General features: G+C 42.7%; 2 protein-coding genes across 3 annotated transcripts in view; one reads left to right on the top strand and one right to left on the bottom strand.

Moving 5' to 3' along the window:
• Window positions 1–14,702: 14,702 nt before the first annotated feature.
• Window positions 14,703–84,313, bottom strand: Klhl5 (kelch like family member 5). Of its 2 annotated transcripts, XM_059275903.1 has the most exons (11): window positions 84,231–84,313; window positions 47,371–47,553; window positions 45,508–45,644; window positions 43,933–44,129; window positions 39,108–39,320; window positions 31,186–31,372; window positions 25,571–25,795; window positions 22,267–22,429; window positions 20,345–20,557; window positions 18,504–18,675; window positions 14,703–15,910 (listed from the first exon to the last, which is right to left on the bottom strand). In XM_059275903.1, exons 2-11 carry the CDS (start codon window positions 47,511–47,513, stop codon window positions 15,854–15,856), a joined length of 1,707 nt encoding a protein of 568 aa, XP_059131886.1. In that variant the 5' UTR covers window positions 47,514–47,553; window positions 84,231–84,313; the 3' UTR covers window positions 14,703–15,853. The 2 variants fall into 2 exon arrangements, with proteins under 2 accessions (XP_059131886.1, XP_059131887.1); XM_059275904.1 differs by lacking the exons at window positions 14,703–15,910; window positions 18,504–18,675; window positions 20,345–20,557; ... (2 more) ...; window positions 31,186–31,372; window positions 84,231–84,313 and adding exons at window positions 35,077–35,136; window positions 57,923–58,302.
• Window positions 84,314–103,142: 18,829 nt separating this feature from the next.
• Window positions 103,143–134,853, top strand: part of Tmem156 (transmembrane protein 156) — a 36,784-nt gene continuing 5,073 nt past the window's right edge. The window contains exons 1-5 of the mRNA XM_059275070.1: window positions 103,143–103,302; window positions 120,330–120,593; window positions 123,895–124,155; window positions 125,769–125,888; window positions 129,090–129,173. Coding sequence (XP_059131053.1) covers window positions 103,215–103,302; window positions 120,330–120,593; window positions 123,895–124,155; window positions 125,769–125,888; window positions 129,090–129,173 — 817 coding nt within the window. The 5' untranslated portion in view covers window positions 103,143–103,214. The remainder of the gene's footprint in view (window positions 103,303–120,329; window positions 120,594–123,894; window positions 124,156–125,768; window positions 125,889–129,089; window positions 129,174–134,853) is intronic.

Genomic DNA, 134,853 nt, shown 5'->3' with positions numbered 1-134,853 from the left:
TCTCATGGTAAATAAACTAAGGAACAGAATTCATAATTGTGAACTATATATTAGGTATGCTCTTGTCTGTTGATCATTACTGAAAATTTGGCTCTGCTCTTTAAGTTGCTTTCTAGAATTCTATAGAAGTATAACACCTGAAATGGATTGGGTTGTTAACTTATTAAATAATGTTGCTAAGATAAACCCATAAATAATAATCTCTTACTGATAAAGAGGTTACAAAATTATTTTTCCAGTAAATAAAATACAGGTAAATTGTTTGGTCCACATTGTTAATAATTGGCAATTTACATTAATGTTACTTGGAATTTATAAAAAAGGATCCTAATTTTAACATTTTATAAAAATACTCAAGAGTATTACCTAAAGTTACCTCTTCAAATCCTATAGAGATTGTATTTAATGCTTTTATAATTGGTATATGTAAAAAGGACCATGAAAATAGAAGCTGGTGATAAAATTGCTCGATTAATATTGCTTTCCTATTTTAATTACAAAATGGCACCTATATGTAGAACTGGAGGCTTTGAAAGTATAGGAAAAAGGTGTTTTGACAAACAGTTATCAATGATAAACAGCCTAAATTAAAAATAAAATTATATGGGATTGAGATTAAAAGATTACTGGATTCTGGTGCTGGACATATCTATAACTTCACAAGAATCCTGAGATCCCAACTGGCCTCTACAAGAAGTCAGGAAAATGGCGGCTATTACAGGATCTTAGAGCTGTAAATAAAACCATGCTTCTCATGGGAGCAACACAACCTGGCTTGCCTGCTCCTGTGGCAATTCCTAAACATTGGCATTTAATTGTGATTGACTCATGGATGATATTTTATTGGCTGCTAAAGATAAAAAACTTGTTTTTGATGCCTTTTCTAAATTACAAGAAGTTCTTAGCCTGGCTAATTTACAGATTGCCCCAGAAAAGGTACAGGTATCTTTTCCCTATCATTATTTAGGTCATGAATATTTTGTTTTTCTCATTCACCTACTGGAGCGTTTTGGCAAACAGGTTCTATTCTATGGGTACATTGCCCAGCTTCTCCAGCAAAAAACATCACTCCTTATCCACAGGCTATTGCTCAGATTATATTTAAGGGAATCAAAATCAGTGTTCAAACTTTTGGTAAGGAGCCAGATATTGTAGTGACCCCATACACCCAGTCTCAAATAGCATGGTTGCAAGCTAATGATAATGATTGGACCATATTGACATGCTCCATGCAGGGTCGGTTTGATACTCACTACCCCTCCAATGATGTGTGTCATTTTTTTAAATTGCATCCTGTTATATTTCCCAAGATAGTACAGATGACTCCTATTCCTCAGGCCCGTGTAGTATTTACTGATGGCACTTCACGTGGTTTTGCTGTGGTGGTTTCTGGTAACATAGTAAAGAGAATAAAAGTCCAGGGCACTTCTGCCCAAATGGCAGAGGTACAGGCACTGTTGCTTGCTTTACAGATGTTTTCTGATGAGAGTGTAAATATTTATACTGATAGTCAATATGTGGCACATGCCATTATGCCTTTGGAGACAACAGCCTACATACCATCCATTTCTCCCATTCATGAATATTTATTGCAAGTGCAAGGACTTATATGGTCCCGCTCACATAACCTTTATGTGGGCCATATTAGAGCTCACACTCAATTGCCTGGACCTCTAAGTGAAGGTAATCAGAGGGCTGACGCCATTACTCGTATGGCTGTCACATTAATTTGCTCCACCTTTGATAAGGCTACTCAGTTGCATCAACGTTATCATCTTAATGCTGGATCTCTTCGTCATCATACAGGCATAACCCGGGAACAAGCCATCCAGATAGTTAAATCATGTCCTATTTGTGTTGAATTTTTACCTGTTCCTCATTTGGGAGTTAATCCCCGAGGACTTTTACCTAACCATGTGTGGCAGATGGACGTCACGCACGTGCCTTCCTTTGGAAAATTACAATATATCCATGTGTCTATTGATACATATTCTTCTCTAATTTTTGCTTCTGCTCATTCAGGGGAAAAGATTAAGGATGTAAAGAATCATTGCCTTAATGCTTTTGCTTACATGGGAGTGCCAAAATGCATAAAGACTGATAATGGTCCCGCCTACAACAGTACGGGATTTTCAAAATTCTGCCAAGACTTTTCTATTGTTCATAAGACTGGTATTCCTTATAATCCTCAAGGACAGGCTATAGTAGAACGCTGCCATAGTACCTTAAAAACATATATTTCTAAAGTAAAAAGGGGGGAGCTAGGGGCTCATCTCTCCTCTCCACATTCTATTCTTTCCCTTGTTTTATATATTTTAAATTTTTTATTGGTGGATTCTGCTGGAGTATCCACTGCAGATAAGCACTGGAGGGCTCCTGTTGCAAATCATCCTCTGGTGCGATGGAAGGATCTTTCTACTGGCACTTAAAGGGGACCCGATCCGGTGTTGGTGTGGGCCCGGGGATCTGTTTGTGTCTTTCCACAGGACAATGAAGTTCCTCTTAGGGTTCCTGAGCACTGTGTGCGCCCTGTGGCTGCTGCTGAATCCCGACATGGCAGAGACCTATTGGGCCTTCGTAAAAAACTCTCCCCTTCTGATGCCAATGGGGATTGAGAGCCCAATACAGCCAGCCTTGGCAAACATTATTGTAAGCCTAGGGACTGTAGCCATGTGGTTGGATTCTTCAGAAGGTAATGTATGGTAACCTTTTTTCAAAAATGTTGGGAATGTGTCACACCTTGGAGATTAAGGATAACTCTGAAGGTCAATGACCTTAATTTGTTAACAGTAGCATGCCAGCTAAGCCTTTTCACATTTTGCAACCCTCTTCAAGCTGGTGTAGTACCTACTTTTCAGGAATGGCTCTGTGCAACATCTATTGGCCTCCTGAAATTCTTCTAGCCTCTTTTGTAGACACCTTAAAATTTGTGAGCCTGAATGTAGCCATTTATGAGACCATTAGTTCTGCTCCTTGTTTGCTGTTTTTGTTTTTGTTTTCTTTATGGTTCTTAGTTGTTCTTTTGCAGACCTGCCAGCCTAAGTAGTGCTGGGATGAAGAAAAATGGGCCTTGGTGGTTCGTGTTCCTGGAGCTGCGTCCATGCCAGTGGACCTTGGCAGTTAGACACAGATGATGCTAACACGCTCCAGAAGAGACTGACATCACTGTTGCCGTTGTTGCTGTTATAGCGGTGGTGGCCACTGCTGCTACTATTTCTGGGATGGCTATTTCATAATTGGGTTCTACAGCTAGCACAATGGAGACCCTGGCAGCAAAAGTAGCTACCACAGTTAGTTAATCTTTCATTCTATTGGGCATGATAAATTTAATTCTACATTTATACATTTAAATTGGCTTTGAAAGTTGTAAAAATTATTTAAACTCAAGTTCCATTTGTTTATGGGATACCACTTTACAAGGACTCCTATTTGCAGTAAGGCTCGTTTAAGAAGGGAATGGCTCAATCGCCTTTAGCCTCCTGGCTATGGGTGGGTTAGGACTACTGTTGGTCTTTTCTGTGTCGCACAGATTGCAAGCCCAGCGCCACTTTGAGATCTTTGGCAACAGTTTACTCTACAGCTCATGTGGTTGAGCCTGTATGATAATGAGTATTCAGAGACGGGTAATGCTTGGGGGGCGCTCACCAACCTAAGACAGAGCACTTGCGGGGCCTGGGCAGGTGTCTCCATGACGGGTAAGGTGACCTGCTGACGTCCCACGCAACCTAAGTCAGAAGCTCATTTTTTAGTAAAAAGGGGGGACCTGTAGGGCCCTGGTCTCCTCCCATATTGAGTAAAGCCGTTGCCTGCTTGCTGACCTTGACCAGATGTCCTCCCTATTCTAATTCCCTGCCAGTATCCACCCTCCTGAATGCTTTAGGGAAGTTCCTTGTTTGTGTATCCTGCATATTGGGCGTTAACAGCTTAGATGCAAGAATGTAGAACATTCAGTAGCAAACTTCTGCCCTCCGGGGATCTCCCATTGTACTGTAAGCCTGTATTTAAGGTTTCCTCCCTCTTTCAATAAACGGCATTTGGCATTTGGCATTCAGCTGAGGCATGCTGACCTTCCTGATGATCAGCCTCTCCCTGAATCTGGCCTGGACTCAGGATGACATATTCTGGGCTTTCCTTCGAGCCTGGCCTGTGCCCGCTCCTGTGTTTTTAACGGATACTCTCTTTCCACAATTTCATTCCACCATCTGCAGGCTGGAGGATGAAGTTTGTTATCCTACCACCTATCAAACTTCAAGCTATCATAGCACTGATTTTATTTTCCAGTTCAAAAACAGTGCTTAAACAGTAAACCTTTTAAACCAGCCAAGAATAAGTTAGGATCCCTGTTTCAGGCATATAACAACAAAAGTCTGGCAGGGTATCCCTGGGATATGAGAGAGAATTTGAAATGTTACAATTGAATTTCATCGCCTCTATTGCTGCCCTAAATCAGACGCGTGCTCATTTGACCACCTTGGGAGAATTTACTGATTTTTTGGTCACAGCTGCATCTTATGTGAAGGAATGGGCTGGGGTGTGGGCGATGGGAACAGTGGGCTTGATTGGTCTAGTCATACTGGGTTGGATCCTCTGTAGGTTGATAAAGCGCAATCGTACAGAGCGTACACTTATGCTATGGCCGCCCTGGATGCTGGCGGTTCCCCAAGTATCTGGTTGGCCCAGCTGAGGGAACTGTAGGCTGTCCTTGCACTCGGAGGGCTCTGCCCATTGCACCCGATTAGGAAGCCTATGATACTGCTCCTGCACACGGAGAGCTCTGCTCATTGCACCCGTTTAGAGAGTATCATTGTTCCTCCTACTCAGCACTCGCCCATCGAGCAGGAAGCTCATCATGAGGAGACTCCTAGCTCTGGGTTGCCAAAAACAAAAAGGGGGAACTGCAGCAGTCCGCTGGCTCAAACGCCATTACAAGATGGCGCTGGTTTCCTGTTTATCCCGAATGCTAACGTGTCGCTCTCCCGCCCGAAGGCTGATGCAACCTTGACGTGGTATCACCCGATAGTACTGACCAATCAGCTTACCGCCCAAGCTCCGCCCCCAGAACCTGCATATAAGCCAGCTTGCCCCGGCGCCCGGGGCCCTCCTCCCGTACCAGCTCTCCCGAGAAGCCATAACCGAGCAGCGTTCAATAAACCGTGATAGAGGAAGAATCTTGGAGTCGTGTCTTGCTTCCCCGCTGGTCGGGGCGCGCCGCATGCTACCACTGCCAGACTTCTGCTATGGCTTGTTATTAGCTCTGACCCCCAGGCACTTTTATTTATTAACATACAAATAAAATCACATTTCAGCACAAATAAAATATTACCATAATCTATGACCTTACTAGCTACAGGTGATAGTCTAGGTTTACAGTACCAGGCATGATTTCCCTCCTGTTGATCAGGCCTTAAATCTAATTAGACAGCTGTTGGTTACTGACAAGATATAATGCCACTATTGCATTTGAGGGCTATGTTGCCGTGATGATCATTGTGGTGGTTCATGGTGTCAAAGCTGGGTAGGATTTTGAATGCTCTCCTCTCTTGGCCGCTTGCATAGCATTTTCTGGTTATTTTGGAAGCTGGACCTCAGGGAGAAGGCCTTTGGGTCAGATTAGCTCAATTCCTCCGAGCTCAATGTCTGACGCATGGGGTGTCTTCAGTAATGGGGATTTACCTTCAACTTCTGAGAGGCAACCAAAGGCAGCAGCAATAGCCTGTACTGTTTGGGGAGTCTCTTGGATTTCCCCAGTCAACATCTTGAAAGGAGGTTTTTTTTCATGCCTGGTTCTGAGGTTTTTGTTAGATACTCTATGGGTCTTACAGGGAATATTATGATCCCAACTGGCATAATTTCCTTTAACTTATGTACATATGTGTATATTTTATGTAATTTTAGGTAACTATAAAATAGTATGATTCCTTAGGACTTTTCAAGCATCCTTAGTATTATTTACCTCTCCTCCCTCCTCCATTTGTATTGGCCCTCATGATTAATTTTGTACAGGGTCTCATGTAGCCTAGGCTGGCCTCCACTTCTTTACATAGCAAAGGATGACCCTGAATTTCTGATCCTCTGCCTCTACCTCCCAAGTGCTGGAATTACAGGTGTGGTTCACTATATTCTGTTCACGTGGTGGTGGGGTTCCAGCCCAGGGCTTCATGCTTGCTAGGCAAAAGCTCTACCCACTGAGCTACATGGTCAGATCCAGAGTCCTGAGGTCTAATCTTGTGCTAGGCAATTTTCTCTAACTTGGGTCTTCGAAAAGGACTTGTGTAAATATTTATTCACTCGGAATTTTGTCGTACTACAGATTTAGAAATATGAATTTTAAACATATTCTGATAGTAACTTGCTGCTTTTTATTTTAGATCTTCACTGACAGACCATTTGACTCTCGGAGACTGTTTTCTTTCTCTGTAGTCTGATTGGCTTCAGTTTTGATCTGTCTGGCTCAGCCTCTCACGTGCTGGGATTACAGGCGTGTACCACCATGCCCAACTCTTTAGTTCAGCTTTTAAAGCACACTATCACGGATGGAAAAGAGAATAAACTAAATAATCAACTACAGAGAATCGTGAGTCAGTGTGATTTGTGTGTCTTCACAGTGAGGATCCATGTTCCCGGGGCTGACCCTCACCTTAGGGGTTCTAAGGCTTAGAGATTGCGGTTTTGTGTGACTGTGGCCTCCTCACCCCGGGCATGCTCTACATTCCCCTTCTCTATCCTGTTTCCTGGGAGGTCAACCAAACCAAAGAGCAAGTTTGTGAGCTTGGCAGACAATCTCGGGCAAAGCAGCTCGGGGCCCTGCCCACCATTCTAGGTCCTTCTGTCCTTTAGATTTTTATCTTCCTAATCCTCAATGTTCTGACTTCCCTTTGATGTTTTAAAGAAAACGTATTTCATGTTTTTCAGATACTTTGTTTTGTTTTGTTTTTTGAGACAGGTTTTTCTGTATAACAGCCCTGGGTTTTCTGGAATTCACTCTGTAGACCAGGCTGGCCTTGAACTCAGAGCTGTACCTGCCTCTGCCTCCTGAGTGCTGGGATTAAAGGTGTGCACCACCAGTGCCCACCTACTTTTGTTATTTTGAGTAGAACGATTCATCTAATAATCCACGAAGTCTTATCCCAAACCAGTGTCTGCTGTGAGTTCTTCCTATTTTTGAATTTTGTTTTTTACTTTAGACTGTGACAAACATCTTAAGGAGCTTTTATAAATGTGTCCTCCTTATGTATGTAAAAAATGCTGTTACTCAGGAACCCAGCGCTGTACAGGTTGTCCAGATGCTGAGTTCATGAGCTGCAATGACTGTGCCAGGCCTGGAAGACAGTGTGACAGTGTTCCTCAATACTGCCTCTGGCTTGCATATTATTATTATTATTATTATTATTATTATTATTATTACTATTATTATTTTTTGGTTTTTCGAGACAGGGTTTCTCTGTGTAGCTTTGCGCCTTTCCTAGAACTCACTTGGTAGCCCAGGCTGGCCTCGAACTCACAGAGATCCGCCTGGCTCTGCCTCCCGAGTACTGGGATTAAAGGCGTGCGCCACCACCGCCCGGCTTATTTTTTAATGTATTTATATACGTATTTATTGTGTGTGCATGCATACATGCACATATGCATGCCCCTGTGCACATGTAGAGGTGAGAGGTCAAATTCTGGGAGTTGGTCCTTTCCTTCCACAATGTGGGTCCTGGGGATCAAACTCAGGTCCTCAGGCTTGGTGGCAAGCCCCTTTACCTGCTAAGCCAGCTCACCATCCCCCTATTATACTCTTCATGTTCCCTCTTCTACAATATCCCCTGAGCCTTGGAAGGGTGCTACTAATATCCTATTTAGGACCGAGCATCCAACAGTGACTTGTTTTCAGTTACGAGTCTCTGCAGTAACCACTATCCACTGCAAAAGGAAGCTTCTCTGGCCAAAGACCAGCGAGTGAGTGAGCGAGCGAACGCAGCACTGATCTGTGAGTGTACAAATTTGCAGAAGGCAGTATGTGACAGGCACAATACCACTTAGCGAAATAACAATAGATTTCTCACCAGGGCTTAAGACATCCCCCGCCACTGGCTTCTGAGGAGGTTTATGGTACCCGGCACGGATTCCCTTTCCTGGAGCGGTCTTGAAATCCCACCAGAGAAGAGGCTGTCAGCTCCGTCGTGGCCACGGTTGCTCTCGCAGGCACACCTTGCCTGGCCTGTTAGTGGTGTGGCCTGCAGGGTCCACAGCTGGATTAAGATGGTGATTTTTCTCCCCCAGCAGCCCGCTCAGCACCTTTCACACCGTGGAAGCTAGCCAGCGGGAGGGAGGAAGCTTCCAGCTCAGCTCCAGCCTGGTTTCCCTATGTCCTGTAATGACAGTTATTCTTTTGACCCTTCCATATTCCATGTGTGACCTTCCCACCACCCAGTAGTGAGTAAAATGTCAATACACTGGAACATTTGTGAGGAAAGAAACCAGACCTCTGTTAACATTCCTGTTGAAAGGGGTTCATCTGACACTTTGTTTGTTTGTTTGTTTTTGAGACAGGGTCTCTCTGTGTAACAGCTCTGGTTATCACACCGGTTAGTTATCAACTTGGTTAGTTATCACACTGCGTTGGGTGTGAGTCAGCCCAAACATCAAACCTCCTTCATATTTATGTTCATACAAAGTGAGTGAGAGCTTATTAGAAGAAGGCACAAGGGATACATGCTAAATATAAATATATTTAAATATAAATATATGAATACGTGCTAAATAAAAATAAATATAAAACATACTCCTGTAAACTCTGAAAGAACTAATGTGGTCTTCTCCTTTGCTTTAGAATTTATTTGTGTATAAAATGTTAGCCCCCTAGCTTTTTGCTCAGTCTGTCTAAGATTTCTATTGTTGTGATGAGAACCATAACAGAAAAGCAGTCGGGGAGGAAAGGGTTTATTTGGCTTACACTTCAGCATTGCTGTTCATCACTGAAGGAAGTCAGGACAGGAACTCACACAGGGCAGGATCCTGGAGGCAGGAGCTGATGAAGAGGCCATGGAGGAGAGCTGCTTACTGGCTTGCTCAGCCCACCTTCTTATAGAACCCAGGACCAGCAGTCCAGGGATGACACCACCCACCATGGGCCAGGCCCTCCCTGATTGATTACTAAATGAGAAGATGCCTTACAGCTGGATCTCATGGAGGCATTTCCTCAGCTGAGGCTCCTTCCTCTGATGACTCTAGCATGTGTCACGCTGACACACAAAACTAGCAGCACAGAGTCCTATTGACTGGAGAGTTTCTGAGGCAAAGGGTCTCTGTGGGATTAATTCCTCCCCTTGTATCCTCTGCAGCTTTGCCACTGAGTTTCTGACACAGCATCGAGTAAGTAGGTCAGCTTCGCCAAACCTGTTGTCTGGCGTTTTTCTCTCTGACATTCTCACACGGCACAGCTATTCTTGTCGCTGCCCAGAGTCAGCTCTCTGCATGGCAGCTTCTCCCTAACCTCATCACTCCGGCTGCCTCGGAGCAAGGACGTGGCTGTCCACCAACCCGACTCCATCCACACCATTGCTGAACTCAGCTTATCGTATAGTTACAAAAATGTGTAACCTTAAACAGAGCTATTTTTACAAATTTTAGTTGAGGTCTTCATTTAAACAGTTCCTTAGTTGAATTCCCTTTTTCCCCCGAGACAGGGTTTCTCTGTGTAGCCTGGGCTGTTCTGGAACTTGCTCTGTAGACCAGGCTGGACTTGAACACAGAGATCCACCTGCCTCTGCCTCTTAGTTGAATTTTTTTTTAAGATTTATTTATTTATTTATTTATTATGAATACAGTGTTCTGCCTGCATGTATCCCTGCAGGCCAGAAGAGGGCGCCAGATCTCATGACAGATGGTTGGGAGCCACCATGTGGTTGCTGGGAATCGAACTTGGGACCTCTGGAAGAGCAGCCAGTGCTCTTAACCTCTGAGCCATCTCTCCGGCCCCTTAGTTGAATTCTTAATGCTATCTTTTTACTGTCTTGAAAAGTGGCACTTAGCAGCTGGAGATGGCACAGTTGGTACAGTACTTGCTATGTAGGCATGAGGACCTCAGTTTGAATCCCCAGGACCTACAAGAAAAGCCAGGCCCAGCAGCCAGCTGAGGTGGAGGTGGAGGCAGGAGGGTCCCCAGAGCTTTCTGGCCAGACAATCTAGACAAATGGTTGAGCTCAAGGCTCAGTGAAAGAGTACTATGGAGAGTGATTGAGGAAGACATCAGCCTTCAACCTCTGGCCTCTGTGCATGCATGGGTGCATGGGTGCACCTGCACACACACATGCACACGCACACACACACACATGCACACACACACACACACACATGCACACACACACACACGCACACATTACTGCTCTCACACAGAGCAGTAATGGATCTCTGCTGAGTAGAGTTTATCCAAAACTAGAAATACTAAACCACCCGACCTGCTTTTGAGCAGTGTACTAAGAGTAACTTCTTCATGTTATAACTGAGTAGCCTGCATGTTACGTTATGGGCACAAACTTATTCTAACAAGTAATACTAACACAATAATATAAAAACCATTTAAAACAACACAAGTATGGTTTAGTGTCCACAAAGCAAAGCAATCAAATCAAAGTATGTTTTGATTTGATGTTTCCCACATGTCCCAGTCCAGGCTGGCCTCAAACTCAGAGGTCTGCTGGGCCGCATTAGTCCAGAGGAAGTTATCAGCCTGGGGCCATGGACAGAAGGTGGGGGTCAAGTCATCATGATGCTCCCAATCAAATTTCTACCTCATTCTCTTCTTGGACTAAAGAGCTAAAGAACCTTTCTTCCTGTCAGAGTTCTAAAATTCATGTATTTAAAAACTACATTTAAAAAAGTCCTCTTTGGGATGCTTATAAATCCAGAATTTTAATCCTAGTAATTATTGTTAATGTATTGTTATGACATTTCAAAAATATATAGTATCTTTAATAAAGCCATTGATTGATTGATTGATTGATTGTTTCAGACAGAGTCTCATAGTGTATAGTCCTGGCTGTCCTAGAACTCACTATGCAGACCAGGCTGGTCTTGAACTCACAGATCCTGTGCCTCTTGAGTGCTGGGATTAATGGCATCTATGCCTGGTTCTCTAATAAAGCTTTTTAAGAACTGTGGTAAGACGTGCATAAACTTTACCACCAGTGACACTTGGTACCGTCACCATTGTGAAACGATCACCAGAAAGCAGTTGCAGATCTGTTATCCCCAAAGGAAACTCCTTACTCATCAAGCGTCCACATCCCACTGGCCCTCAGTCTCTGACCACACGTTTGCTTTCTGTGTGCTTTTGTCTATCTCAGACATTTCATCCACCGCACAGCCCCTGTGTCTGGCATCTTTCACTCAGCGCACGGCGTCAGGGTTCATCTGAGTTGTAGCGCGTGCATCAGCACTCTATTTCTCTATGGCTGAATACATCCCCTTGTATGTGTACAGTGTTCATCCAGCCACCACCTCGGGGACATACACTTGGGCCATTTCCACCTTTCGGTTGTTACGCTTACTGCTGCTGCGAGGATTTCTGTGTGCACGTTTTTATTTGAATATTTTTTGGTGTACAGCCAGGAGCGGGATTGCTGGGTCACACAGCAGGTAGCACAGCAAGCTGCCGCCGCCGCAGCTGCACCATTTAACATGTCCTCCGTGTCCTCTCCAATGCCCATTGTCTGCTTTTAGAATTACAGTCATTCTAGAGGGGGTGAAGCCGTATCTCACTGTGCTGTGGATTTGCATAATGACCAGTGATAGTAAGCGTCTTCTTAGGTGCTTGTCATTTGTACCGCTTTCTTGAAAAGGTCTACTTACGTCCTTTGCACATTTCTGATTGGATCGTCTTTTTGGTATTGAATGTCTGAATTCCTTTTATGGTCTGAATTCTAGTCCCTTACCAGATATATAATTTACAACTATTGTCTTCTGTCCTGAGTTGTCTTTTCACTTTGTGTGTGTGTAATTCTGGGCATGTCTGAGCTGGGCATTGGGTGTTTTTCTTTCTGTTCTTTTGCCTTGAGACAGGGCCTCTCACTTGACTGGAAGCTTGCTTTGTGCTCGGCTCATGGGCCAGCGGACTCCTGGGATCTGCTCCCTACTTGTGTGAAGGTTTAGACTTAACTTTACAGGCTCCATCTTAGGGAAAAGGCCACCATCTCAGACCACCTGCTGTACTCAGTTCTAGGAAGGACCTCAGGAATACGCCATGATAATTCAAACGGATACAGAGCAGTATCATCCTGCAGACATCCTGTCTGCTGTTTATCAGGAAAGGAAAGTTTAACAAGATCCTGTCTGTGGTTTATGGCCCTTGAAGATATCTAGATAATCCTGCTGAAAAGTCCAGAGTGTTATAGCTCCCCGCCCAAAGTCTAACCCAATGGTTTCAAAATGTGGTTTTGCACCCAAAGTCTGGACCAAGAGTTTCAAAAAATCACGTTGCCCCTTCTACCTAATCCCAAGTTGCCAGTTCCCAGCTTGTGGTTTTTCCCTATAAAAACCCTCTACACCTGGGCTCGTGGCCACCGCCACATTCCCTTCCATCTGCCGTGTGGTGGTCCAGGTTGAACCTGAATAAAAGGACCCTTATGTGTTTGCATCGGAAACCAGCTCCTTGGTGGTCTCTGGGGGTTTCGTGAACCCGGTACAACAGTTGCTGGGGTTACAGCCACGCCTGCTCATGAAAACGTGGTTCCTGGGGACTCAAACTCAGGTCCTGAAGCACATGAAGCACGCACTCTTAGCTTTGACTCACCGAGCCATCTCTCCAGCCCTTCACTTTCCTTCCTCGTCTGTTTTCTTAAGACAGGACAGTCTCACTCTGTAGACTAGGTAGGCCTCCAACTCAGAGATGCGCCTGCCTGTGTTGAGTTTAAAGGTGTGTACCTCCACGCCTGGCCTACCTTCACTCTCTTGATAGGTGAGTAGGTCTATAATGTCCAGCTGATTTTTATTGCTTGTGGTTTCAGTGTCCTACCCAGGAAACAGTACTTAAGTCCAAGGTCACCAAGGGTCTATCTGCCTCCTTCTCAGTACTGTGGCTTTAATTCCTAGATTTAGATTTTTGATCCACTCTGTATTAACTTTGCACATAGTCTGAAGGGCTGAACTCTATTCTTTCCATGTGGATATTTTTCCTAAATGGTTTGGCATCCTTGCCGGAAATCTGCGAGTCTAGTGCACTTTCCAAAGATACTTCCCGACTTTTTATTCCATCCTGTTGAACTGCGTGTTTACTTATGTATCAGTACCACACTGGTTTGCTTAATGTAGCTTTGCAAAAAAGAAAAAAAAGAAAAAGAAATCGGAAAATCTGAGTCCTCCCCCACGTCCCCATTACTAAAGATGTTTGTTTTATTGGTCCTTTTGGGTCTTACGGTTCCATATGCATTTTAGGATTAACTGCCTCAATCCAGCAAGAAATTCATTTGGAGTCTTGTAGGGAGTGTACCAGCTCTGTTGACGGTGGTGGGGCTGGTGTCCTCTCAACACGCTTTCCCACCTGTGAGTACAAGATGCCTTTCGGGTATTTACATCTTCTCTATTTCAGGAACGTCTGGATCATCTTCAAGTGCCACCTCCTCGGTAAACAGATTTCAAGTGCTTCATTTTCCCCCGTGTTATAAATGGCATTGCTTCTTTAATCTTTAATCACTTTTCTTTGCTTTTATAACTGGCTTTCGGAGATTTTACACACAGCGACATTTCTGAAACTTTAGTTAGCTAGGCTGTTTTTTGGTGTGGATTCTTTAGTCTTTTGAAAATGTAGGATTATACTGTCTGTTAAGATAGTTTTACTTTTTTAAAAAATCTGAATTCCCTATTTCTTTTTCTAATTTCTCTGGCTAGAACTCTAGTTCAGCGTCGGCCAGCATCTCAGAAGAGACATTTTCTCGACCCTAGAGGTGAACGCTTCATTCTCTCATTGTGTTGTTAGCTGGGGGTTTTCAGAAAAGCCTTTTAAGGGAAGGCTCTGCTTTCTAACTATTTTTTTTTTAAACCATGAAAGGCTACGTTATGTTATTAAATACTTTAAAAATCAATTAAAACAATCATCTCCCCTCCTACTCTGTAGAAGATGACATTGCTTTTCTTAAGAATTTGATTATTGATTTGAGCTCTTTACTTGTTATAGATCTGCACAGATTTTTTTCACTTCTTCAGTCAATTTTTATAATTTGTATATAACTACGAATTTATCCATCTTATCTAGGTTATATAACTTTTTGGAATTAATGCTTATTTTTAGTATATTTGTTTACAGTTCATTCAAGGTATAATGCAATTCAATATTAAGATATTTGAAATATACTTTATGCATTTACTTTCCTAAAGCAAAATGTATATACAATTCTATGAGTGATTTAAACAAACTTTTCCTTAAATATTAAGGAACTGGCTGAGCATAGATGTGCACGCCTTTAATCCCAGCACTCATGAGGCAGAGGCAAAGGCACAGGCAGAGGATCTCTGTGAGTTCAAGGCCAACTTGGTCCATGTAGTGAGTTCTAAGCCAGCCAGGGCTGCACAATGAGACCCTGTCTCAAAGAATAAAAACAAAAAACAAAGTCAGTTCAATAAAAAGGGACTGTGTTTCACTTTTTAAAGAAAGCAACTAGAATAAGGCTATCCTAATATAAAATAAGAATATATTAATCATAACATACTTTGAAAGATGGGGCTTCAGTTTACATCCATATTATATTAAGGTAATGACTTCTACCTTAAAGGAAATTTCATACAATATTACTGCCCAGGGCATTTTACAAACAATAAACAATTCACCGAGACTATTAACATTCATGTATGTAATTAGAGTTTACAAATGTACAAAATTTCGAGTAACAAACACTTTCAACTGATTTTTCAAATATTCAATTAGCACATTACCTCCCTCCCAATTTTTTGATTATAAAGAAGCACAATGAGTTCCTAACACAATGGGTCAAATGTGAGAAACAGGCAGCAGCAGACAGAATATAAGAACTGCTAAACAACTGCATCAGTATCAAAAAGGACAAACTCAAATAATCTTCTGTAATATAAAAGAGAAGAAATCCACATAATTAAATACTAGTTAGTTAGGTGGAAGAACATTAGAGAGTATATAGCGTTTATTTTCTCTACATAAACTTGCATATCTTACTGTAAAGCATCCTGCTTTAATTTCAGTCTATCACACACAGCTCTTGGTGGATCTAGATGGAATGGAATGGCTATTTCAGTAGGACCTAGAGATCCTATCAAGCTTTTATTTGGTCAGTCTTATTTTGAATGCGTTAAGTGTTTTTGTTTATTCTTGGGTTAAATCAATTTTAGTAATAAAATTCACAACTAGAGGATATTTAATATCATTGTACCTGAAAAAACTAGACAGCATAGTCTTTAGTAGATCATTAAAATAGTGGTTTGATTAAACAATAGAAAGTATGGAAGCTCATGTATGACAAATTTATAAAGTATTATTTTAGAGGCTTATATGTTTGTACGGTAATAACTCTGGACGACGTGAATAAAATGTGCCTGACTAAAAATAGATGAATTCCCAGTTAGTGCTGGATTGTTCTGGGGCAGTGCACTTGTCTTCATACGTATATCAAGAAGGTATGATCCCAGTCCGGCAGCGTATCTTTCATTTACTAAGCGATGAAGTATATCTCATCCTGGTCCATGCATTCCTTCCTCCATTGTTCCAACATCTTCATTTTGGAATGAGGCACTTTGTGCCCAGAAATGTGGCATTGCACGTTCACTAAAAATGAATCCACTGGTAGGACTGCCCTTATGTTAATAAAGGGAGAGGGCATCGTCACTTAGAGAACAAAGCATGAAGTCATATCTTCACAGTCACAACACATGCTCCAGCTCTTCCTAGACACAGCGGAGCAACCTGAAAAAGCAACGAGACACAGGTGTTGGATGGACACAGGTGTTGGACGGATCCTCTAAGTGTCCAGTGTGAAAGCTGAGCAACATGACAACCAGACAGTCAGTCGGTTTAGACAACTTGTTAAATACAATGTAACCATTTCCTGCCTTGGGACAAGACTGGCAGTGGGGTGGACAGTGGTTGTAGACTTTGTGATCCCGTTTCAGCCCCACTATAAATGTCTTTTTTATCCATTTGTTAACATACTAAAACAAAAGCAGTTGTTTTTCAGGTACTACAAGTCTAAGCTCACATTTTTTTTTATTTTTTTTTTATTTTTCGAGACAGGGTTTCTCTGTGTAGCTTTGCGCCTTTCCTGGAACTCACTTGGTAGTCCAGGCTGGCCTCGAACTCACAGAGATCTGACTGGCTCTGCCTCCCGAGTGCTGGGATTAAAGGCGTGCACCACCACCGCCCGGCTAAGCTCACATTTTTAAGTGCTTAAAACCGCAAGAGAACTGGTAGTATCTAAACAAGACAGCTCTGTGGCTACAGATTACTGACTAATAGCAAAGACGAACTAGGTTCCTTCCTGCTTATGATTACATCTCTATTTCTCAAGGTTTGGGCTGTGCCCCACCTGTCACCTTAACTACAAATAGTCCCAGGAACCGGCAATCATGCATTCGGTTCAGGAGGTTGTTATGATCACCTGGCAACTAACTAAGCCTTTGTTTCAAAGAGCTGTTATGACCAACTTGTTATGACTACCTTTCAACCCTGTTTTTGTTTCAGGAGGCTGCTGGGACTAATCTGTTGTGCTTTTGTTCTGCATCTGTAGCTCTGCCTATTTGCCTGCCAAGGCCCCCACTTGGAAACCCCCTACTCTCAAACTATAAAAACCCTTCTCTTATCTATGTTCAAAGCTGATGTCTTGAACCCTACCTTAGGGAGAGACAGCCCATGTACACAAATAAAAAAGCTTCCTTTAACTAATTTGGCCATGATTTGGGTTGTTGGTCTTTCTCCTAGCAATTGTGGGATTAACACTTACCTTTTATACCTTCCACTGAGTCATTTCATTTACTGAAGTCATATAATAGAACCTCTTATCCTATGCTATCTTTTTTTTAAACTTCAGCTCCCTTTTTATACTCTTACTGTCACCTGTCCCCAAGTTGCTTTGTGGTTAATCTTCATCGTTAATTTTACTGTATTTTAGAATCACATAGAAAACACCTCTGCACATGTCTGTGAGGGCATTTCCAGAGACTTAATTAGGAGGGAAGACCCACCCTGAATGTGGGTGGGCTCGTTCCATAGGTTTGGATCCTAGACTGAATTAAAAAGGAGAAAGGGTGGAGCACTGCTCTGCTTTGAATAAGAATGGCCCCTCATGTCTTTGCACGCACGATTCCCAGCTGAGGAACTGTTTGGAAGAATTAGGAGGCGTGGCCTTGTTGGAGCAGGTGTGGCCTTATTGGAATGGGTGTGGTCTTGGAGGAGGTGTGTCACTAGGAGTGGGCTTTGAGGTTTCAAAAGCCCACACCAGGCCCAGTCTCTCTCTCTCTCTCTCTCTGCTGCCTATGGATCAGGATGTAAAGCTCTCATCTCCAGGGCCATGCCTATCTGCATGCTACCATGCTCCCTGCCATGATGATAATGGACTAGCCCTCTGAAACTGTAAGTAAGCCCCCAGTTAAATGCTTTAGTTTATAAGTATTGCCGTGGACATGGTATCTCTTCACAGCAATAGACCACTGACTAAAATATGCATCAATATTTATTGCTCTATACTTCCTGATTGCCTCTACAATGTGACCAGCGGCTTAATGCTTCTGACACCATGCTTTTCCCAAAGGATGGGGCTTTTCCAGAATGAGATATGGTTAGCGAGAAGTCTTTTGTTAATAAGCTCACCACACTGAGTTTCTAACTTGTTAACATAATTTAGGTTTGCCATGTTTATTAGATCATAACCAGAAATTTAATATGCTTCCAAAATATTGAGTATTTAAAAATTATTACTCATGTATGAGTAAACTGTTGAAATATTTCTGACTACTAGCCTTGCTTATTTCTACAATATCCTCTTCCCTTTAGTACAGCCCTCCTGCAGTCCCGTCAGCTCTACCACTGCTAGAACATTTCTTCAATGAATGGTAGTTCATAATAATTTATCTGAATTTAATTTGTACTTCAAAGGAATTTGGATTTTGTTATAAAATCAGACAGTGCCTCATTTTTTCATATTTAGTCAAGAGGCAACTTTATTTCATTAAAAAAGATTGCTTTATTTTTATTTTATGTGTATGAGTATTTTCCTGCATGTATGTATATGTACCATGTGTGTGCAGTTCCCACAGAATCCAGAAGAGGGCATCAGATCCCCTGGAACTGGAGTTAGAGGATGTTGTGAGCCTCCTTTCGAGGGCTGGGAATCAAACTTGGGTCCTTTGCAAGAGCAACAAATGCTCTTAACAGCTGAGTCATCTCTCCAACCCCTAGATTTGTGTGATACATGTCAACGTTGGATAAAGTTGAGAGGGTCTTATCAAAAGAGTTGTTTTCACACCATGAGAGAAGTGAGATAATGAACAATGAAACGGCATACCTGGGTCCATTCATTTGTCTGGGGATCGTAAGCCTCCACGATGTTCAGGTAGGTCTGTCCATCATAACCCCCGACAGCATACAGCTTGTCACCAAGTAAACAGACCCCCACTGCATCTCTGCTGATGCTCATGGATGCCACTGCAGTCCACATGTCTGTTTTGGGATCATATCTGAAAGAAAGTTTTACAACTGGAGCTGACATTGCTCTTGAAATATTTTGTATAAAAACGTTTGTCCCTCAAGTCTGTCTTCTGCCTTATCTGTGATATAAATAAGTTGAACACATTTTAGAGGAAAAGATCAGTATTTTCCTAAAAACTTCTGACTTGCAGTGCTGTAGATTCATTTAGTAGACCTAGAACACTTAGGAACTCAACATGAATATAATAGTAAAACTGCTTCAAGGCTTCGGTGTCCCTGTTGAAAATGTGGATAAAGCAATGTGACTTCTACCCTCAATTACGGGAGCTGTCCACTGTTTTGGTCTCCTCATTCCTTTCAACTAGAACTCTTCAGTGACATCATTTAAAGGGTAGATAGTTCATGCTAACATGCCATATTGCTTCTCATGTTTCTGGTGTCAACACCCATCTTTTCCTTGGTGGAACAAATCACATGAAAGACTCCTGGATCTCCTTCCTGGATCATTACATGTTATGAGAAGAGCTGGAATCACCTTCTTTCCACTACAGATGAGATGCAGCTGTAACTTACCTGCCTTTCACATCAACACCAGCTCTGCTTGTTATCTGAGACTGTTTGGTAGTACCAGCCAGCCTGGACTCTAAGTCTGACCAGTCCTCTTGGCATTTACAGTTACTAAGTAAATAATTCTAACCTTAAAAAAAGTGGATCCGCTTGCCCTTTCTGGCACTCACTGATTTCATATTCTTCTTTAAAACTTATTTATTTATATTTGGGTATTTGTCTGCACATATGTCTGCACACCAGAAGAGAACATCGGATTGCAAGGGGTACAGTTATAGACAGTTGTGAACTGCCATGTGGTTGCTGGGAACTGAACTCAGGACCTCTGGAAGAGAAGTCAGTGCTCTTCGCCACTGAGCCCCTCATATTCCTCTTTAAAATCTAAAATTGTTACTAATGCTCCAGCTCTCTGTGTGACCCTCTCCACGCGGTCTGTCCCTGTCCTGGTACTCTCCCACCACCCTGCTCTCTGGCCACACAGCTGCCCCTCACTTCCCATGTGAACCATATTCTTTTCTGTTGGAGTGTTCACACACGAGTCTAGTGGTTCTTCCTCTAAAATGCACTCAATTCTCTCTTGTCCTTAAACTAAATGCAAACTATTATATGAAGAGGCAAGCTGCCACCCACAGCTTCACTGCTGGTAGGTTCTCTACCTGACCTAAAAGCCCAGTTTCATGGATGCCATGGTTAAGCCTTTAAGACTTATATGAGCTTTTCATTTTATCATTTTCTATTATTTCATTGTCCATCAAAATGGACCAGATATGTCCCTTTCCTTTCCACTTCTTATGTGGCTTCCAGCCCCTAACTCATTCTTTCTGAGATTCATCAAACTCCTTTACTTTTCTGGAAAGATAGAGTCCAGTACAAAAGAGCTACCCAATAAATGCTTATCTCAGTGGATGCATTATGTGCTCAACCCCAAGGTAATATGTGAGGAGACAAGAATCCATGTAGGCAGTTGGGAGGCAGGTGGAGAGGTAGCCAGAGCAGAGAATCCAGAGTTCACAGAACTGCAGAGAGACCATACTGCACAGGATGGATGCTCAGCATAGACTTATGACTTTGTCTGGAAGTGTGAGAAACTTAATTCCGTTTTTTCTTAGTTTTCCTTCACGGGGAAATTACCTTTCCACACAGTCTGAAAGTCTGGAAGTCAAGTTGGATGTGGGAGCATCGTGTCCTCCAATAGCATAGAGAAGTCCGTTCCAGGTTGTTACTCCTACACCACCTCTCCTTTTTGACATCTGGGCACATGGTGTCCATTTATTAGTGTGAGGATCAAAGCATTCTACTGACTTGAGACAAGAACTCCCATCACGACCACCAACTGCATAAAGTCTGTAAAAGGAACAAATGAAACGACAAACAGGAAAGAGTGCTGGGGTCAGACTCTCCACAGAAAGGCTATTCCAATGACAGTTCACTGAACTTGAGGTGCCATTGATGATGCGGCATGCTGAAGCTATGCGACATTAAGAAAGAAGATATATGCCAGGCATGGTGGTGGCGCACGCCTTTAATCTCAGCACTTGGGAGGCAGAGGCAAATGGATCTCTGTGAGTTCGAGGCCAGCCTGGTCTACAAAGTGAGTTCCAGGACAGCCAGGGCTGTTACACAGAGAAACTCTGTCTTGAAAAACAAATAAACAAAAAGCAAGCAAGAAAGAAAAGAAAAGAAAAGAAAGAAAGAAAGAAAGAAAGAAAGAAAGAAAGAAAGAAGATAAGCTACCAATTAGATGATATCCATCTAAAAAATGATTTCTCTGCCCACGAGGCACTTAGAACCATAACACAAAGGATTTAACAAATGAGTCCTGAGGAAATGAGAGCTTAGGCATATAGGACAATATTTGTTAATATTTTCTATTTTTTTTTCCTTTGGTATTTTGAGCCAGAGTCTCTCACTGTAGTCTTGGCTGGCCTAGAACTCATTATGCAGACCAAACGTGCCTCAACTTCAAAGTTGCCTCAAACTCCGAGTTCCGCCTCTGCCTCCTGAGTGCTGGAACTAAGGATGTACGCCACCCCGGCCATCGTCTTACTTTTCTTACATCACAACTCCACGAGTGTCTGTACGGTCTGTTTTACCCTCCCCACCTCCCTCTTTCTGTAAGTGAGAGCACAAAGCAACTAGACAAAGAATTAAAAGCCATCAGGGACTTGTCTTATGGTGGAAGACAGGGTTTAAAGGGTTTGTACTTAGTCCTCATATAACAGAGAGCTGTGAGAGCCTGTATAACTTTTTATTACAGCAGACAAACGGTAAGCAAACACCTTTTCTTAGTGCCATTCTGGGGTCACCAGTCTCCCGAGGTAAGAAAGAAGAGGCACAAAAGGAAAGATAGCGCAGTGAAAATGATGGACAGAGGTTTTTAGGGGGGCACTGAGAGATCACAGTATTTTAATTTGTAAATTTATGTATCAATCTTTCCATTTTTCATATCTGTGGCTAGGCACATTTGTATGTGTGTGTGTATGTGGGCGCCCAGGTTTGTGTGTACTCACATATGTGCATGTGGAGCCTGAGGGTGATATCAAGTATCCTCCTCCTCTGCTGCTCATCTACCTTATCCGCCCAGGCAGGTCTCTCAATCAAACCCAGAGTTCCTGGATATGGCCAGCCTTGCCTGGCAGCTTGCTCCGGTGACACCCTGTCTCTGCCTTTCCAGGCTGGAATGACAGGTGGACTGCAATCCCCCTCTGGTACCTGTATGGGTTTTAGGGACCCAATTCTGGACCTCATGCTTATTCAGCAAACACGCTAACTGCAAATATCTCCCCAGCCCACTGTGGTACTTCAAATGTATTTAAACCAGCAGATTGTTGCTGTACAATTCAATAGTGGATATTTTCATAAAACGTATGCACTCCCAACTAGAAATGCGTGGTCCCTGAACACTAGATGAAGCTCAGCTTAGCACTGAGCTATTAGGGGCTGTCATGGACAGAAGTTATTGGAAAGGTTTTGCTAGCTCGCTCGAAGCACTCCTCTGTGCAATAACGAAAGTGCTTACTGTGACTGAACTAGAACTTCAGATAGCTCCTTACTTTCCACTCAGCACGGCCACACCGACTGTGCTCCTCGGGGTGGACATAGTGGCCACGAAATTCCACTGGCGAGCCTGAGGGTCCCACCGCTCCACCGTATTCAGGTAGCTCCAGCCGTCATGCCCGCCTACTGCATACATGGGGCCTTCCAATACAGCCACGCCTGCAAGTGGACAGAGGAGAGGGAAGGGCTTGAGGTGTGTCCAAAACTCCTATTTTAATGAAAATGTAAGGAGAAGGAATCGGAAGCATGCAAACGTAACCCATCACAAACTTAGGCTACAGCTGTATTGCTTAGGCTATACGACAGGGCTCTCCTGAGGCAGATGGGGCTCTAAATTTCCTTTCTTGAAATTTAGACCGTATTTTGGGGTGCAATAGTGGTAAGTTATTTTAAAACCCTGCCGGATTGGCACACGCTGCCGTTATTAGAACATCCTTTAGTACTCAATGCTTTCATTCTTTCCCCTTCAGATCCTAGGTTTTCCTGGAGCTGTTCGATACCACAGCCTATTGGTGTCACCATCAGCAAAGAGAGCCAGAGCCGTTTGTTAATTCATTCAGCAAACACCTCTAAGTTTGAACTAAGTTCTAGGCACCCCCTAGGACATGGAGGAAAGGGCTGTGCCCCTGTGGATCAGTACCCTGTTTTAATCAGGAGACAGATATGACATAGGCATCAGGTATGTGCCGATTTAAACAATGGCGCAAAGAAAGCCGGGGTAGAGAGAGCCAAGGAGACCTGTATGATGAGACGACACACGAGCAGAAGCATGGATGAATCAGAAGGCCGTGTACAGGGAAGAGGTGCGGCATGGTGACAGAGTGTGGGAGGTCTGAGGGGTGCGGAATGTGGCTGGGGTACCCAAGTCGTCTACCTGGCTGAGCAGGTAACTGAAGGGAGAGGACAGAAGATGAGGGAGTCAGAAAGGGTGCTTCCGACCTTATCCCTCATAAGGACTTTAGATCTTATTTGGAATGTGTGGAGTGTCTGTCGGGGATGTCTTGTTTGTCTGTCCTTGTGTTTTGAGACAGGGTCTCATTATGTAAACTAGGCTGCTCTCACACTGATGACTTACCCTAAATTAGAACTGTTTCTTTCCCTGTGGTGGTGGTGGTGGTGGGATATACAAATGAGTTACAATGACCCTGGAGTTTATGGTAAACCTAATTTTACAGGTTTCATTCATTATTGAAATATATTTTCCAGGATGGAGGTATACCTCAGTTTCAGGATGCTTGCCCTAGCACGTACACATCCCTGTGTTTGATTACCAGAATGGTGGTTTATTTGTTTTTTGAACCAGGGTTTCTCTGTGCAGCCTTGACTGTCCTAGAACTTGTTCTGTAGACTGGGCTGGCCTCAAACTCACAGAGATCTGCCTGCCTCTGCCTCCCGAGTGCTGGGATTAAAGGTGTGCGCCACCACTGCCCGGTTGGAACAGTGGCTTCATAAAAAGGACCTGTGGTGGGATAAGAGCTCATCTTGTGGAACCCCTGGCCCTCTGATACTTCCCTGAACCTCCCAGCATGCCAATCTCTATTCCCAGACAGTTTTCATTTCTGGGTGCTAGCTTTGGGCACAGCCTTTACATCTATTTTTATTAGCCCCTATCAGATTCTTTATGGTAGCCATTTCAAACCTTTTCCAAGCTGTAACAAGGTGAAAATATGGTTTTTATGATTTTCACAGCATTGCCCTGCAGCTCCTCTTAGAAAGAGTGGGAATCTGGGCTTGACCGTGGCCTCTTTTGGCCGGTGAGACGTTAGCAAACTTGGTAAAGCAGAGGTATGGGCACCTGCACCGGGGTTCACCTTCCCTCACTGCTGTGGATACCCTGTGATGCTGCCACACACATGCAGACGAGACCGTCCTATACTATCCGGCCCACACAGATCGATGAAAACCAACAGAGACTATCCAAAGCACCGGAGTCCATCCACACCAGCCAGAGCCACACTGACCGGCTGAGTCATAAGCCCAGGACCTACATCAATTCACTTCTGCTTTAGGCTTCTGCGTTTGAGCCAGATGTGGCAGTACAGGCCTGCAGTTTCAGCACTGGGGAGGTGGAGGCAGGAGGATGAGTAATTGAGGCTAGCCTCAGCTACATAGTGAATTTGAGGCCAGCCTGGACTCAATGAGAACCTGTCTCAAAACAAAGCAAAACTACAACAAAAAGCTTCTGCGCTCTGGAGTGGCTCGTTTGGAGCAAAAGCTGGTGATGCATGTGCACATCAAACCCCAATTTCATTTCTGCATCCCTCTACTCTTAGCTAATAATTCTTTCTCATTTCACTAGAGAAGATAGCGTTCCCCAAATTCTCTTGTCCTGTTCATGCACCATCAGTTCCTGCAGGATAAAGAATGGGCCTTGCTTTCTTTTCATTTCCAGGGCTAGTTTGGTGGCAGCCCCGACTCTGGGGCTCCGTAGTTATAAACTGAGTACAGTACAACCTACGTGAGCTAGACTCAACCTGCTTTCACGGCTTCTTATCCATCTTCTATCAAATTATTGCAGAGGTTTCAGACCTTTTCCAGATGCGATAAGTTGACATGGCCAGAAGCTCTTTTTCATAGTGTGACCCTGCAGACCCCGTGAATTTATAGAACACAGGATGTACACTCTAGGCAACATCGTCTGCTCAGTGAGCTATCTGACAGAAGAGGGGCTGGAGAGATGGTTCAGCAGTTAGGAACACTGGCTGTTCTTCTAGAGGCCTGGGGTTTAATTCCCAGAACCCATATGGCAGCTCACAACCATTTATAATTCAAGTTCCTGGGGATCTGCCACCCTGTACTGCATACAAGTGGTGTACATATAAAAAAACCCCATAAAAAATAGACACATAAAAAAATAGAATAAAATGTCTGTACTATGTTCAATTTTGGTGTGTGTGTGAATTCACTCACTTCTGCCTAAAAAACATATATATGTATATATATACATATATACCATTTATCACTATTGTTTCTCATATGCATATGGAAATAACTCTAGTTTTAATGAGTATTTTAACGAGGTTACATAACATCAACTGCTAACACAAAGCACAAATGTAAGAGCCGGGCTTGTCATCCCATCATGCTTTGCTAACACCCTTAGACCCCGTGCTTTCTGCTGTCCCAGTTGTTGCCACATTTATGTAAGTGCTTGTGTTCCGGTTTCTGCTTCTCAGGTACGAGGGATGCTTGGCAACGGGTGCTGGCTGAGCCCATGCATCGGCCTTCTGCCTGGTACAGAGGGTAAAAACGTAGTGGCAGCCTGGCTTTCTAAGTGGGCCGGTCTGCAGATGCACTTACCAAGCCCGTGCCTGTGTGTGGACATGGGCGGCATCACACTCCAGGTTTTCGTTTTGGGGTTGTAGCACTCCACAGTGTTCAGAGTCTTCAGTCCATCGCGCCCTCCAACCACGTACAGTTTGTCGTCCAACACGGCAACACCGAACTGCAGCCTCCTCCCGTTCATGTTGGCCACGGGAGTCCACATGTTTGTACGGAGATCATACTTCTCAATGCTCGTCGCTCCTTAACAGTAACAAAGAGAGTTACGTGATGACAAGCCCCACCGTGACTATGTGACACACACACACAGAGGCAGACTTTCATCTTCTGTGTGTGGGGTCAGCGTATGTTCCTGTGTGCACACACACACCCTTGTGCACATGTGTGAGTGTGAGTCAGAGGTTGATGTGTGGTGTCTTCCTCTGTCACTCGCATCCTTGTTTGTCCGGAGGTGGCTTACTGAACCTGGGACTCAATGTTTTGGTTAGATTAGGCTGACCTGTCTCGGCCTCTCCAGCACTGGGATTACACATGTGTGCCGGCTCTGCCTGTGGCTTCTGGGGGATCTGAACTCAGGTCCTCATGCTTGCAAGGAGATGCACTTTACCAACAGAGCTGTCTCCCTAGCCCCAAAGCATACAGGTTTTTATTAGTATCGATAGCAACACTCCAGCAGTATGGCCCTGCTTACCCCCATGACCTTTTCTATCATTCTCCCAGGTATACTCCTGTGCTAAAAGGTCCAACAGGAAAGGCTCTCTGTTCAAGGAGGCTGAGAAGACACTCAGAAGTGGGAGGAAATGCAGGGAGCTTAGCATCAGGGAAGCCAGAGATACTAAGTTTACAGCAGCTAGTTCCACTAACAGTCTCAAACTTGCCAAAGGAACAAAGAAAAGGTAGAAGGCCTAGGGCTCAGCTGCATGGAGGTCACCAAGGACTTCCAGGAGCCTTCCTTGTTTGGGTGGCCGATGTGGGGAGGAAATGCAGGCCGGGAGCGCCACAGAGGATGATTCTGAGAAGTCTGGCCACTGTGAGGACAGGGATTCCTAGGCAGATGGAGGAGGGCTTTGGGTCCCTGTTGATCTGGGACTGTGGGGTTGGTTCATGGATGTAATGGGAAGGGTCTAGTTGAGATGAAGGGAACTGATGAGGATGAAGCAGTTATTATGTGACGTTCTGGGGAAGGAGGAAAGACAAGTAACAACAGAACGGGCATGCGTGGGCCTGACTCCCATACAAAGGATGGGCACCATCCCCAGCAAGGAGGAAGGACAAGGGTCATTTGGGAACTAGACTGCAGGATGTGAAGGGAGTTACTGCCCATAGGGTTTACCCTCTGGAAAATTCTACAACTCTTTGGTTCTCTTCAAGATGTGGGACCAGTGGAGATTTAGGAAAACAAATAACAGAAAACATTACCCTTCTAAAAACAAACAAAACAACCGACTCCCAATTATGTAGAGTTTGAGTCCTTTTCTCTCTTGAAGTTGCTAATTTAACAGCCAGCTCTGCCCTTATAAAGGACCTCCACCACAGTGAACACTTACTCCATGGGTTGTAGCATTAGACCATCAGAACCACTATTGCTGACGACCTCCCCGAACCAGAAACGGTTTTGTTCTACACATGGGCACTATATTTTCTTATAGTTACTGTTTACCCTATACAATTCTGAGTTATTTGAGATTGACACCAAGTCTCTTTCCATCTTTGGGTTCTTTCTTTTTTCTTTTTCTTTTTTTCTTTTTTTGGCTTTTCAAGACAGTGTTTCTCTGTGTAGCCCTGGCTATCCTGGAACTCGCTCTGTAGATCAGGCTGGTCCTCGAACTCAGAGCTACACCTGCCTCTGCCTCCCAAGTGCCGGGATTAAAGGCGTGTGTCACTGCTGCCTGGAACATCTTTGTATTCTTATGCCACCAAACAGAATGCCTTCTAAATACTAGCTGGTTAAAAATATATTTGCGGCCGGGCGGTGGTGGTGCACGCCTTTAATCCCAGCACTCGGGAGGCAGAGCCAGGCGGATCTCTGTGAGTTCGAGGCCAGCCTGGGCTACCAAGTGAGTTCCAGGAAAGGCGCAAAGCTACACAGAGAAACCCTGTCTCGAAAAACCAAAAAAAAAAAAAAAAAAAAATATATATATATATATATATATATATTTGCATAATCTTTCTTTGTAACACTTGGCAATAATTATATTTTATTCATATACTTAAATTATGAATACGCTAAATTATTAAGATTATATGCACTTGATTATTTATTCCTACTATGACCTTAAAATCTTCCCTCAAATAAGTCAAAGTAAAATAAAAATTGCCTTCTATCAAATAAAAATCTTTCTTCATTGATGAATTTTCAACCTACTTTTTCCTCTTGAATCTTATGTCTTCTTTTAGACCTAGTTTATGAAGTAGTAGGATTTTGTTATAAACTGGAAACTCAAATTTTAAACATTTAAAAATAATCAAATAAATATCTTCAAGCTTGTTGGGGTGACTGGAGAGCTGGAAAGAGCACTGGCTGCTCTTCCAGAGGACCTGGGTTCAATTCCTAGCACCCACATGGTGGCTCACAGCTGTCTGTAACTTTAGTTCAAGGGTGGGGATGGGGGTGGGAGGATCTACTGCCCTCTTCTGGCTGCCACAGGCACTGCAGGCATATGGTGCACAGCCATACACACAGGCAAAACACCCCATACACATAAAACAAATTAAAAAAAAGTGTGTGTGTGTGTGTGTGTGTGTGTGTGTGTGTGTGTGTGTGTGTGTGTTTCTGTGTACTGAACCCAGGACCTTACATGTGTTGATCAAACACTCTATCACTGATCTATACCCTTACAGACCTTACAGTCTTTCATCCATGAACCTAAAGTAAAGCAGCAATCTGGCATATAGCTCATGATTTTTGTTGTTGTTGTTGTTGTTTTGTTTTGTTTTTTGAGACAGGGTTTCTCTGTGTAGCTTTGCGCCTTTCCTGGATCTCGCTCTGTAGACCAGGCTGGCCTCGAACTCACAAAGATCCGCCGGGCTCTGCCTCCTGAGTGCTGGGATTAAAGGCGTGCGCCACCACCGCTGCCCGGCTAGCTCATGATTTTTTTTTTTTTTTTTTTTTTTTGAGACAGGGTTTCTCTGTGTAGCTTTGCGCCTTTTCCTGGAACTCACTTGGTAGCCCAGGCTGGCCTCGAACTCACAGAGATCCGCCTGGCTCTGCCTCCCGAGTGCTGGGATTAAAGGCGTGCGCCACCACCGCCCGGCTAAGCTCATGATTTTATATTCCTTAAAGTTACCACACACGGGAGAAATATTAAAACGTGATGAGTGCACCAAGAGCTTTAGTCATATAAGTAATTCAGGAGATGACAAAGGCATTTGATGAATACTTAGGGGTACTGTCTACCTGCGAAGTATTATTCCAGGCTCTATATATCAATATGAATTTTAATATATTAATATGGATGTGTTAATGAGCAAAATCCCCATGCTTTTCTACTTACTGGGGGTAGAAAGAGGTAAAGAGACCATAAATAAATGTATCAGATACTGTGAAGAAATGTAATGCAGAGTAATGAGATTAAGTGGAAAAAAGGTGGGAAAGGGTTTGAAAGTGGCAGGCAAGAGGCTGCTACCAAGAGCCATGGGAAGTCTCTGTGGCAAGCTGACATGTGAGAGGCTGTCTGAGTGAAGTGATGGGAACGTCTAACATCGCATCCTTGGTGTGTACAACTATGCTTTGGCATGTTAAATGAACAAGTTGGCCAGTGGGGTTGGAACAGGGGTGAGAGAAGGACCATGAGGAGCCAAGACTGAGAAATAGATGAAAGTCAGAGAGCGTTTGCCAGGGGCTGCAGATACTAGCTCTAGGAATATGGGCAGATATGTATGAGCTTTCAAATACACAGCAAGTTCCTATTAGCAACGATTGTTGCCAGCATGGTCCAAAGATTTGCCAGCCACCTTAACCAAGGTTCCCAAATGTTTGTGTTTAGCTTTCTTTCTTTCTTTCTTTTGTTTGTATGTATGTATGTATGTATGTATGTATGTATGCATGTATGCATGCATGCACAGATTTTTTTCTCAATTGTTTAAGAGTAAATCACAGAAATGATGACCCTGGAGCCCTAAATATTTCTTTGGAACAAGAAATTCTCTTTAAAAAACTACAATACAACCATCAACACCTGGAAATTAACATTTACAGTGCTATTATTTAGCATTTTGCCTTCAGTCTCAATCATGACCTCTGTGGCAAAACAAAACAACAACAAAACCAAGACAATATATTAGAATAGCTGATATTGTTTCCTCTATGTTCCCATAATCTGGAATCAAGTCGGATCTTTTGCTTTAGTTTTTTTTAAATTATGTATATGTGTGTATGTGTGTCTCTTTGTGTGTGCACATGCACACTTGTGTAGATGCCTTTGGAGGCCAGACAGTTTCAGATGCCCTGAAGCTTGAGTTCCAGGTTCTTGGGAGCCATCTGATGTGGGTGCTGGCAATAAATCCTGGTTCCCTGCAGTGGTACCAAGGGCTGCTTCTTAACTGTGACATCATCTTGCTGGCCTCTGAACTCTGGATTTGGAAGTATATTTTATGACATTGGCATGTTTTAATACCATAGACAAAAAAGCTACTCCGTAGGTCCCAATTTGGACCTGTGTTCTCCCCATGATTCAGGTGATGCTTTTGGCTGCTGACTTCTGGAGAGTGGTCCTATCAGAGCACTCGCTGTTTGGTCTCAGCACTGGCAACATGAGCTTTGGTCCCTTGGTTAAGTGTTAGTGTCAGTTCTCAGCATTTGTTAAGACATCATTTTATCTTTTGTAACAACTAAGCTGGGAGATAAATGTTCCAAAATCTGAAATGTTTTGAGTATTATATCTTCTCCAAGAATTTCTGAATTTCAGATTAGAGATGTTGTATTTTAGTGGTTGCCAAATGGATAATCTTTCTTTCCTTCTCTGAGTGCTTGCATGAGCATGCTTGTGTGTGTGTGTGCAAGACTGAACCAGTACATCATGCATGTGAAGTGAGTGTTCTTACTGAGCTAGATTCCTAGCCCACACTAAATACTTGTTCCTAATCCTGTCTTTTTTTCTACATCAGCTGGCGCTCCACTGAAAGAAATAGCTTTCCTTTCTTTCTTTGTGTCACCGTGAACTTGTGGAGACTTTGATTTTACATTATCTTCATTTACTACAGTTTCTTGTTTTTTTTTTTTTTTTTTTTTTTTTTTTTTTTTGTTTTTTCGAGACAGGGTCTCTCTGTGTAGCTTTGCGCCTTTCCTGGAACTCACTTGGTAGCCCAGGCTGGCCTCGAACTCATAGAGATCCGCCTGGCTCTGCCTCCCGAGTGCTGGGATTAAAGGCGTGCGCCACCACCGCCCGGCCCATTTACTACAGTTTCTTACTTGGATGCTCAAACGACTTTCAACTCAATGGAATCTCCCAACAAGATGTTTTCTCTGTCTTTTGACCTGCCCCTACCAGTCCTTGGATACTTTCTGGCACTAGACTGGTTTTCCAGGCTCATCTTGTCTCGTCTTTGTCCTGCACCAGCCATTTCTCCACAAGGGTCTCTTGGCAGTATTACATATTACCCTCCGTTCCTCTAGATCAAAGACTGTCCAGTACCTTTGGTTGAATCCATTCCTCCAACTGCAAATAACGTTCCCACAGTCGACTTCCGAGGCTTTGTCCGAGGACTCTGCAACATGGGTCGTCTCTCAGGTAATAAGTGATACTTCATTGCTTCCATAATGAGCTTCTGACACTCTATGTCATCCCGAAAAAGTGCATTGTTTTCCATGTCTGCCAGGAACTAGAGAAGAACAGGGTGTATGTACAACAAAGACATATACGATACACTTCCTAGTTCACTGCTCTGTTCTATAGACCTGCTTATCCCTAGGATTTGATTTTAGTTTTGAGACAGGGTCTTACTGTGTGGCCCCGGTTGACCTGGAATTCATGGTGTAGACCAGGCTAGTCTTGAACTCCTGATTCTCCTGTCTCAGCGTCTCACATATTGAAATTATAGGCAGGGGTCACCACGCTGCCTTACTAGTGCCTCTGCCTCCTGGGTGCAGGGATTAAAGGTGTGCATCCCCCCACACCCCACTGCCCTGTTTGTGTTGTTTCTGAGGCAGGAACTCACATAGACTGGCCTTGAACTCACTATGTAGCCCAGGCTAGCCCTGAACTCCTGGTCCTCCTGCCTCAGCCTTCCAGGTGCTGAGACTATAGGCAGGAGCTGCCACAACCAGATTATTAATGCCGTAACAGCACGTTCTGAAATCTGATATTTTCAGTCTCCCCTCATCAAGTTTCATGGTTTTCTTGGATATCTGGGGTTTAGTTTTTCATGTCAATTTAAGAGTCATCTAGCTCTTTTTTTTTATTATCTTGGTTCTTATTTTAGGGTGAACTGCACCAAGATTCTTCTATTAATTAGGGAGAATATATATTTTATATTAGGTCTTTCTGTTCAAGAGGCCTTTTCACTTGTATTATTTTCTTTACTGCCTTTGCCTTCATTTTATTCAATTTAATCTTCATATGTAATTATTTTGATTACCATTTTACTCTATTAAGCTTTAATTTTTTATGTTTTGCTGGAGAAGAAAAAAAAAATCTACTGGTTGTTATAACTTGTATTTTAGTCTGGTACTTGACCACACTCACTAAGCTCTAGCTGTTATACATCCACTCATCACTGAACAGGAATAGTATGGCATCTTTTTCTGGATGGACACCAACGATTTCAGTTTATGGGTTTATCACACTGTCCAAACCTTCAATGTAATGGTAAATAATTGGGTAAAATGGAGCCTCTCTGCTTCCGGTTGGCGTTCAGGTGGTATTAGCGTTTTCCTGTTCCAAACTGTAGATGCTACAGCGTTGTGAGGTCCATTTTTATTTAGGCTGTGTCCTTGTCTCCCTACTTCAGTGTTTCAAATTAAGAACTGTTACCAATTTTTCCTCAAATATCTTTCACCCATCTATTGATAAGATCATATAATTGATAAGATCACATAAAAGAAAGAATAATTTTTCTTTTAAGCTAGTGATGTGATGATTTCCTGATAGATTCCCTGATAATTGTCCTTTTGCTGTTGTTCTTGGAAAAAATTTCCCTGGCCACAGTGTATTACCCTTTAAAACATAGTGGAACCCTAGTCTATCAATTAGCCTGGAGGGCAGAGGGGACATTTCTTACTTAATCCAATTAGCTGACCTTTAGTAAATGCGGCAAGTGGATAGGTCTGGTCTTCCAGCTCAGGTAGATCCCTGAGTCCAGGTCCTGTGAACCACCATGCCCATCTGCCACCTCCTGTCTCAAACAATCATCTCTCCACACAGATTTGCCTTGTCTGTCTATTTCATGGAAACAAACTCACACATGCCCTCCATGTCTTGCTTCTTTTATTCAGCACATTCTCTAGGCTTGTCCATGTTGTAGCACGTATCCGTTTTGCTTCTTTGCTGCTGAATAACAGTCTACTGACTGGCTCTCTTTCACTCTACCCATCCAGCAACTGATGGACACCTAGGTTGTCTCCTGTATGGAGTGATTATAAACAAAACTGCCAAGAAAATAATGTGCACATCACTGTGTGGACGTATTTTGATTTCTCTTAGATAACTAGCTAAAATTATCCTTAACATTAAAGAAACCTCAAAACTGCTTTTCAGAGCATCTGCACCACACTCCCATCCCCACCAGCACCTTGTAAGGTTTGTTTCTGTCTCCACACACCCTCCCAACCACGCCCATTTTAGCCAGCTGGTAAATAGAAGAGTCTGTTTTATTTTGCATTTCCTGAATGGCTAACGATGCTGAGAATATGTTCAGGCTTAGATAACTGAAGAGAAATGAAATCTCCAACAGAAGTTACCATAAAAAAGCCTGTGGCACTGGGTGATGGTGGCATATGCCTTTAACCCCAGCATTTAGGAGGCAGAGGCAGGCAGATCTTTGTGAGTTCAAGGCCAGCCTGGTCTACAGAGCGAGTTCCAGGACAGCCAAGGCTACACAGAGAAACCCTATGTCAAAATACAAAACAAACAAACAAACAAACAAACAAACAACAGCAACAACAAAAAGCCTGTGGCATTCGGCAAGCATTCATCGTAAGCCAAAGACAAAATAATCTCAGTAAGACACAAGTCTCGCGACCTGGGCCAGTTTTTCCCATACACACAAAACATAAACTTAGCCCAGAAGCCATTAGTGCATATGCATTGAGTTGGCTCATTTAGATTAATGTTAGTGCTGGTTTTACTTCTGATATAATTACCTTAGTGCTCTTTAAATAAAATAAATGTGAAATCAAACATAGGAAGTAAAGTCTCAGGAGATTTTTATAGTAACTGCAATTTGAAGTAAGACATTTTTAACATGCTGATAAGTTCTGTAGTTTATTAAAACAGGATTAGTTAGTTATATTTAAGTAAAGAAGTGGGAATAGAAAAATTATAAAGCAATTTATTCAAGAACACCAAAAATCAAGTATTAATGTAGCAGGTAAGTTATTGTTCAGGAAACTATTATGACTGGCTAAACTATAAAATATTGATTCTAATACACTCTTACTTTTTTTTTTTTAATGAATGCCTGTCATAAACAATGGCAAACCATTAGAATAAAAGTCTCTGGAAAATCAAACATTTTGATGGTGTATTCTTCACTCTTGTTTTTTTTTTTCCTTTCTTTTTTTTTTTTTTTTTTTTTTTTTGAGACAGAGTTTCTCTGTAGCCCAGGCTGGCATTGAATACAGAGATCCGCTGCCTCTGCCTCCCAAATTTGGGGACTAAAGGCGTGCACCACCACCCAGCTTATCTTCATTCTTGTCTTTGTTTGTCATGATGATTTTTCTAAAACTGTCCCCTCAAAACACGTATAGAATGAGAACGGCTTTTCCACACTGCATTAAACTTGACCAGCTCTGAAGCTGGTCTTCCCTGCAGCATCAATAATTGTAGCACTTCTTCCTTCTTGAATTTGAGTCAGTTCTTAGTAGAACCCCAGGCAAGGGTAAAATACCATGGCCACAACCACTTCCTTTTTTGATCGTTCAGTTTCTTTTGAAAGCCATGTAAAATGATCCCTTGGGAGACTGGGAGATGGCTCAGTTGATAAATTGTCCGCCACACAAGCTTGGGCTTGAATTCAGAACTCCAGTTCCCACACAAAAGCTCGGTACCAGGCTATGCATCTGTAACTTCAGCATTGGGCGGGCTGGAGACAGGTGGATCCCTGGAGCTCACTGGTCAGCCAGTCTAGCCACAGTGATGAGCTCTGGATTCAGTGAGAGACCCTGTCTCAAAAAATATAGTGAGGCGTGATCAAGGAAGACACTTGGTGTCGGCCGCTGGCCTGTGCATGCACTCACATTCATGCATGTGCAAGTACAGAGACTTATGCATATATACAAACAAGTAGACATAGCATATACAAGTGTGCGCACACACATAGGCAGAAGTTTTTTTTAAAAAGATCATTTGGGGAGCTGATGAGATTGCTCAGTGAGTAAAGTCCTTGCTGTGCAAGTCTGAGGAGCTGAGTTCTAACCATGGAGCTACCTAAAGATAGGAGAGAACATGCCCCCATGAAGTTTTCCTCTGACCTCCACATGCACACTGTGGAATGTATGCCAACCCCTCCCCACTACACACACATGCACACACATACACAAATCCACATACGAATAATGAATAAAAAATTTTTAGAAAGATCATTTGAGTAGCAGGTTATAATTATACATATTATCTCTTCCATCACTTACAATATCTACTATTGGTGACACTATAATAAAATTTTAGTATTTGGAAGCTGATGATAAAATCTCATTTACTTGGTATCATTGAGAAAACACCATTTCACAAATATAAATTCTCTAGGTTACTATATCTAATCACAGTTTTTAAAATAGTCATTAATTATTCAATAGGCACTTGACAGTTTTAACAACTGCTATATTTCCCTGCCTTTTAAAGTAAAACATACAGAATCTAACTTCAGAATTCTACTTGGTAACTAATTCTGTAATTTTGGCTTTCACTTTTATCACCAAAACCCAAATCCAAACCCCCCAAACCTCACAAGTACTCAGCCCTAACCGGAAACACACACACACACACACACACACACACACAGCCCTGGAAAATCTAGCTCCCCACCCCATAACTCAAGGAACATTGTGGAAGGGGGCCAGAAAGATCATAAAAGCCAGGAGTCAGGGAGAACTGCCACAAAATAGTGAGTTCTGAACATGGCAGGGCTAACAGTGTCTGCGGTTGCCTGCATAAGACCTGTACAAGATCAAGCCCGTCAATGTTCTAGTGCGGACGGAGGAGGGGCTCACAAGGTTGTAGCCCTAGCCGGGGGGCTTTTGGCAGGTGAAAGCCACCAAGAGAGGCACAGTCAGTTGCCTACATCCATGTGGTGCATAGTAGATTGCCTATGTGCCAATGGATGGTCCTATACCCATGCACAGATGGCAGCACTAACTGTACTCAGTGGTGTGTGTGTGTGTGTGTGTGTGTGTGTGTGTGTGTGTGTGTGGTCCTTGAGGAGGTGGAAGGGGGTAATATGGTAGTGGATATGATCTAAATACATTGTGTTCCATTCATACAGGAAGTTACCAAAGATGTGTGTGTGTGTGGGGGGGGGTGAGGGCGGCAGGCAACAGAGTAACTCTTAAGTGTCCCAATACTGCAACTTAGTATTATCATTGTAGGAAAGAAAAACACAGCTCAGAGAGGTGAAATAACCGTCCACACTGTTCAGGGCACTGTAGCCGACTCAATCATATTTGCTCTTCCATTATTACCACTCATCATGGACAGGGGCTCTCAAACCTGAGTGTGCACCCAAATCAGTACAGGGCTTATCAAATCACCTCTCCAGGGCCCATCTCAAAAGTTCACAGGTGCCATTGGTCCTATACTTCAAGAACCACTTGGCTGACCCACTGAGTCCCCTCCTTATCTCTGTAGCATCTGATGACATAATGCTTCCTCCTCCTCGGTCATGGAATCAAGGTCTGGCAACGCTCCACTCACTTGGCTAGGGTGGTAATGGCCACTAAGTCTTAGTGTTTCCCAGGGTCCATCCCTACCACTTCTGCATTCTCCCTGGCCAGGATCATTCTTTTGCCTTGGGCTTCAACATGCTGGTAAGTTTTTCCATTTTTTTCCCTCTTAATTATTCTGAGGATTTAAGGTTTAAGGTGCCAAGCAACTTGGGGAAAATGATTCTCCCGTTCCCTTCCCCATGCTTCATGGTATCCCTCACTCTACATTCTTTGTCTCAAACAACATCACCGTCACTAACCTCATTCTACAAACAGGATCACGTTGGGCCCTTCTTCTAACCCAGTCATTAAGTTTGTCAGTTTCTGGTCATTTCTCTCTGGCCTGAGTGTCTTCTTCGCCTGGCCAAACTCTGACAGCCTTTCTAATGGGTTTCTAGTGTTGACCCCAATTCATTTTCTGTAGTGCATTTATAGCTGTCGCCCCCAAACAGAATTACATCATGTAATTCCTATTATAAAACCTTTCTATCCTTCCTCATGGCTTTTAAGATACAGTCCAAACTCCTTGGCATGACGAAAGTTCCTCATGATCTGGTTTAATTCCCTCTCTAACTTCACCTCTTGACATTGCCCCTCTTTATTTTGGGGCTTCAGTCAAGTAAGCGTTCTTCAAATCTCATAATGCATGCTTCACACCAGTGCACAATCTGGTCTCTTTCCTGGACATCTCCTCCACCCCCACCATGCTTCTGGTGGCTAACACAAGACGCAGATCACATGACATTCAAGGAAGTTCACTCTAGTTCTCTGCCATCTGTCATTCTCTCCATGCTGTGTTCATTCACCTCTCTTCACAGCCTCTTCTTACTACATTATAATCACACCTAGCTTGATTCTGCTTCCTCCTTCACCCAAACCCTGCAATTTCATATACGGTGTGTTTAATAGACAGAGTGGGCACAGAACCACACTTGGGTTCAAATCCTCGCTCTGGCTCTCAGGAGCCCCATGCTAATCAAGTAGTAAAGGCAGGCAGAGCCACAGTTGAGGACAGGAATGCATGGAGTCATTCTGTGGCTCTGAACATCTGGGTTGACTTGCTTTGCTGATGCTTTGCTTCTACCCCAGGTGTGGGACGTAATGATCTCCTGTCTTTCTAAGGACTCAGGGAAGTGTTCTGTCCCTAAGTTCATGGGAACAGGAGTTTTAAAGGCTGGTGAGAGGCCTGCCATGTCAGAAGTGCCCTTTAAGCTGCAGAACTGAACTACATTCCCAGGTTATGTGGTTATACAGGATCTTTCCAACATCTAGTGAGATTTCTCATACTTTATTCTCTTTCATTCAGAAAAGAATAGGAAAGAGTAGCTTCTAGGAATCAAGAAAACTTTCAGTGCCCTCTTTAAATCTGATTTCAAGAGAAATTCTTCATTATGTTATTTTTCCTGAATTGCCATCCATTCATGCAGTCCCGCTTGTAAATAGGGAGGGCTTAGCATGAGGCCTTGGCAGTGACTTTTGTTTTTTGCTAGAAAGAGTGCAAACAGTAACTTCCACTCACCATAGCCAGAAATGATGCATTATCTGCAAAATTAATACAAACAAGGAAACATTTATGGCACTTTAAATAATAAGAAAAAAAGAAAAAGAAAAGAAGGCCAAGCCTGAATCAGCAAGAGCTCTCACCTTCTCTGCGTTCAAGGCCTCCTTCTCTACTCAATGCCTGAGATAGGCAGGTTAAAAATGCTGGGGAAATACCTGTATATTCCAGTGGAAACCGTACAAAGGAGAAACTGTGTGGGTATGTGATGACATACTGTGAACACACCAGAGAGAGGCCTCTATTCTGAAACTATGGCATTATTTATAGCACATTTTGTTTCACAGAATGCACTTCTCTCATCGACATCCTGAGACAGCCAGAAAAGAGGTATCTCCACTTGATCAGAATCAATGTCGTCTCTGCTTCATACATGGGCAGGCTGTGGTATGTGAATACACCAAGTCACAAGTCAGAGCGTTTACCAGAGAACCCAGCAGCCAGTGGGTACTTAACCAACATGTGACAGTGAGTTGATCTAAAATTTCCGGCTCTTATTATCAAGTGTCCTCTCGTTAGTAGGACAGGTTTATAGTAGGGTCCAGGAAAATTGCTAACCCCAAATCAAGAGTGCTCCTTAATCAATACAACTTAGCTAGCTCGACCCTCTGAACTGCAAACAGGAGCAGCAATTTGTTGGTTGAATCTCTCTCTCTCTCTCTCTTTTTTTTCCAGACAAGGTTTCTCTATGTAGTTTTGGTGCCTGTCCTGGATCTCACTCTGTAGACCAGGCTGGCCTCGAACTCACAGAGATCCGCCTGGCTCTGCTTCTGGAGTGCTGGGATTAAAGGCGTGCACCACCACTGCCCAGCTTTTGGTTTAGTATCTTTTAACCGATACATTCAACAGGAATACACAGATAAATTACTTTGACAGACTAGCCAAAGAAAGACACCTGTAGATGAGTGTCAATTAATTACCTGCGGCGCCAGGAGAGGTAGCCTAATATAAGCCAACAGTTTACTGAGCTCTTTCCGCCTCTGCTCCAGATCGTGGCGGACCCAAGTAAGAAGCGCGTTCAGTATTGTCTCCTCATTAGGAATGTTCATGTCATCACTGGCCAAGAGCTTTGCAATTTCATTGGCTGGGAGTAATACAAATTCCTGGTTTCTGATTACTTCCATGAAATGTTCCTAGAAGGGAAAAAGGCAAATAAATGATATCATTCCATTTAGTAATCACTATTTATATGAAAGAAGCTACATTTTTTATATTAATAATATGAAATATTGTAATTTGTACTTTAGACACAATTGTATAAGGACAGAAAGCCAGGAGAAACACTACCCTGTACCTCTTGTTGAGTATGTGTGAATGGAAACAGCGTCAGCTTGCTACATTGTGAAGTGGGCCTATGACATTTATTTACTGTGTTGCTGAAGTTAGGGAGTTGTTTTGCAGAGGCTTCTGATATAAGACTGAAAAAGATGAAGTAAACACCAAGGAGGATGACTAATATCAGGCTTACTGCTGTTAAGGAATTTAGGCAGTAGTGAAGGTGCCTCTGGGCCCAGGAATTGCCTCCAGGCTGGCCAGGCTTCCTAAGATTCTGGATCAAAGTCCTCTCTCCCACCATGGAGGAACACTTGTCTTTAAGCTTATTCTACAACCAAAGCAGCCATTCACGTTTTGTTCTGATCTGTGTTGTTTTAAAGACGGGGTCTATCTACATAGCCCAGGCTGGCCTTGAACCTGAGGTTCTTTTACTTCTGGGATCATAGGTGTGTGCCACCACACATACCTCAAAAACATTTCTACGCTTTTTAGAAGACTACCCAGGATTTCAGATCTATTAAGAAAACTCAAATCTCTTCTAATCTGATTTACGCAGGGTTAGTTTTGCTAAAAGGACCAAAGCAAAACTGTTAACCTAGCATGTACTAGGAGCAGGACCTGGTCTGCGCATGACTGAGTCCTGTCTGCATGTTAGAATCAAGCTCTCTGCGATTGGAAATGGGGCCCTCTTAGAATACCCCCAGGAGTGAAATAACTTGTTTATCATGATCGTGTTCCGTAATCTGGAGAGAAAGAAATCTTTTATTTTTACTTTAAAATGTGTGCAAGCACGTGTGGGGTGCAGAGGCTAGAAGCTAGAGTCACGGGTAGTTGTAAGCCATCTAAATACGGGTCTTCTGCAAGAGCTGTACACAACCGCTGATCCATCTCTCCACCCCGAGACGAAGAAATCTCACTCGCTCTGCTTTCAAGTCTGGAAGTTTTAACAAATAACAGATACAAACTCCAGACATGTGGTCTTGTAATGTTTCTCTTACACTTCCTAATGTACTATCTGCCTCTGCATACTGGGTTTTAGTCAAGGAGCTAAGGCTGTCTAAATCAGAGCTGGAGATAAGGCCTATCAACTACTATCTTCCATATTAAAATGAGAATCATATTTTCCATTTAGCCTGTGGTAACCCAAGCGAGATACTGATCTGAAATCTATCGTGGCCTGCCGTTCCTTTCAGCAGAGTCCTAGGAGGAAAAACCATTCATGAATAATTAACTACATTCAATTGCTCCAATTCATCATGATTTGTTAAAAGATACCAAAGTGAATCTACTTTCTATGATTGATTATCATTTTCAGGAACGTATTTTAATAAAATCTCAGTGCTGGAATGGCTTCAAGCAAACTGTTCTACTCAATTGCAGACTGACGTTGTAAGATGACTTGGGAACACACAGCAGGAGCCCCAACATCATCAAAACTAGGCTGGGGCTGTAGCTCGGCAGTGAAGAGTTTGCCTGGCATGAGCGAGACCTGGGTTCAAGCCCCAGCACTGTAAACCCCTCAGCCCATTTATTCCACTTGTCATTTTAATCCTTAATAAATGCTCTGCACAGCGGGTGACAAGCCAAATACCTGTGGATGCTTCTTTTATCATCACTTTTTATAGTAAAATAGACCGAATGTCCAACTACAGAGAGTTATAACTCAGTAATTATTAAGCAGGTAATATGAATCTGGAGGAAGATTCCCTAGTTGTATGCAAAGATATTTAATATACAATGTTAGGCGGGAGTCTTGAGAAGTAAGTATGCTTTTCTGGTCATTTAACAATGTGGTGTGGCCAGGCATTGTGGCACACATCTGCGACCCCAGCTCTGAGAAGCGTGAGGCAGGAGGTCTGTGAATTTGAGGTTAGCCTGGGTGCAAGTATTATATATTGGCTAAGCCACACATCTGTACAACACTAATGTGACTGTTCTACTTTCCAATGGGATAAGCTGCATTTCATCAGTAGGGGCAGCTAACTGACAAACTGTTACTGTGTCTATTTCAGAGACATGCCCTTTTCACTCTGGTATAAATTATACTACATGAAAACCGAGCTTTTCCATGGACTACCCAACACGATTAGAGCAAGTCTAAACACAAACTTCTTTTCAAAAGCATGGCTTTGCTTTAAAGTAGCTATTTTAGAAGAATTTGGTGATTTTTAAAAATATATTTTCTAGACTGACAAACCACATTTAGAATTGTATATGTTCATGTTTGCTTCATAAAAACTCTAATGACATTAAGTAGTTGTAATGATAAACTGATCTAGAATGTTCTTCTTGGAGGTTAAACGACATGCTCCAGGTCATGTTCAGTGGCATCGGAGAAATGGAACAGAAGCTTCCAGACTCCGGCATCCCAAGGAGCTCTTCCCCGTTTCTGCCCATGCTTGTGCAGGAGGTCTGAGCATGCCCTGCACATCATGCACTAACTGAACTCATGGGTCCAGCACGATGCTTGTCTCTTACTTCCGGTCTGTTTTATGAGACAAGCAGGCATCATGCTGCCAGACGCTTGCTAGAGCTGCCCTTTCCCCCTGCAGAATCGTTTTTAAGCAAATGAAATTACTGAGGGATTTATTTAAACTGAAGATTGAATTTTGCTTTACATTCTTATTCCGTTCCCATAGCAACATTCAAATCAGACAATCTGCCTCTAAATTACTTATTATTATTAGAGTTCCATCGCGTTCCTCTATTGAAACTAAGTAATGTCAAGTAATGACCTTGACATAAAAATCTACTGCAACTAATTGGCTATGAAAATAGCTCTAAAAACATCCAGCTAATTCCAATTGAATTTGCATCTAACCCTTAAAGCGGCAATCATGCCTGTACTGTAAACAACGGGAGTGACCTAAATGCATGTATAAAAGTCCTTCAGAAGAAAGAGAGATGGGGCCTGGGGAGATGGCTCAGGGGTAAAGGCGATTGCTGCCAAGCCTGACGCCCTGACTTTGATCCTTGGGCCCACATGGTGGAAGGAGAGGACCGACTTCTGCAAGTTGTCCTCTGACCTCCACACATGCACTTGCTCACACATAATATATGTAATAAAAATATAATATTAACAAACAAGAGATACTAAGTTATAAACTTAGTAGGAAGAGAACAAACCTAGATCTACTTTATTTACTCACATTTATTTTATTCCGAAGGTGTTTGAAACTGCAGACATAAAGTTAAAATAAAAAATGAGGGTCTGGAGAGATGGCTCAGTAGTTAAGAGCACTGGCTGCTCTTCCAGGACCCAGGTTCAATTCCCAGCACCCACATGGCAGCTCATACCTCTGTCTGTAACTCCAGTTCCAGGAGATCCAACACCCCCTTCCAACCTTCAGAGGCACTAGTCATGTGCACAGACATCCATGTAGGCAACAGACTCACACACATTAGAAAAAGAGATGGGAATCTACAAAGAAGTGTGGCAAAGCAGCTGGATTCCCAGGACTTGATTTAAAACCATTTAGCTCACACTGCATACTGCCATGCTGTGGTACAGTGATTTCACCAGACGCCCTATGACCATCATGGAGGACTCCTTCCTCGGAAGGGATGACACCAGATGAACAGGCCCATCACAACCGTGTGGTTTTATATGTGTGCTTCTTTCTAGCTTTTCCTCAAAGCACCATGAATCTCTTCCAAGACAAACCAACTCAACTGAAGTGTGGAAGATGGAGGAGGAGGAGGAGGCAGACTGACAGGTCTTCAATCCTGATAAAGTCTTGTATTTGAATAACTAAACTGAAGTACTGGGATGTTCACAGTCTTTCTTTCCTTAGCTGCTCTACTGCCCTAGTTGAATCATTTAAGGCAACACACTTTAGTCACTGCCCTTGTGGCAAGACGGTCTCACCTTCCTCTTCCTGTTCCCCTCTACTGTTGAAACTGAAGGCTGGTCCTAACAAGACTCTGTTATGCCCTTAGTCCCTTGCTATCCTAGATCAACCCACGCTTATGATCTCTCAGGCTGCTGAATCAGAACCTCCTCTGATTTGTTTTGAACACATAAATTCATGGCACTTAATAAGAGTGTTGTTCTACATGGTGGCAAGCACTTGGTGTAGTCAGAGGCATCTGAAACAGGAGATCTCCCATTCATCCTCTTACCATTCATTCATCTTGGTGCTGTACCAAAACACTACATCCACTGTCACCAGTCTCCACCAGTGACTATGCGGTGGGTCTGAAATCCACCCGCGTGCTGCTGAAATCCACTCGCGTGCTGCAGTGGAATGTTTAGAAACCCAGCTTTTAAAAGCAGCACTCCTGCCATTAGGAGTCTCCATCAGGAGACATCCGGCTTGTTTCTCTTTCCCAACTTAGTGCTACGTCATGAACTTGAACCTCAAAACTTGTGGCAAAACCACATGAAAACAGCAACATGCAGGTAAGCTTTCAAAGGTAAGAAATGGGGCGAGGAGGACACGGCTTTCCGATTTTCAAAAAAATACATACCATAGTGTAATTGTGGGCCACTTTATGCAAATCTGTGCAGCCTTGGGCATCGGCAAAAGAGCGGATTCCAAGGCAATTGGACGGGTGGAGCTGTTTCATCAGAAATTTACAGCATGCCTCCACAACCTGGGACAGCTGGAGAAGGCATGCTGTAGACAGCAGGCACTCGATGTTATCTTCTTTCAGTTCCAGGCGGCCTTAATGGGAGGAAATGCCATTAACGAGGGAGCGTCGTGAATCTTGTTTTCATACAATAACGGTTGTTGTCAACAGGATTTCTAAACAAAAGCCCATTACACACATTACAGACCCAGAAGGCTTAAGATTCCAAAAAGAAAAACAAATATTAGATGTGAATAATTTTATCCCCTTGTGACCTCTACTTAAAAAAGAATGGCAGCTGGCAGGGTGGCACACGCCTTTAATCCCAGTACTCCAGAGGCAGAGGCAGGAGGATCTCTGTGAGTTTGAGGACAGCCTGTTCTACAAAGAGAGTTCCAGGACACCCTGGGCTCTTACACAGAGAAACCCTGTGTTGAAAAACCAAAACAAACAACCCCTTCCCCCCAAAAAAACCCCAAAACAACAAAAAAAAGGAAGAATGGCTTATTTTCAGAATTTTAAAATATTACATTAATTAGTAACTCATATCTATGATTATATAACTGTGAAATTTTAACTATATTACATAACTCGCACACACAGAGAAAGAGGGTGTGTGTGTGTGTGTGTGTGTGTGTGTGTGTGTGTGTGTGTGTGTACATGGAGTGCAGAGGAGGACACCAAGCGCCTGTTTGACCACTCCTTGGTTTGATTTCTGAGACAGGGTCTCTCACTGAACACGGCACTCACAGTTTTTCACCTTGGCAGGCCAGCCAGCAACAGCCGGCCTCTGCCCTGCAGCACCGTGTGTGGTTACAGGGACAAACAGCCACATCTAGTTTGCATGTAGGGGCTGGAGATCTGAACTCAGGTCCTCATGTTCGCAGAACAACTGCTCTTATCTACTGAGTCATTTCCCTAAACCCAACTCATGTTATTTTTATATAAAAATTTCAAGGTACCATTCAAGGGACTGGAGAGATAGCTCACAACTACCTGTACCTCCAACTCTAGGGCTTCCAATGCCTCTGATCTCCATAGTTACCTGCTACACTCACATGTATACACACACACACACACACACACACACACACACACACACACACACATACAATTACAAAAGTCTTTAAAAATGTATTACTCACAAGCTTCATCCTGATAATCATTTTAAAAGGTTTTTAACATAGAGATTTTTAACCAATACAGAAAAGCATCAGAGGCAGTGATGACCATAGCAGAATTAACTGAACTACAGACTGCTTTATTCAAAGCAGAAATCTGAAATCTAAGAGAAGCAAGAGCCAGGAACTGTTCAAGGCCATCCTTGGCTACATAGTGAGTTCAATGTCAGCTTGAATACATGGGACTCTGATTGAAAACCATAAACAGAAGAGAAAGGAAAATAAATCAAATCTAAAATCAAATTACGTAACATAAATTGAAAGGGTTTTAGTTTGTTTTCTGACTTGTTACCTGTGTATGCGTACTGAATTAAGGACCACAATGAATTCGGCTCTACACCTTCCATTTTTATTTCTTCTTGTCTTGCCTCCCTGACATCATTAGTAAACATAGCAGCGAAATAATCTGAGACGGAGGAGAGCACCAGTCTGAGGATACATTAGAAAGGCAATCAGTGAGTACATTAAAGCTGGATGTTCATTAATAAATGCATTCTCTTCCTTTTTCATTTGGCACTCACAGGAGTACCTGGTGCTGGGAAATGCATCCTACATTCGACAAACCCTTTTATGCTCAACTTCCTTCTTTTGAATAATAAATTACCATTACTGGAAATTTCCTGCTGAGCTAAATGATTTTACTATGCAAATACCACTTTATGGCATCTTTTTAAAAAAGCTATAAGTACTTGGTATTAAGTTGACTATATATATGAAAAGAAAAATGTAAAGGTTATTTTCTCTTTGCCAGTTTTGAAAATAACCTAAACTATTTGGGGCAGAAATGAATATGTAGAACATACTTGAAAATGCTGTTAGCAAATTTTATAATATTTCACACTTTTAATACTTTGACTTTTTTTTTGTCATAGTCTGGTATAAAAAGGTAGTAAGTACTATAAGGCAAAAAGTAGGGCCAAGATAGATGGCATCACTCGGGCAAAGGCCTGTTGCTTAAAATTATTATTATTGAGAGAGGTGAAGACTTTAGTCCTGGAGGTGCCTGGGAGGGCACTGGGTAGGATCAGGCAGGGCCCCAGTCCACAGGCACAGGGAGCACACAGTAGTGCACAGGAACCCAGGAGGGCTCTGGGAGGCTCCTGCCCAGTGAGCAGGCGGAGTGGTTGGACAGAGTACTGGAGCCAATGGCAAGCTGGGCTGCGCAGTCACCACATGTACTATGGCTTTCAACCCAGTGACAGGGGGTCACTGAAAGCTTTTCGGGGGGCAGGAGGAGGGAGCAGAGAGCCCGTGGGGTCATCTGTGTGATGGTGGTGTCAGCATGTGCCGCCGCCGCTGAGGTGATGAGCGCACTTTCACGGCCACTATGAGATGCCTCTGGGAAACTCAGGTTGAAATCTCTTCTCTAGGAAACCATGTTGTACCACAGGCTTTTTACCACAGGGATTTGTCAATAAATGCATGCTAATCGACAGCTGTGAACCCAAGCGCCTTCTTTTGAATGGTTTTATTTCCACTTCGAAGGGTTTTACAAAAACTTTTGGACAATGTTAATTGATACTGAAAGGCATAAAAGTAGTTGTTGTGGTCATAGCGGTGATTAACAATAAGTAACTGATATAAAATTATCAGAAGAAAATGAATTTTTCTTTCCTAAACATTTTTCACTCCTTTTACCTTAAGAAATAGGTCGTTTGTGTCTGGACAATCCCCACTGCTACTATCATTTTTCAGAGTTCGTAGAGATCAGCAAACAAAATTAGGGGATACACGGGAGTTTTAAAGCTTGTTAAGGGGCAGGAGTGTACCTAAGTGGGCAGAGTACAGGCCTGGGTCCAACCCATCATTAAAAAAAGAAAAGAAAAACTGTTAAGATTTGTGAACTCTGTTCTGTGAGATGTTTTGCTTCTGGCTATCCACAAACTCTAATTTCCATCCAGCTTATTTAAAGCATTTAATGAGTATTTAATATGCAGGAAAACTGTTTAGCTGATATCTACAGCAAACAATACTGACTGATGTGAGGCTAATGCCTGTGTTTCCATTAAAGAAAACAGGGACATTTATGCTTAGTGATCTCCCATGCAGTGTTCTTCTCCCCCGAAGCCTAAGGGCTAACCGGGGTACGTCACCTCACCACATGTAATAAGTTACCTGGGGACTATTTCATATCAGAAGTTTACAGAACAATTACCTGTGAGCTGGAATCCTGCGATCACCAGCGACTAAGATGACATCGCACAGCTGCTTATGTCTCAAGTAGTTTTCCATTTTTTTAAACGTTTGCTCCGCATGGTTAAGGGCTTGGAAGAATTCATCTGATGAACATGGCTCCATAGTATGGCAGGACGACAGTGTCTGGCTGCTATTGGAAGTCCTGACGGGGAAAAAAAAAAAAAGAAAACACATTAAAAAAAAAAATCAGGGCTGGAGAGATGGTTCAGAGGTTAAGAGCACTGGCTGTTCTTCCAAAGGTCCTGAGTTCAATACCCAGCAACCACATGGTGGCTCACAACCATCTGTAATGAGATCTGGTGCCCTCTTCTGGCCTGCAGGCAAACATGCAGACAGAACATCGTATACATAATAAATAAATAAATCTTTTTTTAAAAAAAAAAAATCACCATGTCATGAAAGTTTCTCCCTACTAAGTCCCTTTAAAGCCTTCACATGCAATATAAGAATCAATGCCATCAAAAACTCAGATAACCAATAATATATATTTAAAAAGCTAAGTTAGTTTAAAGTAACTTGAAGGCTGGGAACTGGGGCATGTGTGCTGGAATGGACCACCATATCTAATTGTCTAGGACCATCTGATTCGGTCAATACCCAGGCAACATTTAACTTAGTTCTTATTTCTCAGCATATTGGAAGATAATTTTCTTAATACAACTAATAACCTTATCAAAAAATAAAAAAGTCAGATCTCTTACTTCTTAAAGAAAGAGCATCTGAAATCAATGGAATTAGTAAGTTCCTTGCCAGAGCTACAGAGATTGTTCATGCTTGTAGGGACTGCTGTTTGAGGAGGACCTTTTCCTCCTGGGAGGCAGCCAGACCGTATTTCCAGCCTGTCTTACACATAGGTGTCTTCGGGGGGGGGGGGGGGGCAATGCACACATTAGTATCTCCTAATATATTAAATAAGAGTGGGAGAAAAAAAATCACAGTATCTAATATTTATAAACCACAAATTCTCCCCAAAACAAAGTAGAGGAAGTACCTCTTTCTTAGGGCTCTGATGTTGGTGTTCCATTTCTTATGTTTCACCTTAAATTAACAGTAATGGCTAATCAATGAGCAAGCTGGTAGACTAGAGTCATCATCCAATCACAAACACTAAGAAATATCCAACTTTAAAAGAACACTCACTGTTCAATACTATCATCACTAAGTACTGTAGTCTAACTTTGATAATGGGAGAAGCCCAATCCATTGCCTGTGGGGAACTTTCAGGGAATTTCGGTTCGGAACCTCAGACAAATCCAGTATCATGGAGACCATTCACACTTGGGCATCTCACTTGGTCTGAGGTGAGATCCAGACACTATATTTTTCAAAAGCCATGAGGTGCTCCTGATACTTCCATGGCTGAGCACCACTGGTGGACACTTTGGTTAGGAGGTGATATATTAGAAAGCTGAGTGTATGATGAACCTACAGTTCAAAACACTGATTTGCAAAATGGAATCCTTGCTTCCAATATAAACTGAATTTCCTAGAATAAAATATTTAAATGAACTAGTAGAACTTAAATGGAATATTTGTTACCTTAAAAATAAGAAGATAGGAAAAATATTTTACATTTCTGTTATTTATTTTATGTGTATCTATGTGTGTGTGCCTGAATGCACATACATGCACCATGTGTGTGCACAGGTTGGAAAAGGGTTCCAGATCCCCCTCGAAATGGTCTTACAGGCAACTGTGAGCTGCCATCTGGGTGCTGTGAACGAAACCCAAATCCTCTGGAAGAAAAACAAGCGCTCTTAACTGCCGAGTCACCTCTCCCTCCCAACACTGTACACACAAGCATTAACCAGACGCCTTATGTTTCTAAAATGACACTTCGAACTTCTTCATTTGCCATCAAGGCTTCAGCGCCGCCAACTTAAGTGAACGTATTATTTCAGTGAGGCAATTACAGGTTTCTGGAGACAGAAATCATGTCCATGGCTTCAAATGAGGGATGGAGAAAAATGAGGCTTCCGGTGTGTAGTCCATGGGAACGTACAGCGATGGTCACAAGGTAGGCGTGAACGGCAAGAAGCACGGCTCCTGGACAGACTTACGGCTGCACAACTCCCCTGCAATTCTTGCTTTCATTTTGTAAAGACCCTTGGGACTTCATAATACAGTCCCAACAAGTACTTTTTAAAAAACATAATTTATGAGCCGGGTGATGGTGGCGCACGCCTTTAATCCCAGTACTTGGGAGGCAGAGCCGGGCGGATCTCTGTGAGTTCGAGGCCAGCCTGGTCTACAGAGTGAGATCCAGGACAGGAACCAAAACCACCCAGAGAAATTCTGTCTCGAGAAACCAAAAAAAAACAAAACAAAACAAAACAAAAAACAAAACAAAAAACAAAAAAAAACAAAAACATAATTCACCGTACAGTCATTCAACTATAGGGAATTAAACTACATGCATTCAAACTACCATATGGAGAATTGTTACAGCCAAAAGAAACCTATTCTGTCATTTAATTCAAATCTTGCAGATGAGAAAATTTGAGGTCCCAAATGGCAAGGAGTAGAGGTTTGAAGGGAGAATGAAGATCATTGAGGGCAGGCACTAGAATTAAGGACTTCAGAAAAGTCCACGCCCATATGACAGCAGTGTAGCTAGGTATGGGAAGGCAACAGCCTCTGAGGGAGAGAGCATCCAGTCTACGGCTTTACGACTGACAATGTGAACATCTCCCAACTCTGTCTTTTCCTCACACCTTAGTGTTGAGAGTTGAGTTGGAGAGTATTGGAAAGTGATGGAGAACATTTTAGGAAGGTTCTAGACTTGTTACCCAATACAACAGCAACTGGCCATTTGGAATCCACTTCAATGAAAAAAAAAACCCACAAAGTTTTAATTTAATAACATAAAAAACTCAATTCTTTAGTAGTTGGAGTAGTCACACTTTAAATATCTAATACAGTCCTACAGGACTAGTGGTTACCAAGCCAGATGATACATGTGTGGCATTTTCATCAGTGCTGATCCAGAATCCTACAGCCCTGGGCTCAACCTCTCTCTCTCTCTCTCTCTCTCCATATATCTATATCTATATCTATATCTATATCTATATCTATATCTATATCTATATCTATCTATCTATCTATATCTAGATCTAGATCTAGATCTAGATAGATATATGTCCCCAGTTTTATAAAACTGGGGACAATCTTATTTCTCTATCTTCACCATCAAAATAGGAGTAATACACAGTATTTTATTTTAAAGGATTCCTTGTATAAGGATTATGAAATGAAGCAATTCATGCATGGTCCACTCAGAGTAAATACACAATCAAGGTAAGTTCCTGGTGGGAGACATCACTTTGTAGTGGGCAATGGAGACCTGTCATCTCCGCCTTTTGTAGACATAATGCTGTCCCCAACTATTACCAATTTTCAAGACTTAATTTCATACTTCCTCTTTAAAATGGCCTCTAGTAAACCAAGCAGGCATCCTAACTCACAGCAGAAACATCTGGGAATAGGACATTTGTAGAGTATTTAAAATACATTTCTCTCTGTTCTGCTTGATCTCGACACCAGAGGAACTTCATCTAGCATCTCTGCTTAGTTTTGTCTACAGGATATTACTAAGATGGTAAATCATATTTCAAAGAGCTGCACGAGACTATTCAAATAATTTGTGGTAGAGCTTCACTGTAACGAACTACACATTGATGAATATTTCCTGGCTATATAGAAATGCTTAATTTTTAGGCTCTGTCACTGAACTGGGAAATGAAATTAAGTCAGAAAATGGCCGAACACACACACAGACACAGACATACAGACACACACACAGACAGCCAGACAGCCAGACACACACACACACACACACACACACACACACACACACACACACACACGAAAGAACTAAAAAGATTCAGATTACCAACTGTTTACCTCATAATCCCCAAGGTGGGGGCATACCATGCCATTAAGATGCCGAGGGGATGCTTAGAAAGGACCGTGAGTGAAGGGTCTGGAATTCGAACTCATGTTTTTTTTTTAAGACAGGAAATATCTAACTGACAACATGGCCCAGCACCTGTAACTCTCCAGACTTCACATGTGTATAACTGCATGTGTATGTACATCTAATATGTACATGACAGGCCTCTCTACACCCTCTCTCTCTAGGACAGGATCTTATTATGTAACCATGGCTGTCCTGGAACTATGTAGACCAGGCTGGACTCAAACATGGAGACTGTCAACCTCCGTACCCTCTAGTAATAGGATGAAAGCTATGTGCCACCATGTCTGGTACAGAAGAATGAAGTTTGAAAAATTTAACTTACAAGAATTGTACTTGACTTTGAGTAGGTGAAAAGCTGCTTTGAAACTGTGATTAGTCTGCTGGCTCTCTCTCTGTATACATGACTGGCACCTGCATTATGACATGTGACATCTAGAGTCTATGCCTCTGCAAAAGCACAATTAGTGAACAGTGAATCTTTTAGCGTCTTTCACAAATACTCATAATCACAAGTACAAAATAAAATGCAAATTTATTACTGTAAGCGATCAGTCTTTAATTTTTTACGTATACTTGTTCAGCATACTTAACGAATGCCCTAAGTATATTTAATAATTTATAAGGGATGTACAGATTGCATCATTCCATTTTTATTTATAAACCACAGACAAAGGCCAGGAGTGGTGGTGCATGCCTATAATTCCAGCACTTAAGAGGTAGAAGCAGGAGGACTGGGCCAGCCTGAGCTACATGAAACCCGACCTCAAACATCTAAAACAAAGGGAAACGGACACATACAAATAGAGATATGGAATAGAAATAGAAATTGAGATAAATGATTGTGACTTCAAATGAGCATCATAGGCATCACCAGGCAGAACATGACTGCAGCGGGAACAGAGGGAGGAGAGGTCCACTGGGTGGTTGCTAAGGCAGCAAACGGGGGAAGTTTGTAGGGAAGTGAGGAAGAAGAGGAGGCAGTGCCGTCCACTTCCAAGAGGGCTTCCTTCTCCCATCCAAGTACTAACCTGGCCTGACCCTGCTTAGCCTCTGAGATAGGAGCATTCAGGGTGGTATGGCCATCCACAAGAGCTCTCCCTTCTAAGGACACGGCAGTTATAGAAAGCTGTATCAAGAGCTCAAGAACTACCTTTAAGGATTGGAACTGCAGTTCAGTGGTAGAGCGCATGCTCAGCAACCGAGAGGCCCTGGGTTCAATTCCCAGCACCCCCCAAAACAAAAAAGCATCTTCGTCCCTCACCTTCTCAAGAAAAACATGTTTTCACTTGGGAATTATTCCCCCCTGTTATGGACACCATGGTAAGGATATCTGCGGCCAAGAGTTTAAATGATTCTAAGAATCGGAAGTAACCAGTATGAAGGGGGAGGTTCACCAGACACAACGCTGGAGAGAATTAAAATGGCCATAATCTTTGTGAAATAACCTTGAGAAGACAAATCAAGAACCTTAAAAACACGAGGTTGCCCCAAGTCTCTGTCCCAAGGAAATAATTATCTATGTATGGAGATTGAGCCGCAGGGAAGATTTGTTAAAGACCGTTTAGAGGGAAATACTGTAACAATCTAAATATTTGTTAAACAGAAGGTATGTCTACACACAGAAGCATGTTAACCCATTTTTTAAAAGACTGAAGATGGGGGTAAGGAGAGGGCTGAGTCAGGGAGGGATTGGCCACTCAAGCATGAGGACCTGAGTTTGAGTCTCCAGTACCCCACTAAGGAATGCCTCTGTAACCACAGTCTTCACTTACTGCACTTTTTTTTCTTCTGTTTTGTTTTTCAGGACAGGGTTTCTCTGTGTATCCCTGGCCGTCCTGGATCTCGCTCTGTAGACCAGGCTGGCCTTGAACTCAGAGATCCATCTGCCTCTGCCTCCCGAGTGCTGGGATTGAAGGCGTGCGCCACCACCGGCATACTGCACTTTTTTATTATAACTTCGACTCTCTTCTCTAGTTCTACAATAACGGTTCTCAGCTGGGCACATGGCTACACTCAGGTAGAGACTACATTCAAAGCCTCTCTTCTAACTAGTTGTAGCCAGCGGACTGAGTTTTCACCAATGGAATAAGAGATGCACGACCTGCGTCATGTGTTTCACACCCAGGCTTTTCTTTGGTCTTTCCCTCAGATGAGAATGGAGAGGGTTGCTGAGTAAGCTTTGGGCACACAGAAAAGATAGTCCCCTAACTGTGGAGAAAGGAATATGGGCCTCTGAACGAACCTGTGAGGCGTTGGTCTATCTGCCCTTGGCCACTGGTCTGCCTGTCACCTGTGCTTCTGATAGTCTTTGACAAATCATTTTAGTCTATGACCTATTAGCATAACTCATTCCTAAAGTTCCATAACCAAATTATTTGGTTGTGGGTCAGTGTGTGCTGTGTGTGTGTACAGGCACATGTGTATCATTGTTTTCATGGCTGGTTCTAAAGCCTTAAAACCTCACTGTCCAGATTCAAATTGAATACAAGTAAAATTAAATGTGATCAGTAAGTATCATGCACAGATTCTTTTCGTTTAAAAGCCTGAAGCTTAAAAGGTCAATTGTAGCTGGGAGTAGCAGCTTACGTCTGTAATCTCCACACTTGAGAGGCTAAGGCAGGAGGACTGAGTTCAAGGCCAATCTGAACTATATATTAAGATGTCATCTTAATATGGGGCTGGAGAAATAGCTCAGCAATTAAGAGCACTTACTGCTCTGGCAGAAGACCCAGGTTCGATTCCCAGCACCCATGTGGCAGCTCATCACTGTCTGCAACAGCAGTTCCAGGTGATCTGATGCCCTCTTCTGACTTTTATCGGCTCTTGCATACATACGGTACACATATGTACACTCAGGCACACACATAAAATAACGAGCAGGTTATATTTAGGAATATATATTTATATATATACACACACACATTTATATATACCTGCAATAACAATGAAAAAAGAGGCCATGAAATTGAGAGAGAGCAAGGAGAGTTATACGGGAGGATTTGAAGGGAGGAAAGGGAAGGAAGAAATATTGTAATTATATTATAATCTTAAAAAAGGAATACATAAATAAATAAATAAATATATATATATATATATATATATATATATATATATATATATATATATATATATTTTGGTTTTTCGAGACAGGGTTTCTCTGTGTAGCTTTGCGCCTTTCCTGGAACTCACTTGGTAGCCCAGGCTGGCCTCGAACTCACAGAGATCCGCCTTTAAAAAGGGGATGGGGAGGCAGAAGGAGTCTAGGATATCCAGAGTTGAAACACAGAGTTGAAAGCCAGCAGTAATTCAGTTCTAGGGGTTCTGGCGCCCTCTTCTGGCCTCTGTGGGTAACACACACACACACACACACACACACACACACACACACACACACACGGTGCACATGCATACATGCAGGCAAACATTCATTAATTTCACAAAATTAAATTAAATTAAAAATAAATCTTTAAAAATAGCACTGCAAAAAAATAAATGGGTTAACATATTGAAGGGCTTAGAACCGTCCCTCATAGTGACACTGAGGGAACTTTAGCTATGATTTTTTAAGAGTTTAAATTGCAATAACATTTTTTATAAAACTGACTTTAAAAGTTCAAATATCCAAAATGTTAAGCTTTATAAATAAAACTTAATTTCTTTACTGAATAGGTAGGTGTAAGTCACTTACGCTATGATCACATGGTATTAGCTATGGACACCTTGCTGACTGACGCTGGTAAGAACTAGTCTGGAATTGAGATCTTAGAAATCTATCTCACATAAGACATGAAAATTGTATTTTTAAAGTCCGAAATTCCTCATGCTATATTAAAACAAAACCAAGTTTATATTTCAGTACTAAAGTTGACACCCTCCCCCCCCCCCCCCCCCCCCGAGAAAGCACAGCTAGGCTATGGAGCCAAGATTAAAGAAAGCTAAAAGGTGAGACGTGTTGAAATGGTTTAGAGCAGTGGCAGAGACAGAGGTCAGAGGCCAATGCCTGGGCAACCTTTCAGCCAGAACACAGCTGACAAAGCATGCTCCTTGCATAGGAGACTTGCAGTCCCTGCCTTCAGCTCTCCACACCCATGACAGGTGTCAGGATCCTGATTATGCAAAACCACTCAGCTGTCCTTCCCCTATCCTCAAAACCCACAAGTTCTGTTTAAGTTCTGATATCTGTACTGATGACTGTTCAAAGAAGAAATAAGTTTGTTATATATGTGTCCTCATTGTATCTTTAATATTTTCAGATATCAATTTATAATCTGCTCAGAAGGTTTCCTAGTTCATCACTGGCAAATATACACAAAAATAATTGCTCCACGTTATGCATAAGAGTCTGATGAAGGTCACGGCAACTTCTTTGACAACAGTAGCAATGGGCTTTGATTAGCTTATAGCAGAAGCCACTTAGAACTTTGGCCATTTAAAAAGCTGAGGGCAACAAATGTATCCCCGTGACAAAGGTCAAAGACCCAGCCAGAGGACTGAGAGAAGGCATACACACTGGATACATTTAGTCTAGAAGAACATGGAGACGGGAAGGGCAAAGCACATTCTAAACTCTAGACCTTTTTTTTTTTTTCAATAAGATTGAAATGTTAAACCATCAAGAATACGTAACTGCTCTTACATATCCCCCGAGATCTGAACATCAGACATTTTCTTTTATTACATTTCACTGTATGGATAGTGTATTTTAAGTTAGGTCTCTGAAGATGTGAACTGTCTACCTCTATCTTTCACTATCTTCGGGATTAGCATTTTATTTTTATATTCCTATAAATAAAAATATCAATATAAGATTCTTGAAGAATATACAATAGCTATCTCTGGGTCAAAACAAAAATCTTTTCTTTCATAACTAAACACTTCACCAAAATAATTCAATGTGCATACAAAAAAGAGGATTAAATTTCAGTATTCATTGGTTACATAAACCACCTGTGATGTAAGGAGTGTGTGTAAATTTTCCCAATATTACATATGTCATAGATTTTGTGGTCACATAATTTCCCTGGGTAGTAGATAGATGTTAATAGTCTTATAACCTAAGCTGGTAAAGAAATGAATGTTTTGTACTTTAAAATTATTTAAATATTCTTAATATATTGATTTTTCAAATGGAATGATTATTTACTTTCACACAAAAATTGATAAAAATCATAAAATTAAAAATTTGATGTTTTCTTTATGGCAACAAGTTCCCCCCAAAATATAATAGAATCATGTTTGTTCAGCTAATCTCAATATTAAGATTATTCATGGCTTCTCTTCCCTTAGGATAAAGCCAAGTCATGAAGTAATCAAAAAATTCTTAAACACACTGTTTACCTAGGTAAAGGCACTTTCCTCTCTCCATTATACAGATGATTACAGATGACTGGTCTATGTTTTTATCCCCTCACAGGTCAGAATTCCATGTTCTGAAGGTTAGGGGAGGAGAAGGTGGTGACTGTTCCCAAGCATGAGACACTTGAACATATAAGTGCATTTGATCTCAATTCTTCAGGATGCCTACACTGACAATAACCAACTTAGAGATATAATAATCAAAACCTGCAAAGGAATTTTAAAGGGGAGAAAGCAATCAAATGCCCAATGAGAAGCTACCTGTGCCTTTAAATATTTAGAAATATTCTAGAGTGAAGATGAATCAGAAAGGCAACTTTAACTTGCTACACGGCAAATGTCAAACTGATCGAGAACATCCATCTCCAAGAAAAGAAGGATTCCAGAAGAAAAGGAATAAAATCATCATGAATTTGTCGATTTTTTTCTTTATTGTATTTCTTCTAACTCATTCTCCTTATCTCTTTTCTTTGTCAGTTGACCACATCTAGCACTGCCCCTCCCCATATTCCCTTAAACTTTCCTGAAAGACTATCTTTCCTTCCCTTAAACACGATTTTAGTGAAAAAAAGGGTAACGAGAATTAGTAGGTGTTACCCTTGAACGAGACATGTTACTTAGTATTCTCTGTCTTAGTCTGGAGGGCTGCACCAGAGACAGGACAAAGAAATAACCACAGAAAAATAGTATTCACAACTAAAATGGTGTCAAAAACTGGGAACTCCAGTGTGTGTCTCTCTTTGTAAAACCCTTCACTCTCATCCATTCAAAATGACTCCACAATCTATGACAACCCAAAATATCAGGAAGGTTTATACTGTAGCGATGCCATGCAGTTTTACTGTAATATAGAAGGCAGATGAATAGCGCCAGGCAATGATGTCTAAAACTGCTCCTATGGATTATTTTCAGAGCACAGCCAGACCTATACGGGAAACGCAAGGTGTTTCAAAATGAAAGCTATGTGTTGCCTTTAAATTTCACAGAATTAATGCTGACACATTTTCCAAATCCTAGCAAACGCACATGTCCATACCAAGAGGCTAGTCCTGTAACAGTACCCAGGAAGCAGGTGTACGTACAACCACAGAGCTTAGCCAGTGAATAGTCAATTATTCTCAAATAACACAGAGACTATACCCCACACCCCACCTCCGGCGGTAAGAAAACAATCAACCTGCTTGAGCTGGAATCAGATTCATTTTCCTCTTCGCTAGTGCCATCATCCACTTCTGGTCTATCCAGCCAATGTGCACCGCCACAGTCTTCTGCGGTAAACTCAAACGCAGGGACTTCAGAGGTGGATGCCATTGGCCAAGAAGGTGAATTCTGAAAATCCAGTTGGCTGGACCTTCGGTAACCAATTGAAGCCAGAGGCAATTGTAGGTTACATGGATCTAAAAACTTTCTTCCACCGTTTGCTCCGGTCTGTCCTCGGTTCCAAAATTCTCCCTGCTGGCTATCAACTGAAGAATTAGATGATGCTTGATGGCCAAACCACCTCCATCTGATTTTCAAAATCTGTTTCACATCAAACTCTTTACGAGAACCAGACATCCTCAGAGAAACCAAGTGATCGTCTAGGCAACGGGCAAAAAGCACGGCACACGGATTTGTGCATCCAACCAAGACAAGAGAAGTATATTTCCCTCTGTATACAACAAACAGCTTCAAAGGAAAATAAATCGTCCATATATATATATCTACATTTACTTTCATCCCAATATATCAGACTATAAAGAACAAAGGATAATGAATAAAGATGAACCGCGGTGGAACATTCCGGTTCAATCAGAGCGAACTCCGATCCACCTATCCTGAAGCAGCCACAGCACTTTCCCAGATCCCTTTTCCCATTCAGACCCTCCGCTCTCTCACAAACACTGACAGCATTCATTAAAGTCCTTTCAAATGCAGAACACCACCCCCTTTTTTCTAAACCACAAATGACAGAGACTGAGAGCACTATCCCGCTGCAGAATCGCAGCCTCTACTGCTCCGTGTGTTAACTCTTTTATTGCTGAAACAAGAAACGCATCCCAGTGTTCTCCTTTGTACGTAAAAACCACTTTACCACCAGTAGTTCCAGCTTTTAAACCACGTTCCTAGGTGAGCTTTCACAAAACAAGTCCTTTAAAAAGCATTTTAAATGAGCGGAGTTTAAGGATTCTTGAGCTGTGTTGGATGGGGATGAGGAGGAAAGAGTCTAAGGTGGGGCTCTGGTCCTCCACTTTCCTTCTCTGTCTCTTCTCTTCAGAAGAAAGGTACAGTAACATCCTGGGTGGGCGTTCATTTGAACAAAGAACAATGAGAAAAACTAGAAGAAAAAGTTTGAAAACTACCAAGGACCAAAATATGTCAGTTCTTACTCTTTGAAAGAAATACCCCGACACCACCACCACCGCTCTCTAGTTAAACAAGGCTGCTTCCATTCAGTTAGACACTGAGATCTCCTAATTAGAAAAGGCAAAGTGAGGCTGAAGAAGGCGGCCAAGGAGAAGACGTCCTTGCTGCAGGAGTGCCCTGGACAGTGCGCTCTGTGCTTAACAAGACAAAGCAGTGGTGTGGACACGGTCACCAGAGATTGACAGGGGAAAAAAATCAAAATTTAAAATACTAAATAGTTACTTTGAGTATTCTACTAGGCATGGAGAGAGGCAGAAATACACACATACCTAACCTCCAAAATGAGTAAATATAGTTACCGAAGCAAATAAAAAATATCTGATTGGTTTAAATATAAAACATTATAATGCTGTAAGAGTAAAAATTGGCAATCTGTAAATGCATAACAGGATTTAAGTTTTCAGGGGGCTCAGTACTGATTCCATATCAAATAATTTAATACAAAGCTGTATTGACATTGGCTGACCAAAAGACAAAAGTCTGCTTTGGAGGCATAAAAATACTGTGAGGCCTGTACCCTAACCTCACATAGCCCCTAAAAATCAAAACTGCTCAGAAAAACAGAATAAGGGGCATGAAAAGCCGCGTACAGTTCTGTCCTGAGCACTATGGCGGACCCTTCCTTCCGTTAGCTTCTGAGTAGGAATGTCTTCGGATTGACAAAAACGGACACTCATAAAGGCAGGAAGTGAGCATGCTGGTAAGGAAGGGTCCAGCCAGCATGTCAATTTTAAGAACTGGAAAGAAAGTTAGATGAATCGATGAGACAAAACGTCCTGAGCTCAAAGTGGTATCGAGGTATCAAGTAGACTGCCGAGGACAGCATCGCTTTCGAAAGAAAGTCAGCTTGGTGGTGGCAGGCGGCAAGCGTCAGGCGGTGAAAAGACGCCCTTCTCTGCCCTCACCTGTGCCAGACAACCTCCCGCCAATCCTCCACTATCTCCACTCTACCCAAATTCACTACTAGCTACAGCACAGGCACACTATTCCCTCAGTCAGTCCCTTTAAATCGCTGTTTGGGTTCCAATTTCCCAGGCTTTAAAATCCTACTCCTCTCTCAAGGTTCTACATCTGGGGCATTGCCGCCCTTACAAACAATTCCTCCATCACTCTGGGCTTGCGGTTCCTAATGGTGGTAGCAATCTCCTCCCCAACAAAAGCTTTCAGTGACTGGGATGACCAGAGTGCTATCGTCCTGAGAGGGCAGGTGCCAAAGATGACAACATCTTGCAAAGCACACTATACACAGACGTAATGGAAAATAATGACGTAATGGTGCATAATAACCTTACCATCACCCTCTTCATTTAAAAAGACCCGGTCAACTTCTTCTAGGTTCAAAGCATGGGAAAAAAAAAGATCCCTGAAATCTTAGAGCTTTTAAAGATCATGAAATATCACAAAAAGAATAATTAATGTGTCATCATGTGTGGTGAGTGTCTATGTGCATGTGTGCAAGCCAGAGCCAGGCATCAGGTGTCTATGTCTATCATGCTCTGCAATGTCTGCATTACCTAAAGACAGGGTCTCCCACTGACCCAGAAGCAGGCTGCTTTGGCTAGCTGGCTGGCCGGTGAGCTCTTGGGATCTACACCTCTCCTCCTCCAGTGCCAAGGTTACGGGTATGAATAGCCATGCTCAGCTTTTTACAAGGGTACTGGGGATTCCAACTAAGTCCTCATGCTTACAGAGCAAGGGTTCTTACCACTGAGCCATCTCTCCAGTCCCACAAAACACAATTCAATATAACATGACTTTACCTAAGTGAAATTTTAAATTGGATCGAATCAATGTGAGAACATTTGCCAGTGCTCTGAATTCCAGGAAATGCTATTTTTAAGAGTTAGAAGTGCTTTGATTGTTTTCATGTTTGGTGAATCATTGAAACCTGAACTCAACAGACAGAGTGGCTTCCATTAAGGACCACTGAGATGTGCAACATTTCTCAAGAGGAATTCTCCATCAGAAGAAATTCAGACTGAAGGAGCCATGGAGGCTAAACTGTGGGGCCAGACTCCTACTGCTTAAAGGGTCCAAAGGACCTTATATTAAAAAAGTTGGGCTATACATTGAATGGATACCTACTTAAACTAGCAGCTGCTCTGAGTCAGCTGTCGGCCAGTGAGACAGGCTCCATACATAGTTCTAAAGGGACACCAGGACTTGGGTTGCAGAAGGACAAACAGCACTTAACTGTTGCCATCATGACCAGGATTTAATCCCTCCTCCACTGTCTCACTCATAACACACACACACACACACACACACACACACACACACACACACACTCATAGGAGTTTTGATTATTGCTAGAAGAGAGATCATATTGAATGTACAATCTGAACATTTTTCTCTTTTTTTTTGAAAAATTTAAAACTTATGCGTGGGTATATGTGTTTGGATGTGGGTACGTATACACGTGCACAGATGCCCTTGGAGGCCAGAAGTATAGGATCCCCTGGAGCTGGAGTTACTACTACCCTACCTTTCGGTTCCTGGGTCTGGGAATCGAACTCAGTCCTCCGGCAGACAGCAGCAAGCACTCTTAACCATCTCTCTAGCCCTGCATGCTGCTTTTCTTATATAATTTCATATTCACATGGCGATATTAACTAATAACCTAACAGTTTCATGACATTTCATGCTTGTAAAACCATTCATTACTATCTCTTTGAGGGAGGCATGGTGGCTCATCCTGCAAACTTCAGAACTAAGGAGGCTGAAGCAGGAGCATTGCCATGAATTTGAGGCCAGTTTGGGCTCCATCTCAAGTTCCAAGCCAGCCTTATCTATAGTATCAGACCCCATCTCAAATAAAACCCAAACAAACCAAACCAAAAAAAATCTCCTTGAAAATCATAGGCGTTAGGTTGATTCCGAGTTTTTGTTTGCTGTTAAGGCGACACTAAGTGTCCTGTGAGGCCTTAAGTCTACGCAACCTATTCCCGGGAGAACTGCTGCATTGGAGGACCACTCATTTCAAATGTGAGTAGCGTAACTATTCCCAGGAGAACTGCTGCATTGGAGGACCACTCATTTCAAATGTGAGTAGCTTAACTTTCCTCAAACTCATATTTCAGATAAAAAGAACTGCGTTCCTCTCATCTCCTTTCATAGGCCTGACATTGGCAATGAGTGTCGCAATTCTTTTAACTCTAGATGACTACTGGCCTTGAGCACAATTTTATAGGTCCACTGGCCATTTCTGAACTAGCTAAATCTATTTTTTTCAGAAGCCATTTGTCATTATTTGCCATCAAGTAGAGACTTGTTTTATATTATACATTTTCAGACTGTATTGTTCTTGTTTTGGAATTTTTTTCTAGTTATTTCCAGATGGACAGCAACTAGCTTTTGTACCTTCAAAAGCATGTTAGAATAACAAGAGTTTAAATCACAAGTGGAAAGCACAATGTATTTTCATGACATGAACCAACCATGTAATTTTCACTAAGATTCAGGGACAATGACCAACACTTAAATCATCTTTACACTCCTTCCCAAAGGTAACCACAACCCTTAGTATAGATTCCTTTTCTCAAATGTATTCTTCTGTTCATGACTGTCCTAAAATGTAATTCATAGACTGGGAATGGAAGTATAGCACATATGAAGTTCGATTTTTCCCACCACCACCAAAACCAATCTGTTGTTTGCACCACTTGATGAAAAGTTTTTATGACTATATGATTTTTTTTTTTTTTTTTTTTGGTTTTTTGAGACAGGGTTTCTCTGTGTAGCTTTGCGCCTTTCCTGGAACTCACTAGGTAGCCCAGGCTGGCCTCGAACTCACAGAGATCCGCCTGGCTCTGCCTCCCGAGTGCTGGGATTAAAGGCGTGCGCCACCACCGCCCGGCGACTATATGATATTATAAATATATATACACATATATATGGCCACTAAAATCCCTTCAATTGCTGACAAGACCCTTGACTTGTTTCTAGTTTTAAACTTTTGCCAGTACTGCTCCTATGGACATTCTTGTATAAGTGGTCTGGCATACACACACACACACACACACACACACACACACACACACACACACACACATTACAGTTATGTATGTGTGTGTGTGGGGGGCTACTACATTATGAGGTATATATGTGCCACCAATTTACACTCTTAAAAGCAGAGCATAAAAACTCCCACTACGGGGTTGGAGAATTAGCTCAGTGGTAGAGCACTTGCCTAGCAAGCGCAAGGCCCTGGGTTCGGTCCTCAGCTCCAGAAAAAAAAAAAAAAAACAAAAAAAAACCAAAAAACTCCCACTACTCTATTGTCATAGTTAGGGTTCCTATTGCTGTGAAAAGACCATGACCTTGGCAACTCTTATAAAAAAAAACATTTAGTTGAGGTGGCTTATTTACAGTTTCAGAGGTTCGGTCTATTATCATCACCGGCAGGGAGCATGGCGGCATGCAGGCAGATGTGGTGCTGGCTACATCTTACATCTTGGCTTGCAAGCAACAGGAAGTCGACTAAGACACTGGGTGGTATAGGAAACCTCAAAGCCTGTTCCCACAGTGACACACTTCCTCCAACAAGGCCATACCCACTCTAATAAAGCCACACCTCCTAATAGTGCCACTCCCTATGAGATTATGGGGCCAATAACATTCAAACTGCCACATCTATGTAGCTAACACTCATTATTTTTTTAAAGATTATTTTATTTTTAACCATATGAATATGTATGTGTGTGCAGTGCCTGCAGAGATCAGAAGAGGGTGTTGAATCCCTGGAGCAGGAGTTGGGTACTGAGACTTGAGCTCAGGTCCTCTGAGCTACCCCTCCAGCTCTCCAGACTCCAGTCTTTTTTACTGTTGGTCAGTTTGTTGGGTATGTAGAGTTTGGTTTTTGTGACATTTGATTATGAGTGACTGTGAGCAGTTTTTCATTTTAATTCATTTTTCAGATATCCAAACGGATGCTTAAGGTCTCTCGCTCTTTATTCTTACCATCTTATCTCTTTTCTTTGTGGAAGCTGTTAAATTCCCCATATTCCCTTTATGGTAGGCTGAGCACTAATGTGGCTATGCCATGAAACTCAACAATCCTTCTCTTCTTCCCATTTTAAAAATGTAAGAGGACCATTTACCTTTGGTGACAAGATCTTTGTTGTTGTTGTTGTTGTTGTTTGTTTGTTTGTTTTTCAGGGTTTTGTTTTACAGGGTTTCTCCGTGTAGTTTTGGTGCCAGTCCTGGATCTTGCTCTGTAGACCAGGCTGATTTCGAACTCACAGAGATCCACCTGGCTTCTGCCTCCCGAGTGCTGGGATTAAAGGCATGCACCACCACTACCCGGTCTAGTGACAAAATCTTTTAAATACTGTTTCAACTAGAGAGGAAAATCACAGCTCGGCATTCTAAAAATGTCTTTTCTGATTGCATTCTTTCATCAAACTGATCACACTTCATACCTCGTTCCTTTTATCTCAATAGCCTTGCTTTAGTTCAAGGTAAACTTCAGATACAGAAGTTGGAGCATTGTTTAAAACAGATAATGTGTCTATTATGAATACATTTGTCAAAAAGTAATTAAGAACCTGCCTGAAACATCTGCTTCAAAGCTGTTCAAATGCTGGACTGTGAACAGATGTCACTGTTCAGTATTACAATAAAAACAAGAACACGTTACTAAGAGTGCAGGGATCACACTCCCAAGGTGTGGCTTTTAAACTCTGCCTTTGGAGCCTAATGCCCAGGCCTTAGAGGTGTAATGCATTTTGTATGTTCTTTTCCATTCTTCATTGTCTTGTTTTTAGCTCTGATTTCACTCAACCGTTTAAAATCGCTGGCACTGGATCATTGGCTTACATAGTAAATCATTATTATAAAAATCTCTCTCTGCTTAAGGGGTTTTAATAGAATAGTATCTATGAATACTCAGTTTTAATGGGTCTATCTTAGAGATTTAAATGTGTAACACATGATGAAAACCTTCAGCAGCTGAAGTGGTAGCTCGCTCTGTGGTTAAGAGTCCTTTCTGCTTTCAGAAGAACCAAATTCAGTTCCCAGCATCCACATCGGGCAGCTCACAACCATCTGTAACTCCAACTCCAGGAGATCCAGCGCCCTCTTCTGGCCACCATCAGCACCTGCACACGTGGCATTCACTTAACACAGACACACATGCACATAAATAACACAAAAATAAATCTTTGAAAAAGAACCAGTTTTTTATGTGTGTGTTTTGTTTTTGGTTTTTCAAGACAGGGTTTCTCTGTGTAGTCCTGGCTGTCTTGGAATTCATTCTGTAGACCATGCTGGCCTCGAACTCAGAGATTCACCTGCCTCTGCCTCCTGAGTCCTGGCATTAAAGAGGTACGCCACCACACCCAGCTAAGGAGGACAATCTGAAGATGGTGATTTAGAGACAGGCTTCAAGATGAATTAGAGATTGGTGAAAAATGGTCTACCGAGGGAAGGTGCTGTGAGCAGAGAAAACAGATGATGAAGGGGTGAAAAACAGTTTAAACTTGGTTGCAAGCAATGAGATCGGAAAGGGAGCCGCACGTTAAAAATACAGTGTTATAGAGTCTGACTAGGATGTTTGTGACTAACCAAGAGGGAGCCAAAGGTCGCAGTGTGTTCAGGCCTGTGTGATTGGGAATAAGGACAACAAAGACAAGGAAATGAGAGACAGGTTTGGAAGGACACAGTGTTGCTCCGAACACGTTTAGTTTTAATAATAAATGTAGCAACTACATTATTCAGAGTTCTCTAAAGGCACAGAACCGATAGGATGAACATATATAGTAAACGGGGATTTAGTAGGCTTGCAGGATGTGATCTGGAATGGCTGAGAACTTGGAAGTTGTTCAATCTACAAGGTTGGATGTCTCAGCAGTCTCGACGCAGCGCCAGGGTCCTGGGGAGCTGCTGGTCTTCAGTCTACTCTGAAATCCAGAAGTAGGTTCTAACACCAGTGAAGGAATGCCAGAGCAAAGGGACAGATGGACTTGCCAGGGAAAGTGAGGGTAAGCATTGGCAAAGCAAACTTTCTCTCCTCTATGTCCTTTTAGCTAGGCTGCCTCCCGAAAGGTGCTGCCCAGATTTTGGGCTGGTCTTCCTGCTTCAGATAATCTGATCAAGAAAATCCTTCGCAGGCATGTCCAGCAGCTTAGGTTTTAGTTGATTCCAGATACAGGCAAGCTGACAACCAAGATTAGCCATCACAAGCCCACCATTTGCCAACCTGACATACAATCATATCTTACGCCAAGATTAATTTCCAGATGGAAACAATAACCAGGTCATAATTCTGCCTAACATGATACGACTACTCCATGTACAACAGCAAGCGCATTATGTGCTTTAGAATAGGTAGCAAAGTCCCTTGAGGAATGTTTAGCCTTTCAGTGTCTCAAAACGTAAATGTGGCAGCAAGGCGTAGTGATACACACCTTTAATCCCAGCACTCAGGAGGCAGAGACAGGCAAATCTCTGGGAGTCTGTGGCCAATCTGGTCTACACAGAGAGTTCTAGGATGGCCAAGGCTATATAGAAAGACCCTGTCTCAAACCAAACCAAACCAAACTAAACCAAACAAAAAAACCTCTTAAATATGATAATATAGATTTATAACATTTAACCACTGATATCTCAATTGATGTTACATTATGTGATTTAAAAAAAAGTAGAGGAAAGCAAACACAAATACTGAACACACACACACACACACACACACACACACACACACACAAAACACACCCCTGTTTTGAACAAAAAATAGGATCGATATACTCCTGTCAATTACAGTCCTCATTTCTGAAACTGGTCACATGGCCTTAGCTAATAATTAGAACTACCTTCCTCTACTACCCGTTCTGTACCTCCACCCTCAGCAAGCACCTCAGCAGGTCTTGGTTCCTTCTCTAGAGGAGTGACCCATACCTTCATCCCTGAAGGGTCTGTGCCCTTTGCTATTCTTCCTGATAGAGATTGTTGCAGTTTCCCATTGACTTTAATCACAGGACATGGTAGCACCAAGAGACACCCTAAAGGTTCTCCTGCACTCCAGACATAATCTTCCTTACCTCCATCGTGGAGAAGCAATCCAATTTCCCCATGGTAATCTGGATCTATCACCTCTCCCAACACTGTTACTCCTTTCTTAGCCAGTTGGCTAAGAAAGCCCAAAGTGACCTGGGGAAGTCTGAGCTTCCAGTTCAATGGAATGTTTGTTTTACATCCAGGCAGGAGTGCTCCCCTGTCTGGAACCAAAACTTCTAGGCCAGCAGAACTTAGGGTCACAGGAACAGGGAAAAAAAAATTCCCTAGTGGTCACTAGGAATGATAGTGAGTGGAACCATCGCCATTTCCACACTCTGGTTCCTGGACTTGTAAATCCTGGGAGAAACTACCATATACTGGACACTGATTCAAAACATATACTACCTTCTAGTGAACGCTGCCCCAGGCCTCCAGGCTGCTGCAACCTAATTGCCCCTGTAAATGTGTCTTTAAAAGGTCATTCTGCCATTCTATCAAGGCAGCTGTTTTTTGGTAGGGAACAAGTTAAGACCAGTGGATTCCATGAGCATGGGCCCATTTGGAAAGCATTATCCATATACTTCTTCCCCAAATGTCTTTCTTACCAATTTCCCAATCATGCTCTTTCCAAGTCATTGACCATCCAACCAATCCATGGCTACAGCTCCATGAATAAATGAACAACCACACACCTGACCATTTCTCCAAGTCATTGACCATCCAACCAATCCATGACTACAGCTCCATGAATAAATGAACAACCACACAACTGATCATTTCTCCAAGTCATTGACCATCCAACCAATCCATGGCTACAGCTCCATGAGTAAATGAACAACCACACACCTAACCATTTCTCTAAGTCATTGACCATCCAACCAATCCATGGCTACAGCTCCATGAGTAAATGAACAACCACACACCTAACCATTTCTCTAAGTCATTGACCATCCAACCAATCCATGGCTACAGCTCCATAAAAAAATGAACAATCACACACCTGATCATTTCTTCTTCTTCTTCTTCTTCTTCTTCTTCTTCTTCTTCTTCTTCTTCTTCTTCTTCTTATTATTATTATTATTATTATTATTATTATTATTTTCAAGACAGGTTTTCTCTGTGTAACAGCTCTGGCCATCCTGGAACTCGCTTTGTAGACCAGGCTGGCCTTGAACTCACAAAGATTCACCTGCATCTGCCTCCCGAGTACTGGGACTAAAGGTGTATACCACCATCACCTGCCTCCATTTCTCTTTCTTATCAAAATGTATGAATGACTGTGTACATTTGCCTGAAGTTTTGCCCACCTTGAAGATTTCCCTTCACCAGTGTCTTTCAGGATTGTTCCAGAAAGGGGTTGTAATGCTGTAGCTGTCTACTTCTGTGTGGTGCCTACAAATTGTGAAGAACCATCCAGGCCCTAGTCTCCTCTTCCTCAGTTAATTAATCATAGGGCATACTCCATGAGGCTGTAGGTGCATGCTTGAGAGCAGAAGGCATTGCAACAGGAGTAGAATAGGCATTTGGGCAACTTCTTCATGTAGCTTGCTGGGACGCCCAAGACTTGCCTTGGTTCGTACATCATGTACAGCACTTCCATTTGATAATGGATTGCTGCTGTGCACACCCTACTTTATGGCTTAGTGGATTAAATAATACCTAGCTCATGGTGGGCAGCTCAGGTCACGTTGTCAAATGCTGGTCCCACTGAGGCCCAATAGCAGGCTAAGAGCTGTCTCTCAAAGAGAAATAATTGTCTGCAAATAGGGGTAAAGTCTTGTTCCAAAATCCCAAGGGTCTCTGCTATGATTCACCTATAGGGACCTGTCACAGACTCTGAATAGCATCCCTATCTGCCTCTGACATGTCAGGTACCAGTAGGTACTAGGAGGTCTCCTGGAGCACATGGTCCAAGTGGTAGAGTAGCCCGTACAGCAGCCTGGACCTGGTGAAGAACCTTCTCTTGTTCCAGGCCCTACATAAAGACAGTAGCTTTCGGAGTCACTTGTGAAGGGGCGGAGTAACACGTGCAGGTAAGGAATGTGCTGCCTCCAGGATCCAAATAAGGCCCACCAAATGTTATGCTTCTTTCTAGGTTGTGGGAGGGCCCAAGTGTAATGACTTACCTTTCCCCTTAGAAGGAACGTCTCTGCATACCTAACGCCACTGGCCTTCTAGAAATTTGACAGAGGTAGAAGCCCCTTGAATTTTGGTTGGATTTCTTTCCCATCCTTGAATGCACATATGCTTTGCCAACAAGTCAAAGTGGTTGCTACCTCCTGCTGGCTCACTTGGGTCAATCAGCATAACATCATCAATACAGTGGGCCAGTGTGCCACTTTTGTGGAAGGGACAGACAAGATCTCTCTGAACTAAGTCAGGACACAGGGATGGAGAGTTAATATACCCTTGAGGTAGAACGGTAAAGGTGCACTTCTGCCAGCTGAAAGCAAAATTCCTTCTGGTGGTCCTTATGGACAAGTACTGAGAGAAAAAAAGCATTTGCTAGATCAATAAGAGCTGCACACCAGGGAGTGGAATGTGGTGATTTGGAGGAGAAGTGTCCCCCACAATCTCAGGCGTTTGAACACTTGGTCCCTGGATTGTGGCACTGTCTGGGGATGTGTCTGTGGTGCAGTCTTGCTGGAGGAAGTACATCACCAGACAAGCTTTTAGATTTAACAGGCTGCATCATTTCAGTCCATTTCCTCTGCTCTTGCTTGTGGTTCAAGATGTAAGAGCTCAGCTTTCTTTCTTCCTTTTCTTTCTTTCTTTCTTTCTTTCTTTCTTTCTTCCTTCCTTCCTTCCTTCCTTCCTTCCTTCCTTCCTTCCCTTCTTCTTCTTCTTCTTCTTCTTCTTCTTCTTCTTCTTCTTCTTCTTCTTCTTCTCATTATTATTATCATTATTATTATTATTATTATTATTATTATTATTATTATTATTATTATTGGTTCTGTCGACACAGGGTTTCTCCATGTAGTTTTGGTGTCTGTCCTGGAACTCACTCTGTAGACCAGGCTGGTCTTGAACTCAGAGCTGTATCTGCCTCTGCCTCCTGAGTGCTGGGATTAAAGGTGTGCACCACCGCCGCCCGGCTAGAGAGCTCAGCTTTCTATCCCTGCCGCCATGCCTGCCACTTGGCTCCACCCCTCCGTGCCTTGATGAATTCCTATCCCAAACTGCTTTTTTATGTAAGTTGTTTTTGACTATAGCTTTCCAGCCATCTACAAGTCAGGAACTGATATTTAACTTAAAAGTTGCAATACAAGGGCTGGAAAAATGGCTCAGTGGTTCAGAGTGCTCAGTCTTCTAGAGGACCTGGGTTTGATTCACAGTGGCTCACAACCATCTGTCTCTAACTCCAATTCCAGGAATCCAATGCCCTCTTCTAGCCTCTGTGGGCACCAGGCACGCACACAGTACACAGACATACATGCAGGCAAAATGCCCATACCCATAAAAAATAAAAATAAATACTTCTCAAAAAATTGCAATACAGTACAATAGAGACATACAAGGCATTCACAGGATAAGCTAAGATAGGCAGGCTGAGATAGCTGCAGAGGTCAATGGTAGATTTCCAGTCAACCCGGAGCTATTGGCGGAGTGCAGGCCCTCTTAGCAGATGAAGCTAATGCATAAATGACAAAGTCAGTAATCATAAGACTACCCTTATGTGCCACTAACGACATCATTTTAATTTGAATATGTAAATGCACACTCAATCACCTTTTTTGGTATAGAGCTAATGCCCTGTATTCAATATTCATCTCCTACTGAGTGTGGGTCTTCCTACTGCAGAAGCCATATATGATTCATTATGGATGATTTTTACTTATGGTTTCTATAATGGAGAGAGAACTCAAAAGTATTTCTGAAAGAGTATGAATACAGAATAACCTGATCATTATAAAAAAAAAAATCTCATGTTAGACTATAAATTAAACTCATTGCTTCCTTAAAGGAGAGAGTCTTAGGAAAAGCCAGATGACCCGAACAGAGCACTCAGTGATGTGGCTCACCCGTATTCTTGTCTGAGATCCTTAATGGTCCATGGCCTTTGACAGGAACAACTCAGGGCTTTGATGACTTTTCTCGTCATCATTTATAATTATCCAGCCTTCATTAAACTTGACAGCAAACTTTAAACAGCTCATTTACATTGCATCATCTCAAAACACTCAACTTAATTTTTATGGAACTCTCTTTCCAGTCATTAGTTTAGATATTTACTGATTTTTACCATTACTCTAACTTTTGTAGCTGCTAAAAACAAGCTTATGAATGAGCACAATCAACTTTCAGTACCAACTGAACAGTTAAGGAGGGAAACATGTGTGTACCTACTGAGCCACTGAGCTGTGGGTGATCCCTGGGCCTGTGGGGTCAATGCATACATTTCCCAGATGGTATTAGGTTGAAGCAAAGAGTCAGCTCAGAAGGAGCTGCTTGAGAGTTCTGTTGTTATTTTCTGACATTATCACTTAATGGTGGACTAAGATATACGGTAGACAGAGCCTGGGTCAATATCTAAACCGTTCAATTTGGGCAACCCACCCCCTTGTTCCTTAGTGTTCTCTTTGACTAAATAGGACTCTGGGTTTGTGACTGCAACTGTTTCCCAAGAGCCTCAATGTATATAATACATGTGAAATACTTTATAGTGAAGAGTGGATGGGTGTGGTGGGTAAGACATTCATTTGTCATAAAACCTAGAAAACAAGCACCCTGTCCCCACCTTATAGACGAAGACACTGAAGGGGGGCTGACTGGATGCTTTAATGAACACAGCTGGTGAGTACAGGGCTCCATACAGTTTCAAGGGCACCATGCTGTCACCTGCTTTCAAAATAATGTCATCTGCTGCTCATGACTCCTTTATGGGCAGGTCGTTATGAACCCTACTATAGCAGTGAGGAAGCACTTGTAGGAGCTTCATGTGCAGCAGAGAACAGCAAACTGAACTGAAACTGTTTGCCAGTGTGATCGGATTAAACTACTGGCAAACAGAGCACTGAACGCATGCCTGAAGAATGTGATCACCTCTTAGACAAAAGTCCCCTCTGAAATCATCACAGTTGTAATTAAACAGGAAAATGGCACCAGTGGCCAAATACAAGCGCTCAACTTCTGCCTACTGGCTTCCTCCTAATTTTTAGCACTTGCCTATAAAACAAAGTGTTGACCCATTGTTGACCGCAAACTCATTCCCATTACCCATCTGTACTGATATCTGGTAGGAAAACAAGAAGCATTTTATAAAACTGGCTAATATTATATATACCCCCTCCCTTTAAACACATCTACAAAAGATCACAGTTGATACTATAATGACTAATGCTTGATTATAATATAATATTTGCTTTTGAAAATACTTTAAAGCCGTTCAAGCCAAGTGTGGCAACTCATGTCTGTTACCCTAGCAGTCAAGAAGCTGAGGCAGGAGGACTGACTTCAGTACCAGGTCAGCCTATGCTATGCCATCTTGTGAACTGCAGGTCCGCCAGGGCTACAGACTGAGATCCTATTTCAAAAACAAACAAGCCTCTCAGCTTGTGGTGGCCTACATCTTTAAACCCAGCGTGCTGGAGGCAGAGGCAGGCAGATCTCTGTGAGTTTGAGGCCTGACTGGTCTACATAGAGAGTTCCAAGCCAGCCACACAGTGAGACAAATGATCAAGCAAATAAAAAGTAGCCTTTTGTAGCTGGAGGTATAGCTAAGAGCATATGCTTAGCACATGCGAGGCCCTGGGTTCCATCTTCAGCATTTAGAAAAGAAATCAGGAAACAATTGTTTGTCTGGATAGCTGGGGGAAGAGAAGGCTTTCCATGCATACACTTTTGGTAGTTTGTGAGTATACACATTTGCTGAGCACAAGGATGGAGACTGAAAGACCACACAGATGGAGAGAAACTGTGGCTAACTTCCTGCCTGATCCATGATTTGAAGAATGTGCTGAGACATCCAACGTCTTTATGTGTCATAAAAAGCAACAGTGTGAGTAACTGTGATTTTGATTTTACTGACCAGAACCAAATCTAGACGTGTTTCTGTTTCCTTGTAGCTTTACAGTAATGGAGGCAAAAAAGGGTAACCAATCAGTGCCCTTTAGGCCCAAACATCACCAACCAAAGCTGTCTGTGCTCTCTGAACACATAATGGGGAAATCACAGACCAACTTGATTGGCCACAAGATCAATCAGATTTTCCAAGTACTTATGTTAGAACATCGTACAGTTGGTACAGAAATGGTAATAAAGGCCAATTTAAGCAACAGAGGGGAGAAAAATGTGATTATCGAAAGGAGAGAGACAGGGAGAGACACAGAGAGAATGAATATAAATTAGAACATGAGTGTGAGAATGTAGGCGAGTTGACAGAACCCTCACCTAGAAGGCAAGAAGCCCTGGGTTTGATCCTCAGTCCAATTATTAAAAAAAAAACAGAGAAAGAAGAGAGTTCTCAACTGCTCATCATTAGAAATGGGTTCAGTACTACAAATGTTAACTAAGACAGTGCCATTCAGAAACACCCAGGCTTGCCTTAAAATAAAACTTAGAAGAATAACAATTTCTAAAAACCACCAATAAGCTGTTTTATAGCTCCAACAAAAAGCAAGACAGGACAGTGTAGTGAGTGAAATGGCAGATCAATGGACATCTGCAGTGGCTAGAAGGCCTTGGTGTCAAATATGTCCTAGGCTAAGTCCAGTGTTCTTAAGAGGCCCTTCAGGGTGGTCTCCTCAGCCTCTGATGGGGCCTGGCAGTGACAACAATAACTTAGACAAGCTGGTGATGCAATCACAATGCACTGCATTTGTGCATGGAACTGTCAACAAATGCTTAAAATGATCTAAAATAAAAACATTAGAAAAATAATTTAAAAAGAAAGAAAGAAAGAAAGAAAGAAAGAAAGAAAGAAAGACAAGATGGTTCTAGCCTCTCTGAAAGACTGTGCTGAGACTGGCCATCGATTTTAATGTCCTGTAAGATACGGAAATGATTAACCCTTCTTCCCACAGATAACAGGTAGAAAGGGAGTAACCACACAGCTCCAGTCTCCATCCTCTCCTATGTAGTCTCCACTAGACAGTCGAGCAAACTTTCTAAAGGATAATTCTTGACGACACCATTATATCTAAAATACTGCTTCATTTTCAGTCTCCTGCTAGGTCCTAAAAGCTGAATCCTTGGTATGGAATTCAGAGTTTTCAATGTCCTAGTGGTCCCCCAGTCCCGACAGCCTCATCTTACTATCCATCTATTTCATACATCATCCATAATTAAAAATAACTAACATGATAGATCAAAAGAAGGAAAATAAGTACTAATGAATAGTTCCAAATGAAAAAGCACTGTGGATGTATGAGTTAGTGTCTTAGTCAGGGTTTCTATTGCTGTGATGAAACACCATGACCAAAAAGCAAGTTGGGGAGGAAAGGGTTTATTAGGCTTACACTTCCACATTGCTGTTCACCACTGAAGGATGTCAGGACATGTGGTGATATTCTGTTTGTGATCTAACAAATGAAGCTTCCCTGGAGATCAGAGTGCAGAGCTAAGCCACTAGTTAGCCATAGAGGCCAGGCAGTGGTGGCACACACACCTTTAATCCCAGCACTTGGGAGAAGGAAACAGGAAGTGATATGGCTGGGTGGAAAGAGGAAGTTATAAGGCAGGGTGGAGACAGGAGCTAGGCCCCTTTCAGCTGAGGAGTTGGTGAGGTGAGAGGTGGCCGTGGCTTGCTCCTTTGTCTCTCTGATCTTTCAGCATTTACTCCAATATCTGGCCCTGGGTTTTTATTATTAAGACCAATTTGGATTTGTGCTACAAGGACAGGAACTCAAACAGGGCAGGATCTCGGAGGCAGGAGCTGAAGCTGAAGCCATGGAGGGTGCTGCTTACTGGCTTGCTCAGCCTGCTTTCTTATCGAACCCAGGACCACTAGCTCAGGGATGGCACCACCCATCAAGGGCTGGGCCCTCCCCCATTGATCACTAATTGAGAAAAATGCCTTACAGCTGGATCTCATGGAGGCATTTCCTCAACTGAGGCTCCTTCCTCTCTGATGGCTCTAGCGTGTGTCACATTGACATACAAAACCAGCCAGTACAGCTGGCAAACCTTTCCCCTTCTGCATTTAACCTGCAGTTAACTCTCTAGGCTCTGTGACCCAGCAATGGCAAATCTGTAGAATTAGGTATGTCCTCTACATTACTAGTCAACATTGCTCCTAATAAAAATGACTTCCTAGTGTGGTGATTTATGTCCCCCCAATAAAATTTATCTGAGGATCACAGGATAAAGGCCAGCCACTATTAGTAAAAATGGAAGTCATGCAATGTTAGCACACACCCTTAATCCGTCTGGATCTCTGTATGTTCAAGGCCATACTAGGGAACAGAGCCAAGTGTGGTGACGCACGCCTTTAATCCCAGTACCAACCATAGAGACCTGGAGGTCTGTACAGACAGGCAGTGTCAAGGAAGTGAGGTAGCTGGGCTAAGATAGCCAATGAAAGGGCAGGATAGCAAGGCAATAAAGGCGCGGGTAAAACAGGAAGTAGCTGGCACTTTGGAAGCTGCAGCATGGTGAGGTAAGGTTAGCTGGTGGCTGTTCGGATTTCTCTCATCTGTCAGATTTTCAGCCCTATTTCTGGCTCCGTGTTTTTTTACTTAATAAGACTGCTTAGAAATTCATCTACATCCTAGGTTATTTGGTTTGCATTAGGACTCACATAAAGAAAACCTAGCTTTGAGCTCCTTAAGAGGGCTCTTATAATTCATATCCTTTCCAAGATCTTGGAAGCTAAGTTTATGGACCTGTACCAGAGACATCAAGTGTTGTGGGACATAGGTCTTTAAAGCTGGTGGCTTCTGTACCCACCTAGTATGAGCATCTTTTGAGATGTTGCTCAGATGGTACAAGCTGCTAGTATGGACTTCTGTGAAGATCACTTCCACCAATTGGGAACACCGACACAGCCTTGTTGATAAGCTGTGGTCGCTGGATGACCGTCTTCTGAACAAACAAGCCTCTGGTCATTTCCTGAATCTCAAGATTTAGATGAACCCATGCCCATCCTGCATTTACACAGCAACAACAGTGACCAGATTTTCTGCAATCTGAACCCAAGGCCCCACTCCCACCCGTCCCCCTTTAACCTTATTCCTGATGAGTCTCGCCTGTCACCATCGCTATTTACCTGTTTCTACAGCTAAGGTCTCAGTGTGATGCCCTGGCTAATCTGGAACTTGCTACTTAGCCCAGGCTGGCTCACTCACGCTTGCTTTGATTCTCTTGCTCCTGCTTTCTAAATGCCGGGATCACAGTATGCAATCACCATGTTCAGTCCTCACAACACAGGTATTACTCACCTTCCTCTTGTTTTTCTGGGAACCCCCTCTTCTAGATACCATCTACAGCCACCCCTTAGCTACCCGCTGAAGTGAAGCGATGGACACTTTCTCCTGGGATGAGACACTGCTAGAGGAGAAGAGCACACACAGCTAATAGGAAAAGAACGCTTGCTTACTGAGCATAAAAATGAAGTTGGTAGAGAGATATGACAACAGGATGTAAAAACCTAAAATTTCCAGATCAAAGGTGTCTTGGGGAGCCATGTGCATAGTAGGAAAGTGCTGAACTAGTTGTATGGGAAAGGTTTCTTTCTTTCTGCAGTAATAGCTTTGAGGTGAAGCCAGGGAGCCTTGAATCAGGATTGAACCACATGACAGGTAAGAACTGGATAATTCAGTCACTGTCTTAGTTACGGTTTCTATTGCTGTGAAGAGACACCATGACCACGGCAACTCTTACAAAGGAAAATATTAAACTGAGGTGGTGGCTTAACAGTTTCAGAGGTTCAGTCCATTATCAGCATGGCAGGGAGCACAACAGTGTGCAGACAAATACGGTGCTAGAAAAGTAGCTGAGAGTCCTACATCTTACAGGCAACAGGAAGTTGACTGAGACACTAGACAGTATCCTGAGCATAGGAAACCTCAAAGCCCATCCCCACAGTGACACACTTCCTCCAACAAGGCTACACCCACTCCAACAAAGCCACACCTCCTAACAGCGCCACTCCCTTGGGGGCCATTTTCTTTCAAAACACCACATTCCACTCCCTGGCCCCCAAAGGCCTATAGCTATAGCATAGTGCAAAAATGCATTCAGTCCAACTTCAAAAGTCCCTATAGTCTATAACAGTCTGAAACCTATTTAAAAGTCTAAAGTTTAAAATCTCTTCTGAGATTCACACAATCTCTTTAACTGTAATCCCCTATAAAATCAAAATAAAAACAAAACAGTTCACATACTTGCAACACATAATGGCACAGGATATACATTACCATTCCAAAACGTAGGGAAGGAAACACAGTGAGGAAATCTTGGATCAAAGCAAGACTGAAAACCAGCTGGGCAAACTCTACTCTGTATCTTCATGTCTGATGTTGAAACGCTCTTCAGATTTCCAACTCTGTTCAGCTTTGTTGACTGCAACACACTTCTTTCTCTTAGGCTGGTTCCATTCCCTGTTAGCAGCTCTCCTCGGCAGGTATCCCATGACTTTGGCATCTCTAACATCTTGGGTTCTCTAAGGCAATCCAGACTTCAACGTCACAGCTTCAGGCAATGGCCTCTCTACTAGGTCTCCACTCAGGGACACCTCTGACACATGCCTAGCCTCAGTGGCTTTATTCTCTAACTCCTTTCTTTCATCTTTTACTCTAAATCCAGAACCATGTGGCCGAAGCTGCCAAGTTCTGCTGCTTGCTGGGACTGGAACATGGCACCCTCATTCAATTACATCTTCACCAGCTTTCTGGCCTTCACTGCCTAAGCTTGGCTGTCCTGAAACCAGATCTCTAGATCAGGATGGCCTCAAACTCAGAGATCCACCAGCTTCTCTCTTCCCAGTGCTGGGATTAAAGGTGTGTGCCACCACACCTGGCTCTAAGCTTTTCTTTAGTTTCTTTCTACAATTTGGAAACTTAGCGGGGTGGGATCTTACCCTGAGGTCACCACTCCCTTTATTCCATTTCTTAATCTGTTTATCCCCTTGAACACCAGATTTAGTTCCATTCCACTTCCTGGTGCTTTTTTTCTCCTCAAAATTTACATTGTGTAATTTACTCTGCTCAGCTTGCTCCTTTTCATGATAAATATTCATTAGAGTTACCACTAATATCCACACGACAGAGTCTATACTGGACTGTTTTTGAGATTTCTTCTGCCAACAGAATTAATCCAAAACTCTTCACTTTAGCCTTAGGCAGACTCTTTGGACAAGGGCAAAAAGCAGCCACATTCTTCACCAAAATATCACAAGACCAGTCTCTAGGCCACATACTAACATTCTTCTTCTCTGAAACCTCTTAATCCCCACAGTTCATCAAATCACACTCAGCACCACTGTCTTCCATGCTCCTACTAGTATGGCCCATTAAGCAGTGCTTAAAACATTCCACTGCTTTCCTAACCCGAATTCCCAAAGTCCCTATTACCCTATTACATGGTCAGCCTTGGTACCAACTCGGTCTTAGGGTTTTTCTATTGCTGTGAAAAGATACCATGACCCCGATAACTCTTATAAAAGAAAACATTTAATGGAGGTGGCAGCTTACAGTTTCAGAGGTTCAGTCCATTATCACCATGGTGGGGAGCACGGCAGCATGCAGGCAGACATGGGGCTGGGAGAATAGCTGAGAGTCCTACATCTTGTAGGCAACAGAAAGTTGATTGATGTACTGGGCAGTTATCCTGAGCATAGGAAACCTCAAAGCCTGCCCCACAGTGACACGCTTCCTCCAACAAAGCCACAACCACTCCAACAAAGCCACACCTCCTAATGGTGCCGCTCCGTATGAGATTATGGGGGGCCAATTACATTCAAACTGCCACAGTCGCCTACACCCTGGGAGAGGAAGAAGAGATGAATGAGAGGAAGAGAATAAAGGTGGCATTTATCTGTGTTTGGAGAGTACATATAAGTAGCTATACATTCCCCTTCTCATCCTGATTATCATAGTCAATCTGTTTCAATAGGACTTGCAAGATGATCCTAATTGTGCAGATTTCTTTTTTTTAAATGGCAACTCAGGTTTCTTTAACTCCAGGCTTCTTAGCAAGCTACGAGAACTGTCTCCTTTCCTACAAAGTTGCCAGTTACTTTGCTATATGTTTTAGGGCCAAATCCATTATTTCTGAACTGACAGTGGAACCTCTTAAGCCCTAAGTGATTCTCAACCTTCTTAATGCTGCGACCCTTTAATTAAAATAGTTCCTCATGCTGTGGTGACCCCTCCAACTCTAAAATTATTTTCATTGCTACTTCATAACTGTAACTTTGCTATGGTTATGAATCGTAATGTAAACATCTGTGTTTTCCGATGGTCTTAGGAGACCCCCGTGAAAGGGTTGTTCAACCCCCAAAGGGGGTCGCAACCTACAGGTTGAGAACTACTGATGGGGCTGTGTCTCCACGTTGCACTTACAGAATGCTAGGTCTGTCGAAACTGCAAAAGGTATTGTTTCAAGCATGTGAACTCTTAGGTCAAAGCACCCATATAAGAGCAAGACAGAGAAAGGTTAGTTAACAGAGAAACAGAGCAATGGAATATATGTGCAGAGAGAGACTGGCAAGAAATCACACAGAGAGAAAGAGTCCTGTTTCCTGATTTACTATCAGTGATGCCAATTGCCTCAAGGCTTGGCGGCATTTCTAGTCTCTGACTCTGACACAAAGCTACATTATTGCTCACAGGACACTCTGGTTGCTTAAACCAGTTTAAGTAATTTTGTATAACTTGTTAGGAAATAAACCTTAAGAGCACAATAAATGAAGGGAAAGGAATACAAAGTATAGTGTGTGTGTGTGTGTGTGTGTGTGTGTGTGTGTGTGTTGAGTGTTATATCATACTGCAAAATTTTGTTAATGTCACCTTAAAAAGAAAGAGAACTCAACTTAGACCTATTTTCTTTTGACATTATAAACCCCCATTCACTGTTTTATTCTCAGAAGACCTAACAGTGCCTTACACTCATTTAACAAATGTTTATTGAATGGACATACAATTCAAAATGACACTCACTTGATCAAAATAGTACATCTAATTGTGGGGTTTTCAACAGCGTTTCATTTCAAATTAAGATGTTCTTTATAATTCTCATCACCATAATTCTGTCTAAATACAAACACACAAAGAAATGCTGTTTTCTGTTTGCTAAACAGAAGACTGAAAACCACGGTGATACGGTTCATTCGGATCTCGTGTTTACTCTTAGGAAGCCTGCTCAGTGCCGCGGTCACTAAGACAGTTCACAGACTGTGCCAGGTCTCTTCTGGCCACCTGGTAAAGGTGACTTCCCTACCTCTTTGAAGTTAGGTATAGCTCTAGGACTTGTATGGCCACTTCCAAGTGGAAACCGAGAAGAGCCAATGCGTTGTTATTATTATCAGCACATCCTTTACCCTCTCTTCCAACAGTGGAAGAATGAGCTGAGGTGTAGTCTCTAACAGCCTGGGGGGCCAAGTGACTACAGGAAATGCAGCTCTCATGCTTGACCTCATCACACATACAGCATAAACCTTGGCTGACTTCAGCCACTAGGATGTGACGATCTTTTATGGCCACAGCCTAACCTATTTTCCTTGATACTCAACAAACATCTTTCTCACACCAGGATGAAGAGAATGAATAGCATTGGCTTTCAATTTTTCAGAATGGTAACATTTTGTACACCCATTCAAAAAAAATTTTTTTAACTTTTGTATAGAAGTATTATACATTTCGCCAGGCGGTGGTGGTACACACTTTTGATCCCAGCACTTGGGAGGCAGAGGCAGGCGGATCTCTGTGAGTTCAAAGCTAGCCTGGTCTACAGAGCAAGTTCCAGGACAGCCACCAAAACTACACAGAGAAACCCTGTCTCAGAAAACAAACAAACAAACAAACAAACAAAGTATTACATTTCATGCACGTGCTCCAGATACATTTTCAAATCCCACATCCTCTCAAACCCAGGCTCCAAACACATCTGGATAAGATGCTATTCTGGCACTCAGACTCTTACCACCTGTTCTCATTTGCATCCTTCAGGCTGTTTTACTACCAGTACCCAGTAGATGCTCAGCATTTCTTCCACGAACAAACTGTCGGCTGTAACCACACTAGTCTTATAAACACGGATACAGGTCCCAGTGGCTCCTAAGCTTGCTGGGAACAGTCCCACACATTAATAAGTGTAATTATAGTTTTTTTTTTTGGGGGGGGGTTTCCAGATCTCTCTCCCTTTTGTTGTAGTTTTGAGACAAGGTCTCACAACGTAGCCCTGGCTAGCCTGGAACTTGCTATGTAGGCCAGGCTGGCCTCAAACTCATGGAGTTGTTGACAACCTCTGTCTCCAGAGATTAAAGGCATGCTCCACCACATCCAGCCTTTTTGTTCTTTCTATTTGTGGCAAGTGTTCTAAGTTCTTTTATAGCTACAAAATGTAGGATTTCACAGTAAACTAATAGTACAAATAATGTTTATAATAAAATGGCACGCAAATCACATATTCATATTCAACAACAACAACAATAATATAATAGAAAGCAATCCCTCAAGCATTCTTACTTGCCTAAACCTATTCTAATTCTCAAACAGTAAACATTCTGAAGCATAAAAGAGAAGCCCTACAGGTCATCTGGTCTGACAGGCAACTTGCAGAAGCTTTAGGGAGTATGAGTATCCTTTTCCTTTGATGTGTACTGGGTTAAAACCCTGACTTCCGGATTAGCTTCATTTTGATCCAAATTTCCTAACATCAAACATTTTGCTTTCCAGTTCTTATCCCATCTCAAGCTGTAAGAAATCTTCACAAATAGCCGGGTGGTGGTGGCGCATGCCTTTCATCCCAGCACTTGGGAGGCAGAGCCAGGCAGATATTTGTGAGTTCGAGGCCAGCCTGGGCTACCAAGTGAGTCCCAGGAAAGGCGCAAAGCTACACAGAGAAACTCTGTCTCGAAAAACCAAAACCAAAACCAAAACCAAAAAAAAAAAAAAAAAAAAAAAAAATCTCCACGAAGAACTGCTTTATTAAATGTGGAAGAGGTCACAACACACATTCTTCTTCCGTCAACTGACTTATAGCAGCCTTGTAAACATGCTCAAGAAACTCCGGGTAAAAAGCATTGCAATTGTCTAATCCAGATAGCTCAAGTTCATTTGAGCTCAGAATCTTTTTCCCTCTTCCCTTGTTCTGGAGCTGGAACACAGGATCTTGCAGACAGTGGACAAGAAAATCCTGGGCCAATGAGCTACATACAGCCCGAGTTCCTGAGCTTAGCTAAAACCTAAATTATTAACTGGCTATTCTTTAAAGCATGGTTTGGGAAATACTCCAGATCATTCTAATTTTATTATTGCCCTATACTGAAAAACTTTTTTTTTAATCTGGGTGCAAAATTTACAATTTTCTGCTGGGATATTTTTGTTGTTGTTGTTTGTTGTTTTGTTTGTTTTTCGAGACAGCATTTCTGTTTGTAGCTTTTGGAGCCTGTCCTGGAACTCACTCTGTAGACCAGGCTGGCCTCGAACTCACAGAGATCCGCCTGATTCTGCCTCCCGAGTGCTGGGATTAAAGGCCTGCGCCACCACCGCCCTGCTGGGATCTTTTAAAGATGTCAACTGCTACCATCTTTTTCCCTTTCCCATGAGAAACTTTCTCTCAGGCCTCATTACTAGAAAACGCCTTGCTTAGGCAGAAGAACTGGTTTGGGTTTTTTTTGTTTTGTTTTGTTTTAAACCCTGGAATTTGAAACATGCTTACTTTGTTCCTTTCCTGGCTCCAAGGAAGTTCAAGACCCAAACTAAGACTCCCGTGTTGCACAGGACCTGACAGCATGTACTTTTTATCCCCCCCTCCCCCCTCACTCCCCACCCCTCACCCCCGCTCCGCCCCCTTTTCCCCTAACCTCAATATTCTCATTCAGTTTGTTTTACTATATTGTACACATAGAAGAAACAAAATTACTTCAAATATCTCAATATACATGTGTTATGTGTGTATATCTACATCTTTTTTCTTACAATTTTGTATCTATCTCTCCTTGTCACAAAAATATTAGCGTATTCGCCTTTCTCTAAAAGTTTTTACATAAATCCCTATAAAGAACATAAACATTCACTCCAGTAGTCAAACCTGTAAATGCAGAAATAAGAATTAAAAAAAAAAAAAAGTTGTGAGTCCCCCTAACAGCGATCTAATAATAAAAAGCCTTATTAGACCGTTTCTTAACAGGAAGATTTATTAAACTCCTTACTAACAGGAAGGAGAATTAACATTTATTGTGCATTAGTAAAACTGCTAGACACATAGTAACAGCAGTTCCATTTTCCAAACAAAGTTGGAGGGTATCTGCCAGCGCATAATCCCTGAACCACGCGGAAGAAACTGACCTGTCACGGCGGTGGGGGTGGCGGTGGGGGTGGGGGTGGGGGTGGCGGTGGGGGTGGGGGTGGGGGGCACACTCTTCACAGCCCTTTTAGTAAAAGTCTCAAATCAGACGAGATAATCATAATGGCAACAATATATACTCTGTGACAGCCAAGTTCTCCCAGCAGCTTCTGATTCCGGAACACGCACTGAAGCAACTGTCTAAATGCCAAAGTTGCGACCAGTCAAAACCAAACACAGGAAACTACCATCTTTACTGTCCACCTTTGAGGATAAGGCCATGCACTTAAAAACTTTAACAAGGTGTGCATGTTGTCGGGGGATCGGAAAGAGTTTCCAGCTTGTTTTATTCTTGGGAACAATTCTGGAGAGCAATACTCGCTCCTCACCCGCCCGGCTACCCGCGCCGCGTGGAGAACTTTGAGCAACTCCAGGGCAGCGGGGCCCGCATTCCGGAGCTAGGGAGGTGAGGGGGGAGAACCAGGTTCGAGTCCCGGTTGCCGCTCGAGAGCCCCTAAGCCTGGGCTGGCTCGTCTGGAGGGCAGGTCGCCCTGGCCAGCGAGTCCTCGGCACCGGCAGACCCCGAGGACCAGGGAGCGGGCCTTCGTCCTCCGCGCCGAGGAGGAAGTCGCACTTACCGCGCGGGGCCAGGAGGGAGGCCCGGGGTCACCGTGGCGCGGGGCGGCGGGCGGGGAGGCTGCGCGGGGCGCGGGCGGGCGCGCTCAGCGGAGGGATGCTCGGCCCCGCGCGCGCCCCCAGCCCCTTCCCCACAGCGGCGCCCCGCGCAGCAGCCCTCCCGGGCCGAGCCACCCCTCTCCGTCAGGCGACGCCAGGCCAGGAGTCAAACTTGTCCCGCAGCCCCGGGAGGGGGGCGGGCGGGCACGCGCGCGGCCGTGGGTGGGGGTCGAGCACCCGCTCGCCCGTCAGTCCCGGCTCGGCCGCCCCGCCCCACGACAGCAGGCCCCGCCCACCGCCGAGTCCCGCCCGCGCCGCCCAAGGGGCTAAGCCCCGCCCCCTCCCGGCGGAGCCCCAAGATTGGCAGTTTTCTTTCCCCTGGGTGACCCCGGGAGCTGGTGGAGGGGCAGAGGGAGGCCGAATGGGGGCACGGAGGGTGCTGGTCTCCGGCCTGGAGAACTGGGGCGCCGGGTACATTATACTGGGCGGGGCTCTGGCGTGGAGGGGGCGGGCAGAGCGTACTCCGTGGAGCTCAGGATGTGCCAACCCCCAGAAATTGGGAGCTGGGGAATTCCTGGGGATGGAAAATGAGGGAGAGTTCCCTCTGCAGGACCGGAAGGCGACCAGAGAGAGATGGCCTGGGTGCGTCTCAGCTAACAGGGGAAATCAGCAAAAGTCTGTCTCGGCCAGCGCCTGCAACCTTTCTTCTTGCAGGAGTCTGATAAGGGTGCTCTAAGTAGTGGGTTTGTGCCATCGAAGTTATGATGTGCAGCTCTTGGCCGTCCGTGTCCTTGTTTTACAATGGTGGGATTTAATTTACTCCTATTTAAAACATGTAACTCCTCTACGCTCAGTGCTGAGAAAAACCATAACCTATACAACACCTGTATGTCAACACTAATCTGAGACACTTTGTTACCCTATCGATAACTGTAAGAAACAGCTATAATCTCTGGGTAGAAGAAAGGAAGGAGGGGGGCTCCCATTCTTTCTTCTGTGAGTCAGTCATACATGGATGAAGTGCCTAGTTGTACTTAGTTCTTAAAGTAATTCATATATCGATTGTGTGTGTGTGTGTGTGTGTGTGTGTGTGTGTGTGTACTTGTTGCTTGCTACTTTGACCTGGCTGCCCCTCTTCCGTGGTGATTAACTGTGGCTATTGCCCCAAAATGACAATTGCCCTCGAGCGGTCTTCAATGTGTCTCTCTAATAAAAACGCAGTGCAAAGCAGTGGTCCAGACGACTAACACTAACCTAATTGTGTAGGAGCTTTGGGATGGATGGGAGATCTACTGAAGGATGTTTCCTGAACAGGGACAAGGGTTAGAAAAAGCAACAATGTAAAATTATGAAGCATTGACAAGGACTGCTAATTCAAAGGATAGAGTCATTTAATGCTGTTACAATCAGGAAATAGATAGATCAAGAAATCTACGAATGCTCCAACCACAAAGCATAAGATAGTTTTCATCAGAGGCGGTGGAAAGGGCATTCCCTGTGCGGTGACACCTACACGCAAACTTCAGCAGCATTGTCTTTAATTACAGAATGCCACGCATAAGCCCACAGTCTGCATTTGTGGAATTTGGAACTGCTTTGAGCCCCGGTTTGCTTTTTCAGTGCTAATGTTTGTGCACTTTAACAGCAAGTGACATTCTTTTCATTGTTCCTTCCTGCTCATAATTACTTCGTGTTCAGTTTTGCAGTGTTAACTTCTTATTTTTCTGCAGAGTTATAGTGAGAAAAACTAGAAAAGCATGGCAACCAAATCAGACAAATCATACACAAAGATAAAATGTGGATCCTAATTTAAAACAGGCATTCTCATATACCATTTCCTCTCCCTTCTACTAATATGTGGCTTGTTCTATGCTGGAGTCTTTTTCGATTAGATTTATTAATTAATTCTGATTTTCAAGTGATCTCTTCTATCACTCCAGCAGAAGCAGTCAAAATATCCTTTGCAGCCTGGATCATGAATGCTCACCTGTGCGGCTACCTCTTGCTCTCTTTTAGCTGTCCCTATACTGGACTGTACTCTCTCTGTGTCCATACACTGAGGGTCCCTTAGGTGACATGCTATTAACCTTTCACACAGCTGACTCCTTCTTGGTCACCTTTCCTAACTATCCTATGGAAACCTTCAAGCCTCACCCAGTTCCTCACTCTCAGTACTAAGCACCCAGCACCTGCCACCTCTAATTCCCTACTCTCATTAAATGTAAGCCCCGTGAGATATAACGTTGCTTATTTAGAGCACGGCTACGTCTCGGTGTCTGAATCTTACTGTGTCCATCACAGAGAAGGTACGCAACCAATATGTTTTTGGTAGATAAGTGACTCCACATAGGAGAGATAGTTTATATTCCCTTTTGTAACTGCCAAAGACTTTCATATAATTTATCTCTTTGAGCTGTATGATTTAGGCATATTAATAAAGTCTGAAACGTAGCCTGATTTTACTCCATTTAATTCTAGAATTGAAAAGCTGGGTTTGACCTCCCATTGTAGCAATACTAAGCAACCGTGTTTGAAGAATCAGTACAGTTAAGCTTCTAGGATGGCATCTCATACAGGCAGGCCCAGCAAGGACATCCACAGAATCAAAAAGCCGTCCGTGATCAATAAAAGTCTCGATATTTGTCCCTGAAATAAAACAACATAACAATGATCACAAGTGGAATAATCGAACATAGAATCTTATTGCTGATAACTGACAGATGGTGTTGATACAGTGTCCTTTGTAAGCGCTCAAAAAATTTTAGTCAATAATATAAAACTGAAGTTAATTGTTGGGGCTCAAAAACGTACTCCAAAATGAGAACCCCAAAAGTAACCTCAGAGATGGAGAGGTGTTTTCTAGTACTCTATCTGCTGTCTGTGTTTTGACACGAACAGTTCTAGTCCAAACAGTCCCATGGAGATAGAGAGATGGTAAGACATACATTCTACTGACGTCCCAAACCTGGGAAGAAGAAATGTTACAACCAGGCCAGCCACATGGCTCAGGGGGTAAAGGTGCCTTTCATGTAGGCCTCATAGCCTAAGTGTCTCGAGAGCCCACAGTGAAGGAGAAGGATTGCTTTCGTCAGACGGTCTGCTGACTTCCACAAGCACACTGTGGCACACACACACTGAATAAATAAAAATATAAAAATAAATAATAGTAATAATAATATTAGTAACAACAACAACAACAACAACAAAGCTGGGCGTGATGGCACGCACCATTGATCCCAAGGCAGAGATAGGTGGATCTCTGTGAGTTTGAGGCCAGCATGGTCTGCATATGGCGTTCCAGGTCAGCCTTGCTGGAGGAAGTATGTCACTTGGGGTAGGCTTTGAGAGTTTGTTCTCTGCCAGCCGTTCAAGGTGTTTTCTTAGATTCCTGCTCCAGCTGCCTGCCACCATGCTTCCCTGCCATTGTGGACTGCCCTCTGTAATGTAAGACAAGAGAAACCCTCCCTTCTGTAAGTTGCCTTGGTTGTGGTAGTTTACCAAAGCAACAGAAAAGTAGCTGAGACAACCTGGTACGATCATTTTCCCACCTTTTGTGTGAGAGCCGTGGAGCTTACCCCTGGCATGGGAGAAAGTAAAGCCCCCTTGTTCTCTAGACCATGTGGTCAGACAGATAGGGCACAGTCCCCGTCAAATCACAGAGCAGGAGCTCAGTTTCCTGGTTAGCTTCTTTCTTTACATGTGGAAGGAAGGTGATTTCCTGTCCTTAGAGCCTACAGAACATTGACCTCATAAGTGTTCCACACAGTGCTGGGGACGTGGGGAGAAATAGACATTCTCTTACAAACCAGTTTCCATTCACCCATCCATGAGTAGATTTCTCGACAAGACCACACTTCCAACTTGGATGTGGGGCTACGGGACCCTATTGAACATGCTTCTGTGATGATTTTGTGACAATATTGCCTTCATGCTGCTCACCATGACATGGCTGAAGGCTCCTCATGGTCTAACTAACCCCGTTGGTCACACCAGCACTGTGCCCATTCCGAACAGTTTGCTTCGTTTATTCTACATTATTTTGCACACAATTAGGCCTTTAAATCTGCTGCCCCACATACCCCTTTTTCCCTTATCGGCTGGCCCTGAAGACAACTCTTTCCCTGGTGATCTTTATCTGGACTTTTCCAAGCTTGTGTTCTTTCTATGCTCCAACAGTACCCAGGTGCCTCTCTCTCTGTTGTGGTACTTACTGTGAATGTGGGTTTACTTGCCTGTCCCTCTGAGTAACAGAGAGTGTCTGCTATAGGAACTCATAAATATTTGATAAATGAATGAATTAAAAATACCCTTGGCCTATAAACCATCGAAAAACAGCAACTCACTCGATTAGGACCATCTTTCCCCCTGAGCATTGAAACACAGACAGACAGAAACTTTCTTCTAATTTACACTATTTATACCACAAGTTTCATAAAATTTTAGGAGGTTTTAAATGAATTGTTCTATCGTCTTACCAGGATGAGGGGATGAACACCAAGTGCTTGTGTTTGTTTTCATGTGTTAACATAATCATTCTAACTTTTCAATGTACTTGTTGTACACTGTAAAAAAAAAAAAATAACGGTTGCAAGGCTACTGATTAATGTTGCTGTCTCTTGAGTTAAAGACTGTTCCAGAACGTTGCTCTGTGTTTGATGTATCATTTCCTGATGATTATCTAACAGGCAGGAACATTCTGCTTTGGTTTCTGTTTTTTATGTTCTCTGAGAGCAAGTTCCTAGCCACTCTGCATGCATGTTTACAGATTTAGGTTTGTAGCTGTGTGTGCCAATGATCCGCCTGTAAGATACTCCTCCATTGACACCTAGAAAGCACACAAAAGAGGTCCAGAGCCCAGGAGACACAGTGTTGCTCATGATGGAAAAGGGGACGGACAATGATGAATCAGAGCCATATAAACCCAAAACTGCTCCTTGGTCTCCACGCTTGCTCTTTCACCTCTGACTTGTTCATCTCTTAAGCGCGCGCGCACACCCTCTGCCTTCACACTTGCGCTCTGTGTTCGGTGTCTATACTTAGCGCCGAGTTCTTGGAGAAAGACTCTGGCTGTGTAATAAGCAGCTGACCTGAGACACGAAAACATCGCGTGAGTGGAAGGTGGCACTCTGCACACATCCGAAGGCAGTCAGGCAAAAGTCTACGTGGTGCCGAGGAGGGACAAAACAACAAGGCCTTTCATGCTCTGGCCCCATCCCAGGAAAGTCAAGAAATGCTGTTGATAAGATTCAGAAAGCCTCTCTTGTTGCCCTCAAGTTTGGGTTTCTGTTGCTTTTAAATCTGAGCCTGCAACTATTGCATCTGACATATTTTCATATTGATTTTTTTACTTTATCAAACAATTGAAGGTTGTTCCATTGTTCTAGCATTGTGAAGGATGTTTTGATTATGTATTTCCACTTCTGTATGCACACACTTAAGATAAGGCACTTCAGAATCAAAGGAGTTACTCAGAGCTTTGCGGCCGGAGGCTGGAATACCTCAGGGACCGGGAACTCATTACAGGCTGGCTGTCCCTTCTGAGGGTACTAGCTGAGCAGGCAAGAAGGCGGCTCCGTCAGGTTCTTTCCTGCATAGGCTGCTGGTACAGCAGGGTTTGTTAATAAAAACAAGCCCTTCCTTTCAGCCACAGGTGACTTGGGTGGGGACAGCGTGCACAAGGCAGCCGGTGGTGTGTGGACTGGATATAAATAAGGCTACCCCTGAGGAAGCTTGGGGTAGCTGCCTAGTTCTGAGCATTACCAGCACAGTGGTGGCAGATCAAGCCGGATTGCCCCCTCTGAGGAAGAAATTAACAGAGTGATTCACAGCCTGAGGTCTGAGACAGGCCCAGCACCCTTCCTGGTTCTCACAGAAGCTGGCTACACTTCCGGGCTGGCCTGCTGACTCTCCCCACCATTGAAGGGTGATGTCCAGTGTACCCTTATGCTCTGGTATGCTTTGTCATGACTTCACTGCGGCCATGGGAGATGCTGAAAGAGGAAGATGTCTGTCATCTCTTGTTAGCCTGTTTTGAGGCTCTGAATTCCTCCTAGTCAGTGCTGTTTAAACTCCTGCCAGGGAATATATGCCAGCCTTGAGAACAATATTATAGCTCCTTTCTCAATAGCTTCCATTTCTAAAACAGCAAAAGGATACTAGGGGAGGGAAAGATTAGGGAGGGAGAATGTTGCTACAATTTACATGTAGTAAAAATCTACTATTTCTAGTGCACAGTCCCAGAATTTTAACTAATATACAGTTGCCACAAACACCGACATAGTCATGGGATATTTCTATGATATGACAATTCTCCTGTGTCTCTATGTTGACTACTTCCAGCCTATGGCAACCACCGATCTGTTTTCTGTCCCTGTGGTTTAAACCTTGTCCCAAGAGGCATGTGAATGGAATCATACAAGTCCTGTAAGTATTGCAGCTCAGGTGGACAGGTACCTTAGCAGTCAGGAGCCAAGGGATACCACAAAGTCACCCTAAGAATAGTAGCTTACAGCCGGACTCCAGGGAAAGGTTTCCCCAATGCAAGTGTAACAACTCTGCTCCTGCTGGGGGGATCGTTTCCCCAGTGAAGTTGTTACAGCTCTGCTTGGCTTTGCTCCAGTGTAACAACTCTGCTCCTGCAGGGGAGGGTTTCCCCAGTGAAGTTGTTACAGCTCTGCTTGGCTTTGCTCCAGAGAAGTGTTACCACTCTGCTCACCAGGGGACAGTTTCCCCAGCGAACAGCTCTGCTCCACTCCAGCTCCAGAAATAGTTGTTACAGCTGGGTTCCCCTCTGCTCCAGTGAAAGGGTCACACCGAACAACAAACCGCACTCGAGAGATTTATTGGGAAGGAAGAATCCAGAAGAGTGACTCTCTAGGGTGAGAAGCAGCGCAAACTGAGCAGGGTATAGAGCTTATATAGTTTTTTTTGGTGTGTGTGTCGGGGGGGGGGGGGGGGGAGATTGAAGTTTTCCAGAGTGACTTGGGATCGGTGAATTTTTGTGGTCTGATTCTGGACAAGCTCAGGGATTGGTGTGATTTCAAGTCCTGGTCCTGGAGTCAAGTTAGGGTCAGGGTGTTTTTTTTTTTTTTCCCTTGGCCCCTTTCACCCTACAAGGCCTCCTAAGCATCCTCATATAGCGAACCTGTGCCCACCCCATCCTCTACTGGTTCATTCTCCCCTCATATTTTACCTGTTTTGTCTTTTTATTTTTTCAGAGCATGGAACATTGTCTGAAAATAAGTTATTTTCATTATCTGCCTGATTTCTGTCTTTCATTTGGGTGTTCCTTTGCACGAGGAAGTAAAACAAGGGTTTTGCCTTTCTGCCACCGAGGCTCCAAGGTTCACACAGCAAACTGAGTGTTCAGTCACTATTTGTTGAATGACGTGCCATGTGAATGAAGAGAGTAGAGAGATTCCTGGGACCCTCTCCAGACTCAGAGAGGCCTCGTTAGGAAGAGATTGTTTTCCTTACAAAATGTGTTAACTGAAGCATTTGTCTGTTGCCAAAGTAGCTGGTTATCCGAGAGTAATACAATTAGAAGACAATCAGGATGATGAATTGTTTCTTTAAATTCACCTGGATGGTGAGACGAACCAGAACAGAGCCAGCCTGGAGTGAGGACAACGGCAGTAACTCTTTCCTGGGGTTGTTGCGGGCATTAGATGACTTAATGGACATGAAGTGTTTACTGCAGTCATTTTCAACTGGGAGCTGTTCTGTTCCCCCAGGGGCTATGGTGATGTCTGGGGAGATTTTTATTGTCAAAACTGGGACAGAGAGGACAGCTACCGGAATCTGCTGAAGACCACAGAATGTGCAGTATGGTTCTCCACAGCAGAGAATTATCAGTAGGGCCACCAGCCAGAAACTCTGGGTGAATGGGCAGTCAGGCTTGAAGTAAGGGCTGTATTCGTGTGTGTGTGTGTGTGTGTGTGTGTGCGCGCGCGCGCACAGATGCTGAAGTACAACAGAGGTGCTGGATTGCCCCCAGAGCTGGAGTTATAGGCAGTTGTGAGCTGCCTAATATAGGTGCTGGGAATCGAACTCTCCTCCTCTGGAGGAGGGGTACATGCTCTTAACAGCTGGGCCATCTTTCCAGTCCTGAGCTGTTGTTATTTTAGAAGCGATCCTTCCAGGCTGAGGATGAAGGTGTGCATTAAGGCTGAAGTAGGACTCTCTGTGTCTGAAGCTCAGCATGACCCTTAGCCGTGTGCCGTTGAGCAAGTCACTTGACGTCTCTGTACCGCTCCGTCTATGAGAGAGGACTAATTATAGGAGCTGCCTTAGGGAGCTGCCAGAGGGTTGAGCGCAGCAGTCCATACAAAGCATGCAGCACTGCGGTAGTGCATAGGAAATGCTCAATAAATGTCATTGACTGGTGTTGTTTCTGATGCTAAAAAGATCTTCCCACAGAATATAAGGAAGACATTGGGAATGGTTTCCACCAGGGGAGAGAAATGGAAAATATTGCTCACATAAAGTATATACTGGCATTCATTTCACATAATAACAGACAACGCCAGAGAATTCAAATTCGAATACAGCACCATAAGGCTGTTCAAAGCCAGAATATTCAACTAGCCATGCCCTTTACAGCCAGCCTTTGGATGAACACTTTCACGGCACTGGCTCAGGAAAGGGAATACTTCCTCCTTCAGCCCCTTCCTCCACAGAGCACCTGTGGCTGAGCAGAGTCACAGGTCTGGATTGGATGTCCCATGGAGAAGACCAGAGCAGACCTTCAAGTCTGGCCGATGAAGGAAAAATCCTAACTTGAGAACGACAAACTGTATGCTTCAGGATCACTCTGAATCCACATCCTGAAGGTTAGAAAGAGGGAAAGATAACGTATCTGTCTACCCCGTGGCTAAAGGCACCACACCTCAGGACCATTGTCTCCAAGTGTTACAAGTGTTACTGCTACCCATGGTGCTTCCTGACTCTCAGGCTAGGCACAGTGAGGCCAAAGGTCTTGCACAGTATTTAGCACACCTGTCCCTTAAGAATCTCCTGATGACTCTGGCCTGGAAATCCTTCTTCCTTTTGTATCCGGGTTAGAATGCTCTTTCTCTGTTCAACTTTTCTGAGTTCTAGTTTTGTTTCAAAAACCCACAAACATTCTAAAATATGAAATGGTAGGGATAAAAAATAACATGGGCTCCAAGAACCACAGTATGAGGTAGTCAGCAGTATGGCTTACACACCACTTCGTCCTCCGCGGCAAGCAGCCCCTGTGAGGTCTACCACAAGATTACCCAGTCATTACATCTAACTGTCAGGTTTGAAACAGCAGCCCACACCGACACCAACCTTGGCTGTCTCCCTAAAAGCAGCCCAACTATTTCAGCAGTAGTAGGCAGATTCGGAAGGATCATAATTTCTCTAGACAGCAGAGTAATGTCTGGCAAGTAACATTGAAAGGTGAGCTACACCTCAATATCACCAAGAATCCACTGAAGCTCTTTATTTTCAAACTTCCCCAGAATCAGAACCCTGGACTCCTTAGCAGTTCCTGGTCACAGGCTGGCCAGACAGGACAACTTGGACTTAAGTAGCTTTTTCTCTCAAAGCCAGCTATGGAGACTTCTAAGGACTCTCTTAGTTTTAGAAATGACTAACCAGGCTGTGGTAGTTTGAATGTAATTGGCCCCCATAATCTCATAGGGTGTGGCACTATTAGGAGGTGTGGCGTTGTTGGAGTGGGTATGGCCTTGTTGGAGGAAGTGTGTCACTGTTGGCAAGCTTTGAGGTTTCCTATGCTCAGGATACTGCCCAGTGTCTCAGTTGACTTCCTGTTGCTTGCAAGATGTAGGACTCTCAGCTCCTTCTCCAGCACCATGTCTGCCGGCATGCCACCATGCTTCTCACCATGATGATAATGGACTGAACCTCTGAACTGTAAGCGAGCCACCCCAATGGAATGTTTTCCTTTGTAAGAGTTGCCATGGTCATAGTGTCTTTTCACAGAAATAGAAACCCTAACTAAGACACAGGCTATGTGTTACGTTTTTATGAGGACCTTCCAGAGTTCTAGTCCATCCTCTGCACTCATTCTTGTAAGCAAGGCACAGTGAAACCACTGAAATGGACCACTCTGTGGGTAGAAAAAAAAACCCAGCTCATTGGAGAAGAAACTACTGGACCGCTTCAGAGACAGCACCCAGAGGAAAAAGTCTTGTCAATTTTTGTTGAGAAGGGAGTAAGAAGGAGGCGGCATGCTGGCTGTTCCAGCCTGGAAGTTAACATGGGAACTTTGAACTGTTTCAGGCTTTTCTGGCTATTCAGGAACTGGATGCCCTTTGCCCCAGGTAGCTGACCATTGCGGTAGGTTAAGGGAAGTCGGGAAGTCGTAGCTTTCCTGACAAATGGGATCCCACCTCACAGGATTGCTGAGGGATGCTAAGTTTAGGCTTTCATTTACCCAATAACAACCCTTCTGTTTACTCAGTAAGAATCCTGCCTGGGTTGTGCCCAGGCTGGCCTCTTAGGATACTGTCAGCAGCCCTGCCGTTTTGGGGGCCTGCTTTGGACCCAACCGTTCTGTTACTTTGGCTACATCAGTTGCACATGGGCTGTTGAATTTAGAAATGCCTGACCTGTTTGCAAACTCTTTAGGAAAGATGAGCCATGAAACATCTTCTGCGTTGCTTCTCGGTGCTTCCCTGCCACTTGCCGTGTGCTGGCTAGTTTTATGTCGATTTGACACAAGCTACAGTCATCTGAAAGGAGGAAACCTCAGTTGAGAAAATGCCTCCCTAAGATCTGGCTGTAGAGTATTTTCTAGATTAGAGATTGATGGGGAAGGGCCCAGACCATTGTGAGTTGGTACCATCCCTGTGGATTGCTAGTCCTAGATTCTATAAGAAAGCGTACTAAGCAAGCCACGATGAGCAGGCCAGTAAGCAACACCCTCCATGACTTATGCATCAGATCCAGTCTCCAAGTCCCGGCCCTGTTTGAGTTCCTGTCCTGACTTCCTTCACTGATGGACTGTAATGTAGAAGTGTAAGCCAAATAAACCATTTCCTCCCAAACGTGCGTTTGTTCATGGCGTTTTCATTACAGTCGTCATGGCCCTAACTAAGACAAAAATTAGTACCAGGATAATGAGGTGTTGCAAGAAGTTAGCAAGAAGCCTGCCACGGCCATACAGTTTGAAAGCAACATAAGTCTCTGTGTTTACTTGGTCGGGTCTGAGAGGCTGTGGGACTGGCAGGTGAAAGAGATTTGTACTGACTGTGGGCCAGGCGGGAAAACTCTAGCTACAAATGGCGTCCAACGTGGTGGCAAGAGTTTCCATCTAAAACCTGAGAAAAGATTCTAAAACGGAGCTAAAAACAGTTCCTAATTGTCTCTCTCAAATGAGCGGCAGCTGCTGGTTTGAGCTACTGGTGGGTTCCTAGCTTGCGTGCTCGACCTGCAGAATGGCGGGAATGAGGTCTCTGCAAGTGGCACATTAAGCTGCGTGGTGGATTTAGCCTTTGCTGGTACAAAGCAAAGAGGTTTCTGGGCTACACGCTGCTTGGATAAAAGCATAGACCCACGATAGCTCCCAGAGCCGGTGGTAAAGGTAACCATGTTGGGAAGCTGAGGTGGGCGGAGCCAGCATCCACAGCTGCTGCAGTTTAAGGCAAGAGATTCACAATAAGACAGATTCAGAAGTAATAGTTTACAATGTGTGTAAAAGATACGTAGGCTTGAAAGAGACAAAAAAGGTGATATATAGAGTTATAGAAACAAATACATAGTTTTAAAAAATAAAGTCATTAAAGAGACAGTAAAGGTAGTATAAAAAATAAGCCACGTAAAAATGGATATTACACAGAGAATCTGGATTGTGTTGTCTTTGGGATTTTTAACTGCAGAAAAACATTTGATTGTAAAAGCTGTTGAGTTATGCCAAAATGTATATTTTAAAGATACCTTGACTTCAAAATTTGAATATAAGGATATGTTGCTTTGGAAAAGAGTCTCTTTTGTTTCCACAGAAAGCCAGAGGCTATGGATTTGTTCAAGATTAAGATACATCAGGTTTGACCAGCCAAGACCCCCTGAAAGGTCTCCAATGACACCATGGCCCAGATGATTCAACATCCAGAATGGTTTGAAGGCATCTGGCTCAGACGATACAGCCTCATGGACTATTCCATAATTCTAAAATTTTCTTTGTTTCCCCATAAGATACAGCGCCCCCTTCCAGCAGGAAGTAGTAAGAGAAGCTACGCCCAAATTCCCAAATGATATGTAATTTTACTTTGTTAAGGTTAAAACCTTCCTTTTTGAAAAAAAAAAAAAAAAAGGGGGAAGTGCTGTGGGATGTATGGCAAATGTGTTGCTAATTAATCAATAAAACACTGATTGGCCGTTGGCTAGGCAGGAAGTATAGGCGGGGCAAGGAGGAGAATAAAGCTGGGAAGTGGAAGGCTGAGTCAGAGAGACACTGCCAGCCGCCACGATGAGAAACAGCTTGTGACGATGCCGGTAAGCCACGAGCCATGTGGCAAGGTATAGATTAAAGGAAATGGATTAATTTAAGCTATAAGAACAGTTAGCAAGAAGCCTGCCACGGCCATACAGTTTGAAAGCAACATAAGTCTCTGTGTTTACTTGGTCGGGTCTGAGAGGCTGTGGGACTGGCAGGTGAAAGAGATTTGTACTGACTGTGGGCCAGGCAGGAAAACTCTAGCTACAGGGAAGGGCCTAGACCATTGTGAGTTGGTACCATCCCTGTGGATTGCTAGTCCTAGATTCTATAAGAAAGCGTACTAAGCAAGCCACAATGAGCAGGCCAGTAAGCAACACCCTCCATGACTTGTGCATCAGATCCAGTCTCCAAGTCCCGGCCCTGTTTGAGTTCCTGTCCTGACTTCCTTCACTGATGGACTGTAATGTAGAAGTGTAAGCCAAATAAACCATTTCCTCCCAAACGTGCGTTTGTTCATGGCGTTTTCATTACAGTCGTCATGGCCCTAACTAAGACAAAAATTAGTACCAGGATAATGAGGTGTTGCTATGACTGACATGACCATATTGCTTTGGGGGAGGATTGTGGAAGGACTTTGGAACTTTGGGCTGGAAAAGCCATTGAGTGTTCAAAGCTTGGTGAGCTGTTCTGTGGGAGTGTGGAAGATAAGGATTTTAAGAGAAATACAGAGGATGGAGGCCTGGCTTGTAAAGTTCCAGAGGGAAGTTTGAGAGGCACTCAAGGACTCTATCAGGGCCATTGCATATGGCCAGTCTGTGGTTCTGGTAAGCTAGGGCTGTGATTAACAGGATACCAGAACCACTAATGTGAAACTTTTGCTTTACTGGGATAATTGATGCTGCTCGGTGGAGCTGAGAAGCTGGCCGTGATTAAGAAGAGCCCAGCATCACTGAGATGAAATCTTCTGGGAAGTGGTTCCCGAGAGTCAGCACACAGAAGCTGTGTTCCAGAGGCGGCAAGACTGTACCTTGTGTTGACAGCCAAACTTGGTAGTGTAAGCGTCACCCAGGGGGTGTGGGAAGTGTGAGGGAATGGTGGGGAGCAGCTGAGGCTTGGCACTGTGAGAGTCCACGAGAGGCCACTGGTGAAGGTGCAGTCAGAGTAGCAGTTGAAAGTCCCAAACTGAAGGGGTCATGCAGAGACATTGAGGCTTGGCACCATGAAGAGAGCCCAGGAGGGGCTGTTGGTGAAAGTGCATCCCAGGTGCAGCCGAAGACCCCAGCATTTTAGAGATGCCAGTAACCAAGAGGTGGTTACCAAGGATGGCACCAGCTATGTAAATTTGACGGATTTCTGGTATTTAAAATGAAATGTATAATGATATACTTTATGTACTTAGGAATTTCAGCCGTGAAATATTTTAATGGATGAATTATGGCAGTCAGAAGCAGCAAGACATTTTGACCCTTTTTTTTTTTTTTTTTTTTTTTTTTTTTTTTTTTTTTTTTTTTTTTTAACCCTTGACATTGAACCTCTGAAAGATAATTGTGAGGGAATTTTTTTTTTTTTTTCCCCGTTGAAAGTAGTTAGTCTGCCAAGGGCCAATGTTCTATAAATTCCTCCCCCCTTGTAAAACCTTTATGCAAATCTTTTATTCTCCACCCCCTGGTAAAACATTGTTTACACAAAAACTGGGATACATTCTCAGAACTTGATGGACTGAAGTGGCCAACTTTTCCCTTATTCCATTGCACCAATCTTTTTTTTTTTTTAATTATTTTATTATTTTACATGTGTAGGTGTTTTGCCTGCATTCATGTCTGTGTGCTACATGAGTGCCTGGCGCCTGAGGAGGCCAGAAGAGGGCATTGTATCACCCGGAACTTAAGCTGCTGGTGTTTGTGAGTTGCCATATGGATGCTAGGAACTGAACCCAGGTCCTCTGCAAGAAAAACTAGTGGTCTTAACTGCTGAACCATCTCTCCAGCTCCCTGCAAGCACCAGTTCTCTTAAAGTTAACCAACTGTGAAAGATTTTGAGGTTGGACCCTGGCCAATTATGGGGGTGGGTATGGAACATAGTCAACACCTACATTTGAATAAAAACCAAGTGCTTGTTCTGGTGTGATTGCTAGCTCCTGTTATTGATTGTTTTTGCTCTTTTGGGAGGCTCACCACCCAGCTCCCAAATAAATCACACATGGAGGCTTATTCTTAATTATAAATGTTCGGCCTTAGCTTGGCTTGCTTCTAGCCAGCTTTCCTTGACTTTAAATGATCCCATCTATCTTTTGCCTCTGGGCTTTTCCCGTTCTCTTACTTCTGTAAATCTTACTCTGTGGCTTGCTGTGTAGCTGGGTGGCTGGCCCCTGGAGTCCTCTTCCTTCTCTTGCTCCTTCTTCTTTTATTTCTCCTTCTATCTTATTCTCTCTGCCTGCCAGCCCCACCTATCCTTTCTCCTGCATCGCTATTGGCCATTCAGCTCTTTATTAGACCATTGGATGTTTTAGACAGGCCCAGTAACACAGCTTCACAGAGTTAAACAATTGCAACATAAACAAAAGTAACACAGCTTAAAATAATATTCCCCAACAAGCTCCATTTATGCCTTGCTGCAGCCTTTTCACAAAAAGAATTTGCCTTGCTGTGGTGGTTTGAATGAAGATGGTCCCCATAGGCTCATATCTTTGAATGCTTGGTCACCAAGGGGTGGAATTGTTTGAGAAGGATTAGAAGGATTAGGGGGTGTGGCCTTGTTGAAGTAGGTGTGGCCTTGCTGGAGGAGGTGTGTCGCTGCAGGGTGGGCTTTGAGGTTTCAAAAGCGCACGCTAGGCCCAGTCTCTCTCTGTTTGTAAATCAGGGGGTAGCTCTCAGCCACTGCTCCAGCACCAGGCACACCTGCCACCACACTCCCCACCATGATGATAATAGACTAAGCCTCTGAAACTATAAGCAAGCCTCCAGTTAAATGCTTTATTCTGTAAGACTTGCCTTGGTCATGGCGTCTCTCCACAGCAGTAGAACAGTGACTAAGACACCAGCCAAGCTACTTTTGCTGTGTCCTGTGTTCCTTACGTCCCACTGAGGTTTTCTTTGTTTCTGACATACCAAACACCCACTGGATATTTGGAATTTGCTTTTGGCCATCGCTCTGCTAACACTTCAAGCAGTTAGTAACTGTTGACAGAATGATTTGAAACATTTATAGCAACTGCGTATGGCAAGACCAGCCGGTCAAGCCAAAAAAAAAAAAAAAAAAAAAGGGATCACCACTCCAACTGAAGTGTCTGTACAAGGCAAACCTTACTCCTGATCGGCAGGGTGTGTTCAGAAGGGAAGATCAGTGGCACACTGACAGAAAGTAGACTTGGGTTTTATTCTAACTCAGGTGGTGACTGTGTCTTTTCCCATTCGCGGGGGTCTGGCCTTGCAGTCGTATTCGATTGGCTAGTCTGAAAAGGAGTTGGTTCACAGGAAATGAAAGAGGAAGGGGTAAGGGGGCCATTGCTCCAAGGAGGAAAGGGTCCCGGCTCCAGGCCATCAAATTCCTGGAATACAGCAGGAGCCTTTGTGCAAACAAAGGTTTTACTGGCAGAGGAGATGAAAACATTGGCATAGAAGTCTTAGCGTGTGCAAGAGAGAAAGACTTGAATTCCTTGTCCGATACACAAGTTCTGCAGTATTTGTTAGAGAAGACTCAGATTTAATTCTTACACCATCAAACATGATGACCTGAGCTTGATCCCCAAGACCCACATTCTGTAAGGAGAGAATGGACTCCTGAAAGCTGTCCTGTGCATCTCCACAGGCATGCCAAGACACTGGCACACGTGCTCATTCTCTCTCTTTCATACACACACACACACACACACACACACACACACACACACACACAGTAAATGTAAAAAAAAGTTACAATTGGATTAGCAGTCTAAGAGAATGACCACACACAATGACATTGTTTTTCTTAAGATTTGCTAAGTCAAAGACAACACAAATGTCTTACAGTCTGGCTGGAAGATTCCAATCCCCTGTATCCTCAGAGCAGTCAGCCTATGGCCTGGGATTTATGGTCCTTCTGTTGCTCTCCTGATATCCACCATCTGGACACCACCAGAGAAGCCAGGTGCAGAACACACGATCGCAGCCAGGACAAAGGGCCTTTCAAGAAAATTGACATTAAAGTGTCTAAAAATATGATAACCAGATGGTGTGGTGTGGAGCAGGGTGGTGGTGGCAACAGCAGTCTTGGTAGTGATGTTTTGTGTGTGTGTGTGTGTGTGTGTGTGTGTGTGTGTGTGTGTGTGTGTGTACACTCTCACACATGGGAATGTCATTGTGCATTATGTCAGAATGGTTTGATTCGGATTCTAAAAATGTTTTGTGAAGATTCACATGTTTAAGGCTTGGCTGCCAGCTAAAAGGTTTTTGATAAATGAATGGACCACACAAGCTCTGGTGTAATCCATTAAGCCATGGGATTCTTACTGAGTGGATTATTAAGGAGGCTCTAGTAGGAAGCAGATTGCTGGGGAACGCTCTTCATGGGCGTATTTTTGTCTGGTCCCTTGTTCCTAGGCATCCTGTCTACCATGAGGTGAGCCGCTTTGCTCTACCACGTTTTCCACTGTATTTTGCCTCACCATGCAGAGACCCAGCAGCAACGGAGTCACATGACCACGCACTGAGGCCTCTCAGTACAGAAGCCCACATAGTCTTTCTTCCCTTAAGTCATTTTGCTCAGATACTTTGACACAGCAAGAGAAAGTGACGGATATAGACCCTGCAGAAATATTACACCAACGAAAACCACGGAATCAATAATTTTTATAGGGGTACAAGAATTACTGAGCGAACCAAGGTATTATTACACATTTAGAAGGGAAAGAATAGATAGTAAGATAGCCGAGGAAGGGGAAATGGAATAGAGTGTTATAAACGGCTAAAGCGGAAACTAGAATAGGAGGATTGATGGGGCAGGGCTGGCAGGGCAGGGTAAAGGAGGGAATGGGACAAGGATCACTGACTGTAAAGACCTTTGGAAAAGCATACGGAAACCTGCTAGTGTAGACGCTTCCTAAGATATATACAGGTATAAAGGAGTTTAAACCGAGTTAGCATATCATGGGGCAGAGGGACCAATACCACAACTAGACATCATGTGCTACCAGATAAAACCCCCAGCACCAGGAACGAGTTACATCTTTTTCAAATTATTAGCGAAAGGGATCGCACAGACCCCACAAACATGACAGGCTATTGCTAATGCTATTGGTTATCCTCCACAACTCAACAATAAGACCCTATGGCTGAAGACTACACATCCTTATAGAGTACCAAGGAGTCTAGCTGGTACTTAACTGGAAACCTCGCTCTTACCAGCTAGTGTCCACATGATAATCCTTGATGCTGTTCTTAAAATAAAGGGCACGCTTGGGAGTTTTACACATATTTCTGCTGTTCAGGTCTTAAAGTCCCCTAAGCCTGGATTCCCATGTGTACGTCAATCATAGTATCCAATCGGAAGACGAGTCACTTGATTCACAGAGCATATTCACAGCACGGCCTTTATCCCTTACATCTTACTCCCTACCCACCTGTTGGTCCATAAAGCCTGGGAGTGAGCGAGTGAGAACCAAGCATGGGATAAGCAGAAATGCACGGTTACGGGGATAGAGGCACCAAGCAGGGAGAAAATGATTAGAAGTATTTGATACATTCTTATTTTAACCGGTGGTGGGGGATAACAACGGAAATGCTAACTACATGCATTGTCTAAGTAAAAACATTCGCTTGCACGTATGCCTCATTCATCATGATTTTCCCTATCCTTCATTTGCATTCTAAAACAAACTATTTTCTTTCTCCGGGATTATCCTCGTTGAAGGAGTTTGTTCTTCAGCAAGGAGAACAGAAATGTGGGTTGTGTAATAGTAAACACAGTGTTTATAGACATAACAAGTTACATTCTAACCACTTGTGGGGACGGCAGGAAAGCAGAGCCCCACGTTTTCACAAGCCTTTAGTTTACGCTCATAGCTTGTGCTGTTTACTGTCTTCCAAACACCAGCCTCCAACACAGCCAGATCAACCATCATTTAATCAGTAAATGAGCAAGGGTGTTCATAAGCCTGGATGCCACTGACATTGGTTCTTCTATTTTTGGTTATTATGTGGTAGGCTTACATTTATTCTTACACATTGGTAAAACGTGGAAAACAGCTTCAAATTTGGATGAAGCCAGACCCCTTTTGCTTCTTAAGATCATTTACTTGTCTTCCTTGTTTAGCAGATAGTTCAAAAGTGCTTGTTAGAGGGTGGCTGTATTAGGCAGAGTAACTCAAAATGAAGAAGTCTCACTCAGTTCCGGGTAACTTTTTTTTTAAGTCTGACCCAAACGGAAGTGAATGTGAGGTGAATCTCAGGAACTTGAAGTAGAACAGAGATGAAACTCGAAGCAGGAAGCAACATAGTATCAAGCTACTGGATGGAAACACATTTGTGTCATGTGAGTAGACATGACAGAAACCGCTCTCTTTAAACTATTTGTGGCAATCGTGGTCACATTCATTTTAGTCCTGCCGGAATTTTTCAAGACACCAAAAGGTAAGTAAATCATTGCAACCGAGCCCTCCTTTCTTACTTCAGAGCAAACTGTCGGCTCCTGGTGACAGACTAGATCTTTTTGGGTGCATGCTGTGTGAGCTGAAGTTCAATGTCTGAAATACCTCTAAGTAAAATGAGACCCCAATTTTAGTTGTCTAGCACAGTGACCTTAGGACTTAGTTATGGTTACAATTGAAAATGAAAAGAAATATTTAAAATCTATATTTAGATTCCAGACACAGGACTTAAGATAATACCGTTACGTGAATTTATTCTTTGAAACTGTTTCCTTCCTTTGGAATAGTTGTATGTCTGCTTTTACATTCTGGAACTATTTACTAAGGAAAATGACATTTATTTATTTTAAAATGATCAAATTCATTGGCTCACAAGTTAATTTACTGGCGATTTTGGAAAAATGGTAGTAATTTTAGTATTTTCAATATACAATAAAAACCTGATCGGTACAAATACAAGCAGTTACGTGTGCGCTTGTGAGCATCGGGAACGGGGCAAAACCCACTCTGAGAGCCCTTTAAAGAACTATTACATGATTGTCAAAACTCCAGGATAGAGAAGCAAAGGACAAGCAGATTTGAACTATTTATGTATCATTAAAAGATTGGAAAACGTTATTGTGGATGTTTAAGTGATAATTGTGCTCTTTAGCATTTAATAAGAAGAAAAAGAAAAAAAAGAAAACACTGTTCTATTACTAAATTGAAAGCATATAAATTTATTAAAATAGAGAAAGACTTATATTTGATAGCTTGCTGCAATGAATATTTATTGTTGCATATATGAAAAGCTCAGTATTCAGATAAAAATACTTTTGCTAATTATATTTGATGACATACTGCGATGATTATTTAATGTTGCATATTAAATGATGCTAAGTAGCCAGATAAAAATATTTTTGCTAAATAAACACTGTAACTGCAATTTTAAGAATGATTGAATTTAAAATTTTTTTCTTTTGGGTTTTTTTTTTTATATTGCTCAGATTAAGCAAGCATAGTGTATATCTTTGATGCTTATTTTCACTGGCTGAAAATGTGTCCTAAAGAAAATAGAATAAAGAAAACCTATTTTTAAGATATTTTGGGCTGAGAGTAAAAACACGTTTAGTAGCTATCTAAGCCAGGCCTTCACTGTGTTTATGTACCTATTACTTTGAAAAATTAGGTAATGAAAATCAGGTAATTGGCACACACTGTTTGCTACGTTGGTTGGTGCTTTGTGAGAGGTAGTAGCTCTAGAAGCTTATTACCGATTGTGGGGAGGAGGAAGGCAGAGACACTGTTCTTCTGACTCTTGAGTTCGTGCTAGAGTGTGACACCAGGAGTCCAGGACAGAGCAAAGGAATTCAGAGAGCAGCATGTTGGGAGTACTAGTGGGCCTTTGAATTTGTAAACAGAAGGAAGAGTTTGCAAAATCCACATCAGCTGAACCTCCTTGGCCCGATAGTGACGTGTGTGTCCTTCATGTTGTTGACACGTGCCGCTTACGATATCTGTTCTCTCAGCCGCCATGTTGCTTTTCTGCCTTCCCAAACCAGAGAGAGCTACTTCCGTTTCCTGGTTTGAGAACAGGATGATGAAATTATTTGGATATTTTTGGTTTCAAAGAGTTCTTATTGCGGAACGGCAAACAAAAATGTTTGTGAACCATTCTCCTCTCCTGGTGTCTTTCAGTGGTGGAAGGGATTTTGCTCAAAGCCACCACAAACAAAATGTTGTTATTGGGTAAACTGTTTCACACATGTGAAAGTAATAATTATGCTTTGTAATGGTCGATGGGTCATCAGGATTATTGCTATAACCTAAATAGATGTAGCCTTGTATTGATTAAACTAAGGGGATACGAATGTAATTATTTTATTCCTTATTTTTGTTTTGTGTTGTTTTGTCTGGGATAGGGTCTTTCTATGTAGTCTTGGCTGTCCTGGAACTTGCTATGTAGATGAGGTGGGCCTCGAACTCACAGAGAACCAGCTGTGTCTGGCTCCCAAGTGCTGGGATTAATGGCATGTGCCACCACTCCTGATCATTGATGTTAGTTTTTAATACCAATATGAGTTATCTTATGAAATAAATTGAATGGTCAATCAGTGCATATCATAAAGAGTTTGGTACAATTATTTAGATGATGAAGTGAGATTATTCTCAAAGAAGAAAAATGAATCTTGAGATTCTCAAGGCTAGTCTTAGTCTGTTAAGTACTAGTGTCTTTTCTTCATATTGTATTGCTCTATTCACTTTAATTTCTAGGATAAATATGATAAAATGATTTAACTAATGAATTACTCACAAATACCCTGTCCTTACCAGAACTCAGAAGTAATCTCAGGGTGGAACAGTGTATACATGAGGTTTAATACATTTGATTTCAAAACAATAAACTCTCTAAAGCCCCAAGTAGGAAATACAGCACCATATCATTTATTATCAAGAATACATCCAAATATTGGAATAATTATTAGTAGGAATCTTCAATTATTACATTTATGTAGTGTTGGTTATTTGGTCTAATTTTAAGAAGGAGAACCTCTTAAATATTGCTTTGCCACTTAAAAGGCTGCATTGGCAAGATAGCCTATTCTCCAGCAATGTTCTGAAATCCCCAGTTAGTTTAAAAGGCAGCCAGCACACAGCAGTTGATGAGCAGCTTGACCCACTTAAACCATATGTAGAGAATGGAGATGCAGATGGGGTGAGTGTATTTTGATTCCGTTTCTTGCAGCTGAGGAAACAATGTTGCTCCCAACTACATCACTGCTGATCTGCTTTTGTTGGATGTAAGGTTTAAGAGGGAGCCTGGGGGAGGGGGCTGGAGAGATGTCTTGTTGATTGTTTTTGCTCCTTTGATTCTTTTCTCTTTGTGGGCCTGCCACCCAGCTCCCAAATAAATCACACGCAGAGGCTTATTATTACTTATGAATGCCTGGCCTTAGCTTGGCTTGTTTCTTGCCAGCTTTTCTTAAATTATCTGTCTACCTTTTGCCTCTGGGCTTTTTTCTTTCTCTATTTCTGTATTTCTTTTCTTTCCTTCTTATTCTGTGTCTGGCTGTGTGGCTGTGTGGCTGGCCCCTTCTTTTCTTGATCCTTCTTCTTTTCTTGCTCTTCTTTTCCTCCCAGATTTCTTTTTCTATTTATTCTCTCTGCCTGCCAGCCCTGGCTATCCTTTTTCCTGCCTGGCTATTGACCGTTCAGCTCTTTATTAGACCATCAGGTATTTTAGACAGGTGCAGTAACACAGCTTCATAGTTAAATAAAAGCAACATAAAAGAATGCAACACATCTTTGCATCATTAAACAAATGTTCCACAGCATAACCCATTGTAACACATCTTAAAATAATATTCTACAACAGAGATAGCTCAATGCTTAAAAGCACAAGTCCTCAACATTTCTAGAAGACTTGGGTTCAATTCTCAGCACCCACATGGCAGCTCACAACAGTCTGTAACTCCAGTCCCAAGGAACCCTACACTGTCTTCTGAACTCCACAGCTACCAGGCATGCACACGGTACATAAACACACAAATTTTAAAGGGATACTTGGTTAAACCTTAGGTTGACCCTAATGATCTTTAATGGATTGTTTGCCTTATCCACAGTGTCTTGTGTGCTGGGAAGGTGAGGCTACCCAAAAGAAAGGCAGACTCCTAAGGAGTCTTCAGTCATGAAGAGAACCAGCTGTCAAGCAATTAGGTACCACCCTATAAAGAGTAAAATGAGTTGTAAAAGGGTGTTCTGGGAACATTAATGTTGTTTCCAGGCCTATGCTGGGAAGAGGTTTCTTCTGATTCCAGCTGCCAAGAAAAATAATAACTTGGCAGAGTTCAAATAATCCCCCACCATTCTTCATGCCTGCAGAAGCGCTTTCAAAGAGAAGTCATGATTCTTATTGATTTTCAAATAAAGTGTTCTCATATCAATATCTCAAAACTTTATAAGAGCCAACACGGCAGGGCATTGCAGAGATTTGCAGAGAGCAGGACAGGAACAGTGTGGATGAAAACACTGCTAGTCTAATTGCATCCAGCTGTTTGGATGTTGCTTACTTTGACAGTCAAACTTGCATAGAAAGTTCACTAGCTTTTATTTTCTCTTCCATGTTCCACTTTCTGGTGGAAATGGTAATAGAATGAACAGTAAAACCGAGGAAAGCCAAGGATGAAGGATCTTGTCTTGTGAATTTATAGGACAAAGCCTTAAGTCCACAGCATGTCTTCACTATATTTATGTCTCGGTTATTAAAGGCAGTGTATTGAGGGAGCTGCGATGAATGAAATGTCATCCTTGCTCTCAAACAGGCTACTTAATTTTCTTCTTATTGACTCCTTCATAAAAATTGAATCAGTTATTCCCAATAAGGTTTAGGACATATGCCTATTTAAATTTTGAGCTGGTGGAGGTCTCATTGTGTTGCCCAGTATGCTCTCAAACTCTTAGGCTCAAATGATTCTCCCACTTCAGCCTCCCAAGTGCTGGGACTACAGGTGTTCACTATTGCATCTGGCTCATAATTTAAGGCGTCTGTGTGTGTGTACACGTACGTGTACATATGTACGTACACGTACGTGTATGTGTGTATATAGTGTCTGTGGAGGGAAGAGGCCAATGCCAGACATCTCCTCTACGGCTCTCTACCTTAACTATTTCAGACAGTGTCTGTCATTGAACCTGAGCTTATGAATTGACTTGACTGATTTTCTAGTAACCTCTAGGGATACTGTTTATACAACCTCCAATCCTAGGGATACAGATGTGTACCACCATGCCTGTTTTTTGTAAGTGTGCTGGGGATCCAAAGTCAGGTCCTCATGCTTGTGTGGAAGACACTTTAATGACTGAGTCTTTTCCCAGACCTTTGGCTCAAAATTCATAAACATTTTAACAAATATGTGCATTTACATATATCAGGTAACAGGCTAAATATTTTTACATATAACTCACTTTTAACTGATTCAATATTTCAACTCAATGACTAGGAATATAGTTCAGTGGTAGAACATGTATTTGGCATGTATGAGGCTCTAGGTTTGATCTTCGTTATGTGTGAGTACACACATGCACACACCCCTCAGCCATGGTGAAGCACTATTATTCTCAAGACACACTAGTCTGAAAATCTCTATAAAGAAGGACAAAGGTTGGATGGATAAATTAATTTAGTCCTGACACTACTGAATTTTCTGAATTGCTGTGGTTTTAAGATGCTACAAGAGGACATGTTACTGCTCTGTACATATTTTAGGCAACATGTGCTGACAAACGTGCCGAAATCAAATGTGTCCATCATTCCTGAAAACTTGGCTTTATTGGCTGAGTTGTGATACCAGCAACCCTCGCCTGGGATGCTTCTGGCTGGCTGTCTCATTATGCGTTGGGGGCCGAGTGGCAAGTGCTTTCTTGGTGTGCCTATTTTTGTTGTTTTTATAGAAAATAATGTCATTTTCTTTAAAAATTATTTTTATTCATTATATAATGCTTTGCTTATATCTCTTTCACCCCCACTGTTCTTGTCCTTCCCTCTTAATGTACTTGTTCCTCTCATTCACCCTTTAGACTTCTGCCTGCTCATCACAGTCTCCCTTGTTCCTTCATGTCCCACATACACATATTAGAATCCAGAGTCTCTAGGATATAGAGAAAATGTAGTATTTCTCCTTCTGAGCATGCGTTATTTTGCTTAACATGATTTCTAATTCCATCTGTTTCTTTGGGAATTCTTCTTTACAGCTGAAGAGACCTCTGTTGTGTGTATATATATATCAATATCATATTTTCTTTACCCATTTTTCTGGTGAGGGGTATCTAGACTGGCTATTATGATTGGCGCATCAATAAACGTGGATGCACAATATCTTTCTGGTATACTGACTCATTCCTTCAGGTATATCTCCAGAACTGTTATAGCTGGGTCAAATGGTAGTTCTAGTTTTAGTGGGTATTTTTTTGGGGGGAGGGGAAGGTATATATATACATATATATATGTGTGTGTGTGTGTGTGTGTGTGTGTGTTGATGGTGGTAGTGAGACGTGTGTACCATGATACGCATGTAGAAGTCAGAGGACAATGTTGAGAGTCCATCCTCACCTTCTACCTTGTGTAAGGCAGAGTCTCTCTTGTTTTGCTGATGCACTGCTTTTTGTAGTAGAATATTATTTTAAGGTGTGTTACTTTTGTTTATATTGCATTTGTTTAACTCTATGAAGCTGTGTTACTGTGCCTTTTAAAAATACCTGATGGTCTAATGAAGAACTGAAGGACCAATAGCAAGGCAGGAGAAAGGAGAGGCGGGGCTGGCAGGCAGAGTATTCACAGAAGGGAGAAAAGAGATGGAGGATGGAAAAGATCTAGCAGCCAGAGAAGGAGGACTCCAAGGTCCAGCCACCCAGCTACACAGCGAGCCATGGAGTAAGAGTAAGATTTACAGAAGTAAGAGAACAGGAAAAGCACAGAGGCAAGAGGTAGACAGGATAAGTTAAGGAAAGCTGGCCAGAAACTAAGCCAAGCTAAGGCCGGGCATTCATAATTAAGAATAAACCTCTGTGTGATTTATTTGGGAGCTGGGTGGAGGGTCCCCAAAAAGAGTAATAAAACAAACAACAACAGCTTCCTCCAGAGTAGCTGGCCCACGAGCAGAAGGCGAATTCTGCCTTCACCTCCTATCTTGCCAGGGATGCTGGGATTACAGACAGGCGCCAGCATGCCTGGCATTTACATGGGTTCAGGGAGTTTGCACTGAGGTCGTCCGTCCTCGGTATTGTTTGGTAAACATTTCCCCTGCTGAGTCATCTCCCCAGCTCTAGTCTTTGTTTCTCAGAAAACTGCCGTACACACTTCCAAAGGGGCTGCAAAGGGGCTGTACCAGTTTACACTCCCAGGAGCTGGGCACAAGGATTCCTCTGTCACCACATCCTCCCCAGCACTTATTACCATTCATTTTTTTGGTGGGTAAGTCATTCTGACTGTGCTAAGGTAGAACCTCAACATAGCTTTGTCTGTATTTCCTGATGGCTGAGGATGCTGAGCACAAGTATTTATTGGTCACTGGATACTCTTCTTTTTGAAGCTCTCTGTCCAATACATTTACCCGTTTATTGATTGGATTTGTGTGTGTGTGTGTGTGTGTGTGTGTGTGTGTGTGTGTGTGTGTGTGTAAAGTTCATTATAGATTCTATATGTTTATCCCTATGTCAGATGTATAGTTGACAATGATCTTCTCCTATTCTGTAGACTGTGTTCACTCTTCTGTGCAGAAGCTTTTCAGCTTCATGCAATCAGGATGCCAGTGTGGCTGGGTTCAAGTAAGAGCCCTCTTTTGAGTTATAAACTGACTATATTGCCTGTATTTTCATGGGGCAGAAAGGGAGCAAGTGTTGTTTGTTTTTGAGTTCTTTTTTGGAGGGCCTACCACCCAGCTCCCATATAAATCACAGATGGAGACTTATTCTTAATTATGAATGCCTGGTCTTAGTTTGGCTTTTTCTTGCCAGTTTTTCTTAGATTATCTGTCTACCTTTTGCCTCTGGGCTTTTCCCATTCTCTTACTTCTGTAAATCTTACTTTTATTCAGTGGCTTGAGGTGTAGTTGGGTGGCTGGCCCCTGGAGTCCTCCTCCTCCTCCTCTGGCTTCTTGATCTCTCCTCCATCTCTTTTCTTCTCCTCTCCTCCCAGATTTCTCTTTCTGTATATACACTCCACCTGCCAGCCCTGCCTGTCCTTTCTCCTGCCTCACCATTGGCCATTCAGCTCTTTATTAGACCATCAGGTGTTTTAGACAGGCACAGTAACACAGCTTCACAGAGTTAAACAAATGCAACATAAACAAAAATAACACACCTTAAAATAATATTTCCCAACATTTCTTCCTTTTTGTCTAAATAAAAATAAAGGTTTTAACTTTAACATAGCAAAATTATATGTAACAAAAACAATTATCAAGTAGGAATTATATTTACAATATTTTGTCCATTTGTAGTTAACTATTTAGAAAAATAATTCATTATTTATCCTATCTTAGTGAACCCAAAATTTTATACCTAACTTACTTTTTATCATAATTAAGAAAAACTGTAATTATATTTATTTAGTCTTCAACTCCATCAGAGACCCAGAAGGATGTAATACTATCTAACAACAGAGACATTTGACTGCCTGGACAGTCACCCAAAGTTCCTCTGCTGTGTTGGAGTGTCCATCTTTAGCCTACAGGCCTAGAGTATCTGGAAGTCTTTTCTGAAGCAGAAATTTTGGACTGTCCTGCCTTGCTTTGGCAAAGCTCAACAGTCATTTTCCTGCGGGTCCTGCATATCCAGTCTACACAGCACACTGTCAGCAGCCAAAGGCAAGAACAGTTTCTTTGCCCAGTGGCTAACCTTTCCACAAGGAAAGCAAACTCCATAAGGAGTTTCTTCAGTGCCTATCATCTTCTCTGAAGTAAATTGGCGTTGCCAGGAACAGATGTGTCTCATGTCATAAAAAACTTTACATTAACAAAACATTTTAAATGTCATATTCTATAGGCCTTTGAAGTATTTGAAGACCATCTATCTAAACTATATCTATTTAACCTAGAAAACATACCTAATATATCTATTAATGGGATTGATATAAATGGCTATTGACCTATGTTTCTTGATTGTCTTATATAATTTATAATAATAGCTTTCAAAAATTACCTTATATTTTCAAATGAACTGCATAAGTACAATACCTTAAACAAGAGTAGAAACATATATACAATATGTGGTAATAAAAATAATATTACATTTTTATCAATATATAAAAATCCTTTAAACAAGAGTAGAAACAAATATGCAGTGTAATAAAACTAACTTTAACTTTGTATCAATATTCTATATTTCGCTAAATGATAACAAACATCCATAACCCACCAAATAACCAAAAACCATCCACATCCCCTAACTCTTGGGAATGTGGGCATAGTTTTTTCCATACTGCTTCCTGCTGTCTGTGGATGAAGTAACTTTAGGGTCCAGAGAGAAAATTTGAGATTAATGACCAAGTCCTGGGAAAACCTTTGCTGATAGATATCATCTGTCAAGTTTCAGGAGGTCTGATCAAACCCAATCCATATTAATCCTGAAGGAATCCATAGCCTCTCATTTCCTGTGCGAACAAAACTCCAAAGAATTTTTGATTTCCATTTGAAAAATATATTTTTTGATTTATTTTTTTAAAGTTAAGATAGCCCTGAAGTATCTATGTTGGTTCAATCTTGCAGTCCAGTTCACAGTCCCATGTGTCCTAGCAGCTGTCTTTTGCTTCCCAACAGTCAAAAGTTCAAAATCAACACAATAACAAACAGAATCCAAACTACCTGTGTATTTCCCATCTTACGTGGCTTTTTAAAAACTCTCTTTAAAGACTTTATTTTATAAACTATTTTCTTAAATGACTATACCTTTTTCCTTTTTTTAAGCTTATGTACATTGTAACCTGCTTAGAGGTTTTTTCCATCTGGATCTCTTTTATTGTACATCTCTAGTCTTTTTTGACCATACAAGCAAGCTTTGAAACTGTTAATCTACATCTGGATTCTCTGTTGGCTCTGCCCATTTCTTCAGTCATGAAAGCCAAGCCTAAAACCGATGTCCCTGTTGGAGGCAGGTGACCAAAAACTGCATCAACCTTCCTAGCTATGGAAGCCAGTACCTGGGCTGCCATAAGTGGCTTTTACTTAGCTTGTCATTTTTACTTAGCTTGTCATTTTTATTTATCATTACCCTGCGAGGTGAATAGCAGCACCTCTTAAAGGGGTCTTCTTCTTCTTCTTCTTCTTCTTCTTCTTCTTCTTCTTCTTCTTCTTCTTCCAGTTTCTCAGGCCCTACATGGAAATACACCTCACATTGGAATGCCAAAATGTTGTTTGTTTTTTAGCTCTTTTTTTGGGGGCCTGCCACTCAGCTCCCAAATAAATCACATATGGAGGCTTTATTCTTAATTATGAATGCCTGGCCTTAGCTTGGCTTGTTTCTTGTCAGCTGTCCTTAAATTATCCAGTCTATCTTTTGCCTCTGGACTTTTACTTCTGTAAATCTTACTCTTACCCCATGGCTTGCTGTGTAGCTGGGTGGCTGGCACCTGGAGTCCTCCACCTTCTCTGGCTCCTTGATCTCTTCTCCATCTCTTTTCTTCTCCTCTCCTCCCAGATTTCTCTTTCTATATATCCTCTCTGTCTGCCAGCCCTGCCTATCCTTTCTCCTGCCTTGCTATTGGCCATTCAGCTCTTTATTATACCATCAGGTGTTTTAGACAGTCACAGTAACACAGCTTCACAGAATTAAACAAATGCAACATAAACAAAAATAACACACCTTAAAATAATATTTCCCAACAAGCCAGTTATCTCTTTGGCCTCTTTTTACAGGGCACAAATTCTACTCTTTAGAATTCTACTTTTATGAATTAATCACCTCTACAGACTACACCTCCAAATATAATCATATTGGGACCAGAGTTCAGCATATGAGTTCTAAAGCGATACAAACAGTACATTTTCAGCAGTCAAAGGCAAGAATGGTTTCTTTGACTTCTACTGTTGGGTTTATTTAATTTTATAAGATGGTGCTAAATATAAATCTCTTTCCCAAAGAGATTATATCAGCAATGTTTCCAGTAGCAAAAATACTATTTACTGGGCTTTCATTGAGTATCATGAAGTTTCAAGAATACATATACTCTGATATAATCCATCTGTTTCTTACAAAGTTTACTGACAATTTGCTACCTGAAAAACAACTAAGGCATTAGGGAAACAAGACAGCCCAGAGAGGTCATCTGGCAAGCAATGGGGAAAATGTCTGGCTGTGGGGAAATTATTTTGTTTCCACTTTGGATGAAGTAAGAAATAAAAGAAACCTTTTCGAGAATTTATACATAGCTGGCCATGATATGGGTATTGAGGTCCATTATGTGTGAGGTATAAAAAGTCCAATACAAGAAGTGAACTGAAGGCCTTTTGGATCAATGGCACCATTAGATACCCAGCAGAGGCAAATACCAATATTCTGTGGAAGAAAAAATTTCTCAAACCAGTCTGCATATAATTCTCAATAAAATACCAAAGAAAATGAGATATTCACCAAAAAAAATCACAAAACACATGAATAATCAACAGACAAGAATCAACAGAAACAACAGACAGCAGAATCAGGTCTTTGAAGAATGGTAATATTAGAATTAGGAGATAGAGCATAAAGTAAATACTTTGTTGTTTCAGTAGATAAGAGAAAGCACCAAAAATATGAACGATAGGAAAGTACATTTGGACCTTTATCTCACACCACACATGTAACCAACTCGAAACAGATTAAAAACATTGTAAAAGCTACAACAACAAACATTGTAAAACCCAAGACTGTCAATCTGTTAGAAGATTTTTCTAACTGATTTGATCAGTCCCTGTCATGACTTTTAGAAATGCCCTCAAAAGCCCAGGGAACAAAGATTTAAAGATAGACAAGTGGAATTGCATCAAAATGGAAAAAAAAATTCTGAACTGACAACGATCAACACAGCTATGGACAAGAGAACATATTTGTAAGGTATAGTGTACAGGTGTATTCACCAATTTAACTACCACATCTTAACCACAATTAAGACATAACTTTCCCTCTCTCCAAGAAGCCCTGTCTTGTCCATCCCATAAGAGCCCCTCGACCACTACTACTGTGCATTTTTCCCAAATTCCATATAAACGGAATCATTGGTACATAGTCACTTGCGTGGCGTATTAGATTTGGCAACAAATAAACAAACAAACAAAAACCACTGCTATGATTCACCTGTGTTGCTACTTGTAGTTCCTTCTCTTGGGCACTGAGTGACATTCCATCATATGTCAGGAGTTGTTTTTAGATTTCACTCTTTGCTGGAAATGTGGATTGTTTTCAGTTCTCAACTCTTATAACATCCAAAAGCTACCATAAAAACTCACGTGCCGGTGAAACAGAAGCATCCTACCGAGTGGATATGTTTTTATTTGTGTGTGTGTAAATGCCTAGGAGTGAAATTCGGGGTCCATATGGTGAGCACATATTTAACTCGTAAGAAAAAGGAGGCCTGTCCCCCAATGTGGCTGTGCTGTTTTTATATTCCTATCAGTAACACATGAAAATTAGTTATACTCCAGAGCAGCATTATTTTGAAAATGGAAACAACCCAAGTGTTCACTGTCAAAGAGATGGATGAATTATGTAATATATTCATTCATAAGACACAACAAATTAACTACAGTTGCGTAAAACTAACATGACTAAAACATATTAAGAAAAAAAAGCAAACCACAGCAGAGTACATATTGTAATGCTAGACATTTGTATGCTCCCAAAATATTCTGTGGTGCAGGGGGTAGTGAGAATGCTCTAAAGGTGTTAGCAACAGCCTGTTTCTTAATTTGGGGACTGTGATACTATTATTTACTTATTTTCATTCTTATTTTTTGGGGGGACACAGTTTCTCTGTGTAACCCTGGCTGTCCTGGAACTCACTCTGTAGTCCAGGCTGGCCTTGAACTCAGAGATCCACCTGCCTCTGCCTCCCGAGTGCTGGGATTAAAGGTGTGTGCCACCAACACTTGCACCACCACTGCTTGGTGTTATTTTTATTCTTTAATGAAAGCATCTTGCATGAAACATCTTGTACAAATGTATGTGTGATATGTTCTGACTGTAAAAATTAAGGGAGGGGGAATACAATTCTTTAGTGTTCCGGTTTGCTTGTCTTTGAAAAGGAGAAAATAATTGACCTGGACCTTTGTCCTACTCTGTCATGTGTTTTCCTAGCTCTATTTAGGATTCTGCATGCTTCCTCAGAGAAGGTGCCAACCTGGTACTGAAGTAATCCTGGGGTGCATTTGCATCTCTCAGAGTGGGCAGGTAGACATCTGACTTCAGGAATATTAATGGAGGTAGTTAAGTTCACAAAATTTATGGAGATGAGGATATAGCCTGCCTGATGACTAAAGTGTTTGGGGAGAATGATTTATTTCTTAAAATTATACCAAGAAAGGCCGTGTCCTCTATTTATTCCTTTCCCAATAGAATTATTTAAGATTGAGGTTTTAAAACCTCATAAAGTGACCCGATATCCAAATATAAAAGGCATATCTTCGATTCTAGGAAGCCCGGCTGGTTGCTTATTGAATAAGAAGACTGCAATATTGACAGCAAGAATTTCTCACTCTCCTTTCTAGGTCATGTCATAGCAATATAAATTCAAGAAGCTAAAAATTTCACAAGATTAAAGTGCCAGTGAGCAAGATGGGAAGGTGACAGGAAATATGTTTTTCATGTGTTTTAGTAATACTGAGAAAACTATAAGTGAGTGTGCTCGATCAGTGGGTACAGTTCCGTTTTCCTCCTTTGGCGTTGTTACTGAAGGCAATATTATGTTGTAGTTACAAACTCATTACGATTTTTATTATACGTATATTACACGAGATAAAATTTATTTGACTATAATCGGTTTCCTCTGAGAAAAACCTTTATTGGCAACTCAGTTTTGAAATTTGTTCCCAGTTGGAAACTACATGTGAATGATTAGAAAAATGGTTTTAAATATAGAGGGCTAGGATCTGAGCATCTAATCTATTACATCATATTAAAAATCACTAGTAACCAAATGCTTATGGAATTACTATTAAAATACAAGCTTCACTAGTTAAAAAAATGCCTTTACTATCAGTCACTAATTGGGCTTCCTTTCAAGTCTGAGCCAAGGTGTTGAGCTAAAAGCAGTCACTTTAAAAAGCATAATAGTTGTTTCCTTGACTCTATGTTACTTAGAAATCCTAAACTACATGTTAGAGAGAAGATGAAGAAGCCACAGAAAGGTGGGCTTGGCCATGTCAATGATTTCACATATAAAAAGCAGCTGACGGTGTGTGAATCACTGGAAGATGCCTTATCTACTCCTTATTGTTCCTCACTGTCAAATGATCCTTCTCTATTACACCATGAGCTTGGATTTGTTTATACTGATTCAGTCACAGAGACGCCCTACCCCAGGCAACGGGTACATTTAAATTTATTTATTTCTTTACTTTTATTTTCTGTGCATTAGTGTTTTGCCTGCATGTATGTCTGTGTGAGGATGTCAGATCCCCTGGAACTGGAGTTATAGACAGTTGTGAGCTGTCATGTGGGTGCAGATTAGCTTGGCCCCTCCACATGTTTTAAATTTTTAATCTGGAATACAGGATTACATTTAACATTTTTGAAGTTTTTACTTTATCTTATGTATATGGATGTTTTGCCTTCATGAATGTATGTGCACCACATGCATGCCTGGTACCCAGAGAGGCCAGAAGAGGATGTCAGGTCCCCTGGAACTGGTACTACAGATGGTTGTGAGTCACCACGTGGATGCTGAGAATTGAACCCAGGTCCTTTGGAAGAGTAGTCAGTTAGCTCTTTAGTTTAGCTCTTAATGGCTGGACCGCCTCTCCAGCCCCAAAGGCCTGCATTTAAACAATCCACAGTGGTGAGGAACTGTGTCCTAACAGAAACACATGACAGAGAAGAACTGCTCACCCATGGCTGGAAACAAAACATTCCAAACAATGGTTCTCAACCTGTGGGGCTTGGCCCCTTTGTGGGTCCAATGACCCTTTCACAGGGATCACCTAAGACCACCAGAAAACACAGGTGTTTACTTTATGATTCATTTACAGCAGCAAAATTACAGTTATGAAGTAGCAATGAAAATAAGTTTATGCTTGAGGTCACCACAGCACAAGGAACTCTATAAAAGGGTCCCAGCATTAGGAAGATTGAGAACCACTGTTTTAAAGACTTTCTGGGAGGCCAAATAATAGACAACAAGTGTTAAGTGTTAGATCCTGCAACGCTACCTCGTAAGGAAACGGGGTGCTTACAAATGTGCTTAACAATTTTGATATGAGATATCCTGAGTCATGCATGTGGGCATGAGGTTTAATCACAAATGGCCTGATAAGAAAGAGGCTGTGACGGCCCTTCTTAGTTGTCAAGTTGACTGTGTCTGAAAGTGACCAAAGCCTAAGCTGCTGGGCATACCTATGAGGGACTTTCCTTGATTGAAAAAAGTTTAGGGAAAACCCACTCTAAATCTGGACCTTCTGGGGTGGAAAGAGCCACCTTAAATCTGCCTATATAAAGAACCTGGAAGAAGGAAGCTTGCTCTCTCTGCCTGCTGGCAAGTCTATTCCTTCCCTGGCATTAGAGCCTACTCCTTTGGGATTCTGGCATATACTGAAGACGAGCTGAGGCATCCAGCCTTGTGGACTGAACAGATGCTGGATTCTTGGACTCCCTATCAGTAAACATTGTTGGACTAGCTGGACCACATAATGGAGTTTTTATCTGAATCTGTCAAATGTTAATGGACTAGATATCATTAATGTAATTTTTGGCTGTATATATTGTATATACTTATTGGATAGTTTTTTTTGTATTAGTTATAAGCCTTTTTAAATTTTAGACAAAAAGAGAGAAAATGTGGTGGTATTGTGTTCCCCAAAATATTGTGTACCTTAATAAACTTATCACAGCCTGTGAGCCACTCTAACAAATCTTACATACATACATACATACATGCATACATACATATATAGTCATTCTATCAGTTCTGTATATATGTATGTATATATTTTATCAGTTCATATATATACATATATATAGTCATTCTATCAGTTCTATATCTATGTATGTATACATTCTCTATCAGTTCATATATATAGTTATTCTATCAGTTCTGTATCTATGTATGTATATATTCTATCAGTTCATATATATATATAGTCATTCTATCAGTTCTGTATCTATGTATGTATACATTCTATCAGTTCATATATAGTCATTCTATCAGTTCTGTATCTGTGTATGTATACATTCTATCAGTATACACACACACACACACACACACACACACACACACACACACACACACAGAGTCATTCTATTAGCGACATTCTGTCAGTTCTGTTATTCTAGAGAACCATGACTGACACACAGAGTCAAAGGGAACTCTGTCAGAGCCAGGAGAGAAGGAAGCAGGGACACAGGAGAAAGCATTGTGATTACAGAGACAGTGGTGTCTGTATAGAAACCAAGGAATGCAGGCAACCACCGGAAGTTAGAAGAGATCAAGAAGACTCTTCTGGTGACTTCAAAGCTTGTAGACTTCAGGATTTCTGACTAGTGACATTAACATTGAACTTCTGGCCTCTCACACCAGGAGAGAGTTTTTCTTATTTTCAACAGCCAAGGTTGTGGCACTTTGCTCTAGCAGACTTAGGAAACAAACACAGAATTTTCTCTCCCTTCTTCAGATCCATGCAATTGACTATTTTAAAATGGAGAGATCCAGAAAAACTGAAGATTTATCTGTCAGCTTTCCCCCCAGTGGCTGTAGAGATTGGTTGCTGGCTAAGAGTGCTTACTTACTGTTCTTACAGAGGACCCAAGTTAAGCTCCCAGGGCCCATGTCAGGCAGCTCTAACTTTTCCAGGAGTTCCTATGCATTCTTCTGGCCTTCATGGACACACACATGACATACACCACACCCAGACACACATAGACACACACATACACCACACACACACACACACACACACACATAGACACACACATACACCACACACACACACACACACACATAGACACACACAGACACACACATACACCACATTCAGACACACATAGACACACACACACACACACACACACACACACACACACACACACTTTAAGAAGTTCCAGAACAGAGGATGACTAAAATCCTGTTGTTTCTAGTTACTTCCCTACATGGATATTTGTTCTATGAAAATTAATAAGTTTAAAAACAAAATGCTTCAATGGAATAGATATTAATTCATGTAAGAACAAACATTGTCACAGACAGACCATCATCTGCCTGAACAATGAAGAGCTTATTTTATGTTTATTTAAATGTCAAAACCTCAAAATCCACAGCTAAAGAGAGCTTTTTGTTTTTTGTTTTCTTTGCAGAAAGAACACAAGAGCTCGCCTGCTGGGAAGTGTGTTTGCTACCCAATCTCACCTATCCGCTTCCCTCCTTCAATTTTTCTTCTGTGGCTTCTCTGCAACCGGCAGAGGAAACACAGACTGTTATGGGAATCTTTCCAAACTACTCCAGTTCCCCAAGCTTCGCTGAGATTTGCCAAGGCATCACAAGGGGATTTTCGATGTGCTCTTTGTGTTTGGTTTGCAGATCCAACGGAGATTTCACTTCTCAGGAACAAACATCAAAAGGTAAACACGAAGGAATAGAGTAACATTTGCTAAGTCTAAATGAAGTCATTCCGAAAAAAAACATCCCAGGGCTGGAGAGCTGGCTCGGTTGCTAAAGCATTTCTCACCCTACAATGTAAAGAACTGAGTTTGAACACCAGAACCCACATAAAAACTGGGCATGAGGCTGGACAGTGGTGGCGCACGTCTTTAATCCTAGCTCTGCGGAGGCAGAGACAGATACAGACGGATCTCTGAGTTCGAGGCCAGCCTGGTATACCGAGTGAGTTTCAGGACAGCCAGGGATACACAGAGAAATCCTGTCTCGAGAAACCAACCCCCCAAAGAAGGAGGAGGAGGAGGAGGAGGAGGAGGAGGAGGAGGAGGAGGAGGAGGAGGAGGAGAACAAGAAGAAGAACAAGAAGAAGAAGAACAAGAAGAAGAAGAACAAGAAGAAGAACAAGAAGAAGAAGAACAAGAAGAAGGAGAACAAGAAGAAGAAGAAGAAGAAGAAGAACAAGAAGAAGAAGAAGAACAAGAAGAAGAAGAAGAAGAAGAAGAAGAAGAAGAAGAAGAAGAAGAAGAAGAAGAAGAAGAAGAGAAAAAGAAAAAAGAAAGTGGGCACAGAGGTTGGAGAGATGGCCCAGCAGCTGAGACCTTTCAAAGGACCAGCATTCACATCAAACATCTCACAACTACTTGTAACTCTAGCCCTGGGGGATCTGATACACTCTTATGGTCTCTGTAGGCACTGCACTTATGTATACATATGTGAACAGAGATGCATAATAAATATTAAAGAAAAATAAAGGAAACGCTGGAACGCTGGAGAGCCTGCTTGTAATCCCAGAGATGCTGAGGTGGGAGGGGGAGACAGGCAGATCTCTGGACGATCAGTGGCCAGACAGCTGAAGCTACTTGGTGAAGTTCTAGGTCAGTGAAAGCCCCTGTCTCAGACAGAAGGCAAAGGCATCTGAGCAATGACATCCAGGTTGTCTTCTGACCTTTGTACGCATCTGCATGCTGAATGTACTATGCACACACACCCCCCACTCCCTACCCCTGTCACAAGCATTCTGTTTTAACATCTAGGGGCACTGGAACACTCAGTGGTGTGTCTTTTGATGAGAGATTTCACAGGGCTTTGTAATGTTGATCAATTCTAGTTTAATTTATTGCAAACAAAATGCTTGTTCATAAAATCCATCAGAATGCCAGTGTAGTTCATATGCATTTGCTAGCTAAAAGGATAGCTGGTGTTCTTTTTGAAGATAGTGAATGTTTAAAAAGCAATTCTAAGTAAATACCTAAGCATTCGCCCACTGAGTATGAGTTGTCATTTTGTCTGGCTCTTCAATGGGCTTCTTGAGGGTCATGTCTTTGCCTTGGTTTACTACTGTATCCCTCCTTTCGGCATCATGCCTGATGTAAATCATAGTAGATACTCAATAAATATTTGTTGAATGAAGGAAGGATCAAACAAAAGGATAATGATATATTCTCTGCAGCGGCTAATGGGGCACTGCATGTCACCATAGCTTCCACTATCAACTTGATATAAACCTGGTCACGTGGGAAGAGGGAACCTCAACTGAAGAATTGCCCCGCTCAGATTGGCCTGTGGCCATGTCTGTGAGGCATTTTCTTAATTACTAATTGATGTGGCAGGTCCAGCCCATGGTGGGTGGTATAGTCCCTACTTGGGTAGTCTGAACTATGTAGGAAGGGTAACTGAGCAAGCCAGGGGGATCCAGCTAGTAAGCAATATTCCTCCATGGTCTCTGCTTCAGTGTTTGTTTGCCTGCAGGTCCCTGCTTTGAGCTCCAGCCCTGGCTTCCCCCAGTGATAGACTGTAACCTGTAAGCTAAATAAACCCAAGTTGCTTTTGGTCATGGTGTTTAATCACAGCAACAGAAAGCAAATAGGGCACGTGTGTTATGAGATCCACATATATGATGTAGTTAGTTCAACTGAATCAAATCGATCACTGAGAAACAAGCAATTCTTTTACAGTTGTAAAACATGCTGGTGGCCTCAAGCCTCAATATCAGATCACCACTACCACCACCACCACCACCATCATCTTCTTCTTCATCATCATCTTCATCATCATCATCATCATCATCATCATCATCACCATCATCATCAACTATTCAGCAGAAGTGCTCCTGTCTCACTAGTTACTGAACTTTTTTTATTCTTTGAGAAGAGGAACATGATTTCTCGGCATTGACTTTGGGCAAAATTCTTACTCCTGTAGTCTTACAACCATCCACAGATTCTGCCCTCAGTCTACAGAAAACAAGTTGGGGCAATATCTCTACGATGATGGAAGACTAGGAAGCTTTTAAAAGCAGGTGGCTGGTAGACGTCACTGCTCTGTTGCCTCAAACATAAGTGAACAGGGCTTTAAAGTGTGTCCCAGTCACTCTGGCTGCGTAACAAATCACCCCATGGACAGTGGCTTGAAATGCAGCAATCCCCTCCTCCTTTCTCTTCTCTTCTCCCTTCCGCTCCCTCTTCTCTGCTCTTCTTCATCTTAGTTCTCCCCTGACCCCCACCTCCTGCTTCCTCTCTCCCTCTGGATGAGAAACTCGGAGTGGGTACAGATGGACTTTTTCAGGCTTGGGGCGTTTCATGCTGTGGCAGTTAGTGAATAGATGCAACATTCCAGGGGAACCAGAGCAGCTGGGGACAGCTGAAGTCTCCCTCTTCACATAGTCACGTACAAGAGTGAAGATCTTCTTTTTTAAAAAAAACATTTATTTATTTATTTATGTAAGTATTTTGTTTTTATCTGTGCCTACAGAGGCCAGAAGAAGGCATTGGATCCCCTGGGACTGGAGTTACAGAGGAGGTGATTTGCCATGTGGGTACTGGGAATTGAACCCGGGTCCTCTGGAAGAGCAGTCAGTGCTCCTAACTGATGAGCCATCTCTCCAGACCTCACTTTTTCTTTATGCATTTGTCTCAGTGGACATTTAGGTGGCTTCCCTATTTTAGCTATTAAGACTGTGGGAATACAACTATGTCTTCGAGATCCTGATTTCAGCTCTTTTGGGTATGTGCCAGAAAGTGAGCTTGCTGGAGTAAATGGTGTTTAGATTGTTCAGTTTTGGAGGAACTTATTTACTATTTCCCAAACTGAATGGATCATTCCCCCCCCCCCCCCATAATGTTTATTTATGTTGGTTATAGAAGTCACACTGACAGGTGTCAGGTCATATCCGACTGTGGTGCTGATAGCACCAGTGAGACTTCGCTCTGGATTGTGTTTTCTTATTAGACACTCTGCAAATAACCCTTCTTAACCTCTTTCTAGGTCTTATCATGAGGGGATCAATGGAGGTGAAGGCAAATGACGTTTACTCACCTTGTCAGCATTTCAACGTGACTGTCGCTCTTCTAGTTGACGCCACGAGGGAATACAACACTACCTGTACCCCTGAAACCCACCCTGGAAATTCCACAACCATAGATGAAGAGCCAACCAGGGAAGATTCTCTAAACCACACTTGCGGGATTATGGGAAACACGAGTAATTGTACTCACATTTCCATGAGCCTAGAAATGGCTGTGAAACGTAAGTTTGAAAGGATCAGAGGGAAAAGGAGAAGCTGGGTATCCGTACATAAAATTAAGAAAGGGCTGTGAAAGTCACCAGTGGTCAAATAGCTAAAGAGTTTCATGGCTGAAACAATACCATTTGCTTTTCTTTCAAAATGTGTTTCCATGGGACTCAGCCATAATCCGAGACAGAGGCAGTATGTCTGGGTTGTGATTTGAGGATATCCTAGGATACCCGCAGCATGCCTGGTGTCTGTGCTTAATGGAAAGCCAATACCCCTCAGTACTCAGAGGTGGGAGTTCTCTTAGAAGGTGAATGTCCACACATGATGCACTATTAAAGTTGCCTTTGGGCCAGGTTAACACATCCTCTCAGAGCTGACGCAGCTTGGGTGAGCAGAGCTCTCTGATGTGATGCTGTGCAGAGTAGGCACTTGGGGGGTCACTGGCTGTTTCTGAGGGGGAAGCTCAGACATTTGAATTCTGCTCAAGGCTTATTAAGTTCCTTGCACCCTGTTCTGAACCCCACAGTTAATATTTTCTGCCAAGCAGTGTGCCCTCACCTCACTCATAAAATCTATTATTAGAAGGCATTTTATGATATAGGCATTTAATGAGTGCCTTCTGTATGTCAAGCACCAGGCCTGGATGGGGGCCCAGAGTCAGACGAACATAAAACCAGAGAAAGGAATCACACAGAAACAAGTGGCCCCCTGGAGCTGCAGGTGCCCCGACAGAACTGTTTGCTGGGCATTTTGGTACTCCAAAAGAATGGAAGCTTTTCCCATCACTTTAGAATGCTTTCCTAAAGCTGAATCATTTTAAAGGTAGTTAATATTTTTAAATCATGCTTACAGCAAACATCGATATATAAGGCGTAACCTCCTCAAATGATACGATCAGCTGGGGACCAACGGTTCAATCACAGGAGTGTCTGGGGACATTTTCCATCCAGGCTGTAACACTGGCAGAAACCAGGGCTGATCGCTCATCTCCCTGACCGCTCATCAGCTCAGCCCGGTTCTCTGTCTCAGCCTTCCCATCTCCCTTGCTCCTGCCACACCTTTGTTAATTTGAGGGCATGTTTGGGGGCTGTGTGGCCCCTGACCAAGATGATTAATCGCACACAGCTCTGCATCTAAGGCTACTTTGTGGCGCTCTTGATGTACAATAAGGAAATTGATATTGGCATCACCTGGAAGTGAAATTAAATGCCAGGATTTTGTATTAAATGGATCCCTGGGAGCTACTTGGCCAATTTCCTCATTTAGTAGCTTCATTTAATATATTGGAAAAGTGTTCAGGAGAGCAAGTGTCCCTGTTACAGTTAAAGCAGCAAATAGCTTTTCTGTTAAAGGCATACACCACCACTTGGCCTTTTATCTGATGCGCGATCTCATGATGCGCTATCTTATTGCATTGAATTTTTGTATTTTATATATATTTCTTTGTGTGTGCATGGATGCCATGGCACACGAGTGGAGGTCGAAGGACGACTTGCAGGAGTTGGTTCTGTCCTTTCTCCATGTGACTTTTAGGGGTAGAACTCAGAGGGCTGGTGAGTGCCTATGCTTGCCATATTTATTGATTTTTATAGTGCCTAATTTTTAAAAAAAATTTTTTTTACAGCTGTCACTTGTTCTGTGAAGATCACTTGGTACATTTTAGTGCTGTTAGTTTTTATGGTTGGCATCATCCTCATCATCCACAAAATACTTGAGGACCACAGGAGAGTGCAGAGGTGGCAGAGTAAGTACTAAGAAATAAACCTGTAGTGGAATATAAAGGTATGCTACTTTTGTTTATGTTGCATTTGTTTAACTCTGTGAGGCTGTGTTACTGTGCCTGTGTAAAACACCTGATGGTCTAATAAAGAGCTGGACGGCCAATAGCAAGGCAGGAGAAAGGGTAGGTGGGGCTGGCAGGCAGAGAGAATAAATAGGAGGAGAAATCTGGGAGAAGAGGTAGAAAGAAGTAGTCAGAGGAGGAGGAGGAGGAGGAGGAGGAGGAGGAGGAGGAGGAGGACTCCAGGGGCCAGCCGCCCAGCTACACAGTGAGGCATGGAGTAAGAGTAAGATTTACAGAAGAAAGAGAACGGGAAAAACCCAGTGGCAAAAGGTAGATGGAATAATTTAAGAAAAGTTGGCAAGAAACAAGCCAAGCTAAGGCCGGGCATTTATAATTAAGAATAAGCCTCCATGTGTGACTTATTTGGGAGCTGGGTGGCAGGCTCCTCAAAAGAGCAAAAAACATAAACCCATTGTCACATGGCTTTGCCCAGGGAAACATGTACAAACACTTGTTCACCCTACATTTTTAGTTTGGTTGGCCACTTACTGTGTACCAACTATGTGTAAATGCTGGTTCCAGATAATCTAAAAGATTGAAAGTATAGAGAAGACGGTAGCACCACCATTCATGGGCCTTTCTCCTACATGGATGGGCAAATGGGCAAGAAGAAGGGCAGGATGAAGAGGAGGAGTTGTTGGGATGGTGGCTGGGAGGGCTTAGTGGAAGTGAGGACAGAGAGAGGCCAAAGATGACATGGTGACACTTGCAGAGTTAAAGACCTCAAGCAGAGTGGTCTCTAATGACAATATGACTGTAAACAACCATTAATAAGTATAGGGGGTATTGGTAAAGTTTGGGCGGGGCAGAACTAAAAGGAGTCTTGTAAGTCAGGATGGTAGGAGCAGTGTTAAACAGTCTAATAATTAGTATGACCTGGGCACTCACCTATCAGAATGGGTTGTAAGTGTATGGGTGCATACACTGGCTGCATATCAGACTTGATCGACTGTTTTTTGTAAGTAGTTGATCTGTTAAAGACAGTATAAAAAGCATCACTATGATAATAGGCTCTTAAGGCATAGAGACTCGAGTTGGATCCTCAGATTACCTCCTATAGCTTTGAGTGAGTTACCATCACTAAACATGGCTTTCCTCAACTGCCCTACAGGGTACTTGCCTCTACCACATGGAGCTGGGGTAAAGGCTGAAATAAAGAGATCATGCAAGGAGTTGAACAGTGTCAGGGTACAGCTAGTTCTCTCTCTCTTTCTCTGGGTTTTTTGAGACGGGTTCCTCTGTAATAACCCTGGCGGACTTGGAACTCTATTTGTAGACGAGGCTGGCCTTGAACTCACAGAGATCTGTCTGCCTCTGCCTCCTGAGTGCTGGGATTAAAGGTGTGTGCCACCACTGCCTGGCTTTGTCTTTTTTTTTTTTTTTTTTTTTTGGTTGGCACAGCTGGATCTCAATGAAGGATTACAGTATGACCAGGCACATTCACTTCTTAGGCTCTTATGTTCTTTGACAGGCAAGGTTGTTATAAGTAATGTTCACCTGCAGACGAACAAGGGTGCCATTGATCCTCTGGTTTAAGACTTGGTTGCAGGGATTTTTAAGAGTAGTTTCAGATCAAGTCTTATCTCTGATACGTCAGTAATCAAGGCCTGCGGTGTCATGGTTAATGGCACGACCATGTTGTGTATTTGCAGAATGACAATTTTCACTAGATGATCAAAGTATGTGTCCTGGAAGGCCTTAACCATCAGCTTGACACAGCCAAGAATAACCTCAGAAGGGAGTCTTAAGGTTGCCCAGATCTGATTGGCCTTTGGGCATGTCTGTGGAGTAGTGGAGTTGTCACGATTCCTAACTGATGTAGGAGGGCCAAGCCCACCATGGGCAGCACCATCCCCAAGCAGATGGTCCTGAACTGTATAGGAAAACTAGCTGAGTATAAGCCACTCTGCAAGTTAGCTAGTAAGCAGCAGCCTCTGTGGTTCCTGCTGACTTCCTGGCTGTGAAGTGATACCATGCAGAATAGTAAGCAGGACTCCCTTGATTCCCCTCAAGGCTAGAATGTGACCCAGAAGTATAAGACAAATAAAACCTTACCCTGTTTTGGTCTTGGTATTTGTCATAGCCACCGATTGAAGTCAGAGCAGTATGTAAAAAGTACTATTATTTTTGGTTTTTGCATGTAAAGGAGGAAAACTCGCAAACTCAGGTGATTTAGCAGTTTGGTCCAAATCAACACAGTTAATAAAATGCCAGAGTAAAGACTTGGTGTCTGCTAGGCATTGAAATCTTTGTTATTTTAAGCACATGTGTGGTAGTTGAAAATAATCCATAGTTCTATGTTCCTTGAGCCATTTTTCATATGTGAATGCAGATTAAGAAAGAGAGATACAAGGTAGGAAAATACCTAGAAAGACGTGGGAAGTACCTTAAATCTTCTCAAGCGTCTGTCCAGACGACAAATTTGATGGCTTTCAAAGGTTTTCCTTGCAAGTTGAAGCATATAGAGCAATAAAAAAAATCACAATACTCATACCACTAGATACAATTAATCTGCAATGCTTCCTAAATATTCTGCATATCATATCCCTATAGATAAAAATAGTATTTTGTAAATACGGGCTGGTGCTTTTCATGAGCAGATGGACATAACCGTATTTATGGTAGTGGAGAAACCATTACTTTTAGAAAGAGTCTGTGGTTTTTTGTTGTTATTGTTATGTGCTTTTTTTGTTTATTTGTTTGAGACAGGGACTCACTATGTCGCTCTGGCTGGCCTTGAACTCACAGAGATGTATCTGCCTCTTTCTTCAGTGTGCCAGGGTTAAAGGCTTGTGCCCACATGCCCCTGTGTTTGCTAGCAAAAGAAGACGTAATGATAAAAGCTCTTGGTGCCTGCTGCTCCAGGCCCCCTTGTGAACTATTCTGTCTCCTTTGATAATCCTTTGAACTAGCACAGGCAACACAAGAATGTGATTTTGGAAGGGAGTGGGACGGGGACCACTATGTAGTCCAGGCTGCCTTCAAACTCACGATCCTCCTGCCTCAGCCTCCCAGGTGCTGCAATTAGAGGCCTAGGACCGCCACAGCTGGCAGAATGTGCTCGTTTGTCATCTAAATCTTTCATTTCTTTTCTTGGAATAGGTCATAAATCCAAATCTACAGCCTTTCTCTTAAGAGGAAGTGACTCGACGAAGCTGAGCGCGTTGAATGTGAGGGTTATCCCAGGTGAGTTCTGCAGCATCAAATGGCGCGCAGGACGGGGATTCCAAAGCCGCGCCCTCTCAGTACGGAGCGGTCTCGAGACCCGAGTTCATTTTAAGCAGCCTTGAGTTTAGAATAAAGGAACTGTGGGCAAATGAAACCCAGCTAAGTACATCTCACGATCAGGGGACAGTTATGATCAAAGCCACCTCCTTAAATAATGGAAAGTTTGCCTAATTGGCAAGAAGCAACTCATGTGAGTAGGCAAGGGAGAGAATGCCGTGGGGGGATGAGCCTGGGATTTATTTTTAAATGAGACAAGATACCATTATTTCTTAGAATTGCAAGAAGTAATTGTAGAGTGGGCAGAGCTTCTGCTGAGGCCTTCACTTCGTGGGGCGTCGTTGTGTAAAGAGAGCTTGTAATAGCCTCAATTAAAAAGCCCCCTGTCCTCTCCCGAGAAGCAGAGAGAGAGAGAGAGTAAGGGGGTCCTAATTAGAGCAGCTAGGAGGCCTGTGAGCACAGATGCTCTGGTTCCAACTTCATCTCTTTCTAATTGCCGGGCCTCCTTTAGAATTCCCGCTGTCAAAGCACACTAAGAAGAAACACTGTGGCATCCATGGGGGAAAGGTCATTTTCTTCACCAAAGAGAAAGGATTTTGTAAAAACTGGAAATGCAACCTAGGGCATCCTAGGCAGCGCTGTACACCACTGAACTATGCTCCCTCAGCCTCCCCCCCCCGCTTTTTTTAATTTTCAGGCAAGCTCTCACTAAATTGCTCAGGCTAGCCTTGAATTTACTGTACAGCTGAGGTGGGGCTCAAATCTGTGACCTTCCCGCCTCAGCAGGATAGGTCTGTGTCACAGGCCTGGCTTGCAATTAGTTTTCATTTTAATCTCTTCCAGCCTGTGTGACAGTTCCTGGCTATTCTCTCTCTCTTTTTCTCTGTCAGACAAGGTGCTACTATGTAGCCCAGGCTGGCCTCAAGCTTGTAGTTCCCCTGTCTCAGGGCCCCCATGGTCGGATTATGCTCATATGCCTGGCAAGAAAGAGTATTTTTGACTCCTTGAAAAACCACAGAATCGAGTGATGTTCCTCATATTCTTTGTCTCCAGTGGGTGAACAGCCCCTTTGCCCTCGGTGAGAAGCTTGACCAACAGGAAGCTTCAGCTCTGGTGTGCAAATTCTTTTCAAACACAAGAGGAAGCGTGACAACCCCCTGCCTTCCACTGCAGAGGACAGCAGCCACCTAGAGACCCACCCAGCCTTCCACTGGGCACTGGGTGCCCAAGGCTCCCACTGAAATAGGTGGTCATACAGACCCTTGGTCTGGGAACAAGTTATTGTGGGTGCACCTAAAGATCTCAATTTTAAATATTTTAGACTTCCTAGTTGGTATCAGTCATGGTTAGTAGTAAGCATTAGTTAGAAAATACTTAACATCAGCTTTCTAGGAGTCAAGTTAATGGTTCACAAAAAATTTTGTGGTTCACAAAAAATTTTGTTTAATTAATGATATATATATATAAAAATCCCCAGAGTTGTTTTAAGGAGAAAAAGTTTGTTTTTTTTTTAAAGGGAGAAAATGATTCTTTGTTCGTGTCGCTTGTTGAGTGTACCTGCTCGTACCCCAGCTCTGCTGAGTTTTGTGGTTGTCTGAGGAAGCCTGGCCATTTCTGTTTTCTAGCCATAATTCTGAGTACAGCAGTCTTGTCTGAGAGCAAGTCAATTGTTCCCCTGTCACCTCAGATAATTGTGGGAGTCACAAATTTTAAGGCCTGGCTAGTGACAAGATGAACCTCACAAGTTATATTTATGAGCCTGTGGTTTTGCTGCACCCAGAAAAAGCTGTCTCAGGTCCTGCCTTCTCTGAAATGGCTCTCACTAAAAACCCTCTGGCTTTATTACCAGGCTTGTTGTAGTAATGCTCAGGGCAGACCCAGGGTGATGACCTTTAAAAAAAAAAAAAAAAGACTGAGACTCCTTTTGAGGCTTAGCATCTTCAAAAGAAAAAGAGGTAGGTCCTTCTTATTTATATTCCTTTAACCTAAATAAACCCCCTTCCCCATTCTAAGCTGCTCTTTCTGAGAGGGAAGTGGAAAGAAAATCATGTCTCCCCCGAGCGCTGTTTTTAAGGCTGCTCTTTGTCATGATGGATTACAGGCAGCAGCTCCAGAGGCAGAGGGGAAATGGGCCGGCATGAGTCGCTGGAAACACAGTAACATAAAGAAAAGAAAAGGAATTCAAAAAAGCAATGCCTGTGTGTCGCATTCAACAGAGCCTGCTGGTGGGGCCAGCCACTCAGACCAGGATGGCTTTGTGGTTCATAAATTACAAAACTAATGTCGTCATACAACCGCGCACACACACACACTGAGATGCAGAGAGGCTCATCCACCGTCTATAAAACAAACAAGGAGAACTCTCCATGACCCTATCCTGTTCAGAGCCTGCCACGTAGTAGAGCCAAGGGGAAGAAGTGTGCCTCTGATACCTTCCTCCTCGCCTGAGAGTCAGGACGGTTCCTGTTGTCTGTTTCGGTACTAATTTCCTTAACATGTTATTTGTTCACTTATCATCACATGGGAGATGACTTTGCTTTGCCTATCCCTGTATCCCTCACTGTAGCATAGCTTTTGGAATGCCATTCATTCATGATAAAAGTTTATGAGACAGCACAGCCCTAGGGAGAAACAGGGATAGAAAGGGTGGGGGTGGGTGAGCAAGAATGAATCTTCCCAGGTGTAATGGCATACACCTAATCCCAACACACCGGAGGCAGAGTCAGCCTGATCTCTGTGAGTTCAGAGTCAGACTGGTCTACATAATGAGTTCCAGGACAACCAGAGCTACATAGTGAAACCCTGTCTTGAAAAAAATGCCAGAAATAAAATTAAAAATTGGAAAAGAAATGAATCTTAAGGATGGGAAAGGCAAACATGAATGCACAGGGCAAGAATGATCAGAAGGAACATAATTCTCCTTCACCGAAATCAGGGACAGAAAATTTGGTAGAATTGCTAAGGATATGGAAGAACAATGAGAAACAATGACCATTTTAAGAAAGGCATTTTAAAAGAGGTGTGTGTGTGTGTGTGTGTGTGTGTGTGTGTGTGTGTGTGTGTGTACACGAGCACGTGCACGCGTTTGTCCACAAAGTACAGACAAGGATGTTGAGTCACCAAGAGCTAGAGTTACAGGTGGTTGTGAGCTGCCTGATGAGCTTCAGGGCCTTTGGGAGAACCGTGAGTACTGTTAACTGCCAGACTACCCCTCCAACACTTGAGGAAGGCGTCTTGAGAAATATTAGTTACATTTTGTTGCTGTGATAAACAGGACCAGAAACAACTTTCAAAAGGAAGAATTTATTTCTGCTTATGGTTCTAGAGGGATAAGAGTCCATCATGGTGGGGAGGCACAGCAGTGGAAGCAGGAAGCTGAGAGCTCACATCTTCGAGCCCAAAGCACGAAGCAGAAGGAGCAAACTGGAAATGGTTCAAGTTTTTAAACTCTCAAAGCCTGCCTCTAAGAACTCACTTCCTCCAACAAGGTCATACTGCCTAAACATCCCCTAAAGAGCAACATAACTAGGCACTGAATTTGTTTAAATATGTTCTAGGAGAGATACTCCCATTCAAACCACCATGGTAGCCTTAAAAGGGACCTCTAAGGTCTACAGCTTTTGCCTAGTATGAAAGGGATCCTAGATTTAATCTCTAGCAATACAAAAAACTAACAACATCATTAACAACAAAATACTCTGGAAACAATGATTGATGGTTTGAGAAATCAAGACCAAGGCCATAGGAAGTGCCCTAGGACATAAAAGAATGGGACACAAACACTGCGAAGTTTTTTGACGACTGCAAAAGATAATTGACTGGGGAAATCAGCAAGTTGTCTGTAGAAGCCTTAGCAAAAATTAAGGAATCTGATACAAGAAGATAAACAGGAGTTTAGGAGGCCAAAGTGGCAAACAGTATAGCCCAAGTCATAGCCTGGAAATTGGGATGGCAAGAAAGTGCTTCCTGGTATCTCTACTGTTGGGTGTGCCATTTGGCCAGACAGTGGCTTTGAATCTTTCCCTGGATCACACGCCCAAGGAGGAGCATCTGGGAGAGGGATTATCATCTCTTTAGATTTCTAAGTTCTTTTTTAGAAAGTTTTTAAAATTTATTTTTATTTATGTGTGTGCGCCTACTCTTCTGTAGGTGCACCATGTTCATGCAATGCTTGTGGGGGCCAGCAGGGGGCATCAGATCCTCTGAAAATGGAGTTACAGGTAGTCATGAGCCACCTAATGTAAACGCTGGGAACCTAACCTGGGTCAGCTGCAAGAGCAGCAAGGGCTCTTAATTGCTGAGTCATCTCTCCAGCCATTGCCTTCTGTGTTCTTGAGATGACCCATGAGATGTCCACCTGTTTTCTGGGCAGCCATTCTGTAACATCTACCCCAGGTTTCTGACATCATTGCTTCCGCTCCATCCAGCTGCCCGAAGGGGAGGCAGAGTCATTCCACATCTTGCCTCAAATGGTGAAATTGTCAAAACTCAAAGCTCTTCTCCTTTAATTCTCTAACGAAGTTTTACTCAACTCTGACCACCCACCGACCATCCCAGCAAACATTGGTACTCTAGGCAGAGTTCTTCCTCCACAGGATCCCCAGCACAGTTAAAGAGCATCTATTCCAGGCTGCCTTAGAGAAGAGAAACCCTTGTTGTATCAAGCACTGTGCTGATATCTGTGCCGTACTTTCACACAAATCAATGCTTAATTTCATAAGTGTTTCACTCTTCCTCTGATGAGAAAACCCAGTCTCAGAGAGTTTAAGTAACTGGTTTACTGGTTAAAGTAACTAAATGTTGATGAAGCAAAGACAATGGAATTTTATGATAAATGATTGAAGTTACTGGTTTGTAGGTAGTGCCTAGCAGAGTCAGGATTTAATCAGTTCTTTCCAAACAGCTCACTCTGTAGCACAGTCTTCAACAGGAGCAACCTGGGGATCAGGCTGGTTCATATCAAAGCTCTTCTTGCTCTGTACATCTAACCCTGGAAATGGAGATGAAGCATGTTCCCTCTAGAAAGCTGTAGCAGCGTGTGTGACAGTGTGAGTTCTCACAAGAGACGATTCAACATGGGTTAAAAGCATTTTCTTTCCTGCAGTTAGTGTGGGTGGGCTCTAGGTAACACAGAGAAGAGAAAATGGACTTTTACCATGAAAGAGGCTTAGTGAGAGTCAAAAGTCGGGGAATGGCCTGATTCATAGTACCCCCAAATAAAGCTAATGGCAATGTAAAGTTACAGTTCCCAGCATGTTTACGGCCAGGATAATGAAGACCGTGCAGGTTTCAATCTCCTGTGGTAGAGAAGAAGATAAATGACTGAATCCAGATGTTTTTTGCAACTGAACAAGATCACACGACAATTTAGTTTTTACCTGCTTTACCCATAATATTGATGACTCTTAAAATGCAGGTTGGGTTCATAAAGCAGAGAAGGTTATAGCTATCTGCTTAGTTATAGACTAGATCAAAATAGAAAGGATGACTCTCTTTGTAGGAGGAAATTCATACGCATGAAGAGTCCACAGCTGGAATAGAATGATTTATTGTAGGCATCATTCATCGAATGCCTTTATGTGACAGCCATTTATACCAGCTCTGGAAGAACAGATTGCAGAACATATGCTCTGAACATGTC

The sequence above is a fragment of the Peromyscus eremicus genome, chromosome 10, assembly GCF_949786415.1.
Source record: "Peromyscus eremicus chromosome 10, PerEre_H2_v1, whole genome shotgun sequence".
Lineage (NCBI taxonomy): Eukaryota > Metazoa > Chordata > Mammalia > Rodentia > Cricetidae > Peromyscus > Peromyscus eremicus.
This window is presented reverse-complemented; position numbering and strand designations above follow the sequence as displayed.

Bases quoted from the DNA above. Each gene is read 5' to 3' on its own strand.
- Klhl5 (XM_059275903.1), bottom strand. From the start codon at position 47,513: ATGGAGCCATGTTCATCAGATGAATTCTTCCAAGCCCTTAACCATGCG. The intron at 45,645-47,370 runs GTAATTGTTCTG...ATGTATCCTCAG, and splicing joins CGCAGGATTCCAGCTCACAG to ACTGGTGCTCTCCTCCGTCT. The intron at 22,430-25,570 runs GTAAGTGCATCT...GTCCACTTGCAG, and splicing joins CACACACAGGCACGGGCTTG to GCGTGGCTGTATTGGAAGGC.